The 117,351-nt window shown below is 37.0% G+C and overlaps 11 protein-coding genes across 18 annotated transcripts; 5 read left to right on the top strand and 6 right to left on the bottom strand.

Annotated features, from left to right (window-relative positions):
- Positions 1-11,355: 11,355 nt before the first annotated feature.
- On the bottom strand, positions 11,356-15,127 carry LOC124397046 (galectin-3-binding protein A-like). Its single transcript, XM_046866501.1, has 6 exons — positions 14,188-15,127; positions 13,968-14,054; positions 13,293-13,502; positions 13,042-13,173; positions 12,622-12,889; positions 11,356-12,545 (listed from the first exon to the last, which is right to left on the bottom strand). The coding sequence occupies exons 2-6, from the start codon at positions 14,041-14,043 to the stop codon at positions 11,495-11,497; spliced, it is 1,737 nt and encodes a 578-aa protein (XP_046722457.1). The 5' UTR covers positions 14,044-14,054; positions 14,188-15,127; the 3' UTR covers positions 11,356-11,494.
- A 100-nt stretch (positions 15,128-15,227) lies between these two features.
- Positions 15,228-18,427, bottom strand: LOC124397047 (galectin-3-binding protein A-like). Its single transcript, XM_046866502.1, is given in 7 exon segments — positions 15,228-16,639; positions 16,716-16,983; positions 17,136-17,225; positions 17,228-17,263; positions 17,383-17,592; positions 18,064-18,150; positions 18,283-18,427. Coding segments are annotated over 6 exon segments (1,731 nt in total). The 5' UTR covers positions 18,140-18,150; positions 18,283-18,427; the 3' UTR covers positions 15,228-15,588.
- Positions 18,428-25,479: 7,052 nt separating this feature from the next.
- LOC124396418 (retinal rod rhodopsin-sensitive cGMP 3',5'-cyclic phosphodiesterase subunit gamma-like) lies at positions 25,480-27,533 on the top strand. The gene is made up of 3 exons (XM_046865541.1): positions 25,480-25,715; positions 26,467-26,507; positions 26,601-27,533. Exons 1-3 carry the CDS (start codon positions 25,561-25,563, stop codon positions 26,675-26,677), a joined length of 273 nt encoding a protein of 90 aa, XP_046721497.1. The 5' UTR covers positions 25,480-25,560; the 3' UTR covers positions 26,678-27,533.
- Positions 27,032-30,795, bottom strand: LOC124396417 (tetraspanin-10). Its single transcript, XM_046865540.1, has 3 exons — positions 30,555-30,795; positions 29,645-30,252; positions 27,032-28,159 (listed from the first exon to the last, which is right to left on the bottom strand). The coding sequence occupies exons 1-3, from the start codon at positions 30,639-30,641 to the stop codon at positions 27,850-27,852; spliced, it is 1,005 nt and encodes a 334-aa protein (XP_046721496.1). The 5' UTR covers positions 30,642-30,795; the 3' UTR covers positions 27,032-27,849.
- An 8,092-nt stretch (positions 30,796-38,887) lies between these two features.
- On the top strand, positions 38,888-43,840 carry si:dkey-282h22.5 (uncharacterized protein LOC107988040 homolog). Its single transcript, XM_046866946.1, has 4 exons — positions 38,888-38,953; positions 39,494-39,591; positions 39,923-40,049; positions 40,500-43,840. The coding sequence occupies exons 2-4, from the start codon at positions 39,495-39,497 to the stop codon at positions 40,759-40,761; spliced, it is 486 nt and encodes a 161-aa protein (XP_046722902.1). The 5' UTR covers positions 38,888-38,953; position 39,494; the 3' UTR covers positions 40,762-43,840.
- Positions 43,731-46,045, bottom strand: LOC124397368 (protein NATD1-like). 4 transcript variants are annotated; one of them, XM_046866949.1, is made up of 3 exons: positions 45,719-46,045; positions 44,937-45,026; positions 43,731-44,009 (listed from the first exon to the last, which is right to left on the bottom strand). In XM_046866949.1, the coding sequence occupies exons 1-3, from the start codon at positions 45,918-45,920 to the stop codon at positions 43,987-43,989; spliced, it is 315 nt and encodes a 104-aa protein (XP_046722905.1). In that variant the 5' UTR covers positions 45,921-46,045; the 3' UTR covers positions 43,731-43,986. The 4 variants fall into 4 exon arrangements, with proteins under 4 accessions (XP_046722905.1, XP_046722903.1, XP_046722906.1 ...); XM_046866947.1 differs by having other exon boundaries at positions 44,908-45,026; positions 45,719-46,038; XM_046866950.1 differs by having other exon boundaries at positions 45,755-46,036.
- Positions 46,046-47,172: 1,127 nt separating this feature from the next.
- On the bottom strand, positions 47,173-79,725 carry dhrs7ca (dehydrogenase/reductase (SDR family) member 7Ca). 4 transcript variants are annotated; one of them, XM_046865881.1, is made up of 9 exons: positions 79,563-79,725; positions 79,318-79,441; positions 50,332-50,390; positions 50,082-50,238; positions 49,891-50,003; positions 49,493-49,703; positions 49,290-49,382; positions 48,241-48,393; positions 47,173-48,152 (listed from the first exon to the last, which is right to left on the bottom strand). In XM_046865881.1, exons 2-9 carry the CDS (start codon positions 79,358-79,360, stop codon positions 47,944-47,946), a joined length of 1,038 nt encoding a protein of 345 aa, XP_046721837.1. In that variant the 5' UTR covers positions 79,361-79,441; positions 79,563-79,725; the 3' UTR covers positions 47,173-47,943. The 4 variants fall into 4 exon arrangements, with proteins under 4 accessions (XP_046721837.1, XP_046721838.1, XP_046721840.1 ...); XM_046865882.1 differs by having other exon boundaries at positions 79,622-79,705; XM_046865884.1 differs by lacking the exons at positions 79,318-79,441; positions 79,563-79,725 and adding an exon at positions 55,243-55,278.
- Positions 54,602-67,838, top strand: LOC124396679 (splicing factor U2AF 65 kDa subunit-like). Of its 2 annotated transcripts, XM_046865877.1 has the most exons (12): positions 54,604-54,706; positions 55,315-55,353; positions 56,140-56,269; positions 57,376-57,479; positions 59,976-60,127; positions 60,517-60,633; positions 61,400-61,538; positions 61,828-61,907; positions 63,915-64,037; positions 64,190-64,276; positions 64,569-64,811; positions 66,271-67,838. In XM_046865877.1, the coding sequence occupies exons 1-12, from the start codon at positions 54,658-54,660 to the stop codon at positions 66,400-66,402; spliced, it is 1,395 nt and encodes a 464-aa protein (XP_046721833.1). In that variant the 5' UTR covers positions 54,604-54,657; the 3' UTR covers positions 66,403-67,838. The 2 variants fall into 2 exon arrangements, with proteins under 2 accessions (XP_046721834.1, XP_046721833.1); XM_046865878.1 differs by lacking the exon at positions 55,315-55,353 and having other exon boundaries at positions 54,602-54,706; positions 66,271-67,833.
- Positions 72,699-88,468, top strand: LOC124396678 (myosin phosphatase Rho-interacting protein-like). Its single transcript, XM_046865876.1, has 22 exons — positions 72,699-72,970; positions 73,847-73,924; positions 74,054-74,119; positions 74,437-74,588; positions 75,022-75,109; positions 75,467-75,644; positions 76,338-76,674; positions 77,591-77,681; positions 80,410-80,508; positions 80,615-80,668; positions 81,219-81,287; positions 81,420-81,509; positions 81,594-81,703; positions 81,818-82,277; positions 82,424-82,507; positions 83,025-84,608; positions 85,660-85,804; positions 85,883-86,000; positions 86,907-87,066; positions 87,184-87,285; positions 87,399-87,476; positions 87,594-88,468. The coding sequence occupies exons 1-22, from the start codon at positions 72,845-72,847 to the stop codon at positions 87,741-87,743; spliced, it is 4,419 nt and encodes a 1,472-aa protein (XP_046721832.1). The 5' UTR covers positions 72,699-72,844; the 3' UTR covers positions 87,744-88,468.
- A 1,630-nt stretch (positions 88,469-90,098) lies between these two features.
- LOC124396680 (phosphoribosyl pyrophosphate synthase-associated protein 1) lies at positions 90,099-102,486 on the top strand. Its single transcript, XM_046865879.1, has 10 exons — positions 90,099-90,494; positions 92,438-92,490; positions 92,667-92,733; positions 93,009-93,181; positions 94,443-94,558; positions 94,637-94,692; positions 95,359-95,501; positions 99,839-99,909; positions 100,393-100,539; positions 101,416-102,486. The coding sequence occupies exons 1-10, from the start codon at positions 90,412-90,414 to the stop codon at positions 101,572-101,574; spliced, it is 1,068 nt and encodes a 355-aa protein (XP_046721835.1). The 5' UTR covers positions 90,099-90,411; the 3' UTR covers positions 101,575-102,486.
- Positions 102,487-104,264: 1,778 nt separating this feature from the next.
- rasd4 (rasd family member 4) lies at positions 104,265-108,497 on the bottom strand. Its single transcript, XM_046865571.1, has 2 exons — positions 105,661-108,497; positions 104,265-105,552 (listed from the first exon to the last, which is right to left on the bottom strand). Exon 2 carries the CDS (start codon positions 105,508-105,510, stop codon positions 104,884-104,886), a length of 627 nt encoding a protein of 208 aa, XP_046721527.1. The 5' UTR covers positions 105,511-105,552; positions 105,661-108,497; the 3' UTR covers positions 104,265-104,883.
- Between the last annotated feature and the right edge of the window lie 8,854 nt (positions 108,498-117,351).

Here is a 117,351-nt window from a genome sequence, read left to right as displayed (position 1 = left end):
TAACACACCTGTGCGTGTGATCGCGACTATTTCTGCTGGCCCTTCGTACTTACATTCACCCAATGGCTTAGGTTTTAGAGATTTAATCAAAACCATGTCCCCCACCTGAAAAGTATGGGTTGGTGCTAGAGAAATGACAGGTGTAGATTCAGAAATTTGTTTATAATGTTTTGATAATGTATCGATCAGGGCAGCAGAATGCCCAGCGATGTGCACATCCAGATCAGTTGTACCTATTGCTGGTTTACCTTTTCTCCAAGGCGTTGGAAATGGATGCCCAAAAATAATTTTGTGTGGTGATAAGTGGACGTCTTTTCGCGGAGTCATTCTTATTTCAGCAAGGACTGCGGGTAGCAAGTCTACCCAATTTTTGTTACCTGTAGCGCCGCACTTTTAGCTACTCGGTCATCTAAGGAATTGCCTTTAGCCTCAGTGGTATTGTTGTGGGAATGAGCTTTTGTTATGACAATAGCCAGGGGCCGAGGAAGATGACAGGCAGTGATAAGATCTTGAACTAACGACGAATGAGAGATGGGTTTCCCTTCAGCCAAACGGAAACCACGGGATTGCCAGAGGCGGCCAAAATCACGCGCAATACCAAAAGCAAATTGGGAGTCGGCATAAATCATGACATCTTTGCCTTCAGAAAGGACACATGCGTGAGTCAGGGCGAAGAGTTCAGTGGCCTGCACAGAAGAAAAAGGCAAAGAATAAGCTTCAACAGAGACATCAGGTAAGGAACAGACAGCATAACCACACAGAAATTTACCATCATACGGTTTTGAACATGAGCCGTCCACAAAAAGTGACTTGCCCCTATCTAAAGGAGTGGAAGACAGATCTGGGCGTATACTAGTCGGGTGAATGATCTCAGAACAGCAATCATGTGTGGTGTTGTGCCGTGTGTCGTCTTGTGCTTAAATCAAGTGAGCAAGGGCATGACCTAAAGTGTCGAAAGAGGAAGTACCTTTGATGTCTAAGTTACTAGTAGAACAAAGGATAGTTTCATATCCTGATTTTCTCTGAGCAGTCATGTGTTTTGTTTGCAAGTTCTGAAGGACCTGTTTCACCTAATGCGGAGAGTGCAAGATCATAGGATGAGACAACACTAATTTTTCAGGGTCTTGTACCATCACAGCACAGGCAGCCACCGCCCCGAAGACACGCAGGTCAACCCTGAGCCACGGTGTCAAGTGTTTTGGACAGGAACGCATGTGGTCTCATGGCCTAAGAGATTAAAAGGACAATCAGGCATTAAAACAAAACGGTGGTGCAGAAAGATTTTTGTGTCTGATGGACACGTTACGAGTACAGACGGAGTAAATGCTAATAGAATGACCAGAAATGGGTCCCTTATATTGTTTGCCTACAATTGACATTGTAGCCCCTGTATCAAAGAGAAAGGGATATACTGTGCCATCAACACATAGTTTAAGAAAAGGCATTTTGTTAACATGAGGGGACACATACAGTAGGTAAAATGCAGCATGGTGGGAGTTACGCTCTGTGGGCACCCCTATGCGTCATACGGACTGATCTGCATTCCAGCGAAAGGACTAGTCGCTGATGGAGGAGTTGGTGCAGGAAGGGAACCTAAGGGTGTATTACCCATTTCCTTCTGTCTTGTTCTACATTCTTTTATCCAATGCCCGTTCTTACCACAGTAATGACAGGCGCCGGGGTTTCAGGGATAATAATTAGCGCCCTGCATGTTTCCTCTCCCCCGACCTCTTCCACGACCCCTTCACTGACCGTTCTTGTAAAATCCACCTTGATCACCAACGGCTCCAGCTACTGCAAAGCAAGCGGTTTGCTTACTATCTAAAATGCCATCGCCTTCCATGGTGCGCACTCTCTCCCCCAGAGTTTTTACTTTTAAATTGCTACGGTCGGTGAATTGGTATTTTAATACCTTTTGCACCTCTGGACGACAGTTGTGCATAAAATTTGTGAGGAATAGTGGATTAGCAGTATTTTTATCAACTCCAGTCCGCCCAATAATGTCCATGTTTCCCTAAACCGTTTTAGGAATTTGGACATGGTTTCACTTTTTTCTTGCTTACAATTTGTTACCTGAGACAAATCACGGTTACCCTTCATAAATCTGAGAATGAGCAGATGTCAAATATTCAGGTTTAAAGGTACCACCACGAGGATAATACAGAAATTGGGGTTCTGGCTCAGTCCACCCTGCTAAATTGTCTAGCCAGGGGGTAGTATAAAAGGTGAGACCACAATGATTCATACAGTCAAGAGGAGCTTCCTCAGCATCTGGTTTAGGATATTTTGTTCCAGAATTACCCATGATCCAATATAGGTCCAACTGTCTGACAATGTTTAATACAAAGGTTGGAGGCCAGAGATCGAGACAGATAAGGCGGTTAAATAAAATTTAGACGTCTTCAAGTTACTTATGTCTGTAGAGACGTTTTAGCGCGCTACTGTCGACGGTACAACCTCGACAACAAATTCTCTTACAACAGTGCCTACACTTTAGTGCCTACACACTTTAGTGCCTACACTTTGAACGGTATGACTAGATACCAAATCAGCACTTACCCGAATACTGATATCCCGGACGAGCCCCCAAAACTGTAAGGAATTATTTCATTATCTGCCCCCTGGACAGGATACCCCCGAATTCAGCCTTTCCTCTCGATCTCTGCTCTCCTACAAACGCTTGGGGAAGTCTCAATGAAAACACATGAGGCAGCTGTCAGAGAGAAGTTCCAAAGTTTATTGTCTCACACCTGAAGATATACTTCCAAAGACAAGGAGAGAGAAAGGTAGGGCTGCCAGGTGTGTGTGTGTGTGTGTGTGTGTGTGTGTGTGTGTGTGTGTGTGTGTGTGTATATGTATGTGTATGTATGTGTGTGTATGTGTGTGAACAGAAGAGAAAGTTAGGAGAGACAACTACACAAGGTCACGTTGAGCCTGCAAAAGATAAGCCTAAAACAGAAATACAGGAACCACTGTGTGTGTACGAGCAAAGTAACAAATGCCACAAAAGGATAGTTCAGGGTGTGCTCAACAGAAGCATACAAAAAGGTTATTCTAGAAGCATACAACAAAATTACTATAACTACTAATGGCAACAAGATACATATTACCATACTGTGAGAACAACAAAACGCAGGTTAGCCATACCAAAAGGCGACAGTTTGGGTTTTCTCACAGTAAAGCGTAGGAAAAAAGGATAAAGACAAGAACTGAGTGTTCTGGGTCAACCTAATTCAGGACTAGTGATCAAGAATATCTTACAGTATGTATCAGAAGATGAGAACCTAATGTTCAGAGCAAAGATTGTATCCAAAACACACAGTGAGGAAAATAAGTATTTGAACTCCCTGCTATTTTGCAAGTTCTCTCACTTAGAAATCATGGAGGGGTCTGAAATTGTCGTCGTAGGTGCATGTCCACTGTGAGAGTGTCAGGGATCCACCTGCCACGCCCCCTTTGGTGGCTCTCTATGCCTCCACTCTCCATAGAGGTCCAGGTTTGACCACGCACACCTGGAGCTCATCATCACTCATGCCTCCACTCTCTCTGAAGCTCCAGGTTTAACGAGGCACACCTGAAGCTCATCATCACTCCACCCTGCTCCTACATAAACCCCTCACTCACATTCACTCCCCGTTCGTTATTGTTTATGTTAGACTTTCCGTTCTGCATGTTTTCACGTTCCGGTTGTCATCCAGAACTCTACTTGTCCGTTCCATCCGGACTCCACAATCCCATACCGGCTGCGCTTCACCTCCCCGTGCATTTCTTTTCTTTTTTTTTTTTTTTTTTTTTTCTTTTTTAACACACTGTATTGCTGAGATAAAAACGTGGATGTCTCAAAACTTTTTGTGCCTCAATAGTGATAAGACAGAGGTCTTGCTTATTGGCACCCCTCACCAGCTTTGCAAAGCTGGTTTATTATCCCTAAACGTAGACGGCTCTGTTCTGGAAGTACAAACCAAATAAAAAAATCTAGGAGTCAACTTTGACTCAAGTCTATCTTTTGACCCTCACATTCGGTATACTGTAAAGAACTTATTTTTTCATCTCAGAAATATCGCTAGACTTCGCCATATGTTATCCCATTCTGTGACTGAAAGGCTTATTAATACATTTGTGTTTTCCCGCATTGATTATTGCAATGCTCTTCTGGCTGGGGTTCCTAAAACTACACTTAATAAACTGCAATGTGTACAAAATTTAGCTGCTAGGATCCTGACTGGAGCCAGGCAAAATGAGCACATTACACCAATTCTCAAGTCCTTGCATTGGCTTCCGGTCAGGTTCCGAGTAGATTTCAAAGTTTTAATGCTTACATACAAGGCACTGCATGGTCTCACCCCCCAGTTTCTGTCTGCACTTTTAACTGTATACACACCCAAGTGTATCTTACGCTCTTCACAAGCAGGACTATTGGTAGTTCCACAGACACGGCTGCGTTCAGTAGGGGATAGGGCTTTTTCTTCGTATGCACCAAGACTTTGGAATTCACTCCCTCCTCACATCAGAGACGCACAGAACTTCAGTACTTTTAAATCCCTTTTAAAAACATTATCACATTATCAACATTATCATTTACAATCATTTTATTATGGTTGCTTTTTTTAACATTTTGATTTTGTGTGTAATTATAAGTATGTGTTTATTATTTGCTCTATCTTTGTGTGTGTTGTATTCTTGTTTTCCTGTATGTAAAGCGCCTTGAGAAGCTACTTTAAAGGCGCTATATAAAAATAAAGTTATTATTATTATCTCAGGTCAGCTAGCGCACCTCGGACTCACTCAACCGTAGGACTGCCGTGTGCTTGTGCATGTGTGTGTGTGTGTGTGTGTGTGTGCGCCTATGCGCGTCTGTGTGGGTGTGTGCTCGTGTCTCTCTCGCTCCCTCACACTTGCATTAAAACCCAAGTGAGCTGTACTCCGGCTTCCGCCTTCTGTTTCGCTCGCACCCTGACAGAGAGACATAATAAAAAAATAAAACAAATCCAGAAATCACAATATATGACTTTTAAACTATTTTTTGTATGATACAGCTGCAAATAAGTATTTGAACACCTGTCTATGAGCTAGAATTCTGACCCTCAAAGACCTGTTAGTCTGCCTTTAAAATGTCCACCTCCACTACATTTATTATCCTAAATTAGATGCACCTGTTTGAGGTGGTTAGCTGCATAAAGACACCTGTCCACCCCATACAATTAGTAAGAATCCAACTACTAACATGGCTAAGACCAAAGAGCTGTCCAAAGACACTAGAGACAAAATTGTACACCTCCACAAGGCTGGAAACGGCTACGGGGAAATTGCCAAGCAGCTTGGTGAAAAAAGGTCCACTGTTGGAGCAATCATTAGAAAATGGAAGAAGCTAAACATGACTGTCAATCTCCCTCGGACTGGGGCTCCATGCAAGATCTCACCTCGTGGGGTCTTAATGATCCTAAGGAAGGTGAGAAATCAGCCCAGAACTACACGGGAGGAGCTGGTCAACGACCTGAAAAGAGCTGGGACCACCGTTTCCAAGGTTACTGTTGGTAATACACTAAGACGTCATGGTTTAAAATCATGCATGGCTTGGAAGGTTCCCCTGCTTAAACCAGCACATGTCCAGGCACGTCTTAAGTTTGCCAATGACCATTTGGATGATCCAGAGGAGTCATGGGAGAAAGTCATGTGGTCAGCTGAGACCAAAATAGAACTTTTGGGTCATAATTCCACTAAATGTGTTTGGAGGAAGAAGAATGATGAGTACCATCCCAAGAACACCATCCCTACTGTGAAGCATGGGGGTGGTAGCATCATGCTTTGGGGGTGTTTTTCTGCACATGGGACAGGGCGACTGCACTGTATTAAGGAGAGGATGACCGGGGCCATGTATTGCGAGATTTTGGGGAACAACCTCTTTCCCTCAGTTAGAGCATTGAAGATGGGTCGAGGCTGGGTCTTCCAACATGACAATGACCCAAAGCACACAGACAGGATACCCAAGGAGTGGCTCTGTAAGAAGCATATCAAGGTTCTGGCATGGCCTAGCCAGTCTCCAGACCTAAACCCAATAGAGAATAGATAAGATAAGATAAGATAAGATAAGATAAGATAAGATAAGATAAGATAAGATAAGATAAGATAAACCTTTATTCGTCCCACAGTGGGGAAATTTCTATGTTACAGCAGCAAGACAAAGAAATAAAAATAAATGCAAATATATATAAAAAAAGAAGAATATACAAAAAAAATAAAAAACAGAAATAAAAATTAATAATAATAATAATAACAACAAAGAAATAAAAATAAATGCAAATATCTATAAAATAATATACATATACTACAATACCAGTATATATACAGTACAATGTAATAATACAAATAGGAAAAAAACTAAAATACGCTTTTTAAGTCATGTTTTAAGGTAGTATTGCACGTAAATTTCGGGTAATATTGCACATAATATTGTACCTGATTTGTTTAATAATCTTACACACAGATAAAGTTATTGCACATCTTAAAAAGTAATAGCAGTGTTGTATGGTGGTGACTGGTTTTACTGGGAACAGCTTTGGTTGTAAAGTCTAATAGCAGCAGGGAGAAAAGACCTTCTGTATCGCTCCTTCAGACACTTGGGATGTATCAGTCTGTCACTAAAAGAGCTGCTCAGCGATGTAACGGTTTCATACAGGGGGTGGGAGGCGTTCTGCAGCAATGATGATAGTTTTGTTACCATCCTCCTTTCTCCCACCTCCTGTACAGTGTCCAGGGGAATCCCCAGGACTGAGCTGGCCTTCCTGATCAGCTTGTCTAGTCTCTTCCTGTCTGCAGTAGATATGCTGCTGCCCCAGCAGACCACTCCACAGAATATGGCTGAGGCCACCACAGAGTCAAAAAAGGTCTTCAGTAGCTCTCCCTGTACTCCAAAAGACCTTAGTCTCCTCAGCAGAAAGAGTCTGCTCTGCCCTTTCTTGTAGATTGCCTCAGTGTTGTTTGTCCAGTCCAGTTTGTTGTTTAGGTGAACACCCAGGTATTTGTAAGAGTCCACTCTCACAATGTCCCTACCCTGAATGTTCACTGCTGATAGAATTTGTTTGTGCCTACGGAAATCCACCACCAGTTCTTTCGTTTTCCCCGCATTTATCTGGAGGCAGCTCCGTTGGCACCAGTCCACAAAGTTCTTTATAAGTCCTCTGTACTCTCTGTCATCATCATTCGTGATCAGACCGACGATGGCAGAGTCATCAGAGAACTTCTGTAGGTGACAGGTTGCTGAGCTAAACATGAAGTCTGCAGTGTAGATGGTGAAGAGAAACGGGGCAAGAACCGTTCCCTGCGGGGCTCCGGTATTGCAGACAATCATGTCAGACTCACAGTCACGAGTCCTCACATACTGTGGACGGTCTGTGAGATAGTCCAGTGTCCAGGCAGACAGATGATGGTCCACTCCCATGTACACCATCTTATCCCTCAGGAGCGCAGGTTGGATGGTTTTGAAAGCACTAGAAGTCAAAAACATGACTCTCACAGTGCTCCCAGCCTTTTCCAGGTGTGAAATAGCCCGATTTAGGAGGAAGATGACTGCGTCTTCCACTCCAATGCCAGGTTGGTAGGCAAACTGAAGTGGATCCATTGATGGGCTCACCAGAGGTCGGAGATGAGTGAGCACTAGCCTCTCCAATGTTTTCATCAGATGCGAGGTCAGCGCTACTGGTCGATAGTCTCCGAAGTCTTTTGGGCGCGGCGTCTTTGGGACAGGCACCACGCAGGATGTTTTCCATATCTGTGGCACCTTTCCCAGCTTCAGGCTCAGGTCAAACATGTACAGCAATATGCCGCACAGCTGGTCAGCACAGGTCTTAAGTAGCCTGGAGCTGATGCCGTCTGGGCCTGCAGCCTTCCTCGCTTTGATCTTCCTGAGCTCCATTCTCACCTGGGCTTCTGTAAGGGGCAGTGTGTATTGGATGGAGTGTTGACTGGAGGGAATCGGCAGGGGGGGGAGTTAGGTGTATTGTGTATTGTCTGTGAGCTGATAGCAGTGCAGAGAGAGGTGGGGCTGGAGCTGCTTGCTGTGGAAGCAGAGAGGGGGGATTGCAGCAGGGGGGACTGGATGGGGGCAGGGGAGGGTAGCTGATCAAATCTGTTAAAGAATAGATTGAGATCATTCACCCACTTCTGGTCACCCTCAGTCTGAGAGCTTGGCTCCTTGTGACCAGTGATGGTTTTGAGCCCCTTCCATACACCGCTGACATTGTTCTGCTGCAGCTGATCCTCCATCTTCCTCCTGTAGCATGCTTTTCCTTCCCTGATCTTCTTCCTCAGTTCTCTCTGGACAGTTTTCAGCTCTTCCTTGTTTCCTGATTTAAACACCCTCTTCTTTTCTTTAAGGAGAGTCTTTATATCAGGGTTAATCCACGGTTTGTTGTTGGGAAAACACCGTACAGTCCTGGTGGGTACAGTATTCTCCACACAGAAGTTAATGTAGTCCGTAATACAGTCTGTTAGACTGTCAATATCCTCCCCATGTGGACTGCACAATTCCTCCCACATAGTTGTTTCAAAACAGTCTTTCAGAGCCTCATCGGTCTCATCAGACCATGTCGTCACTGTGCGGGAGGTAGCTGGTTGCCTGCATACAAGGGGTTTGTACACAGGTAGGAGATGAACCAGGTTGTGATCCGATCTTCCCAAGGGGGGGAGAGGTGATGAAGCATAGGCCTCCTTTGAGTTTGCATAAAATAAGTCCAGTGTTTTATTGTCTCTGGTGTGGCATGAAACATACTGGGTGAATGTGGGCAGAGTGGAGGATGGAGGGGCATGATTAAAATCTCCAGAGATAATTAGAAGGGCATTTGGACTCTGTGTTAACAGTCTGTTAACAACAGAATGCAGGACATCGCATGCTGATTCACCGTCAGCAGAGGGGGGAATATACGCAGCTATCGCAATAACATGCGAGAATTCCCTCGGCAGATAGTACGGCCTCATGCTAGCGGCTAACAGCTCAATGTCCTTACAGCAGATCTGCTCTTTAATAGTGATGTGACCAGTTTTACACCATCTATTATTCACAAACACTGCCAGTCCTCCTCCCTTTCTTACCGCTCTCCATCGTTCTGTCCACGCGCAGTAAATCAAATCCATCCAGAGCCACGGTCGTGTCCGGTGTTAGCTTGGTTAGCCATGACTCCGTGAACAGCATGATGCTAGTGAGCTCAAACTCTAGGTTTCTCAGCAACAGGCCAGAAATCTTTTTCAAGTCAAGTCAAGTCAAGAAGCTTTTATTGTCATTTCAACCATATATAGCTGATGCAGTATACAGTGAAATGAGACAACGTTTCTCCTGAACCCAGGTGCTACATAAAACAACATAAAAACAACAGTCACAGTACAGAAGAACACAGGGCCAGGAACTAAGATCCTCGCCACATAAAGTGCATGTGTGCAACTGGTGCAAACAGTGCAAAAGACAACACAAGACAGTGCAAAAGACAACACAAGACAGTGCAGAACAATACAAAATACACAAAATATAAAAATAAAAGCAGCAGTAGCTCCGCCAGTAAAACTTGTCGTGACTGATCTAGAGAAGATCTGTGTGGAGGAGTGGGCCAAAATCCCTCCTGCAGTGTGTGTAAACCTGGTGAAAAACTACAGGAAACGTTTGACCTCTGTAATTGCAAACAAAGGCTACTGTACCAAATATTAACATTGACTTTCTCAGGTGTTCAAATGCTTATTTGCAGCTGTATCATACAAATAAATAGTTTAAAAATCATACATTGTGATTTCTGGATTTTTTTTTTAGATTATGTCTCTCACAGTGGACATGCACCTACGATGACAATTTCAGACCCCGCCATGACATCTAAGTGGGAGAACTTGCAAAATAGCAGGGTGTTCAAATACTTAATTTCCTCACTGTATATGTACATAGATTATTCCCACATGTAGTCAAGCCCACCTACATCAAAACCAAGTCAAGTCTAAGACCAGAGTGTGTCCAGACCAGGACAAGATCAAGACTTTGAGAGGTTGAGAGATTAACACCAAGCCAATGTGAGACCAAGTCAAGACTAAGATCAAGACGAGACCAGCACTTTCAAATTTATCTGAACGTTCTGTATAATCATTAACCTTTAAATACATAATAAAATAATAATTAATTGTCATTGCAAAGGTGAATTTTATGTGCAATAAATTTCTTCAGTTATTATGAGCAAACAAACACAAACACTAATAAACTGAAATCAGCATCTTTATTAAATACTTATTTTCCATTTTATCATCCATCTAACACTTTGCAATTTTTGTGCAAGTTACAATACCAAACATTTAACAATTATAATGCAGGAAATCTGTAAATACCAACATATATTAATAATCTGTCAACATAAAATAAAGCAATAATAGGATGATAATAATAATATAAGTATTAATATAGTAGTAATTACACTATATGTGAAATATTAATTTCATGACCATGTCATTGAAAGAGTGATCTACAGACAAGATTTTACATTGTATTGAAGAAATAAACAACATTTTTGGTATGTATTTGTTTGTAATTTAATTTTTTGCAGAACTTTACAATTGTGTCTGAAATGTAAGACACTTTATATTAAATTCTTGTTTATTGAAAGTTTGTATACTTAGTTTGCATATTAGGTTTGCAATTGTTTAAAAAAAAAAAACAGACTGGCATTCTAGTGAAATCCCTGAACTTTTAGTCTGAGACCAAAACAAGACCAAGTCCCAATGGGGCTGAGACCAAGACGAGACAGAGGTTGCCAAAAAAATTATTTTCTTGATTACTACGGTCTTGATTACTAGTAGTAATCAAGACCGTAGTAACGCTTAAGATGCAACATGAAACCTTTCTAGTTCCCGGTCCATTACACAGTAGGTATTGTAGAAAAAAAATGCTATCTGAGCAATTAATGTAACAACAAAATGGGACTGTGGTTGTGGCTGTGACTACATTGTAGACTCTTAAACCTGTTAGGTCTTGCACCGATTTATTCTTTTTAATTGCATGGTCCTAACGCTTAAGATTCACAAAGACACAACGCTTATCAAAATAAGGCCTATGTTTAGATGTTTATAATTCGAAGTACAATAAGTGTCTGTACAAATAAACCTTTAATTTTTTCATTTATTGATGAATTAATTTTTTTTCTCCTTTTTGTTCCGTGTTTTTTATTTTATGTATTAATTTAGTTTGTTATATATTGTCAGTACTTTACTTACATACTTTATTTCATTGTAAAAGTTAAAGATGGCTCTTTGCTCATAATCAGCAGAACTGGTCTGTGAGAACACAATAATGGAAAACACTGGCCAACAGACACACAATATTTGCATAATTCATCAATTTGATCATGTTTATTATTTCACAGCTGAGAAATGTTTACAGAAATACTGAAAGAAATCAATGTCAGTCATTTGAAAGAAGATTATAAAAAAAAGAAATACAAGCATCGACTCATTAGTGTGCAGGAAAATGTGATCAGAAATACTCAGGAATCACAACAAAAGTATAGCGATACTCATCAGGGCAGGGATGGGCCAGACCAATACTGGTGTTGGTTGGAATTTGCGCTTTGTCATTTTTGAAATCTTGGACATGAAACACAATATTTTCATCCTTGCATGAGAGAATCAGCTTGTTGTTGAAGCGAATAGTGCTTGCATATGTATTCAGGCTGTATGTGATATAGAGTCTGGCAAGTGGCAAAGAGTCACATACAAAACCTTGGTTAGAGCATTCCCAACTGTTTTGAAGAATCTGCGCTTGCCAACTGATTGTTTTGCCCTGGTAAATCACACTGTTATGGACAGGGGTGGTAAATGAGCGAGAATTATAGCTTTGACTATAATAGTTATAACGCATATTGTATTGTCTGTTTAGACGAGAACCACTATCAAAAGTGGCATTGACTACAATGCTCCATGGCTCAGCAATGTAGATCCTGGGCAGAAATTCTTCATTATAATGAAAATGCTCTTTGAACTTTGAGAAATTCAATGTATTGAATTGAAATCCCTTCAGCAAAGCACTGCGGTAAAATTCTTCATTGCTTTTGTACATGCCTGAGTTAAACTGAATATCATAAAGTTTTTCGACAGGAATCATAGGGAAGCGAATTTGACTCAGTAGACTGACCTTGTCTTCTAAACTAACTGCCTCTCCTTTCTCTGCTAGAAGCTCTTGTATGGCTTGAAGCACAGAAAACTCATCCTCCACTACTAAGTCTGAACGAAACATAAGTTCCTTCAACAGATGCATGGGGACAGTTTTCCATGCTGGAGAGTCAACAAAAAATTGAAAGTTCCAGGAGAGGTACTGGAGAACATTTTCTAGAAGCAGTATATCGTTTGTATGGAGACCATACTCAAACAGGGACACATGGGTATGGAAAGTACTGTCTTGAGGAAGAAGCAAGGTAAAGATTTTGCCTATCTCCTCTAGTAGTTGCTGCAGCTCATAGATAAAGGAAAGCTGGTGTAGACACTGGGCTGAAGAGATGGTGACGTCAACCTTGCGTGTGTACAGATACCTGCAAGTGATTGCAAGTTATGAGACCTAAAATCAAGAATCTTACTGGATGGGTTCATATAATCAATAGAACTTACCTCAAGAAACTGGAGATATGAGGATGGCAGGTTTGGCTAATTTCAAGTGTAAGTTCGTTGGAGCTTTTAGAAATATTAAATTGAGGGTAGAGATAGAAAATAAGCCTATGGGCACAAATTGTCTCCCGTACAGCTGGGGCTTCACTGGGGTCACGAACTTGAACGCTGAGATCACAGTTGTCCCTGCTATCAAAAAGTCTCCCAAGCTCTTCAGAAAGGCCCAGGCTGTGGTCCAATTGGAACTTATGGCCGTTGTCCATATCTTTAGCTGTAATTATTCGAAACAACTCAAAACAAATCAAAGCAGCCCTAACATTAAATGAGCAAAAATAAAAATAAAAAATGCATTACATTTTTTGTAACAGAAAAAATCTCAGAATGCTGAAAAAATATGATACATTTAACTATGAGATGGCTTACCACTTTCACAAACCACCCCTGCATCCTCTTTGTGAGAACAGTCTGTAACACCCCAGCCTTTAAATTGACAGCTGGACAAAAAGCTTTCGGACCCCTTGCATTTCATATCATCAAGCCAAATAGGACCAGAACCTAAAATGCATTTCCATTACAATTATTCAATATATTCATAATTCATATTTATCATCACCAGGGTTGAGGTAAATGTAATTACCTTACATTTCTATAATCTATAAATTTTTATAACTTGCCTTCTCCATATTTTCCTCCTGCTATGGCTGAGATGGCACCAGGGAAACCAAGCTGCTGGCAAACAACTTGGGCCTCAGTCAGGTCCCAATCATCATCACAGACTGTCCCCCATTGGCCATTGTGGTACACCTCTACACGACCATTACTACGCAGGTCACCCCCCACCAACCGCAATCCACCTTCTTGGGGTGATTCTTTTGTCTGAATGTCTGAAAAATAACATTGTCAAATTACTGTCAAAATACTGTCATTTTCTACTACTATGCACTCACACTTTACTGTCGCACAACACTGTCATTTGCACTACCATGCACTCACACTATATGTACATTACTGATCTGTCATATAACCTGCATCCCTATTTAATATTCACACTGTCTATACTGTCTCACATTGTCTGTATTGTCTTGTATAGTCTGTTTTTGTCTTGTCTTGTCTGTTTTGTCTTATAGTCCAAGCTGAATGTATAGTTTGTATTTATGTCTGTACTTTGAGAGTCACTAACAGCTAGAACCAACAACACACTTGGCCAATAAACCTGATTTTGATTCTGATTCTGATTCTGATTAAGTATCACATACACATGTTTTTAGAAAACCTTGATTTTTGTTCTATTTGTTACAACAAAAAGACTTATGCACTAAAAAATGTTATACTGCTTTTACAATACTGACCAAATAGATTCCAGCCATGGGTTGAGACATGGAGAGACAGTAGGGTCCAGAGAAAGCAAACTTTATATGACACCATTTTATGACAAACTGTAAAAACAAACCACAAAACCAACCACTTAAGCATGACAAAGAACCTTAAAAAATCCAACAGAAATAATACAATTCTTAACAAAACAATTTGTATATGAGTATATTCCTGAGAAAGGGGAATACAGCTTACCTCGGGATGAATAGAGAAGAGTAATGAAACCTATGTCAAGAAATATTTTACTTAAAGGTTAACCAGTGCACACTGAGCTGCAGTAAGTTTCATTCAGCAGAAAACCTGCAGAAGAAGGCGGGTTTATTGTTGTCTAGCATGTTCAGATAAAGGGCTGAGATCAAATTACATTCTTCATTTTGGAAGTTGAGGACGTTGGCAAGTCTATAATACTTGTATGAACTTGTATTCCTATTAAAAAAAATGTACTTTCAGTTTCTAAGCAAATGCCTTCAACAATAACATTTGGTTTATTGTTGAGCAGTGCATATGTTTATATGGCATTTTAGGAAATCCACCACATGGTGAAATGGGAAAAATTTTATTAGGTACACATAGTAAATACATGTCAATAAGACCAGCAGTGCCTCTACTTCCTGTGGGGTTAAAGAGAGCTAATGTCCATTCTTGCATGCTTACCACATCAGGGGTACAAGAGAAAGCATTTGACCAGTTGTCTCACTGGTTTGGGAGCTGTGCAGTTTTAGACACAAAACCATACATTGAATAGTGTTAACATCAAAAAAAGGTCACTGTGGTCACGCTACCATCACTGCATTCTATTATTAGCATTATTGAAGACTTTTTCCACTGCAGTAATAGACTCTTTTCCCACCTGCCATCTAGTCAGTAAAAACACGGTACAAGATTCAGAGCACTCAAACTTTACTGGGTTTAGGGATTTAATTATGTGTAGTGTGATTCTTGCTGTCATCTACCAGCTGCTTTTCAATAGGTTGCACAATGTCTAATGACGACTTCTGCTCAGTGTTCTGGCTTTCGAAAGCGGTGCACTGTGGCTCTGTCTCTTCATTTTTTTTCCTTTCAACATAAGGTCTGGTTTTATATGTTAATAATTCTATGTACAATACATTTCTGTACAAATAAACCTTTTATTTATTCATGTGTTAATTAATTTATTTTTGTACTCTTTCTTTGTACAGTGTAATTTTTTATTTATTTATTATATATATATATATATATATATATATATATATATATATATATATATATATATATATATATTTTTTTTTTTTTTTCCCCATGTATGTATTAACTCATTTATTTATTTTCAGTACTTTACTGACATACTTAATTTCATTGTAAACTGAAAAGGTGGCTCATGCAGCAAAGCTGGTCTGTGAGAACACAATAATGGAAAACACTTGTCAACAGACACACAATGTTTGCATAATTCATCAATCTGAATTTGATCATTTGATGAATTTGATCATGTTTATTATTTCACAGCGGAGAAATGTTTACAGAAATACTGAAAGAAATCAATGTCAGTCATTTGAAAGAAGATTATAAAAAAAAAGAAATGCAAGCATCGACTCATTAGTGTGCAGGAAAATGTGATCAGAAATACTCAGGAATCACAACAAAAGTATAGCGATACTCATCAGGGCAGGGATGGGCCAGACCAATACTGGTGTTGGTTGGAATTTGCGCTTTGTCATTTTTGAAATCTTGGACATGAAACACAATATTTTCATCCTTGCATGAGAGAATCAGCTTGTTGTTGAAGCGAATAGTGCTTGCATATGTATTCAGGCTGTATGTGATATAGAGTCTGGCAAGTGGCAAAGAGTCACATACAAAACCTTGGTTAGAGCATTCCCAACTGTTTTGAAGAATCTGCGCTTGCCAACTGATTGTTTTGCCCTGGTAAATCACACTGTTATGGACAGGGGTGGTAAATGAGCGAGAATTATAGCTTTGACTATAATAGTTATAACGCATATTGTATTGTCTGTTTAGACGAGAACCACTATCAAAAGTGGCATTGACTACAATGCTCCATGGCTCAGCAGTGTAGATCCTGGGCAGATAGTCTTCAAAATAATGAAAATGCTCTTTGATCTTCGAGAAATTCAGTGTATTGAATTGAAATCCCTTCAGCAAAGCACTGCGGTAAAATTCTTCATTGCTTTTGTACATGCCTGAGTTAAACTGAATATCATAAAGTTTTTCGACAGGAATCATAGGGAAGCGAATTCGACTCAGTAGACTGACCTTGTCTTCTAAACTCACTGCCTCTCCTTTCTCTGCTAGGACCTCTTGTAGTTCCTGAAGCACAGAAAACTCATCCTCCACTACTAAGTCTGAACGAGACATAAGCTCCTTCAACAGATGCATGGGGACAGTTTTCCATGCTGGAGAGTCAACAAAAAATTGAAAGTTCCAGGAGAGGTACTGGAGAACATTTTCTTGAAGCAGCATGTCATTTGTACGGACACCATACTCATACAGGGACACATGGGTATGGAAAGTACTGTCTTGAGGAAGAAGCAAGGTAAAGATTTTGCCTATCTCCTCCAGTAGTTGCTGCAGCTCATAGATAAAGGAAAGCTGGTGTAGACACTGGGCTGAAGAGATGGTGACGTCAACCTTGCGTGTGTACAGATACCTGCAAGTGATTGCAAGTTATTAGACCTCAAATCAAGAATCTTACTGGATGGGTTCATTTAATCAGTAGAACTTACCTCAAGAAACTGGAGATATGAGGATGGCAGGTTTGGCTAATTTCAAGTGTAAGTTCGTTGGAGCTTTTAGAAATATTAAATTGAGGGTAGAGATAGAAAATAAGCCTATGGGCACAAATTGTCTCCCGTACAGCTGGGGCTTCACTGGGGTCACGAACTTGAACGCTGAGATCACAGTTGTCCCTGCTATCAAAAAGTCTCCCAAGCTCTTCAGAAAGGCCCAGGCTGTGGTCCAATTGGAACTTATGGCCGTTGTCCATATCTTTAGCTGTAATTATTCGAAACAACTCAAAACAAATCAAAGCAGCCCTAACATTAAATGAGCAAAAATAAAAATAAAAAATGCATTACATTTTTTGTAACAGAAAAAATCTCAGAATGCTGAAAAAATATGATACATTTAACTATGAGATGGCTTACCACTTTCACAAACCACCCCTGCATCCTCTTTGTGAGAACAGTCTGTAACACCCCAGCCTTTAAATTGACAGCTGGACAAAAGCTTTGGACCTTGCATTTCATATCATCAAGCCAAATAGGACCAGAACCTAAAATGCATTTCCATTACAATTATTCAATATATTCATAATTCATATTTATCATCACCAGGGTTGAGGTAAATGTAATTACCTTACATTTCTATAATCTATAAATTTTTATAACTTGCCTTCTCCATATTTTCCTCCTGCTATGGCTGAGATGGCACCAGGGAAACCAAGCTGCTGGCAAACAACTTGGGCCTCAGTCAGGTCCCAATCATCATCACAGACTGTCCCCCATTGGCCATTGTGGTACACCTCTACACGACCATTACTACGCAGGTCACCCCCCACCAACCGCAATCCACCTTCTTGGGGTGATTCTTTTGTCTGAATGTCTGAAAAATAACATTGTCAAATTACTGTCAAAATACTGTCATTTTCTACTACTATGCACTCACACTTTACTGTCGCACAACACTGTCATTTGCACTACCATGCACTCACACTATATGTACATTACTGATCTGTCATATAACCTGCATCCCTATTTAATATTCACACTGTCTATACTGTCTCACATTGTCTGTATTGTCTTGTATAGTCTGTTTTTGTCTTGTCTTGTCTGTTTTGTCTTATAGTCCAAGCTGAATGTATAGTTTGTATTTATGTCTGTACTTTGAGAGTCACTAACAGCTAGAACCAACAACACACTTGGCCAATAAACCTGATTCTGATTTTGATTCTGATTCTGATTCTGATTAAGTATCACATACACATGTTTTTAGAAAACCTTGATTTTTGTTCTATTTGTTACAACAAAAAGACTTATGCACTTAAAAATGTTATACTGCTTTTACAATACTGACCAAATAGATTCCAGCCATGGGTTGAGACATGGAGAGACAGTAGGGTCCAGAGAAAGCAAACTTTATATGACACCATTTTATGACAAACTGTAAAAACAAACCACAAAATCAACCACTTAAGCATGACAAAGAACCTTGAACCTCCAACAGAAATAATACAATTCTAAACAAAACTATTTGTATATGAGTATATTCCTGAGAAAGGGGAATACAGCTTACCTCGGGATGAATAGAGAAGAGTAATGAAACCTATGTCAAGAAATATTTTACTTAAAGGTTAACCAGTGCACACTGAGCTGCAGTAAGTTTCATTTAGCAGAAAACATGCAGAAGAAGGCGGGTTTATTGTTGTCTAGCATGTTCAGATAAAGGGCTGAGATCAAAGTACATTCTTCATTTTGGAAGTTGGGGAAGTTGGCAAGTCTATAATACTTGTATAAACTTGTATTCCTATTAAAAAAAATTTACTTTCAGTTTCTGAGCAAATGCCTTCAACAATAACATTTGGTTTATTGTTGAGCAGTGCATATGTTTATATGGCATTTTAGGAAATCCACCACATGGTGAAATGGGAAAAATTTTATTAGGTACACATAGTAAATACATGTCAATAAGACCAGCAATGCCTCTACTTCCTGTGGGGTTAAAGAGAGCTAATGTCCATTCTTGCATGCTTACCACATCAGGGGTACAAGAGAAAGCATTTGACCAGTTGTCTCACTGGTTTGGGAGCTGTGCAGTTTTAGACACAAATCCATACATTGAATAGTGTTAACATAAAAAAAAAGGTCACTGTGGTCACGCTACCCTCACTGCATTCTATTATAATCTTCAGTGCATCCATAACGGCCACCAGCATTGTTGAAGACTTCTTCCACTGCAGTAATAGACTCTTTACCCACCTTCCATCTATTTAGTAAAAACATGGTACAAGATTCAGAGCACTCAAACTTTACTGGGTTTAGGGATTTAATTATGTGTAGTGTGATTCTTGCTGTCATCTGCCAGCTGCTTTTCAATAGGTTGCGCGATGTCTAATGACGACTGCTGCTTAGTGTTCTGGCCTTCGAAAGCGGTGCACTGTGGCTCTGTCTCCATCTAGGTCGACCTATGAGCTCATCGGCAAAGTATGTCAGTTTAAGTAGAGAGCTGTCTGGCCGCCCCATGAGCAGGAGATTTGGGGTAATTGGGTTTAAGTCATTTACACTGGCGGGGACATAACCTAGAGGTTTGCTATTGAGAATTCCCTAAGTAATAAGTACTGTTTGAAGAACTTTTTCTGTTACTGTTTGTACACCTACTACTGTACGCAGGGCATTTTTAAGATCCGGTAGCGCCGTTGGGGCTGTGAAATAAAGCATACTCTAAAGGAACTGCTGCCCCATTGAGTTTCTTGACATCTTGTCGAATTGTTCTCAATGTTAAATCCTCTGTCCGTCTTTGAAGCCCAAATTTCTGCAGCTGGGAGTAGCATGGTCCTTTCAGATCCATCATCGAGTACTGCATAGGTGTTTAGGGTTTGATTGACGTGTTGTAATACAACAGGGATCACTTTCAACAGAACATGCTTGGAACCTTCAGGCCTGTCTAGGTACAGGGTTTTGTTCATAGAAATCACTAGACATGAACTGTCTGTTTGAGATCGGCTATTAACCTAATGAAGGATTTGAAGGTGTTTTCCACTGCGTGTGATCGCCCACATTTCCAACAATGTTTGTCTTTGATCCATTTGATCATCTCCTCTTTAATAAATGTCGGGAAAATGGTACACTGGCTTAAGTCATGTTCTGTACTGTTGCAGGATGGGCACAGAACTCTGATCTGTTCAGATCCCCGTGTTGGACAGAAGCGAGTTTAGGCTTTGCTACTGGGCCTGGTCTTGGTTGCACCAGCCTATGTTTTGGCTCTTTCCTCTGATTCAAGCTCTTACAGTTCTGATAAGGCATGTGCCATCTGAATGAGGCACACAGATCCGAGGGTAATTTGGTGAGTAGACAGGCTACATGTGAGCCGCATTGTAGTTCCACATCTCCCTCAGGACCTAATGACTTCAGGAGACCCACAAGAGCTTGAATTTGGAAGGCAAACTTATCAAAACTGGCTACATCTAAAGGCTGAACATCAGGAGCATCCATGACTGCTGCTATCTTAATTAAAGCTAACTGATAAGTTGGTAGTCTGAATCTCAAATCAAAACTCAACTGTGTGTTATTTAACTGTACAACCTGAACACACACTCATTACGCATCTCAATCCATTTCACCACCATTTATTTATTATTTATACTTAACCATATTATACTGTTTACATGCTGTTCTATGCACCTCCCAACTGCTGCTACTGCTGTTTTTGCACTGCATTGTGTCTGTTTACATATACTCATTGTTCATAGTCTTTTAAAGTCCTCTTTGCACAGTACTGTATATTCAGAGTATACAGTAGGTTTTTCTGGTCAGCGCTATCTTGGGTTATGTGTATCTGTCCTACACTGTCTTGTGTTGTCTGTCTGTACAGATTTTTGTTTGCACTCAGTTGTACTTGATGCACTTTATGTAACTTTATGTTGTGTGGTGTAGCTCTATGTTGTTTAATGTAGCACCAGGGTTCTGGAGGAACGTTGTCTCTTTTTACTGTGTATTGTGAACCACTTTTGTATGGTAGAAATGCCAATAAAAGCTTCTTGACTTTACTGCATAGTCTTTGAGATAGGTTGGGGCTGGGTTCTACATCGTGAATGCAGACTCTCACAGGAAGGTTGCTCTGACATCCTGTCTCTGTGGTAAGCACACTAGCTGGCTCAAAGGACCTATATATATATATATATATATATATATATATATATATATATATATATATATATATATATATATATAGAGAGAGAGAGAGAGAGAGAGAGAGAGAGAGAGAGAGAGAGAGAGAGAGAGAGAGAGAGATAGATAGATAGATAGATAGATAGATAGATAGATAGATAGATAGATAGATAGATAAAAAAAAGTGTTTGCCCCCTTCTTGAATTCTTATTTCTTTGCATGTTTGTCACACTTTGTTGTTTCAGATCATCAAACTAATTTAAATATTACTAAAAGATAACACAAGTAAACACAACATGCAGTTTTTAAATTAAGGTTTTAACTATTGAGGGAAAACTAAATCCAAAACTACATGGTCCTGTATAAAAAAGTGTTTGCCCCCTAAACCTAATAACTGGTTGGGCCACCCTTAGCAGTTGGTTTTAAGTAAAACACAGATTATCCTAAAGAGGCTATTTAGGACTCTGGTGACAGTAGCATGGATGCTCCAGTATCTGCTTCTAGATGCCAGGTGGGTAAAGAGTCTATTACTGCAGTGGAAGAAGTCTTCAACAATGCTGGTGGTCTTACAGATGCACTGGAGGTGATTATAAAAAGCAGTGATGGTAGCGTGAACCCAGTAACCTTTTTTGATATCACTATTTAATGTATGGTTTTGTGTCTAAAACTGCACAGCTTCCAAACCAGTGAGACAGCTGGTCAAAATGCTTTCTGTTGTACCCCTGCTGAATGTGGTAAGCAATTAGGGACATTAGCTCTCTTTACCCCCACAGGAAGTAGAGGCACTGCTGGTCTTATTGACATTGAAGGATGCGTAGTTTTCTCTGCACTATACTGCAAGCTGGTTTACTAAACATTATGGCAAAATTTTTTGTTACATTATATATATATATAAAATAAAATGAGTACAGATTGATATGAGTTGTCAGCAATGTGAGAAAGTGCATTATATATATATATATATATATATATATATATATATATATATATATATGTATATATATATATATATATATATATATATATATATATATATATATATATATATATATATATGTCTAAGGCAGTTCTTTCTCACATCACTGATTTTAATTCTAAATTCGTTGTTTTAATTACTTATTTTCATTAGATGAACTAGTGTGCCCTCTAGTGGCAAAGAAGCTGCAATTTAATTTTTCTTCCATTCACAGAGTTGTTCGTTGTGTTAATTAAGAAGTACAACTTAACATTTAAATACTTATTTTAAGAACACGGAGGAGCAAAGGGTGACATATAAGAGTGGAGGAAGGTGTGTATATTTTATGTAGGAGATGCAACCTGAAGGAGATTGGAAACTGTTGGCCGGGGACAGTGTAACAGCATTGGATGGTGATCTGCAGGATCGTTTTGGTGGTGAAGAAGAAGAGGAGGAGAGCGAGGACTGAAAGAAGAATAAGATGGTGGAAACTGAAGGAGGAAGGCTGTAGTGTGAGATTCAGGGAAGACATTAGCTCAGTGGTGGTGAAGAGAGGCTGGATGATTAAACAACTACTGGAGAAGTAATAAGGGAGACAGATAGAAAGGTACTTGGTGTAAATCTGGAAATAGAAAGGAAGACAAAGAGATGTGGTGGTGGAATGAGAAAATGCAGGAAAGCATAAGGAGAAACAGAATTGGGATCGACAGAGTTATGTGAAAAGTAGGCAGGAGTACGAGGAGATGCGGCAGCAGGTAAAGAGGAATGTGGCAAAAGCCAAGGAAAAGGCATACGAGGAGCTGTATGAGGAGTTGGACACTAAGGAAGGAGAACAGGATTTGTACCGATTGGCCAGGCAGAGGGACCGAGCTGGGAAGGATGTACCCCATAATGACAACATGAAAAAGTTAAAATGAAAAAATCACAGAAAATTTAGCTCAGGTGCATCCTGTTTCCACTGATCATCCTTAAGATGTTTCTATAACTTGATTGGAGTCCATCAGTGTTAAATTCAGTTGATTGGATATGATTGGAAAGTCCCACACCTGTATATATAATGTCTCACAGTTAACAGTGCATGTCATTGCAGGGATAAGAGGTGGTGAAAGTGGATGTGTTTAGGTACTGGGGGTCAACAGTGCAGACTGATGGAGAGTTTGTTAGAGAAAAGAGTGCAGGCAGGGTGGAGTGGGTGGAGAAGAGTGGCAGGAGTGATTTGTGATAGAAGGGTATCTGCAAGAGTGAAAGGGAAAGTTTATAGGACTGTGGTGATACCTGTGATGTTGTATGGTTTAGAGACAGTGGCATTGAGTAAAAGACAGGAGGTAGAGCTGGAGGTAGCAGAGCTGAAGATGCTGAGATTTTTATTGGGAGTGACGAGGATGGACAGGATTAGAAATAAGTTTATTAGAGGGACAGCGCATGTAGGACGTTTTTGGGAGAAAGTGAGAGAGGTTTATGGATGTGGTGAGGGAAGACATGCAGGTAGTTTATTTGAAAGAGGCAGATGTAGAGGACAGAGTAGTATGGAGACGGATGATCCGCTGTGGCGACCCCTAATGTGAGCAGCAGAAAGAAGAAGAAGTTAACAGTGCATGTCAAAACACAAACTATGCCATTAAGTCCAGAGAGGATGCAGCGTTTCTGGATTATGTTCACACATGCCATCTTATTTGCATTATAGAGATATAACCTGCATTTGTAGGTGACATAGCAAACTATGTTCATGGACAATAATTTCTTTAAGGGTTTAATGATCCCATGCAGCGATTTCCATTACAGAATCTTGAGTGTTTTAAATGCAGTGCTGCCTGAGGGTCCAAAGATCATCGGCATCCGATCTTGATTTCCTGATTCCGGTTTCTTTAAAACTTCTTTAAAACTTAATGATATCATTTATTGTAAATGATGAGATATTTAACTATTTTGCAATTTTATTTTGAGAAACATTATTCTGAAATTGTTCCACAGTTTATAGACAGATTCGTGAAGCTCTGCCCATTGCCCCTCTAAGATACACCATTTATACCCAATCATCTTATTGACCTGTTGCCAAATCCTAATTATTTGCAAATTTTTTCTGCAACTGTTTAATTTTAATAACACTTTTTCCAATCTTTTGTTGCCCCCATCCAACCTTTTTGAGAAGTTTTGCAGCCATCAAACTGAAAATTACCACATTTTTTCCTCAGTTTAAACATTTGATATGCTTTGTATGTTATATTGTGAATAAAATGTGGGTTATGATATTAAAAAATAAATGCATATTGTTTTTTTTTCTCTACATTTTACAGTGTCCCAACTTTTTCTGAACTGGGGTTATATAATTCGGGTCAGTATTTTATGATAGCAACTCCAATATTTTCACGTTGTTGTCTTTCATTCATTTTATAGGTATTCTAAGGATCAATGCCTTACTGAAGGATCCTGAATTGTCTTAGGGTTCAGTGATTCTAGATAATCCGCTGTCTGATGTTATTTGAGTGTTGTAATGGTATATCTTTGTTTAAATGCCTTTTCTTGAATACCCATATTCCAAACTGTCTAATTCTAGTTCAGCTGACCAGGTAGATTGGTTGTTCCTCCTTCAACAGGTTCATTGTTGTTGTCTTGGGGTTCACTTAAACCTTTCTGAGCAAAGTTTGTTCATGCTTGGAAGGAAATATATGTCTCTTTTCTGAACAATGCGGTATTTAGGGCAAAAGGGCTCTTAATGTGGTGTCCTTTTTACTGCCACAGGTGTACTTAAAACGACTCCTAGTTATGAGTGTACACCAATCATTTCACCAATCCCTGGAAACATATAGAATGTCTAAAGGAACTATAAACTTAGTAAAGGGAATTTTTGGTGGAATCTCTTTTTTTCATCTGTATTACAATTTGATTTTGCCAAATGAGGATTGAGCCAGAGACTGAAAACAGGCCTCTTGTTTAAACTGGCTGATAATCTAAAGCATTTGTGCTCTGTTCAGCATTTTGTGCATGGTCCTTCTTCTAATGAGATTAATTAAATACCCACTTGTCTAGAGACTAAAGCTTTACAGGGTTACACTCCCTGGCTTACAGGGACAATGAAGGAGGAGGTTACAGTAACCTCGCCATCACTGTGAAATTTGCCCAATGAGTCACCAGATCTAAGAAAGATAATAAGGAAGGAGACTGACCTTGTGGTCCCACAGAATATACTGTCTCGCTTGGAAAATTCAAGAAGGAAATGGTATTATGAAGTCAACTTTCCATGCAGAATTGGAGTTTAAAAAGGCAGCAGCATGTGCTTTTAATAAATCAATAAGATGGTTAAAATACCTTGGCCATAGGCAAGACTTAGAGACTAATATTTGAATCGAATAAAAATTCACCAGGCACTAAAATGAACTTAGTAGAGAGATAGTCAATAGAGGATGTTGGAAAAAAGGTTGATATGGCTTTAAATGATCTAGTTTCGAAACAGATGATTTATTCTAATAAATAATTCACATTTTTCTGTCAGAAAGTCTTCAAAGACATTTGCATTTGCTTTAAATTCCTAACAAATATAAAATTAATTTAACACTTTTCCTAACACCATGCGCCTCAAAGAGATAATATTCCTCCACGTTCTATGTATAAGTCATTCACAATCCGATCTTGGCCTTATCGCCTTACACTAATCCATTCACATCTTTGGATGCACGCAGTCCACTTTATATCTATCATTTTCACCCACAAGCCTACAAACAGAGCCCGAAAGTCATGAATTTGAACGTGTCCAAGTCTGAACACAAGGCTGGCAGCAAGATGGCAACCCGAGCCACAGGACCTGGATCTCCACACAAGGGCCCCCCACGCTTCAAACAAAGATCCACCCGGCAGTTCAAAAGCAAACCACCTAAGAGAGGCGTTATTGGGTACATTTTTATTCTTTTCTAATATGTGTATTTTTTTATGGAATGTGTATGAAATTATTACTGATATGTGCTGTTCTTTTTTGTTCTTTTTTACTTTATTTGCTTGAATGTCTTTTTTTATATATAAAAAGTATGCTCTAGGGGAAAAACAATGAACCAGGCCCCAAATGGCAAAATATTAAGCTTTTAATGATCTTAATAACAAATCAATGGTCAGAACGTTAACAAGAATTCAACAAATAAACTTTTGCCACTATCTGCCTTATTATTTTTGCTGAAGTGAACCGTTGTAGGGAAAAAAAACAAAGGTGAAATCATGATAATTTAATATTATGTTTATTTAGAATTTAAAACATCCCGGTTTTACCAAATATTTTGCTACTCATCAGCTGTACAAATGTTTACCCAAAAAACTTCAATAAGTCAAAAAGAAAAGCTATAAAAAGGTACTTTATCCACTTGTTTAATTTTTGCAAATTTCATGACCAATGATTTGTTGTAAAGACCATGAAAAACGTAATAATTTGCCATTTTCAGCTTGTCCCATTTTTATTTATTTTTTGTTAATTTGTTGTTAGTTTGAATGTTTGAATGGAAAAACAGAAAGAATACTAAGTGTCTCAGTAAAAAAAAGAAAAGTGAACCTTTAATATACATTTTAATGTGATAAAGTCATAAAGTGATAAAGTCACTGGAAATGTATTTTATTGTTTTGACATATGTGTGTGAGTGTGTATATGTTTATTTACAGATTTGGTGATGAAATCCCTGGAATGGAAGGCTTGGGAACCGGTAAGCATTACGTAAAAGATTAAATTGTAACTCCTTGAATCAGCAAGCACGTAAAGAGAATAACAGACCTGCTAATGCAGATTCTTTTTGCAGATATCACTGTGATCTGCCCCTGGGAAGCATTCAGTCATCTGGAGCTGCATGAATTATCTCAGTATGGCATCATCTAATTAAAAAAAATAATCTTCTGTACTACTTAATAATTATGTTCCTCTTTTTATAAGCAAGCAGTGGATTTAACAATAAAAAAAGGTTCTGTTTTGTTTTGTTTATAATTGTTCAATAATTATATATCAGGAGATATACTGTATAGTTATAGTATATAATGATGAAATTAGCCAGGCTAGGTAGCCATCAAACCAATTTTCCATATAGAATAAAAATCTTACAGTTTTTCCCTGTCAGGTGCAGTTTTATTAGTCTTTTCATTTTTCATAGAACACTTAATGAATCGCTTAATGATTTTATGATTTTAAGCATAAACTCTACTGAATTTATGGTTTATTTTAGCATCTTTTTTTTCCCCCTGCAGTTTTATTTATGTAAAGGGTTCCCTTGGTCAGTTCCTAACTATTGTTCACATACAGTGTGAGTGTATTTAAAGAATATGTGTGTACTACACACAGTTCTACTTTACTGTCAAATGTGAGTAAGTATTACACACAGAAGTTATAAATATACAGAATATTTGCAACATTTATTTATACAGTTTTTCCCCCTGCACTTTCTTTCAACAAGACACCAAAAAAAATCTCAGCTCTCTCAGTAAACAGTGGACATTTGACTTACTCAGTAGAAATTGTTTACTTTTTAACCTTAATTAAGCAGAAATTGTTTAATGTAGTAAACATGTATTTGTATGTCTCCAAGCCACCATTTGTGTCTTGTCTACACTCAGTTGAGTGCTGTGGTTGTGGTGTGTTTACTGGTCTTATGATGCTTTGGCACTGGAGAACAAGAAAGACCCACAATCATTAGCAGCACTGAAATGACTCGAGCACTGAATAAAGATTATTTTGTACTTTTTGTGGAGGCCTTTGTGTCAGTTTTCTTTCTGTAACATTGATTAAATGAAGCTGAGAAAAAAAAAACAATGTGCTATCACAATGTCTTCGAGATAAATGAGGGTTAAACTTATAAGGAACAATTCTATAGGCACTAAACTTATACATTCCTATTTCATAACCTCTTTATCTCTTTAAAGCTGATTTGGATCAATTTCCATTGTTAAAACTGCTATGTAAATAAAGTTGAATTGAATTAAAATAAATAATGATTGTTTGCTATAGAATATATAATATATACGTGGTAAAAAGGAGTTACAGCAAATGTATGTTTCTCTTCACCATGCTTGTGTTTTGTTCCAATGGATTCTATCCAGAAAGCGTGTAGCAGCAATCAGTGTGAGGATCTGGACTCCGAGTAGGGCTGCTGTTACTATGCCAATAAGCTCAGAGTACAAGTTGATCCAGCGTGAAATACTGTCGACACAGCCGCCCAAGAAAATCACACTCTGAGCCGAGAACTCGTCTAGCTGCTGTGCCCTGAGGCCACACTGTGAGTTCCACACTGTACCGTTCTCCAGCGGATCCACACAGCATGATGGAGGCACACCGCAGGCCTGCACGCCTGGAGATGAGCAATTAAAGTACCTGTAAAAGAAAGGATAATGACTTGTGTGGCTTTTAGATCACATGGCTGATTCTAATTATTTAAACATCGGCTAGTGTACGTATAAGTATAATGTATGTAGATGTATAATGAAGCAATCATAATATCCAGGGTTATGATGATCATGATACAACCCCGATTCCAAAAAGGTTGGGACACAGTGTAAAATGTAAATAAAAACATATTGCAATGATTCACAAATCTTATAATCACAAATCTCATATTTTATTCACAATTGAACATGGAAAACATATCCAATGTTTAAACTGAGGAAATGTACGATTGTAAGGAAGAAATAAGATGATTTTGAACTTTGTGACTGCAATACATCTCAAAAAAGTTGGGAAAGGACAACAAAAGTAACAGTTGTAGTAACATTTCACACATAATTAGGCTATTGATAAAGGACAGTAAGATGATTCGGTATAAAAAGTGTATCTTAGAGATCCTCTTAAAAGTAGGACAGAGCTTCTATTCTATAGCATCTATTATGGTATGGGAGTGGATCAGTGCCTGTGAAATAGACAACATATACAGGTTTTAGAGCAACAAATGCTTCCATCCAGAAATCATCTTTTTAGGGAAGGCCTTGCATATTTGAGAAAGACAATGCTAACTACAAACTCCATCTATCCATTAGCATGACTTTGTAGTAGAAGAGTCCAAGGGCTGAACTGGCCTCCCTGCAGTCTAGACCTTTCACTATTTTAAAAAAATTAATTAAAAAGTTAAAAAAAATACCACAAAGGACACCCAGAAATGTTGTGCAGATTGAATCCTGTATCAGACACATATGGGACAACATTTCTTTCCTAATACTTCAGCAACTGGTCTCCTCAGTTTGCAGATGTATACAAACAGAAGACATAATGCTTCACAGTGGAAAACATGGATATGTTCAAAATTATTTGAGACATGTTGCAGCCAATAAATAAAAAAAATAAGTTCTTTTTTTTTATTAAAATGGTATATATTCTCAGTTTAAACATTTGATATGATTTTCTTTTGTTTTAGTGTGAATAGAATATGGATTTATGATATTTGCAAATTCATGCATTGCATTTTTATTTACATTTTACACTGTCTCCCAACTTTTTTTTGGAAAAGGGGTTGTAATATTGTAGTATTCATTGCTAGTCACCTCTTTTGTACCCTCTTAAAGTTTTTCTTTTTATAAATCTCGAAAATATAGCTTTTAATAATCAACATTATTATAGACAAAAATCATTGGTTAGAAAATGTAAAATAAAATGCACTGCTGAGACCTCCTGAGCCACTATTTGTTCATTTTTGTTATGGGAAAAAGTTAGAAACAGGGGAATTATAAAATTGTGAAACAATTAAAATGTTTTATTTAAAATTATATATCTCCTGTTTGAATAAAACAACATCGACTCTTCTTTCTGTAAAAGTCTGTTCTCAAGATAATGCCTCTTTTTAGTAATTTGTAGACATTATGTACTCACTGGTTGACTTCCCAGTCACGATAGTTCTCCACCCCACAACATTGCAGCCCAGTCTGGATCTCATCTGTAATAAACCTCAGGTCCAGGTCGTCCTGGTAGCGTGTCATGGCTGTCAGCATGGCTGAACGTAGCAGCTCAATAATCCAGCCCTGCAGGCTGTAGGCCACAATGGCCACCAGGACCTGAGCAGCTACAAGGGCTAGTAGCATTGCAGAGAAAGTACGCAGCAGGCATTGGTTCTCCCGTAGTGCTCCCACACAGCCTGTCAGACAAAGCATTGAGAGCAGCAAGCCCAAAAAAACGAAAAGCAGCATAGGATCAGTGCCAAGGCCATCCAGCTTCTCCTGAGCAAAGGACTCCTTGTTCACAAGCCCCCAGAAGCCAAGTCCTAAGGTGGCCAGGCCCAGTGCAGAAAACAGTAGATTGCTAGTAAAGAGCACATATTTCAGCAGGACGTTGGTCAGGTCAAAGGAACTGTAGTTCTGTGAACTGGGAAAGGTCCAGAATGACAGTTTGTTTTGCTCATTATGGCTCGATGAGCTTGAACTGGCTTGGCTCTCTGTGCTGATATCTGTGCCCAGGTACTGAATCCCATTCCTAGTGGTTACCTAGGAGATGTAGTGGTTGTAAAATTTATAAATTAGTAATAATAAATGAAATGTTACTTCTTACTAAATCTTACTTACTAAATCACAGACTCCTACTGTGTGCTTCATTTTATTGTTCAGAGACACATGACAAAAATCAGTTAAGATTAACCTTCATGCACTGTTTGGTTCAAAATTATCTGCTTAATTTACTAAATAAAATTGTAATAATTTAAAAATGATACATTTTTTATCACATTTGGTTTCATTACTAGCTTACTAGGTAAACCTAACCGAGGTAGAATTTAAGTACTAAACATTACCTTTGATATGAGTGGTCTAGTCACGTCATCTTGTTTTTTTGACCTCTGCAAAAAAGGAATTCTCCTCGAAAGCCAAAAGGAGCTCATCTTTAAATGTTGGTATGGATTCCTCTGTGCTCAATTACATGCCAGTCAGTACTAAAGTTGAGTGAAAAAACTCAGAGATAAAAGTATACTTGTGAGAGCGCAGCAATGTAAAAGCCCATAGCTGAGCTCTTGAACATTCCTGCATCATGTGAGAGTCACAGTGCTGGTATTAGAAAATGTGTGTGTGATTCTGCTTCTAATCTCACTCATGGAGCAGCTGATCTATAACCTAGCTGCCATGATATTCAACAGGGCTGAGTAGTGCACATAGTGATCCTTTTAGGAAAAGAATTTGACAACATGACATAATGAGTTTTGTTAGTGTGAAAACCACAAATATTTTGGCCATACAACCAGCAGGATCTTAGGAATTGAATTAATGCAAAACACATTTTAAAATAACGTAATAATCCTTTAAACATGTCAATTTCATCTCTGTTTCAGAGAAAAATCAACTCCAGATCCAACTTGACAAATTACATTGGCAATTGCAGAGAGAATTATTTAGATAACTGTAAACTACAAATCTGTGTCAGTAAATCTGTCCTTTTTGACAGATCAGCACACATCTGGAAGAACATGGATAACTAGAATTTCTTTCAAAATGCTTCTCGCTCATCAGTGCGCTGAAGAATCAGCTGCAGCTCTGATACAAAATATAGACTTTTACACAGTACAAAAGAAAACCTCCAGCTACAGTCAACTAATGATTCTCTGAGGCTACAGTTTCACATACGGCACATGTGGTTATGGGCCTAAAAAGAAAAACCAGTTCCAGCTACCACACTGTTTAAAACAACACAAACAGTCAATTTATGTAATATCTACAAGAATGTAAGCAAACTATTTTTTAAGGATCTAAAGAGTCATGTTAAAATGTAACAAGCAATGAACAAACCAATGAATCATAAAAATAAACCCCTGGAGCACAGATGGTTAAGGGCCCGAGTGGCAGCTTGGCAATACCCGGCCTTAAACCCCCAACCTTCTGATCATTAATCCAGCAACTTAACCACTGAGCTACCACGCCACCTTAATGATGAGATGAAAAAAATAAAAAAATAATAATATATTGCTATAAAAATGATTTTTATGACCATTATTCACCTACTAGGCATTTTAGGCAAATGTATACAATCAAATTCATTTACTGTCCACCCTCAGAAGCCAAACCAGTTAGGCTGTGTAGAATGTTGTACTGGAAATATTAGTAACTAGGTCTTAAATTTAAATTCATTTATTTAAGCTTTTAATTACTTACTAATATCTAAAGCAAATCAGAGATCTTTGAAAATGCCTAATCATTTTCTTGATTAATGTAACAGTATTCACCCCACATTGAAAAAAAGAAATTATATTTACAGACTTTTAATTGTTGCATACATCTGCAACTGGGCCTGCTTCTTTGGCTATATGTCCAGACAGGAATCTAGGTCTTGGCTGTGAACTGCACATATTTTAAAGAGGATAGCTGCACTATACTTTAGGAAAAGCCTGAACAAAAGTTGCTCTGTAGCAGACCTTTTATAAAAAACCTCTTACCTGATTTGATATGCTGATCAGATTATTTAATTTCTAAGTAAAGTTCATTCTACTTGCATAAAAAATAGACACTACACAATGTATGTTTTTTGTTCTGATGTGCCATCTAGCGGATGGCTAAAAAACCACAGAGGATAAAGAACCAAAGATGAATGACGAATTAAAACTAAAAGTAAAACCAATTAATGCGGACTCCATATGGAAGAAACTATGAGACTGTTAAAGGAAACCATTCTTTTGTGGGTGATGCCAGACAGTATATTTATAATAGATTACTCTTCTGCAACTGTATTTTTAAGATTAAGGTCAGTATACCATAGTACAGTATAATTATGTATATGGAAAGTGTATATAAAATCTTTTCAAGAAACAGAAAGGGGATTAAAAAAAGGTCCAATCCTGATCTAAATCATTATAAAAGGAATTTTGTTTCTGAAGTATTAGGATAGAAATGTTGTCCGGTTCAGTAGTGATGGAGCCTTTACAAATGTGCAAAATGCCAATTCCACAGGCACTAATGCACTCCCACACAGTAGGGAAACTTATCATTTGATCACATGCTGATTATATAAATAATATTATATATAAATTTGTATTAGTGAAATAAGTTTTTGATCCCCTACCAATCAGCAAGAATTCTGACCACCACACACCAAAATTTGTCCTGTCCCTTTATAAAAGAATGCCTAATATCAACTTATCCTGGGTATAGTTTTTACATTCACCTCACACAGTACTGTATATGTAAGTATACAGTAGGTCTACTAGTCGGCGCTATACTTGTTTTTGTCTTTTGTCTTGTCTTGTGTTGTCTGTCTGTACTGTTCTTTTGTTTGCACTGTTTGCACCAGGCTGCACTCGATGCACTTTATGTTGTTTTGTTGTTTAGTGTAGCACCAGGGTTCCGGAGGAACGTTGTTTCGTTTTTACTGTGTACTGTGTACCACTGTGTATAGTAAAAATGACAATAAAAGCCACTTGACTTGACTTGACTTGACTTGTATAAAAGACATCACAGGATCAACCTCTTCCATTCAAACCTCTCCACCACCATGGGCAAGACCAAAGAGCTGTCAAAGGATGTCATGGACAAGATTGTAGACCTGCACAAGGCTGGAATAAGCTACAAGACCATCAGCGAGAAGCTTGGTGAAAAAGAGACCACTGTTGGCATGATAATTTGAGACTGGAAGAAATCGCCCTTGCTCTGGAGCTCCATGCAAAATCTCACCTCATGGTGTAAGGATAATTTCAAGAATTAGGCCAGAATTACATGGGAGGGAGTTGGGACCACAGTCACCAAGAAAACCATTGGTAACACACCAAGGTCCCTTTGCTCAAGAATGCACATTAACAGGCCCGTCTGAAGTTTGCCAGTAAACACCTGAATTATTCATAGAAGGCTTGGAGAATGTGGTCAGATGAGACCAAAATTTTGCTCTTTGGCATCAACTCGACTTGTTTCGAGGCAGAGAAAAGCTGAATATGACCCCCAGAAACATCATCCCCACTGTCAAACATGGAGGGGGAAACATTCTGCTTTGGGGCTGTTTAATTAAATACAGAATCATTACTTTTTTAAATGCAGAGCTGCCTGAGGGCCAAAAGATCATGAGCATCTAATATAGATTTTTGCTCTTGTCCCTTGTGCACCCTTATGCACCCACTCTCTGTTCCTTGAGATTTCTCCAAAGTCTTTAAAACTTTTGTTTATTATATTGTACTGTAAATGATGAGATACTCAACTGTTTTTCAATTTTATTTTGAGGATTATTCTAAAATTGTTCCACAATGTGTACACAGTTTTGGATTAGTTTGGTGAAGCTCTTCCCATCATCTATACTCAGTCATCTTACTGACCTTTTATCAATAAGCTAATTATTTTCAAAATGTTTCAAATACATTTTAAACAAGGTCAGAATAAAGACAGATTAAATTGCAGAAAAAAATTCATATAAATAATGAAAAATGCAAGCACTGGGAACCAAGAAATTCCAAATGAACAAACAGTAGAAATGGATTTGAAAATAGAGCATTCAAAAAATCAAAGGCTATACATGTGGGGGGCAACGATTGTTGGGAGACATCCTCAGGATAGCAAGGGTGTGGAGTGATGTCATTGGCTAGATGGGGGAACATCAGAAGTTCTTATCATAGAGGATTTTTTGCAGACTTCTTTAGGAAGTGAAAATCTAATAGAAATATTAATAGAATAGAAATTATTATCTTATTATGTTACTGTAACTGTTTGATTAAATCAAATGTTCCGATATCTCTAAAGTCCTGTTTTGTAGTTTTGTTTTGTCATTTGGAACTAGATTTAGGTCAGGTTGTGTATTTTTTGTACTTTTTTTGGCACTTGTGAAAATGGACATTATTCTTTCATTCACTTACAGTAAATTAAACCCAGAAGCTGCTGAATGAATCCAAGTTGGAGCACAAACTTCATAATATTACCCCTTTTTTTTAAGTGACTGGGTCACCACCTAAAATAATAAAAATGGAAAATTTTATTTTATTTTTTGGCAGATCATATATAATGCTGTTTATTTACACACACAGATACACATATTTTAACTTTTAGGCCAAAGAAAGATAGATGGAATGAACAGTGAATAATTGATTTGACAGTAATTACTTAACCTGCATGTGGATCTCTGCTTTCTGTGTTGGATTTTGGAGTTCTGGAAAACTGATTGACTCAAACTAATTTATACAGCTTTGTGCTGTAGAGTTCTGCCATTTAATGAGAAAAGAAATTCCACATCTTTGTTGGCAGTCATTCTCAGGGTCATTGGAATTGTGTACAAATGCATTTTATATCTTTAGCATGCATTACATTTCACATGAACAACTAAATTATTCAATCTTCAAAAAAACCGCACACTGAATGTTACGTTAGGATTTTGCAGCCATGTTGGGGATCTATGCTAACCATAAGACCAGTTAGACAGAACATCTTGCAGAACATTTTTCAGAATGATCATGTGAGTAAAATGTGGCAAAACTTCAAACCCCTCCAACATGTCAACAATTACTGTTACTAATAGGCACGATGAATGAAGAGTGATGAGATACAGCCTGAATTCTTTTTTTTTGTTTGTTTTTTTTACTATTTGTCAAATCAGATGTGGCAAACATATGCTGATAAACTTCTCTATGTTCTACATCTCTGTGCATTTTATTCAAAACAATAAAATTAACAATGAACATAATAATAATAATAATAATAATAATAATAATAATAAACTATTAATGTAAGCCCTTCTTGATTAGATCAACAGCAATATCTATTCTCATTCTTCCACCAATGTCCAGGTGGTAGTGCGAAGGGTCAAAATATAAAATTATGCAGGAATCTGGAATCCAAATTACCCCTGGCAAGATACGAGTAAGACTCTGGCAATCTGCTTCAGGCTATTCATCATCCAAAGCTCTGCTCTCTCTGGAGCAAGCAGTACCTAAAATCCGAACCTAAATAGAATAACAGTTGAAATGTTAAAGCATTTAGTTGCTTTGAGAACTTTCTTGAGTTGCCTGAACATGCTAGAGCACGTGTCTGTCCCCTCTATAACTTTGAATAAACAGGAAGTATTTGTCTATCCTCTGTCCGCATGTTGGCTGCTTTTGGAAAGTCTGATTGTGTTTGAGTTCTTTCATTTAGTTAGATAACTAAAGGAGAGGTCAGAATAAAAAAAAGATCTAATAAGAAAATACTCAAGAACACATAAGGAAGTGGAGGACTAGTCATCCGGATGTTTGGGAATGTCGCCAGTCAACCATTCCGTAACACTAACACTCACACACCCTGCTTGTAATTAGTTCAGTCTGCTAAATTCTGATTATTAATTTCCTGTGTTAGTGAACACGTAGAAATAATAGAACGTTGAAGCTATATGAGGGTGTAAACCAAAATAATGAGAAATATAATTTTATTAATGGAGGGGGTCAGCATATAGCCTACAAATAACTGTATTTTAGGTTTTAAGAAGAAATATGACTAATGACAACTAAAACTAAGCCTGAAACAAAAATATTTATTAAAATACAACAATTTATTTATTATGATTAATACAAACATACTGTATGTCCTTCATATTAAACCTTGTCTATTTTTAATGAAATGATTAAATGCTGTCATCGGGTAAATTCCAGCAATGCCTAGTTTAATAGCTGTCAGACTGCATTATCAGAATACTTGGTGCATGGCTACCAGAAACATTTTCCATAACCAAGAATGATGAAGGGTTTAAAATCAATTTGACTATCAATTTAAGACAGGAAGTTTTCACTTGCCTAGAAGCAGTAGAGGATTTTTGGGGGGTGATTCATGAACATAAGCACCTTTTTTTCACTGCTGTCCTTGCAAACGTTTTATACTAGATTTGAGTGAGTGGTTCTGACATATCATGGGTGTTTTGTACTCACTGAAAAAACTGTGCATATCATTCACAACTTGGCTAACTAGGCAATGCTATATTACATGGAATGGCGTAACCACGAGTGCAAAGTAGATGCATGACCTCATGACTACAGTCTCTGGCTAAATTCTATCCCAGGCTGTCAGCCTGCATAATCGCTGCCTTTTTGAGGGCCAAATAGAAGACAGACTGCATTAATGGTTTTGTGTGCTTCATTACAAATATAATTTTTTTAATTTAATCCTGGTAAAATGGTATAAACCAGCTGGCACCATATAATTTATCATGTACAATGCAATAAGCAGGAGTGCAGTAGATAATGCTTTGCTGCCTTGTACTTATGTTACCTAGCTAGCTGCATCTGTAAATTAGCTTATATTAACTGTTATTGCATCTCCTGCTGAAACCTGGGAGTTTACGTAATAAAGTGTGAATAAATATATTCATCTTTCAAATCTAGTTCAAATCATTTCAATTTTATTTTACATAACCACAACCATACACAGTTGGGTATTTGACTAATACAATTTTAAATGAAAGGTAGAGCAATGGCAGAAGCCAAAATTGTCACAAAATAATGTGCAAAACACTCTGGATGTGTCCATTATATACATGTATCAGTACTCAGGAAGTTAAAGAGTACATTCAGCTGTACCTGATTACTGAGTTTATATTACCTTTTGTGAGTACTAGAACAATATCTTTGTAGAGTGTAAGTTTCTATATAGTGAAACTGACTCAACTAGGTAGGTATTTTCACTTTCTGGTCAATAGATGGTCACATTTATTTCTGAAAAGTTTTACAAATTTTATCCTGCAAATGTATTCTTTTTTTACCCAGTTTGATCATAGAAAAGCTTTTCTAAAAGCAACATCATAAGGACAGAAATCTGGTTCCTTTCCAATATTACTACAAGCTTTTATTTGTTTCCACACTCCAGCTTTCCTCCAAGTTCAAGTCCTTTGAGAATGATCCAAAACAGTCTCACCACACGTTCACAATATTAACATTACGTAATCAAGCACAAGAGAACAAGCACAGGAGAACAAGAAATTTGTTTCAGAACAAAACACTGGTTACTATTTTGGTTTCCGTATTTAAAGCAATGTTGATAGAGGTCATTAGATATTCATTCTTGATATAAACACTCTGTTTGACAGAACAAATTGCCAAAGTCATCAATGTTGTTTCATTTGCCGTATAATCTATAATTTACAAAGGATAATTTCAGAATAAATTTTGTTAAGTCCTCTGAAGAACACTAAAGGAACCAGAACGGATAATGTGCCCAAAAGTAGAAGAGCACACTTTCCTTCAGATCTTCTTTTTAAAACTGTTGGTCTAATACGGATATACACATTAATATAGTTATCATTTAATTCTTCTTCTATGCACTTTCTCACATTGCCTAAAGACAAAATTTACTTGCATCAACTTGTTATTCTGGGCAGACAGTGGCATAAATTATCACTTTACACAATGCAGCATAAAAAATTATTCAAATTTGTTTTTTATGAAGTGTGTCCTGTTCAAAGCTACTTGGGCTCACCAGAAAGGCCCAGATGTTCCACAGACCATTACACTAAGATGCAAGAATGCAGAGCTGGAGTGATGCCCTTACACGAAGAGCTGAGCATTACCTCTGCCAGGATTGATTCCTGCTCGGGTCCTCTGGATTTAAATCAGTGCAAGAGAAGATGGCAGTGGGTGGGATAGAGATTACTTTTGGTTGATGTGAGAAGTAAGAATGGGGTGAAGCTACTTTCTTAATGTCACAGAATCTTTCTCAGCATCTGTTCCAACAATGTTGGTCTTTAGTTTGAACCTGTTTCTGTAAATGATTACACTTTTGGCTGTAATGACTATTCTCATAGTTATTTGACTCCTACTTTGGATTAAATTGATTTTTAGATATACCTGTCAAAAACCATGTGAAAACAGGGAGAAAATGAAAACTGTTTTGGTATGGAACTAGGGACCCTGGAGCTATGAGGCAGCCATGCATCAAACACATGGCAACTTATTTATCCTTCTAAAACTTGCTGTGTTTAATGTCTCTAAAATAAATGCAGAAAAGGAAAGGGGAAATTACTATAGGGGTAAATAAACCATTAGTCACTGTGATTAACTATAGTGTGCCTTGATATTCTCTCTTTCTCTCTCTCTCTCTCTCCCTCTCTCTCTGTGCATTTCTGGAGGAGGGAAAAGGTTGAGGGATGGCTTTTGGGCTTTGGATGCTGATATAAGAGAGCAACTCAAGACATGTTGCTTCATTGTCAGCACACAAACTTGTATTAAGTTAATCCTTGGATATCATTGACAACAAGAGCACAGTCCTCACTTTAAAGGTATTTAACTATAACCCAATCAGGCATAACATTTTATATATATATATATATATATATATATATATATATATATATATATATATATATATATATATATATATATATATATATATATGTGTGTGTGTGTGTGTGTGTGTGTGTGTGTGTGTGTGTGTGTGTGTGTGTGGGTATACTTTGGTCAAATGTTTAGCACATGTGCAGTGAGGAAGAGCATACATTTGAACTGTAGTTTTTCTTGCTCATTCAGTGCGTGATGTTTACGTTAACAAACAGCCCTGATTTATGTTGTGCACTGCATATCAATTATGTACAGATATGTGGTACAGTCAAACTCTTGACTCCTATGCCAAGCTCCTCCTGTTTTTGTTTTGTCTGGGAAATCTGGATTTTTTTTGGGAAATGTGTGAAACACATGCCATCTATGAATGAATTGAGACCAGATGAATTAGGGAAGTTTAGAGGTTAATATGGTAAATTATTTGTACTGGCTGCATATCAAAGTATTATAAGTTTAAATTACATCATTGCTTTTCTGTTGAGGATGATGAGATTGAAGAGGGATCTGATCCTGCTGGTGCTCATCTCATTGTGCGTTGGTCAAAAAAAGAAGAACACTCGGGAAGCATGGAAGCACACTGGTAACAGTTCTTTACTGATTTAACAGTTCAGTAAAATAATCATGGACTCTGGGCTTAAACATCATTATGTGTTGCTCATTAGTGCTTGTCCTGATTCAGTACAGAAAAATGTTGGCTATAATATTTGATATTTATGCTCACAGCTCTTTAACTTCTGGGAAAAATGTTCATGCAAAATTATTTTGCAATTATTATCTCAAAGCTAGCGATAAAAGACCAAAAGTGGCTCATTGGCTGAGCTCCATGGCATTATATAGGTACATGCCACTCAGTGTATATTTTTGGTATAATTTGTGTACAGTATGCTTTTTTATAACTGCTTATCTCTTAGAAAAAACACATGACAAAAGCTGCACAAACCTGACCCAAGTGCTGGACAACTGGAAATATGCCATCATGCATCAGGTGAAGAATCTGCTGGTTAATGACCACATTTCGGTTTTACCTGATTATGGGAGGTAAGTGAAAGGCTTGTGCAGAAAGCACATTTATTAAAAGCACAATTTCAAAACAAGTTGACCAGTAAAAAAAATGATTTTTTTTAATAGCCATTTGATAATTGTTTCTCAAGTTAAATCATGGCTAAACCTTTTTATGTGTCATTTTATTAGATTACTTTAGCACAACCATAGCTTATTTGACCCATAACTTCTGCAAAAACAATCTACTTGGTAAAAGTGTGTGCATGCGTGCTACCCAACTTACCAAACACAGTTTTATTACTTGCTGCAGCCATGTGTTAAGCTGTTAATGTCTGGCTCAGCTACCACTGGCACTGGGTCAGTTTCTATAATATTATTATTATAAAAATGACTTGACTTCCATTACCTCATAAATGGCAACACTTGCTTTTAAATTATCGTGATCTTAAATGCCAAATATCTGTAGTTCTGCTGTGATGTCCACAGGATCAGACCTCTGTCTGATGCAGTAGATGACCTCTACAACCAATTCAACACTTTGAAACACAGCCTAGAAAAACTGACCAGGAAATTTGACGGGGTGGAGGACTTTGTGGATGAGCTGCAAGCAGGGAAAATCCCCAAAGCCTGGATGTGGCAGGAACCACGGCGTCCGCATGTCAGAATGCCGACTCAGATACCAATGAGAGCCCCTGTTAGAGGAAACTGGGTTCGGAGGGCAAGAGCCCGGAGAATCCCTGGTACTTAGTGGACTTTAGTGGAATTGTAAAGGGATCTTGACCAGGGCTTTTATTATATAAACTATTAATTATAATAATAAACATTTCTTTAAATGTTTTTTAGATAATTAAGGTCCTTAGCTCCGTAAAATGCTTTAACTGGGAACCAATCCTAAAAGAAACCCTTTAAAAGAAAATCTTTAGGGGTTCCTCCTATTGTACAACCAAAGATCCCATAATGCCTTTGAATTTGATTTTTTTTATTAGACAGTATATACTGTATATACATATATATATATATATATAGTATCTCACAAAAGTGGGTACACAAAACTATCAAATTGAAATTTGAATATACTTTAGAGTAGTCATTGTGCAGCTTGTACAGCAGTATAGATTTATTGTTCTCTACAAATAACTCAACATACAACCATTTTTGTCAAAATAGCTGGCAACAAAAGTGAGTACACCCTAAATGAACATGTTAAAACTGTGTCCAAAGTGTCTAACTTTTGTGTGAGGATAATTGTTATCTATCACTGCCTTAATTCTCCTTGGCATGTAATTCATCAGAACTGCACAGGTTGTTGCTGGGATCCTCTCCTCCATAATGACATCATGGAGCTGCTGGATGATTACACATTACGCTTCTCCACTTTCCGTTTGAGGATGCCCCACAGGTGCTCAATAGGATTAACGTCTGGAGACATGCTTGGTCACTCCATCACCTTCACCTTCAGCATGGCAGTTGTCATCTTGGCGATGTTTGGGGTCGTTTTCATGTTAGAAAACTGTCGTTCGGCCCAGTTTCTAAAGGGAGGGCATCCTGTTCTGCTTTAGAATGTCACAGTACATGCTGAAATCCATGTTTCCCTCAATGAACTGCAGCTCCCCAGTACCAGCAGAACTCATGCAGCACTAGACTATGATGCTACCCCAACCATGATTGACTGTGGTCAAGACACAATTTTCTTGGTAATCTCAGCCAAACAACTTTATCTCAGTCTCATCAAAACACAGGATATGGTTCCAGTAATTCATGCTCTTGGACAGGTTATCTTCAGAAAACTGTTTACGGGCCAGCTTCAGAAAACGCTTCCTTCTAGGACGATGGTCATGCAAACTGACTTGTTGCAGTGTGGGACGTATGGTCTAAACAATGACAAGCAGACAACTTTGCTTCTGCAACCTCTAAAGCAATGCTGGCAGCACTCATGCGTCTGTTTTTCAAGCCAGATTCTGCATCTGACGCACAGCATGAGGACTCGACTTCTTTGATTGACCCTTGGGGGGCCTGTTATGGAACCTGTCTTGGAAAACCTTTGTATGAACCTGGCCACTGTACTGTAACTCAGTTTAATGGACGGACGGACGGACAAACAGACAGATAGATAGACAGACTTTATTCATCCCAATGAGAAATTTACAGAACAAGGGGGTTTAAGGGTGTTACCAATCTTCTTTTAGCCTCGGTATCTTTGTGAAGAGCAGCAGTTCTAATTCTCAAATCCTCAGAGAGTTCTTTGCCATGAGGTGCCATTGAACATCCAGTGGTCAGTATGAGAATTGTACTCAAAGCACCAAATGTTTAACTGCTTTAATACAAGATACACAAATTTGTATGGTCCTGTCAAGCAGACAAAAACATAAACATGATGAATAAAACGTGGCTTTGCATGGTTAAGCGACGTACAGTGGTACCCGGAGCTGGCGGGGGTTAGGTTCTAAGACGAGTTCCGAAAATCCACGAATTTTGGACGCACCATCGCAGCCCCTACGGTACCTTATTGAATTAATCTAAGTAATGTCACTTTATAAACATAATTGTGTACAGTATTTGACCAAATACATAGTTTAAATTGTTATTCTAACGTTTCTGAACATTTGGTCCAACTTTCTGTTAGTTAGGTTCCAAATAAGAACACGCACACTTTCCAAGGGGTTGACTGTACAGCTGTTATCACTTAGGGTGTACTCACTTTTTTTTGCCAGCTATTTTGACAGTAATGGCTGTATAATTTTCAGGGGACAGTAAATCTGCACTGCTATACAAGCTGCACATTGACTACTGTGTTGACTAAAATATATCCAAGTTTCATTTCTTTAGTATTCTTCCTTGGGAAGATTATACTAATATTGTCGTTGAAATGTGAGGGTGCTACTCCCTCTTTGAGATATTGTTTGTATGTATGTATGTATGTATGTATGTGTGTGTGTATATATATATATATATATATATATATATATATATATATATATATATATATATACAAACACACACCCCCATAGTTCAACAAAAGATGGTAACATTGGCAAATCCAATTAGCATTATTTTTTACAATAAGGGAACATTTGATGTATTTTAAAAACGCAAAGCTTTGCCTACAATATATTGTTTTAGAATTAGCAGCAAATCAGCTGGGCTGATTATTTTTGCTTTGGCAAATCTATATATAAAATGTTATTTTAAAGAAATGTATACATCTTATTGCAGGTTTATCATATACCGGATATATTCTGATCACGTATGATCACATTTATTTTGTTAAGAGTGTGCTATAATAATAATAAAATATACAGGAGTTTAAATTACTTTCTTTTACACAAGCCTCTGTAGTTAATTGTTTTGAAATATGGAAAAGTCAAGTAGGTATATTTTATTTAATCTATGACAATGCTGTTAAATGCATTCAATACAGCTGCATGAAAATCACAGAACAGTTAAATACTGTACACAGCTTCAAAATAAGCCAGGATTATTAAGGATTAAGTCTTTATTAGCAGATGAATAAGTAAGATAATGGAAAAATCAATATCACTGAGTTTCCTGGCTTAGTCATTTATACCTCATTACTTTTGTGGACATGACTTATAAGTACACTTTCCATTTAGCGATTTGATGCTTTTTCAGTTTTCTGCTTTCGTGTGTGTTCTTCTGCAGAAGCCAGTCTGTTTTTGGGTGCATGGGAAAACTTAATTAAATAAAAGGAAACAAGACTTTAACTTTTTTATTTTATTTATTTGGCTGCTTCATGCTTCCTCTAATCAGAAAGTCCAATAGATACTGGATGTTCAACTTAAAAGTGACTGCCTCAATGAAGGAATAAATGAATAAGTGCTTTCATATGAGCTGTACATCCTTTTTTATTTGTCTAAAATATCAATCTTCAATGTGCACCTGGTATCCATGATGTGGATTTTCATCAACATATTTTTTAATATACCAACATGAGATGCTTGCTTTTAATTTTTCTTCAACCACAAAGTCCATTGCAGCCTGTAAAAAAAAAAAAAAAACGATAAAATTAGGGCACTTCGGTACATGATTTGACTCGGTTTTTCGTGGTAATTATGGTATTAAAATGTTTTTACTGTGGTACTCCAGGGCAACTATGATCCTGCTTGGGTACATAAATTATGGTAACTATGACACTGCTGTTGCTGTCTATCGTACTTCATGATACCAATGGTGCTGGTGTGAGGTTCCTGTGGTAATCCATGGTAAATATAGTACTGGTGTGATTTTACAGTGGTACTTCATAGTCACTATATTACTGGTGTGGTTTTACTGTGTAACTTCATGTTAACTGTGGTAATGGTGTGGTTTTGCAGTGGCACTTCATGGTATCTATGAATCTGCTGTTGATATATATAGAACTTCATGCTACTAAATGTACTAAAGTGGCTTAACTGTAGTACTTCATAGTACTAATGGCACTGATGTGGTTTTACAGTGGTACATCATGGTAAAAATGGTACTGGTGTGGTTTTAAAGTGGAACGACATGTTGACTATGATACTGCTGTTGTTATCTATAGCACATCATGGTACCAATGTTGCTAGTGTGGCTTTACTGTGGTAAAACTTTCTTTCGGCTTTTCCAATTGGGGTCGCCACAGCGGATCATCCGTATTGATGATCCGCATGTTCGATTTGGCAAATGTTTTTACGCTGGATGCCCTTCCTAGCGCACACCTCCCCATTTATCCGGGCTTGGGACCAGCACTAAGAGTACACTGGCTTGTGCAACCCTAATGGCTGGGGTTGGTTCCCTGACCGGGAATCGAACCCGGGCCGCAGCGGAGAGAGCACCAAATCCTAACCACTAGACCACTTAATGGTAAATTTGAACCCAAATTTGCTCTCTTGATGCCACAGAGCTTAAAGGTATATACCTTGGCCAGAGTCGCAGCTACTCCTTTACCTCTGAAAGGCTCTGGAACTTCAGTTGATAACAGATGCACGTGGCCGTCACTCGTATTGGAGTACTTCAACACAGCGCTTTGTACTAGACCTTAAACAATGCGACAAAACCCACAAAAAGAATCATTTTACAGATGTATTTGGTATATAAAAAACTCAGACATTCAGTTATATGGAATGTAATCAAACATATTATATATAAATATAATAAAACCTTATGAAGAGAATGGAAAGGAAGTCCTAGGAGGGCATGCATTATAATTTTTTTCTTACTTGTTTTCTCGTGATTTCGACATAAAAGTTGTCATTATCACGACTTAATGTTCTCGTGATCTTGACATAAACATTGTGATTAGAATCTGTGTATACTGCATAAGAGCATGCTCGCACACACTTTTTCAGCATGAGAGCTACTTATAAAATGACCAAGATTATCTACCTACTATAAAAATGCATCAATAAATATTTATTACATATTGGGCACCACTTTTCTAGAGGCAGCATCATGGATAATAACCAATCAATATCCATGATGCTGCAATTTTGCTGCCTCTAGAAATATCCTTATGGCGAATACATAGAAAAATTCAGTACTAATCACGAGAAATGTTCTAGATGCAGCAATGTTAATTATAACCACAACCATTTGTGGACACGTGGATGATAAGTAGATGACGAGAAAACAACTTTTATGTCGAGATCACTATCAAACTAAGTCATGATCAAGACAAACTCGTTATTTCGAGATCACGAGAAAACAAGAAAGAAAAAAATATATAATACATGGCCTCTTAGGACTTCTGTGGGAATAGACGTTACCACCGTGGTCCAGTCTGATAGAGAAACGACGCTGTTCTCTGTCGTGAATCACTCGGTATGGCTCGCTGCTCAAAACACAAAATGGAGACGTGCATAGTTGGACTCTGGTCAGAGTCCGAGCTCCTGTCCAGACCCCGTTTCGAGAGACCATTAAGCACAATCCCATGGCTCAATGCTGATATCATATATAATAATGTTTAAGTATTGTTCATGTTTTCGGCCATGTTCACGGAAGCGAGTTACACAAAAGTAGGAAATGTCTTCAGTGGAACACAAGATGGCGCCGTAACTTTACAAACGCTCTCAACGACTTAGCGAAAATAATCGACAAATTTATATTACAAAATACCTTATTTATTACTCAATTCTGGGAGCGAATTTAGTTTGTTTCTTTAATTACAGAATTCCCCAGCGTGTACAGTGCATATCAAAATTTGGAACATCTACCCTTCAATTGTTTTCAAGACGTGTTTTTTTATGTTTATATGCAACAAAGTAGGTAATTTAATATGAAGATTTACTTTAACCCAACAAATATATGTATGTACAGATGTTAAACTTTATATTTACACACTCTTGGAATCCAGACAGTTTGTTTTTCCAAACATTCACCTGAAATACTTCGTCATGCCTCTTGTAAAACTTTCCAAAGAGGCGCCTTATTATTCTTTTATTATTCTTTCATTCTTTTTGACCTTTTTGGCAGTTAAAAGTATGTAGGTGCAATGCCTGGGAAGGCCATTCCATGATACGTAACACTCAAGCCAACTGTTTGCTCTCTAAATCTTTCTTTCGGCTTCTCCCGTTAGGGGTCGCCACAGTGGACCATCCGCATGTTTGATTTGGCACGTTTTTACGCTGGATGCCCTTCCCAACTTATCCGGGCTTGGGACCGGCACTAAGAGTGGCTGGGGTTGGGTCCCTGACCGGGGATAGAACCCGGGCCGCAGCGGTGAGAGCGCTGCATCCTAACCACTAGACCACAAATAATGCTTACGTAGACTTCGGGTCATTTTCTTGTTGTATAGCGAAGATTAATGAACTGTAGTCTAGACAGAATTGCATGCCGCTGAAATACGGAATGGTGTGCGTGTTGCTCGAGTATTCCTTTCAACTGGAATAAGTCTCAAACATTCCCTTCTCCAAAACAACTCCAAACCATCAAGCTTCCACCTCCATGTTTGAGTGTGAGGCAGTCTGCTAACATCTTCTCTTCTGTTCTTACAGAAATCTTACATAATTTACATAATTTCTTCTGTTAGAGCCAGCAGTGTCAAATTTGGATTAATTTGTACACAGAACTTTCTTCCAGTCATTTTTGATCAAATTATTGTTTTTGCCTTTTACCAAGTTTTCTGCATACTGAGAAAAGGAGCATGTGTGTGTGTCTAAAAATAATAAAAAATAAGACAAAAATGTTCACAGGCAATGTATATATTTATTATTAATATAAGAGATGATATTTATTCAATCCATCCATTTTCAATATCTGCTCTATCCTTATCAGGGCCTTGGTGTATCTGAGTTCTCTAAGCAAGGCAGGGTCCTATACACCACAGATGTTTGATCACATATACGAGCAATTTAACTTCACCTACTGGCAGGTTTCTGGGATGTAACCAGAGTTCCAGGAGGAACCTCATGGGCAACCACAAAACAAGTGAAACTCCACACATTCAATAAAGTGAGCTCAGAACACTATGCCACTCAAAAATGATTAAATTACACAGTACATGGTGATCTGAAAACTGCATAACATATTTGCTTGTTAGTGTGCAGATGAAAAATAACTACTTAGAACAAATTCAGCGTGTTCTTAAGAGACTATCGTTAGCATTTACAGTAATGCTTAAAAATGGAAATTGCTCATAAATCATTAATAAGTAAAAGCAGAAATGGCATGAACTTTTCTACTGCCTGAGACAAAATACTTACAGTAACTTGTTGGTCAAATGCATAAATGTACAGTACCTTATTGTCTGTATTAATTCATTTATACACCGTATTTAAGTGCCCAATAAAAAAAAGTTTGACATATGTAACCGTCATTGTAATGCAATGTCAATGACATTAGAAAAACAGCTGTCACTGACTTAAACCAATGAAAAAAAATAAAACAACTGGTAACAGATGGTAAAAAAAATACATTTATACCACAATCAGAAAAATACTACAAATATTGTACAATATCACTGCACTGACTCCACACCTGAATCATTCCTTACTCCTGCTGCTGTTACAGCAAAGAAGAGGTTGGGAAAGAGAGAGCGAATATAGATAGCTGCTTTGGAGAAAGAGTGGGCCATGATGATTTCCTTCTTCTTACTCCCCAAAGCTTGCATTACCGCATTAGCCATCTCTTCCACTGAAATGCCATGAGGTTTCTGTCCTGCTAGAACTGCAAATTTCCATTAGGAGAAAGTTGGACAAGTCAGAAGAGACTGTATGTTTATTTGATTTATGAAAGAATAATGCACTGGATTTACCTGGCAAGATGGAATTGCTTGTGGTGGTATGCTGAGTGGTGGGAGCGGTGTTTATAAAGGTATGACTGATTGTACTAACAGAGATGCCAAACTCTTGTACCTCAGCTCTTAGGCAGTCGAAGAAGGCCTGTACTGCGTGTTTGGAAGCAGCATCTGGAACAGCGGGCGGTCAGCATAATTGAAAAAACAAAACAAAAAAAAAAGCATATTAGACAAAATATTTTGTCTTAGCTCTACTTTATTTTCAAGCATCAACATCCATGGAAATATGATCAAGGGAGAGCTGATGTGAATAATAAAAAAATAATAATGAAAAAAAAAAATGACTGGATGGTGAGGCATGGAAAATTGTAAACCTCAGGCACATATCAATGTAGCAATTTGCCAATGTTCAAAAGTCTTACTTAAAATAGAATCAAGGCATCAGTTAATGTTGCAGAACATCTTTGAAAAATGTACTTTCTGTTATCACTTATATACATTAATTAATAATAATAGTTAATAACCTCATTCTATCAAAATGGGACATGGCATGTGACTGCGCAACCAAAGTCGAAGCTTTCTATTCTGAAGACGTTTCCATATCATAAAACTGACATTTTTAATTGTTACAAAGCATTGACACTAGAAAATCCGTCTATAAATGCAAAAAAGTTGCAGCTAGTTTCTGATTAATCAATAATTTGTAAATCAATTAACCAACACCGTCTGACCAGTCATAATTGAGAATATAATTACATTTTATTCAATTATTAAACTTTCAACATATAACTTAAATATATATTTTTAATGTATAAATAAAGAATAATTGGCAGCAAAGATTAAGATTAATTATAACCAGCTGGTTATTTGAAGTAATTATATAATATTAAATATGAATATAAACTACTGTGATATCAGACTTACACTCTTTTCTTAGTCCACACACCCTCCAGACTACGCTACTTAATCTTTCACTAATACAGTTGATTACAAAAATATATCATTTAGGGACTGTGTGACAACATAAAAGTAAAGTTCTCATTGTAGCCTCCTCTAACCAAACTCACAAGTTGTTCGGAAGGGAACAGCCAGTTTGCCCTGAATGCTGTTAACCAGAAGAATGTGGCCAGACCTTCTGGAGATCATTGAGGGCAGAACACCTGCAATCATGAAACAGCAATGTGTTTAAACACACATGCACACACTGACAGTTATTCAGCGAAACATTAATAAAAATATGAATGTTACTTTCTATAAATTATTATTACACCTTTGGCCAGTGTGATTGGTCCAAAATAATTAACATCCATAACCATCTTGTCCATTTCCAGAGACAGAGTCTGTGCAGGTGCCTTCACTTTCATACTGCTGTTGATAATGAGCATATCCAGGTAGCCATAACAGTCAAGCACATCTGAGAGCACATCTGACAGCGTCTCCATGTCTGTAAAGTCCATCTCGATTAGCTTTGGTGGGAATGTCTGGACAATTGTAATTAAGCAGAAAGTGAATTTAGAGGAATTCCCTATAAATTCAAACTGAAATGTTAACAGTTACATTCTTCAATAATCAGCTAATTATTCATCAGCCTAAAACGCTCTTTAAATTGATTCCACAGAGAGCAGCTAAACAAAATTTTTTACGATGAGAATTTATGTATCTACTCACCAAAATAGGATCTGATTCGCTGACCAGCTGTTGTGCAAGATTTTCAAGCTTTTCCCAGTTCTTCCCACAAAGGATCAGCCGGGCTCCCCGCTTGTGGAAGAGTTTTGCACACTCTAAAATAACAGGATACCTTAATTAGAACAGAAGATTCAGCCATAATACATGATACATATAAGCAAATAAGAGCATACCTTTCCCCAGGGCTGATAATGAATCAGTGATTAACACTACTTTGTTTTGCACTTGTGTTTTGTGCAGCAGTTGAAGTATCATGCTGTACAGATGGAATATTCCTGCTGCCACCACCACCACAACAGACAGTAGCAAAGCTGTCGTCATTTGTAAATCCTGGAATGAAAAATAAGGTAAAAGGACTTCTGACCTTTTCTTTTACTGTTAATAGTCTGCAATAGTCTATACATTGAACATGCATTTACTTACTGCACTGTTGGATTTGTCCATGGAGGTGTTTGAGGCCTTCAGTATCAAGTCACATGAATCTGGAAGACATGAAGAAAATAAACAACAAAAAAAAACCACTTACAAATGAACATAAAAAAATAGAAATTAAAATTAGAAGTTTCCAATGCTGTATGATATATATATATATATATATATATATATATATATATATATATATATATATATATATATATATATATATATAATCATCAACTCTTCATAGACACGTAATCTAAATTGAACAGATCATATAATTCAAAACAATCTTGCTTTACTTGAACTGTAATCACTAAGCAACATTTCTCTTATGTTTAGATGCTTTGGAGTCTCTGTTTAACTGTGTACAGCATCTGTGATTAGTGAAAGGCTAAATACATCCCCTAATCACTAAATATAGTCCAAGGCCTTATTTCAGGCATGCAGTGACCACTATTAAGGCAAAAATGAAAACTTGATAAAACATGGACAACAGGTACAGATAAACAAAATACAAAGGCAATTTATTTAGCCTACTGTTCTGATAAACTAGCCTTTCTTGACAGAGATATGCCATTACAGCACATTGCAACATTCAAGAGTTTCAGTACATTCAAAGACTCATACAAACATATAATCTATTGCTCTGCGTGACTTACGGAATCCTGAACAATCCTGAAGTTTTTCTAGTTTGTTTATCCTGGATTGGATTATTAGTATTTGCAATCGTTTTTTTCCACAACCATTAAACGGCACAGCTCTGCTCTGTAACTCTGAACTGCTGCTCCAACAGCAAGAGCTTAGACATTTCAGTGCTTTTAATAGCACACAGCTGAAGCTGTCTGTCTCTGAAGTTTTTCAGGCATCTGAGTAATTTCAAAATTTATAGCAGTAGTAGTATTATGTCTAGGAAACTGGATTTGTTAAAGATTTACTGATCACTTATCTTCAGGACTTAAGCAGTGATAGAGAGAGATAAGGCTAAAGAATAGCTGTGTTTGGAGAATTGAGTTATTTCAAGATAAGAGATGGGTTTATATATTATCTTATTTCTAAAGAAATGCTTTAAAATGGATTTGGAGTCCGACTGGTGACATGTTAATGAATCAATTCCAAATTCAAATTGAAATTTGATTTGTCACATACACGTTCATACAGTCTCATGTAGTGAAATGCTTCTTACGACTGTCCAACATTTAAATCTAAATTAAATATTAAATAAATATAAACACAAAATAAAAATAAAGTATAAGCAGTATAAAGTATGAATATAACATATAAGCAGAATAATCTCAAAAATAAAAATAATAGGGTTAAAAATAATATATAATATACACTATACAAATATATATATGTATACACAAATTAGACCGAAGGGATTGAAAGGTATATGACAGACATTGACAGAAGTACAGATTTAAAGTGCAAATAATCTTTTACAACAGCAGCTTATACTGGAAATATAAATATAATTACAATTATGTAACTAATTTAATAAAGAATACTTGTTACTTGTATAGAATATGTGTTTATATTGTGCAGGAGTTATTTATTTAACATTAATGGCAGATTCTTTCTTTGTTGGGTGTTTTTTTTTTTTTTCAAAAGACAAAAATGTGTATGCTGTTATTTGCAGTGGCGGGCCGTGCATTTGGTACCTGGGCCTTTAGTGGGGACTTACCCGACTTAATACACCTCTTGATACTACCACAATTATAGAAACAATCAATACTATACAAAAAAACGCAATATAACAACGTGTTACAGAGAGAGAGGCATTTTGCGTATGGAGGGTGAATACCATTTTACTAAAGCAAGCTCCAAATCTCACACTACAACCGCAACTGTGCACCTACATCATCTGGTGCAGTTCAGAATCAATATTTGTCTAATAACATGACAAAAACGTAAAAAAATTTAAAATACAACCCACTCGACAACCCACCAGAGATGCATACTAATAATTTGCACCGCTCCTCAGAGGCTGTAAGCCAGTGGTACCGCTCGTATTCACTGGTCTGGAAGTGGTAAACACACCCTCCCCCCGGCTGAGACAAGCTAGCTAGTTGGCCGACCTCTCACTATGTCTAGCTTTTCTTGAAAATGGATTTTTAAGAATGTCAGAGAGCAAATCAATTTCTCTTCCTCTGTAGGCATAAAAATTTATAACTTAGATGTATGAATGTCCAACCAATGACCAACCAATCAGAGGATGGAAAAATGCTGATGCTATTTTGGGTGTGAGGTGAATTTAAAATCTGATTGATTAAAGAACCAGACTCATTGTTAATATTCTCTATGGTAAAAAGGCCACTGTAGTAAACAACTGTGTTGAGCTGTGTGTTGTGTTGGTACACAAACTTGTAACTATATTTTTATGTTTAGTTACTTTGTGTGTCTTTCTGTCTCATCTACATCACTCTCTCTTATTCTCTATCTTACTTTCTGCTTCTCTTTCATTGTTCCTTTCTCTTTCTTTGTCACAGACTCAGACACAGACTAGTGACACCAGATCTATTGAGGATTTTGAGATTTTGTTTCTTCAGTACAAAAAGATATTGTGGTTTTCTAGGCTTTTTCAAAATCAGTAGAATGATATTTTAGTGGAAACAATTCAGAGAAAATTTGTAGAAATATCCTTTAAATTTAAAATGCGAAATATTTGTTATACCTTTATATTGTGGGAAATGACAAATATTAGATTCATTCACCAATAGCTTCAACATTTTTATTCCTAACATTATTAGCAAGGTTTTAAAATGATTTGAAATTTTGGCTGCTTTTAAATGTCAAGATAATATAGATTTAGTTTGCCTTTTATTCTTATGTTTTTTTTATTTGTTTGTCTATTATTACATGTATTTGTTCATTTTCACTGAGTTTGTGTGCACTCTAGAGGAGGTTTTCTTCAATGAAGTTTATAGTTCCTACAGAAGCACCTCACAAATTATAATGCTGCCACCACCATGCTTCACCTTATTTACCAGCTGATTTACAATGACTGATTTTCATCAAACATACTGCTTGCTGTTTTTGTTGCCAATAGAGTTACATTTTCCTCTCAACCCAACCCAACATTCTACAACCCAACACACACACACACACACACACACACACACACACACACACACACACACACACATACACACACACACACACACACACACACACACACATACATATGTATATATATATAAATAGTAATGGTTGTTATTGCATATATATATATATATATATATATATATATATATATATATATATATATATATATATATATATATATATAATACTTTATTAACATTGGGCATGTATAGGGGTTAATCCCATAATAGACAAGACTAGGATAAGTCAGGAAAAGACTGGCTAGCAGTGCCACTGGGCACATACCAATGGGTGATGAGGTGTTCATTCAGTTAGAGTAAAACTACAACGACTATAATGGCAACCTTTAAGAACTATGCTTGCTAATCAGATATAACATTGGTATCAGAATAAAGAATGTGGAGAACAGTTGATCGTGTTAATAGTATTTTTTGTTGTTCCTTGGTAATTTGTAAGATAAACAGAAACTCCAATCCGTTATTAACTATGAGCTAAATAAAACCTATAACTTCTAAGTTAAGTAGACTGGAGAAAGACTTACCCACATATCCACCCATCTATCTTTCTCTGTACCTCACGAGAGTCCTATCTGGGTAAGTCCACCTTTAATCTGCTCCAATAGCCCCAAATTCATTCAGGGAGAGTGGCAGCTTAATGGTTGAGGCTCTTGGTTACTAATCTGAATGTTGGGATTCAAGCCCCAGTATCGCCAAGCTGCCACTCTTTGGACCTTGAGCAAGGCCCTTAACCCTCTGTGCTTCATGGGCACCTGCATCATGGCTGACTCTGGTTAGGGCTTGAATCCCTCCTCAGCCATGAACATGCAGAGTTTGCATCTCCTCCCCAGTCAAAAGTTGTACATTGTAGCTGACTGGCATTTCCTTGTGCCCTGAGTTGCCCCAGGATGCCGCAAGTAGTACTTAGTCTTGCCATGTTACTTATGAAAACACACCAGATGTATCAGTCAGTAGACTGGATGTAATGTGTAAAATAGTATATTGACAAATGTTTTATTTACATCCTTTCTTAAAATTGTATCTGGATTTAACCCAGAATTAACTAAACACACCTCAGGTTACAGTGTGTAAACTCTTGCTCTGAACAGAGACTTCTGCAACTCAACATGTCACCGAGTGAGGCGCTATAGTGCAGAGACTGAACGATGCACAGCCTCGGTGTACAGCTCATTCCGCTTTACTCCCATCACAACCAGTGCTGCGGCCAAACATGTCTGATTTCGAAGAGTTCGAGAAACAGCTGAGCGAAAATAGGCAAGGTAACATGTCTTCCTCCATTTATTTAATGTCTCTGCCTTGCTTGCCAGTGTCGATAATTCGAGTTGGCATTGGTAGTTAAACTAGTAATATACCCGTTGGCGGCTTCGCTTGTAATTGAACGCTGCACGGGGGTGTCTCAATTGGCTGACTATAGCATACACAGGTGCACTATATTGAATAGAGCACGATGACGCCCGCTCTCTGTGTAGTGCACTCTGTGTACACTACAGAGCTGTTTGGGATGTAGCCAAATAAATCCGATAGTCTGGGGCAATACGATACTGTGTTGGTTCCCCAGTTGAGTCGGTTTTGGTCAGTAGGGTCTTCATTTATTAATTGGCATTGAGGTGTAAATAGAATAATGCACCACAGAGATGTTGGATGTTACGCATTGGTTTGTTTACAGACATATGGCTGTATAATGTTGCTGGAAGACCCTTGAAACCGAGCGGTTCTCTCACTTATAAACTGTGTAGATGATGCTTGCATGGTCGAAAACATAAAAAAAAATAAAATCTGATCTACTAAAGCTCACCTCATATCTTGAATGCAAACAAACTATTCTGCCTTGTGTTATAACTGTGCATTGGCTTTTCTGGGTGCTCAGGTTACGCGTGGGCGATAGCGAGTCACGTGACTATAAAGGGTATGTGGGTTTGACCTGTCAGCAATCCATCCATCCATCCATCCATCCACTAATTATTCACTCATTTATTCATCTAAATCCTCCAGAAGCATCATTTCTTTGAAAGCCTATTTGGATCGGATTACTTTTATATAGAAGGAGGAGGAGGAGGGATAATGTAATTACATAACTAGGATTTTAGTCCTGTCTGAATGACCTGAGTCAAGTCTGGCAGGTCCATACACAAAATTTCCTTCCTTCTTTTCTTCCTTCCTTCCTTCCTTGTTTTATTTTTACCAATGTCATAATCGGTCATATTACCCTGAATATTTTCAGTAAATCTTTGTATGCTCTTTAAAAATGATTGACCTGACAAATTTGGATGGAACTAATATCCCACAAATACATTGGTGATAAAATGTTACCCCACTGACCTATATAAAAATAATACACACCAAGTAGTGTGTGTTCAGGTTTTCATTGTAAACAGGTGGACTATTATGTGGCTCCTGACACCTGAAGTATAACTTGATTGTCCAATTCATATATGTAAAAGTTTACCATGCGAAAAAAAAAAAAAGAAAACGTGAGCGCCATTGCAAAAAAAGACCTCAGTGTCGTCCAGTGATTGTCGTCCAGTGATTGTTGATAACTGCATGTTTGTAGGATGTTTAGTTGTTAGGATGTGTTTGTGTCATAATGACTGCACTAAAAATAGCATTGGGTGTTTGTTGCAGGTGTTTTATGATTATCCAAATAATGAACAGTTTTAGTCAACTGATGAGTGATATTTGCTTCAACATACAGAGAGAGAGAAGGAGAGGCACAGGAAAAGAAGCCGGAGTGGTTCACCAAGTCGAGGTGAGAAACATAACAGCCGAGAGAAACGCAAAAGTCGTGATCGCCTGAGCAGCTCCGGAGATCATAAAAAACACAGGTGCATGTACAAGAATATTATATAATATATATATAATGTAATTAATACTGAAATACTTAAATTAGCACTTTCCAAGTTTGCTTTGTAGAACTCGAGTTATATTTATATTAAGTTTGTAATCTTGCATACCAGTGTAGATTTATTCATTGCTAAAGACTCAAAGCACTTTTTGGCTAAATGTAAATGTAATTAAACTCTATGCTAGATTAATCTTTATAACATGCTTCTCAATCATTGCAAATATTTAGAACATTGGATCAGATCTGTACAGAAGATAAAACTAGAAATGTCTGTAAAGTGTTTACCTCACATCTATATTGATGAAAAAACAACTGGCTTGTTAAGATCTGGCTATTGCTTGTTATTCATTATTGCACTATTGGCCTTTGTGATTATCACAGATATACATTATATAAACTCGGCAATAACCAAGGGTTTTTTTGGTATAAGAATTGTTTTCATTATCAGTATCATTCCAAATATAGTATATGTGCTGCTGTTCCAAACATTGGTTTAAGAATTTTGATCAACCAAATCTGACCTGAGTGATAAACACAAGTTTAAAGTTACAATAAATAACTTTTACCACATTACAGTGTGACACTTTTCACATTTTATTGAAACCTTTGTGAGATGTTTATTTGTTAAACTGAATTATGGACGTGCCCTTGCTCAGATGGAGGCATGTGATGCTGAATTGTAATGATTTGATTGCTCACATTCACATATTGGCTGTCGATCGATTGCCATAATTTGTGTTGTTCATAATATGTATTTAGTCTATTTATAATATAAGATTTAATAGTATAATAACACATGCATCATAATAAGCAATATTGCAGGCCAAAATTTAACACAAATGAAACATTAAAGTGTTGCTAGAGATATCACACATTGCAGCAATGTCAGTGCACTATAACCAAAATCAAGTCTATTTTAAACTCCTCTTATTTATATAACGCAGTTTTATTTAATTTTGTGTCATTTAGTTGTTGAATAGTGAAATGTTAATTAGACTTGTATGCTGGAGTGTGTAGGATTAGATACTGTCACTTGTCAGATGCTGGCCAACACTTTTCTTTTTTTTTTTTTTTTGTCTTATTCAGTCATTCTCCAAGGAGAACAAAAAAGAAAAAGGCATATAAATACTGGGATGTTCCAGCACCAGGATTTGAACACATTACACCACTGCAGTACAAAACAATGCAAGGTACAGAAAATGTCCTTCTTTAACCAAGTAGTCAACCAAATATTATAGTGCCTCATATATATCAGACATCTTTCTGGGGGTTTTCTTTTTCTTTTTTGTCTTTGTACATGTTCATTACGTTTTTAGGATCTTCACTATACGTTCATGATCTGTAATGTACCTGATAACATGACATTATTTTTAGGTGTCGATATTGTTTAATAGGGTTGTAACTAGTAATGCACTAAATGAACATTATTAACCAAAACCGAAGATTCTGGATTTTCACTTGGCCCAAAGATTAAATGTAGATTTAAATGAAATTCAGAACGTCCATTTTGTATACCATATTTTTCGGACTATAAGCCGCTACTTTTTTCCCCACGTTTTGCACTTAAACAACAAAGCGGCTAATATATGGATATTTCCTTATATTCTTATATAACTTCAAGCCAAAATACTGAGCGACATAACATTAGACCAATGAAATTTCCGAACAGAAACGAAAAAACGCACTTCACCTGTGTTCTGAGCTGCACGGCATCGGGAGAAAAAGACGTTGTTTTTTTTAAACGCACGACGATGCCAAAAGATAAACTCCCGAGAAAAATAGTTGTAAAAGGAAGGAGGAGGACAGTGAACAATGACTTTCTAGGTAGGCTACTGTTTAGATACAAGCTGCTGTAACGCGTTGAGTCAGGTTGAAGGGATAGCGCGCTAACTCCAGTTGCAACAGAAATCATATAAGCACAGACAGGTTTCCAAAACCAAAACGCGTGCTTTTTTATTTTTCTTGGCAACAGCGTTAAGGGTTAGTCAAAGAAACTTAGAAATGAGCATCAGAAAATATTAAGGACATAATCCTCGTCTTGAACACACGCAGTAATAGCGGAAAAATGCAGTGGCACACTATTCCCAAAATACCGCTTTGCTCCTAAAGGAAGCGCAAAATATTTCACCCGCTACACCGTGTGTAACGTGTCTTTCGTTAAAGCCTGTGTAAAGTACATTAGTGTAGACATGCGGCTTATTTATGTTAACAATAAAAATATTTGTAAAATTCAGTGGCTTATATATGGGTGCGCTTTATAGTCCGGAAATTACGGTAATAGCATAAATCGTGTGCGTGACCACTTTAGCACATTTATGCAATAAATGTGCTAAACTAAACCTATTCGTTGTAAACCTTACAAGAAATGGCTTCTCTCTACAGCAGGTTTTTCTCCAAAACTAGGCAAAAAACAAAGGTGTTGTGGTATGAAGCATCATGATGCAAAAATATCATGATGTGGATTGTGAAAATGTTAGATTGGAGTGCAGTCACTGCCTTCCAAGCAGAACCTGCCAAATCATCTGCACATGTGTAGAAACTGACAACCCAATAGCTCCAGATTGCATCGAGTGGCACACATTATGCATATCACATTAAAACAATTAGAATAAGACCACTTCTTTATTTGTTAGGGTTGTAACGGTAGATATTCGTGCCAAATTTTTCAGTACAGAGCTTTCGGTTCAATCCATTTTACGTGCATTAAATCTGAGTTCCCTCAGCCTGCAACTTTGTTTAGTCCCTTTCATTTTGAGTGCGTTTTTTTTATTATTATTATTACATTTGAAAACATACACAACTATGCCAGGTGTATATAAAAATAAATAAATAAATAAATAAAACCAAAAAGGAGCCAGAGTTAGTGCAGTGTCACTGTGGCTACTCAATCCGTACCGGAAATATGATTTGTTTTGCACATGGATGAAAACCTAAAGAATCCATAGCATTTTTACTTTCAGAAGCAGAATTAGGTTATTGGCCAAGTGTGTTGACACACACAAGGAATTTGGTTCCAGCTGTTGGTAAATCTCAAAAGTACAGACATAAATAACACTACAAATTTAGATGTTCTGTCTATACAAGACAGAACAGACAATATGAGACAATACAATATACAGAGTATATGACAGATCAGTAATGTACATATAGTGTAAAAGTGCATAGTAGTGCTAATAGCAGTATTGAGCGTCACATAAGATTAAGAGTTTACTTTTGTACAATATATAGCATGAATAGTGTGTGTAACATATGGGATGGTGGTTAAGTAGATTACCGGTATATCTTTAGAAAATTATACTTAAAATTAAATGTAAAACATACACACAACTGTAACTGTAACAAAGGTAAATTATTAAAATTGTTTATTCTGCAATTTAATTCATTTTTTCTTTTCAAATTTGTGCTAATTTAATTAATTACTTAATTACATCAGTTTAATAAAAGTGTATTACATTAATTAGATTTAGTGTTCTTTAGTGTTTCCTTTAATTTGGTTTGGCACAAGAATTATAAAAATAATGTTACCAAATAAAGGCTTTAATTTTTCACTCCTCTCCTGAGGTTTGTCTGTTTGTGTGTAAAGTGTTATATACTATAAACTGCTTATTAGTTTGCAATCTAAAGTAGTGCAAATAACATTCTATCAGGCATTAGTTTGTAATAAAGAATTTGTCTACTTCTTGTAGCTGCTGGGCAAATTCCCACCATAGCCCTGCTGGCTTCATCCAGTACAGCAGGAATGGCTGTGACACCAGCACAGGTCCTGGCTGTTGGCAACCAACTGACCAGACAAGCACGGCGTCTTTATGTAGGCAACATACCGTTTGGAGTCACTGAGGTGAGCGGCCCAAATTAGCATTTTAATATTAATTTTATGGTTTAATTGCAAGGGTAAATAAGGCACTGTTTCTAAAATAGGAGATGTACAGGTGCTATCTCTACTCGGATTCTGTTCCGCGTTCAGCTCTTAGATTCCTAGCTTAATATTCAGCTTGTCATTTTGTTGTGTAAGGAAAAGTAGGACGGCCATGTTTCACTGGGATCGTCTTCCATTTTTAGCAACTTGGCACCGTTGTAAATTAGGGCCTGCCCTGAAAATGCTTCCTGAAAATATCACAATTTATAATATTGTCATCAAGATAGACAATGTAGTTTTGCCACTACATTGACAAGGATTCACTCTAGTTCCCTTTAAGTCTCAACAACAAAGCATTCTGTTGCCTTTAGGAATCAATGGCAGAGTTTTTTAATACTCAAATGAGATTTGTTGGACTTTCCCAAACACCCAACAACCCTGTGCTTGCAGTGCAGATCAACCAGGATAAGAACTTTGCCTTCCTTGAGGTAAGTAACATTTCATACTGGGTTGCAAATATGTTCTCTGGATGCTTAAAATATACTGCAACGACACACAAAAACATGAATTTGATGACACAGATCTCAGTCGCCTACAGCTGCAAGTAACTACAATATTCAATTGATTGGTAATCGAAAACGATGGGTATCAGTGTTTGGAAGATGGGAACGATTACTTACACAAGTGTAGCTCAGTCAGACTTTACACGCTGGTGTCATGTCAACTGATCCTGCTTGCTCATCTCTTATCATTAGCAGCTGTGATAAGAGCTGGAGTCCAGGTCAGTTGCTCATGTAAAATACAGCTGCAAGTAACTACAATATTAAAGGTCCTCAAACATCTTAATGATCGATCAATTCTAAATATATTGATATTAGTATAATAAATGTGTCTCTGTTGTGTTTGCTAATAAAATAATTTTCTAATAAAATCAACATACTTTGACAACGATACAGTGCTATTCATAAAATATTCACCTCTTTAAAGTACAAAACCACATTTTATAATGTTAAATTTAGTAGCATTTTTGCACACTGAATGGAATCCTTTAGCAAATGTCAGTTTTCAAGTCTTGTCATAGACCTTGGTCTTCTCTCAGCGTACCGCACACACACACAACACAGGCATGATGACAGGCTTGAGAGTTTCTATTTATTTAATTATTTTTAGAAGCTTTGTCTACATAGCAGCAGCATAACCTTTTAAATGTTCCTCTCTTCATAACTGCATCGAGTGTTAAACATTTTCTTTCAGTTTCGATCCGTAGAGGAAACCACACAGGCCATGGCGTTTGACGGAATCAACTTTCAGGGCCAGGCACTGAAGATCCGGCGACCTCATGACTATCGACCGTTGCCTGGTATTTCTGAGCAGCCGGCTTTCCATGTACCAGGTAAATAATCTGTGCTCATATTTGATTCATTTTGACATTGAATGATTAGAATTTATACTGTATTCAGTATTGGACATTGAGAAATCAATTATATATCAAATTAATAATAATTGTAAATAATCATCACAATAAGTTTGTTCTTTGAGGTAAAGTAATTGCTGTATGTGTTTCTGAATATATTTGATTAAATATATATATATTACATATATAATATAATATACAATATTATTTACAGTCTAAATTCAAATAATTATATTTTGAATGTATTTCGAATATTTTGCATCTTCAGGAGTTGTATCCACAGTTGTACCAGATTCTCCTAATAAACTCTTCATTGGAGGTTTGCCCAACTATCTTAATGATGATCAGGTATTTTTTTATTACCTATTGCACAAAGTGCTGATAGAGTTTATTGGTCTTAAGGCATTTCTTCCATCTAAGAAAGCACTAAGCACTAAGTAGCATACTTGTTACCAGTTGTCTCACATATTTAATATGTTAATTATCATTCAACTATACAACATTTTAACAAACATTTGTACCAATGAAGCAGTAATTTTAATGCCACTATAGCTGTTGATAGCAACCTTTTTAAAAGGCACGTTAAGATTTGCAATTGTTCAGTAATAAGTATAGTCTGGCTAGTGATGTTATAAAAGATGGCATTTTTGAGGATATATTTTCATAAAAATTTTTTAAACCATGATGGATTTTCCATCTAGGCACATTATTCCACTTGCTGAAACATCTGCAGAGCAGCTGGTGGTAAAAACACACGGTAAACTGGTGGAATTACTGTTATTCATACTGTCTGAATAAATGAAATACTGTGAAAAGTTAAAATATGATATGAATGTAATAAATAATATCTTTGCCCAAAGGTGACATTATTAATACTGAAAAGAGATTTTGGCTTTTACTGTATATGCAGCACTGCCGTATGCAAAAGCAAAATGCAAAATTCTGCAAATCATAGATGCTTTCAAAAAGTAATAAAATTAACTGTTTTTTTTATACATGAGAAAAGCGCTATAAATAGTAAAGTATTTAAAAGTATGAACTTTTTTTCAATTTTTTTAAGAAAAAAAATTGTAATGTGTTTCAAGCATCTTGAAGAACCTGACACATTTCCTCTACAGACTCTGGAACTTGTATTAGCTTCTGTCTCTGCAAATAATTCCAGAATTTCCATTATCTTTCTATTATTTTTCTAATTGCACATAAAACACTATAGGGCATGCTGGACAATAAACAGCAAGATTGTATTGTGCAATGTGAGTGTGGCACAGTCATGTATACAGTATTATATAAAATAAGCTTCTAAGGCAAAAATTTAGATAAAACCTGTTTTTTCAAAGATGTCACAGTACCATATATTTCCAATTGTAATGCCAATAATGCATGTCATTATTCATGAACATGTAACTGATTGCATTCGGTAGTTAACACTGTGGCTAGATGACTTGGTGTCACATTTATTATCTTAAATATTTCAGCAGTTACATCTCTGTAAATACTTGCTGGTATATATACCGGGCGGATCAATGATATTCACTCTCATACATACTGACAGCTTATGTTTTATTTTGGATACATATATGAACAGTATATTAGTAAGGTTTCTTTTGTTGCTAAACCAAATAGGTTAGAAGTTCTCCTTCCTAATTGAAATACATCATATGCAAAGTAATAGGTTCAAATGGACACTAATGTACTCCTTTTTTTTTTTAATTCTTCTCATAAAAAAAACAAAAAAAAAATTTGCAGTCACTGTTACTGCCCTGAAACTCACAGCTCTTTCATTTTTGTTCCCCCCACTTTGTCCCCAGCTAGGGGCCTGTAAGATCGTTAAGTCTGCGCTCATAATTTGTTCACTATTACTGATCTACTGCTGCCATGTCAACATGTAATACAAGGCAAGTAAGACATTCCGAACCTCACATGGATCAACTTCCTGCCAACAGGGGTATTTCCTCCCCCGTGGCTGCCACTCTTTCTCCTCCCATCACTCTTTTGGAGCGCGCAAACCCACTCATGGATTTCTGGGGGGGGATTAAACATAATCAGGGTGGTTTTAGTTACAGCATTAGTTCACATTATTATTGATATTTATATGCATTCATTATAATGTAATATTTTAAGTACTCATTTTGTGTTATAAACACAGACTCTCAATCCAAATGGTCCAACTTCTAAACATTGTGATCAGAAGTCACGCTCTTAAATTATAATAATGTAGAGAGTAAAGGGTTTATAATGGTTTGGGATTTATTTTGCTGTCATATCAAATGTTCATTTAGGTTGTTTTTGTTCTTCTTCTCTTGCCCTTAACAATAGCTGTCATAAACGTTCTGCATATCCCTATCTCTTGCACAGGTTAAGGAGCTTTTGACATCGTTTGGACCACTCAAAGCCTTCAACCTTGTCAAAGACAGTGCTACATCACTGTCCAAAGGCTATGCTTTCTGTGAATATGTGGACATTGGTGCCACTGACCAGGTATAGACAAACAATACTGTTGTATTTTGATAATCAGAGGATTTATAGGTAATTGACTTCGTCTTGACGTTCATCCCAGTGTTGCTTTATCAACATGGCAGCAAGCTATTGTTATGTTTATATTAAAGACATGATTCATGTGTTGGATTTAGGCAGTGGCAGGGCTGAATGGAATGCAGCTTGGTGATAAAAAGCTCATCGTGCAGCGTGCCAGCGTTGGGGCAAAGAATGCAAATCCAGTAAGTAACTGTGTCTGTGACCATTGTGAGCACTGTGGTTTTTGTCTTTCTCTCTGGTTACCAGTGAAAGGTTTGTTTGCCTGCTTTTGTGTAGGTAATTTGTCCGTGTAAGCGAAAATCTGAGGACTCAGAAATTTTTTTATGGAAACAAAGTGCAAATACCTCTGTAATCACATCAATGCATGCCAGAGAAAGTCTTCAAAATATTAATTACTATATTTATACACTTATATGCACACACAGTAGCGATGTCATGAATCAAATCGGCTCTCATTAAAGATTTTCCCTATAGACTGTGATCACAGAAAGTCCGGTAAGCCTGCAGGTGCCCGGGCTGCAGAGGCTGCAGAACTCGGCTGTGCCCACCGCAGTGCTTTGCCTCCTCAACATGGTGCTGCCTGAAGAGCTGCTTGATGATGATGATTATGAAGAGATCTTGGAAGATGTCAGGGAAGAGTGCTGTAAATATGGCAGCGTGCGCTCTATTGAGATTCCTCGACCTGTCCACGGAGTGGAAGTGCCAGGATGTGGGAAGGTCGGTCTATACAGTGTGTACGCCTGTTTCTGACCAGGTGGCTACTAAAAAGAGTTTTGTACAGCTGTATGTTTGGAGTGAGACGGTTTATGTTATAAACAATGATTAGAATAATCTTGCCATCAAGACAGTGCCATACCATTATTGATGATGCGTCACAAAAAACATCATTGTAGGTCCCTTTAAATATCTCTTTAAAGCATTGTATACACTAAATACAGCCCAAAATTCAATTTATAACTTAGAAATAACACAAAATGAACTTTTCCACATCGTTGTGTAGATGTCACTCTGCAAGCCACACCCCCTTTCCCCACTTCTCAGTAGTGCTCTCCTGATTTTCCAACTTGAAAGGTCTGCAGCAGATCCGTACTTTTTGTCAATATAAATGGGAAATGTTTTAAGTTTTTTAATGTGAAATTAAATCAATATGAATGACTGATTGTCTACATGAAGGAATGATCTACATACCTACATTATAAGTTTCATGCAGTAGTTTCATGAGTTTGGTTTTAAGAGGAACTCCGGTGCCCAAACTTATTCCAGCATACTGTAGAAGTGATTTCATCTCGAAATCAGTTGCAATTTTTGTGCCTTTGTGTGATTTTGAGAATCGACGCCCATGAGGACATCCCTCCAAACATAAACCATCTGCAGATAGACTTTGTGTTTCCTTGTAATTTTTTCTTGTTTGTTTCTTTAAGTGTGTGTCTTTCACATAGAAATGTGAACAGGTTACTTTCAGAAATTATTTCATCTTCATAATTGGGACCTAATTGGTCTTTGCTTTTGGTCCTTACTGTTGCTTTTGGAAAATATCATGAAATTTGTGGGTGGGATGCGTGAACAGATGGATAAAAACGTCATATATTTTTCTGTTCCAAAAGATGACCCACAGGTACTTTTTTATTTTTTATTTATTTTCTTTTTTAATTGAGGCACCTCATTATTTGGACAAGAAGGTATCCTATGATTCCGTCATTAAGTAATAAGTTATCTAATGAAGGAACCCTCCGAACAGCAACTGAAATAATCTGCACTGTAAGCCTGAAAAAGACCACGTCTTCCTATACCTTTGCTCACAAAAAGTCTGTTGTTTCTTTAAAACCTCTAGGTGTGAATATCAAGAAATTCTAATCTATCATCAGATTTAGAGGTCAAAATCAAATGTCATTAGTGTATAGCAAAAATAAATAAATAATAAATGATGTTCCAATTCACGTCTACATATACTTTAAATATATTGTGTACTTGGTGGGTAAAGGTTAGTAAGAGATTTTTCAGAAAGCTTCACAAATGATATGAATTTATTACAAAATGATTCAGATCTGAATGTATGCTGTTGGTGGTGATGTAGGTTATGGCTCCAACTATAGTATGTCTGTAACACTTCTAATGTTTTCCAATTGATTACTAATTACATACACCTACTCATAATTTTATACCATCTATGTTACAGATATTTGTGGAGTACAGCTCTGCAGCAGACTGTCAGAAGGCCATGCAGGCTCTGACTGGACGCAAGTTTGCAAATCGTGTTGTAGTCACAAAGTACTACGATCCAGACTTGTACCATAGGCATGAATTCTGAAAGATGGACAGAGGACAGAGGGGTGTTGACTAATGTATAGTTTCTTACAAACATCCAGGAGCAGAAAGTGTAGTTTTTCTAATGTTACACAGTTTTTTATTACAACAAAGTTAATGTGAGTAGACCAGCATATTCATTTTTGAGTCATAATTTAGACAAATATAAACTCTCCCACAAATATTTGTACAGATTTTATTTATAGACATATATATATATATATATATATATATATATATATATATATATATATATATATATATATATATATATATGTATGTATGTATGTATGTATGTATGTGAATACAAATATAAAAATGGGTGTGTATAGTTTCATCCTCAAGCTTATTGTTATCTCAGCCTGAATTCATCAAGCCTCTCAGACTCACTCTTAAAGGAGTGTTTTTTTTTTTTTCTTCATGGCGTGCAAATTTGACATAACCCTGGCTGTCCCTCACTTCTCACATTGCTAAACTAACATGCTGTTGTAGATTAGTCCTTTACAACATCCAGAGAATTTGTCCAAACTGCAGCTCTTTCCTGGCAGGTCTGCCTCTGAAAGATGTTCGACCTTTGCACCTGATCCAGAATGTAGCCACATACAACCTTCATAGGTTCTTCCACCCCCACCCCCCACTGCTATGTTCCCTTCCTTTCTATAGCTGCATTTCTCTGTTGCTGTTAGCTCAGAGTTCTGCCACATTAGCGAAGAATCAGTCAGTAATTTTCGATTTCTAACAACAAGAGGCTTGATAAATAAAGGTTCGATTTAATTTAGATTAAAACTTGGTATGATTCATTTGTAGTCAAAGTGAAAATATGACACTAAAAATATTTTTTTTTTTGACAAAAAAACATTTGCTGCTGATCTTATGGTAAGGCAGAAAAGGTGTGTTTATATGTGTATTAACGTGTATATTCCTGTAGTACAGGATTTACAAGTGTACTTTGTGTTTGTGTGAGAAAGATTAATTGTATATGATTCTATTCGATTTATACTCTATCTGTATTTATTCTGAATAATTTGCGCCGTGTTTGAAACAGATTCCAGACTTTTATAATCTTATCTTTATATATATATATATATATATATATATATATATATATATATATATATATATATATATATATATATATATGCATTTTAGACAGGCTGTGAATGTATCAGTTTCTGGATTTGGGTTGGTTGTGTGAAGACTTTTTTTTTTACAAATATTCTAGGGCTACCAGGAGCCTCAGCACTTTATTAGCTTAAGTCACATTCATGCTTCATTTACACCAATAAGATTACACAAAGTAAAAACCTACAAACTATAATCATGTTAATCAAGTGAACTCTGCAACTGCAATAAAAAACTGTATTCTGCAATACTTCAGCCTTCGGATTTAATCAAGTGCATCAGATTTTAAGTACAGAGAGGGTTACTTTTTATTTGCACTAAAGGCATCAAAGCAAAAAATAATTGTAGCAAGTAAATATATTTTGCTATTTGGCCAAATTTATCTATTATATATTTTTATAAAATAAAAATAAAATCAAATATGAGCATTTAGCTTGTTTTTAGAGAATGTTATGGCAAGAAACACATTTTATGAATTTTTGTTTAGATATTTTTGCTTCTTGATAAAAATAGATGCTTCAAAAGAAAAAAATATCTGGCATTACAAGATTATATATGGTTTATAAAATTAATTAGTTAAATAGATTAATATAACTATAAGTAACTTTTTTCTGGTGACATGGAATCTATCACAGAAGAAATGACTGCATCAGTTTTTGAATAAGATATCAATATTGAGTGTCAACCAGCTGTTGATAAGATTGTTGTATCTCAGGACTCCTTAGCAATGAGAGAAATTACTCCAGGCCACTTATATTATGAACAACTTGGGTTGCACACCTTTATTTCACTATGTTCAGAGTGAACACAATTAGGAAGTGCCTGTGTGGCTGGTCAAATGTTAATTGTGTGTATCTGTATTTCTATACAGTATTTGCAGCACAACTTGTAATGTTACTGCAGAACTGATTTTCTTAAATCATAGATGGTACAACAGGAAAATGGCTAGAGTTCCCTCAGTCTAATTTGACTTTAGGTGTGTGTGTGTGGGTGTGTGTGTGTGTGTGTGTGTGTGTTGGACTCCTAAGCTTTTTATTGACTAGTAAAATCCTCATATTATTAATTTGATCTAATATGAAAAAAATGCAAGATAAAAAATATGGATATTACTGAAAAATAATATATTTTGTGTTATTTTTGTTCTTGAGTTTTGAGTTTTTGCTCATGAGAATGGTAATAGTTTGATTTCATTCACCAAAAAGATTATTTCAGTTTATTTTACTAATTATTTCGGCAGTGGTAGTTCAGTGGTTAAGATGTTGGACTGATGATCAAAAGGCCATGAGTTAAAATCCCTCAAGCCATTTCTGCATTGAGTACTTCACCTTTAACTGTTCTCACATATGTGTAAGTTTCTCTGGATAAGAGCGTGTGCTAAATGCTGTAAACATAAAATGGTAGGTAAGTTACATCATTACACCTGTAGGTCACGCCAGTGAGAGCTCTTAAAATAGACATTAGGTACGTCATTGTTTAATACACATCAAAACATTCATTTAAAAAACAAGTCCTTAAAAGACAACATTTGGTATTATGATTTATTGAATTTGGCCTGTCCGATCCATAAAGAAAAAGTCTGGTGAATTTATAAAAAAAAAAAAAAACATTTTGGGTTACAGGAGAGGATATGAATTTTTTCTTCTTCTTCTTCTTCTTCTTCTTCTTCTTTCGGCTGCTCCCATTAGGGGTCGCCACAGCGGATCATCCGTCTCCATACCACCCTGTCCTCTACATCTGCCTCTTTCACACCAACTACCTGCATGTCTTCCTTCACCACATCCATGAACCTCCTCCTTGGCCTTCCTCTTTTCCTCCTACCTGGTGGGTCCATCCTCAGCATTCTTCTACCATCTCAATCTCGCCTCCCTCACCATGTCACCAAAACATCCTACATGGGCTGTCCCTCTAATAAACTCATTTCTAATCCTGTCCATCCTCGTCACTCCCAACGAAAAGCTTAACATCTTCAGCTCTGCTACCTCCAGCTCCGCTTCCTGTTTTTTACTCAATGCCACTGTCTCTAATCCATACAACATCACAGGTATCACCACAGTCCTCTAAACTTTCCCTTTCATTCTTGCAGATACCCTTCTATCACAAATCACTCCTGTCACTCTTCTCCACCCACTCCACCCTGCCTGCACTCTTTTCTTCACTTCTCTAACACACTCTCCATTACTTTGCACTGTTGACCCCAGGTACCTGAACTCCTCCACCTTCTTCACCTCTTCTCCCTGTAACCGCACCACTCCACTGCCCTCCCTCTCATTTACGCACATGTACTCTGTCTTACTCCTACTGACTTTCATTACCCTTCTCTCCAGCGCATACCTCCACCTTTCCAGGCTCTTCTCAACCTGCTCCCTACTCTCACCACAAATCACAATATCATCCGCAAACATCATAGTCCAGGGAGACTCCTGTCTGACCTCGTCCGTCAACCTATCCATCACCACTGCAAACAGGAAAGGGCTTAGGGCCGATCCTTGATGCAGTCCAACCTTCACCCTGAACCAGTCTGTCTTTCCTACTGCACACTTCACTGCTGTCACACTGTCCTCATACATGTTCTGCACCACCCTCACATACTTCTCTGACACACCAGACTTCCTCATACAATACCACAACTCCTCTCTTGGCACTCTGTCGTACATTTCCTCCAAATCCACAAACACACAATGCAATTTCTTCTGTCCTTCTCTATACTTCTCCATCAACATTCTCAAAGCAAATAAGGCATCTGTGGTGCTCTTTCTCGGCATGAAACCATACTGTTGCTCACAGATTGTCACCTCTTCTTTCAGCCTGGCTTCCACTACTCTTTCCCATAAGTTCATGGTGTGACTGATCAACCTAATTCCCCTGTAGTTACTGCAGGTCTGCACATCTCCCATGCTTAAAGATCGGTACCAGCACACTCCTTCTCCATTCCTCAGGCATCCTCTCACCTTCCAGAATCTTGTTAAAAAATCTGGTTAAAAACTCCACTGCCATCTCTCCTAAACATCTCTACACTTCTACGGGTATGTCATCTGGTCCAACCAACTTTTCACTCTTCATCCTCTAAATCGCTGCTCTCACTTCCTCCTTACTAATCCTATCAACATCTTGCTTCACTAACTCCACATCATCCAACCTTCTCTCTCTCTGATTTTCCTCATTCATCAGCTGCTCAAAATACTCCCTCCACCTTCTCAACACACTCTCCTCACTAGTCAACACATTTCCATCTCCATCCTTTATTGCTCTAACTTGCAGTACATCCTTCCCCCTTTGTCTGGCCAATCGGTACAAATCATTTTTTCCTCCCTTAGTGTCCAACTTCTCATACAGCTCCTCGTATGCCTTTTCCCTGGCTTTTGCCACATCCCTCTTTACCTGCTGCCGCATCTCCTTGTACTCCTGCCTACTTTTCTCATCACTCTGTCGATCCCACTTTTGTTTTGCCAACCTGTTTCTCCTTATGCTCTCCTGCACATCCTCATTCCACCACCACATCTCTTTGTCTTTCTTTCTATTTCCAGATGTCACACCAAGTACTTTTCTAGCTGCCACCCCTTATCACTCCTGCAGTAGTTACCCAATCATCCAGCACCTCTTCACCACCACCGAGCCCCTGTCTGACCTCTTCCCTGAACCTCACACTACACTCTTCCTCCTTCAGCTTCCACCATCTTATTCTTCTTTCAGTCCTCACTCTCCTCCTCTTCTTCGCCTCCAAAACCATCCTACAGCCCACCATCCGATGCTGTCTAGCTACACTGTCCCCCGCCAACACCTTACAGTCTCCAATCTCCTTCAGGTTGCATCTCCTGCATAGAACATAGTCCACCTGTGTGCACCTCCCTCCACTCTTATAGGTCACCCTTTGATCATCTTTCTTCTTAAAATACGTATTCACCACTGCCATTTCCATCCTTTTAGCAAAATCCACCACCATCTGCCCTTCCACATTTCTCTCCTTAAGGCCATACCTATTTATCACCTCCTCATCACCTCTGTTCCCTTCACCTACATGCCCATTAAAGTCTGCCCCAATCACCAATCGTTCTTTCCTAGGTACACCATCTACCACTTCATCTAATTGACTCCAGAATATTTCCTTCTCCTCCATCTCACAGCCAACTTGTGGAGCATAGGCACAGATGACATTTATCATCGTCCCTTCAACTTCCAGCTTCACGTTCATCACCCTATCAGAAACTCTATTTACCTCCACTACACTTTTACTGTACTCTTCCTACAGAATCACCCCTACACGATTTCTCTTTCCAAACACACCATGATAGAACAGTTTAAACCCACCTCCAATGTTCCTGGCCTTACTCCCTTTCCACTTGGTCTCCTAAACACACAAAATATCTACCTTTCTCCTCTCCATCATATCAGCTATCTCTCTCCCTTTACCAGTCATAGTACCAACATTTAAAGTTCCAACCCGAACCTCCACTCTCCTACACTTCTCATTTTCCTGCTGTCTCTGTAGACATCTTCCACCTTTCCTTTTCCCCCTTCAGCCAACAGTAGCACAATTTCCACCAGTACCCTGTTGGCTAACGATACCTGTGGCGGTCGTTGTTAACCCGTGCCTCGACCGATCTGGTATGAAATTCTTATTTGTGAGCCGCATATTTGATTTGGCACATGTTTTACGCTGGATGCCCTTCCTAACGCAACCCTCCCCATTTACCCGGGCTTGGGACCGGCACTAAGAGTGCACTGGCTTGTGCCTCCCTAATGGCCGGGTTAGGAGAGGATATGAACATGATTTAAAAAATTAATTCTTGTTTTTGTTGAAAGGGTGGTAACCTGAGGCAAACCACATCATATATCAGCCGAGTACTACTAAAATATTTTAATAAAAATGTATCAATTAATTTTAATAAAAGATTAAATTTTATTTATAAAAAAGTTATTAAGATTAATAAAAAATGATAAGAGCAGTTCTAACCATGATAAGAAAACTTCATTCTCAATGTTTGTGCCATCTGATTGATTCTAACTGGGTTTGAAAATGTAGTTATTGGTGTGTTTGTATGTGTTAGTGGTTTGTTGATGTAACTTGGTGGTGAGTAAGTGTGTTGTGTAAGTCTGAAATTCGTTCAAGAGGATGGGGGTCTCTCTCTCTCTCTCTCTCTCTCTCTCTCTCTCTCTCTCTCTCACACACACACACACACACACACACACCTTAATATTTCGCCTCCCCTGTCATTGTAATGAAGCAGCCCATCCCACTCCCGCTTTAAATGGCTGTAACACGGGTTGGAAGACGCTTTCTGGAGAGACAAACAGCTTATAAAGTGAAACAGGAGTAGAAAGAAATCATGTCGCAAATGAAAATGGAGTTTCCGTGTGAGAAGTTTCAAGAGAACGTGTTTGACCCGAGCAGATGTCAGAACTGCTTTAAATCCCGCGAGCTGCACGTGACCACGCGCGAGGACTTGGAGCAGGTAGACAACTGAGAGTTTTCTAATTACATACTAATTATAATAACTCTATTTACAGCACCTACAAATGAATGATTATATATTTATATTATTATATAATATATATTATAGTTTCAGCGTAGCTTTTTTATTTTTTATCCTCGAGTCAAAATATATTTGTTTAACAATGTTTTTTTTTAAATATTCTGGATTACTGTGTCCAGTCATTGTTCAATCCCAAATATATGAGAAAAGTCACTGGGGGGGGGGGAAGGCCTACAGCTGCATGCTACTGCAACTACACACATTGTACCCCAATATTGACCAAAAAGTCATTAAAAAAAAAGATAAAACCTACTATTTTATACAGTATAATGTCAATATCAAGTCTGTCAGGTTTAAACATACTAACAAGTGGTAAATTGAACCTTTTTCCTGTTCCTTTACCTGTATATATTTAAATAAAAGAGGTGCAGTACTTACACCAAAAAGTGATTTACATCCATATATATATCCATACATATATATATATTATCCTAACAATATTTTGTGTGTGTGTGTGTGTGTGTGTGTGTGAGCACATCACTTTCAAGAAAAGTACTTACTTGCTTACTTACTGATAGACACTACAGTCACATTTACTGGCAAGGAAAGCCCTTTATTCTAAATGCAAATGGTCTTTTTTTTAGTTACACTGGTTAAATTACATTTTTCTTTTTTTTTTTTATCCTCGAGTTAAAATATATTTGTTTAACAATTTTTTTTTGTGTGTGTGTGTGAGCACATTATTTTTAAATAAAGTACTTACTTACTTACTTACTTACTGATTGATTCTAATATTAAATTTTCTAATTATTATATGTTTATCACTCTACTGAACTCCCTATTTACTGCTAACAGGTTAAACCAATCTACGCGAGCTGGCTCTGCATCGCACCTGAAGGTCTGGACTTTGACAAACCAGTGCAGCGGTCCCGGGTAACAAACACTTCCCCAGTGCCTTTTGCTGCTTAAAAACAGAAAATGGCACTGCATTTATTTGTGGTTTGAATGCATGTTATGGGAGTTTGTTAACACAGCGTCTTTGTCTATTCTCTGTGTTCTTAGAAATGGCAACGTCGTTTTTTTGTCCTTTATGAGAACGGCTGCCTAGAGTTTGCGCTTGATGAGTTGGTAAGGGACACCGACAAACAAACCAGATAAGCAGAAATACATCTGACTGTGTTATCTTGTGCATGTTGTAGCCAGATGCGTGGCTGTTTTGCTTTGCACTCTCTCATAAACTCTGTCAGGCTTGTAGTTCCTGCCACACATTTTAAACAGATTTCTGTAATCAAGTGATGCTATAGGTCTGAAAGCAGTTTCACTCTGTTCTGGCTGCACACACATCTAGGATTATTTCATTTCCTTTGTCTTCTATATATGTATACACAAACTCCTTCTGGTCAAATTGACAGAAATGTTAGATATACAATATATATGTGTTTCAGCTAAGTACAATTCCTCAAGGAACCATAAACCTGCACCAGTGCAATGATGTGATTCATGCTGAGGAGAGGACAGGACAGAAAAACACACTGTGCATCATCACTCCAGAAAAAGAGATTTACATCCGTGGAGACAGCAAAGACATCATCAGTGGGTCAGTGATGCTTCTCAGTAGAACAATACAGCATGTGAGCTTTGTTTCACTACCAATATTACTAATAATCATTTCTTATTTTTTATGTTTTATATTATTTATTCTTATCCCAAATGTTGACATGAAGTTTTGCATCATAGAGCATTTTTTTGTGGACAATATTTCTATAGTACACATTGCCATCTAATCCTTATCATAAATGTATCTCATTATTGCTTATTTGGATTTAAAAACATAAAAAAGAAATTGCTAATGTGAATCATTTTAAGCAGATAATATTTTTAGGGAGAACATATGCTGTGATGTTTGAATGACTGGCCTTATGAAAGGTTAAATCAGTTTTGTAATAGAGGCAGAAAACCTGTAGAAAAGTATTATTATTATTACAGTTTGTAATTTTTATGAAGCCCTGTGAGTTTGAATTTTTCTATAGTTGGTGCGAGCAGCTTCTAGTCTTCAGACAGACCAACGAGCAAGGACGAAAAAGGAAAGAAGGAAGCTGGACGCCTGTTCTTTCAAAGGTGGCAAGTTGTTTTACAGTTACTACAGTAAAGCTTACATAAAAAAAACGTATAGTCCTTTAATCTACTTACATGTGAGTGAACTGAAAAGGAATACACACATGGCCATGGAACACCTGAACAGTCAGTTGTACAATTACTGTTAGTTCTGTAATAAGTAGGGAACCACAAAAGCTAAATTCTGCTTGTTTGGTAATTCCCAGTATATTTATTGTTATTTATTACGCTAAAACAAACACGACCATCAATATCCAAATACTTATGAACCTGGCTGTATAAAGTTAACATTTTATTCATGTGCTTACAGTTTGTGTATGGTTCCAACTCAGTAGATTGCAGTTGTATCTGTATTTTTAGGAGGAGGCATCTACAATGAAATCTATGTATAGCATTGAAGATGCAAACACAGGAGCAGTAGAAGCCAATAAACTGTGTAACCCAAGCAGAGAAGATGAACCAAGTGAGGAATCAGAGGATATGAACATAGGCCATGATGTGAAGTTTACCACTGTTGATGCGGATTCCCTCAGCTCAGGCAAGCGCACAAAACGAGATATTTGGATGCAAACGTTGTTCACGTTGTTCTAGCTTTTGGTAACTGTTTAAGAAAGTTTATTTAAATGTAATTGGACTTTTTTTATGAAATATTTTTATGGATTTTGCTGCTTTTCTTACACACATTCAATAAACAAAAATAATAAGAAATTCAGTCATATACTGTAGAATGCTTTTAGTTTTCATTATTAGTTCTGATTATTATAATTCAAGGAGTGTTGTCTTATTATACTTCATAGGTTGAGTATGCTATTTTAAAAAACAGTCCCAGATTGCATTTCCCACTCATGGTCCAGCCAGTCTCCTAGAAAAAACAGACAGGATGTGATTTCGACAAGAAGAAAGCCTTCCTGTGTAGACTTTTCCTCCAGGGCTTCTCATTAAAGAAGTGCAGGGCAAGATCAACCTCTGAGGATCTACTTTATGGAGTGTGGCATATAGGAGAATTCCAGAACCAACTGCTTTTTACAGATGCTGTTTTGATTGCGGGTCACATATTGCCATGCCATGTTTATACAATAGTGGACTGCTGTAGCACTTCCTTAATTCATCACCTACATAATCCTGAATGCTAATATGAGGATCTTAAATGAGAATTTTTTTTTGTCTTTTGCATGATCATTGTATAACATTTCTTTTCCATTATATGAATCCAAAACATATCTCTCCATAGGAAAGTGGAATACTCTGGACATCAAGCAAACAACCTCTAATGTAGACACACATCAAACTAAGGATGCGTCACTCTTTCATCATTTGACCTCTCTTCATAGCCCTGATCCATGGAGGGCTGTGACCCCTGACTGGTCTCCATCTAACTTGCATCTCAACAGCAGTGCTTCCCACTCTTTGCACTGGCAAGAGGATGATGCAGAGAGCAATGATGAAAGACATTCTAAGGTTTTATCATTAGCAAAGCACATGACTCAAGACCAAGGAAATACTGCAAAACTCCAAGCGAAGACACTACAAGATGAGTGTGACAAGGTTTCTTGCTTCATTAAGTGCAGGTAAACTGATATATTGCTGTGTGTGTATTTTGTTTGTGTGCCAAATATAAGCTTTGAAAGTAAATACAGTTCTGCAGCAAGGGACAGCAGATGGCTTTGATGCAGTTCCACTGTTTTACTTGCACGACAATTTTAGCAGAGCATCAGATCAAAGGCATTTACCCCACTATTAGCAGATGGACTGCTTTCAAATTTCCTCAACTGCTAATCTCCAAAAGATGGTAAATTAAAGTCACTAAAATTAGCCATCACTTATTTTGCTTTTCAGGAACTATAATGATTAGAAAAGAATTAGAAACCCAAAAAGGGGTCCTTAGCTTTTTCTTTTGTTATTTTAAGGGACAGGTTTAAGGGGCCACCCTATTCTAATATGAAAGTTATGTTTAGATGCTCCAAATGAATTAGATGGTTATGCAAATGAAACAAATCTCTTAGTCAGGACTCTTAAACTAAAATATTATTATACCAAAAATATTTATTCATTTTTTTACTATTAAATATAAAAAAAATTATGTCCACTCCATAACAACACGAGAAAATGCCCTATTATCCCATGCGTCTTGCAAACACCAAAGTTGGGATTTTACAAATTTACCGCCAATTTTACAGTGACATGTTTCAAGAACTGGAAAATTTATTTTTATTTATTTATTTATTTATTTATTTGTAGGTATTCTAAGAATTACATTTGAAGTGATATGAACACATATTGCTTTATATTGCTGCAACAAAGAAAAATCCAAAAACTTAAAACCTAAAATAGCTGGATGTGTATTAATGTGTGTATTCTATCTTCTATAATGGAATTCTTTTTTATGGAGTGGTAAAGACATACGATCAGGGATGAGGTTTAATAAACCCTAAATCTTTTGAATTAGAACTGGATGTGACCTGTTTGCTTTTTGTTTTGTCACAGCACGAATGTGGATGAGTGTTGGACTGATGAAAACGAACAAACACGTCCACAGTGCACCAACAGAAGCCAAACTGCCTGCATCCAGATAATGGTAATGTGTAGCAGTGGCAATTAAAAAATCAAGTGGTCTTAATGTCTTAGGGACATCACTATTATTTATAATGCTAATGTCCCATTATCAGAAGCAGTAAATCATAGTCATTTTAATTGTTAAATATAACTACATCATTTCCAGTACAACTGTATATACTACTGTCAATCAGGAAACACCATCAAAAGCACAGCTGATCTCAGGGAAACAGCAAATTACAGTTTACCAATAAGATCAGTTTGAACAACCTTATGTTTTGCACTGCAAGATTCCTGTCCATCCCAAATAAGTAATTATAGTTTTAGCAAACAAACTTTTCATATGTATTTAACTGCACTTTTCATGTAGATTTAATGTAAGAGATGTGTAATGTAAGAGTTTGTGTCAGTGTACATAAAATGAATACTTTTCAAAATACATTGCAGCAAAAGTGGGGTTGCACTGATCTTTGTAAACTGTAATCCTTTGTGACTTTTCATGCATAGTGTCTGCTTAGGACGAGAGTCCTGTTTGCGGCTTTTTTTGCATCCTGTAAAGGCATGTGTTAGAAATCTGCAAAATGTTGTCTAAAGTGCAGGGACCTCAATTATACCTTACAGACATTAGAGTGTATTCACATGTCAATATCTAATCGTCACCTTTTCAGTCTAGCTGAACCTGAGTCATTTTGCATTGGCATACTGAAACCAAAGCACAGCTGGTTTGAGCAGTTTATCCTGGGGCCATGACTAACAAGACCAGGTGTTTTTAGGGAGGAAGCATACTGTGATTTGATTGTCGGAAGCCACTGATATGCATGTATGTAAGTACTGTTGTTGATTCTTAGCGTCATCTGCATCGACAGACCCTTAATCAGGCTGGCATGTATGTTGTGACACTAAGATGAGTCAACTGGCCTCAGGCAATGTCAATACCTGAATGTGTTTGTTGTTTTTAAGTAGAAGATGGTTCACTTGGCACCATTAGGCATGCAACTATGTATGTTTTAGTTTCCTTCCTCTGTTGGGATATTTTCCATTGCTCATGTGTCACCTGTAATTTGTTTTATTTATGACTGATTCATGTTCCTTCACTCATCACAATTGCATAACACTGGAGATGACATATTTATTCATGCATGAGAAAATAGGATATAAAAAAAAAAATCAGCTTATGAATAAAAACAATGGTGCAATCACAGTTAAAATGATAATTAATATTATTTTTATTTTGAAAAAAGTCATGCTTCACTCTTTTGCTATCTTTACAGTTGACATAAAAATAGAAAACATGTTGAAACTAAGGAAATAAAGTAATTTTGATTTTTTTGAAAAAAAAAAAAAAAGTTGAGACTGGGCCATGTTTACTACTGTGTAGCATACATTTTTCTGACAACAGTCCATATATGTTTGGGAACTCAGGAGACCAGTTGCTCAATGTTTGGGAGGGAAATGTTGTCCTCTCTATGTCTCATACAGGATTCTAGCTTTTTAACAGACCGGGTCTTCTTTGTCATATTTTTCATTTCATGATTCACCAAATGTTTTCAACTGGTAAAAGTTCTGTACTGTTTAGCCTTCTCATGCTGAACTATGCAAGGCCTTCCTTGAAAATGACAGTCAAATGGTAGTGTGTGTTGCTTAAAAGCTGTACATACCTTTATCATTGATAGTGCCTTTCCAGAGGTAAAAGCTGCCCATTCCATAGTCCCTAATGAGCACTGATAACAAGTTGAGTATTCCCTCTCCACTTTATTCTGGAGGATGCAGCTTCCATAGTTTCTAAGAAGAATTAAAAACTTTAATTTTACAGTTTTCAACAGTTTTCCACTTTGTCTCAGTTTATATTAAATTAGTTTTGGCCCAGAGAAGATTGTGGCATTTCTGGATCATGTTAACATACGTCGTCGTCTTTGCATGATAAAGTTTTAACCAGCATTGTGGATGACAATGCAGTGCTACCTGAGGACTCAAAGTTCACAAGCATCCAATATTGATTGATTTTCTCCTGTGCACATATTTATTTTTTTGCAAATTGGTAAACCTCTGGCCATCTTTACTTCTAAAAGACTCTACCTCTCAAGATTCTTTTAATCCCAGTCATGTTACTGACCTGCTTCCAATTGACATAATTAGTTGCTAAATGTTCCACCAGCTGTTTCTTTTTAGTAGCGCTTTTCCACCCTTAAGTCGCCCCACCTTTTTTAAACGTGTTTTGAGCCACCAAATTCAAAATGACCTTATTTATTCCTTGAAACAGTAAATTTCCTTAAATAAAACATTTGATGTTTTAAATGTTCTATTGCAAATAACATATGGTTTTATAAGTTTAGCAAATCATTAAATGTTCTTTTACTTTTTAACAGTGGCTCAACTTTATTTGGAAATGGGGTTGTACTTTCTTGATTGTGCTGTTTTTATTAAACTGCATATTCTGAAGTTGTATATGTAGGTTATATTAAGATAAGATAAACCTTTATTCGTCCCACAGTGGGGAAATTTTTATGTTACAGCAGCAAAATTAAGAAATAAAAATAAATGCAAATATATAAAAAAGAATATACAAAGAAATAAAAACAAATAATAATAATAATAATAATATATATGCAAATATATAAGAAAAGAATATACACATACTATAATAACAGTATATACACAGTACAATGTATAAGTACAAATAGAGGGAGAAAAAAGTACTATTATATTATCATAAAACTAATGTATGCTTATTTTGTTTGCATACATTTCAGGAGAAATCAGCAGGGCAGTTGGAATCACCACATAGCAACATTACTCCTCACAGAAGACTGCAGACAGTGGAAGCCAAAGCTGCAGACTCTACCATGACAGTAAGTGAGGTTTTTCAACCTGACTGATAAATCATACAGTTTCGTCCGTTGACATATTGCAAAAAATGCTTTGCTAATGCCCATGTTCAATTTATTGTTTTTATAGCCAGATCTTTTGAACTTCAAAAAAGGGTGGCTCTTAATGTATGCCCATGATCAGGTGAGTACTTGGTCTTTTGGATTCTTGGGTGGAATTTCCTTATAAACCACTATTAAAAAAGCCCTAGTTATGCTGGATTTGAATTATATTCGAGCATTAAATTATGCAATTAATGCCGTTATATGTCTGAGATTTTTGCCTTATCTAAATTAGGCATTTTCAAGTGACTGTGTTTGATCAGTCTATTTTCATGAATGAAAGGACCTGTATAAATAAAAAAAATTGCATTTAATTGGAACTAACTTTTTTTTTGTTAAGACATTCTTATCGCAAAATCGAACGAAATCAAATATTGGTTTAGAAATTTAAATTAATGAATCTAGGAAATCTTATGTTTCCTCTATAACAAATTAAAGGGTGATGCTTTGGTGTTTTTCATTTATAAATCTTAAGCTTGATAAAGATTGATAATATTTAGATTTTTATTATTTTTTTTATTAGGAGTGGTGCTATTTTGGGAAAATAATTTAAGTAATAATAATGATAATATGCATGTTTATATTTGTATAACGACAGAATGGCTAACCATGCTCATTTTTGTTTTACCCAGTGGAGGAAGTACTGGTTCGTGCTGTCTGCTCATAGCCTACGTTATTACTTTGACTCTGTGTCAGAGGAGGCAAGTTTACAGATTTTCCTTTCCATCACATCATAATTGATGGTGTACGCTAAAAAGTTTGAGTATTAACAGCTGATATTTAGAGAATGTTAAATGTAATAATATGCTACATATTATTGTTTTTCTTTGAAGGCCTCACAACTGGTAGGAGAGATTGACCTGACTACTTGTCATAGAGTCACTGAGCTTCATGATCAGAGGAACTTTGTCTTTGAAATATGGGTATGTTAAACCATTTATAAATAGGCATTTTATATTAACAGATAAACCTATTTTTATAGATAATAAAAAAATGTATCCACATAGACTCATAGAATGACCTACAAATTGGCCACTGTGACTGCTGGGCTGCAACAAAACTGGATGAAGGCTCTTACTAAGAATATTCAGGACCAGAATGCACCAAATGTTGCCAGGTAAATGCTAATACACAGGAGAGAACATATGTTAAATTGCAGACTTCTGCACTAGAATGAATGAATGTTCAATCCACTTTAATTAATTCAGCATTCCGGCAATTGTCCTTACAGAATGGGAACTCACTCTGGCCCAGATGTTACTCAAGAATCCATGACTTTGTCATGCCCTGTCAAGGACAAGTGCCATAAAAAACACAGGTTTGATCAGTTTAGGAGGGGCAGAGAAAACCCTAAAACCTCCAGCTCCATCTGGACTCATATGTTTACCCAGAAAGGAACCAGAGAACAAGAGAGGGTAGAGCAGAATGCAGAGGAGAGCATCAACAGAAGGAGGGGAAGAGAGGAGCGCAGGCAAAAGTATACCATTGTAATGGGTTCTACAGTATGCCTCTCAGAGGAGAGGAACAGTTCTACACAGGAGAATCAGCAGCAAGAGAGAATGAGGGAGATTGAAAAATGTTGGCTGAGAGTGGAGAAGATGGCTATCAGGGAGGAGAAAAGAGTTCAACTTTACCCAGTATGCCAGGACTCTGTTGAGCCGAAGAAACTTCTAGAACATTACATGACAAGGGTGAGCAAAAATGTGCTTTGTTGGAGGACTACACTTAGCCTTTCAATATTTTCAGTAAATCTCTCAATTAAGTTTTGTATGTTTATTAATTTGCTAAAAGTGAAGTCTGAGTTAATGTGTGTTTTTGTGTCTGTTTTGACCATCAGATGGAGGAACTAAATATCCAGTCAGAGTTGGCTAATCAGGACTACTCACAAGATCATGGACATAGCACACACTGCAGTTTAGGGGTGGGATTACGATTTATTATTGCCTTATAAGCCAAATACTTTATATATACATACACTATATAGCCGAAAGTCTGTAGAAACAAAACCATCACATTTCAATGTTTTTTTAAACACCCCATTCCAAACTTCATTCATTCTTTGCTGTTACCACCACTCTTTTGAGAAGGCTTTTCACTATAATTTGGAATGTTTGACAGAATTTGCCCATTTACACACAAGAGCATTACTGATGTCAACCAAGGAGGTAAATTGTAATGTATTCAAAGCTTACAACAGCATACAAAAAGATCATATAAAAAATCTGTGCTTTAAACTTTGTGGCAACAGTTTGGAAAATGGGCACAAATGGGTGTGGTGGTCAAGTGCTCAAACTATTTTGGCAATATAGTCCATGAAGTAGATTGTTACTGTTTGTCTAGCTTGTTTAAGGTAAAATTCTAAAATCTTGGACACATTTTATATTGTTACATTATGTTGGGCTGATCTGATTCAAATTCTTTATTCCTCATTGGATCAGGAGCAGACATGTGATCTTGTAAAATATTGGGAACTACAGAGATTAAGTCCAGATAAACAAAACCCCAGTCTGACTGACAAGTATCAAGAGACAAACGGACATCATATAAAAGATCGAAAAAGACAACAGATCAATGCACTGGTGATAAGTGAGGATACTGATCGCGATCAAACCATGTTGAAGCTTTTGTCTCAGGAAGCTGAGTTCCTGACTAGACAAAATAAGGCCCTTAACCAGAGGAACCAAGAACTGGTAAACCAGCTAGCTGAAGCAGACCGAGAGATAGACAGGCTTAAGGCTGAACTTGTCTATCACTCAAATGGCAACCAGTCAGAACGAGAGTCCATAGTGGAGTGTTTGGATTTGGAATTTGCCAGGAGCTGTGGGAAACTCCAGGAGGCACAGACCCAGCTAACAAAAATGGAAGACAGTCTGATGTACTTTCATCCAACTCTACAGCTAAAGGAGGCTACACTCAGAGGTCTGAATTTTTTAGCTATGGACAGTGAATGCAAAATGGCATTTCCAGATATTATTGATCGACTCTGTCAGTGTGTGCAAGTAGTGGAGTTAAAAGTGTGTGAGCTGGTGAGCCAACAATGGCTTTCAACTATGACTTGCAACGAATTGCAGTCTCAGAACATTCTTATGAAATTTGAGGTTAATGATCATCAGCAGACAATGGAAAATTATATGAAAAACGAAATGTTACAAAGGGAGCTAGAAGCTAATATACGTCTCTGTAAAGGAGTGACAACCACAAAAGACCAGCAATGCCAGAATAGAATAGAAACAGTTGAAGAGCTGAAGAAGAGGTCCAGTGTGTTTGGGTTTTTACTCAAGGTCGTCAGTCAACTAGCTGGAAATGTCAATGAATCTGTCTCAGAGCATGAAACTGCACAGATCAACCCCAAAGAGTTAAGCTGGCTACAGATGAAAAGTTACATTTGGCAAAGCTTTGTGAACCATTTAAAGGCCACTACCTCTGATAGCATGGAGATTAAGTATGCTGACTGTCTACTACAGAGTGCTGAAATAAAACTAGAGGAAGTAAAAATGTACCATTCAGCCCTCTGCAGAAATTTAGGACTTGATCATTCAGGTAATACATCAACCCACCCTGACATTATTGAAATGGATGATGGAAAAATAGAGAAGGAAAAAAAGCATGTGATATGGAAAGGTCTTAAAGAGCACATAGAAAAGAGTTTGATCCTGATTGATCATTTAACATCCAAAGTCGAATCATTCACCAGTAATGCAAATCTTTCTAAGAAAGCTGTACAGTGTCTCATCTGGATGCAAAAAAATGCATTCTCTCCGATTATCAGCATAGTCATGGACATCATGGCTGCTTATTTGATAGAGAAGCTGAGTCATCCTGTAATAATGCAAAAACCTGTAGCAATACAAACCGAAAAACAAAAGATGATGCTGGAACAGGACAACATGGCTGAGATCAGTGAAGGTCCTGGACGAGAAATTATTTCTAATTTGAAAAGTCATATTAAGGAAATTGAGCACCTGCTATGTGAAAGACTGACATCTCTACAGCAACATGATGAAGACAAGCAGACACTCAAGGTAAATATCGATCTTTTTTTTTTTTAAAGGTCTTTGGCATGGAGAAGCTGGTGTTGGATCTGTGATGTTTGCAAATGTTGAGCTATTTTATGAGGTGCTCAGTAGCTCCTGGTTCTGACTGTATAAGACTGTAGAAAGGACATTACTCATAATCTCACACTTCGGTGCTCATGTTAGTTCTCACTCTAATCACACTTTTGATGTCACCCAAATGAGGATGGATTCCCCTTTTGAGTCTGGTTCCTTCTTCATAACATCTAAGGGAGTTTTTACTTGCCACAGTCACCATGGCTGCTCATCAGGGATAAATACACATTGTTCACCTTAACTGTTAAATGTCTGTAAAGCTGCTTTGAGACAATGTCTGTTGTGAAAAGCGCTATAGAAATAAACTTGACTTGACATTTGGTAATGTATGCTGAAATAAGTAGAACAGTTATGTAAAAAGTCTTTAGGATATTTAATATAAAAAACACACACTGATAGGAAGGTCGGATGTTCAAGCCCCGGTATCGCTAAGCTGCCACTTTTGGGCCCTTGAGCAAGGCCCTTAACCCTCTGTGTTCCTCTGTATCGTGGCTGACCATATCATGAATGACCCCAGGTTCTGAACAATCTGGAAAATTCGAAGAAAAGAATTTCACTCTGCTGTAATGTATATGTGACAAATTAAGGCTATTCTACACACACACACACACACACACACACACACACACACACACACACACACACACACACAGTATTACCCAAATAGGGTCTTACAAATGTAAACTTTTATATTTTTCCATTTATTTAATTTTATTTAATCAACTTATGTGCACATTTTAATCAATTACTTAATTATATCAATATAATTATGTCTATTGCATTAATTTGATTAATCTACCAATAATAATAATAGTAATATAATAATAATAATAATAATAATAATAATAATAAACTGCTTTAATAATAAAAAAAACCACATACCTCAGTACCTGCAATTATTTATGTTTCCATCTTCTTTAACCTTACCTAATGTGGTATTTTGTTTTATTTTGCCCTTCCACAGGCTGCATTTGAACAGGGCATCAGTTTGTTAAAGGAGTCTCATAGGAAAGAAAAAGAAATCCTCCTCAAACACCAGCAAGAGCAGGAGATGTTACACAAGGAGAAAGAGAGGCTTCTAACTGAAGAAGTGGCTGCCTGTCTAACTGGTATGTCCTTTTTTCTGTGTTGATATGATCATTTTTAAACATGATTTTGTGAGTAACTGCTTCTGTGGTTGTTAACAGTTATTAAAGCTATGAAGAGAGCCCATAGCTCAGAACTGAATAAAATACTGCAGAAGGCATATCGGGAGAAAATGTACAGTTGTGACACAAATATTGATGTCATACTGAAAAATCACAGGTATTGGAACAAAAGTCAAACACCATACATACATGTTGTAGCAGTCAGAAGTGCTATTTTTTTTTTACAGTGTTTATAATTGTAACATATTTATTTTTAAGCTACATTTTGATGAAAGCAATTTTTCTTTGCACATGTATATGTATACTTTATTATTTCAATAATGTTTTATATTTGTTTTTAGATAATGTGTGAAATTTGGTATTTAGAATTTAGACCAATTCACTTTACTTAATAAATTCAGTTTTAAACAGATTCAATAATTTTTCAATTGTAACAAGAACTCGATTATCTTGAATATACATCAAATTTGTTTACAACCCCTTTTAGGGCTCTAAATTGGGCTCATGATCATCTGGTTTGTTTGATCATCCTTAAAATTGATTCTCAACAGCCTGCAGAATACTAAAGCTTCCAGTAGATATAATAGAAAGTTCTAAACCATTGAAGTCAGGGCTGTGATGTCGGTACGGTGATAATCCAGAGGTTTTGGGTGCGTAAGAAAGATAATCTCAGTCAGGTTTTTATGGTACAGAGGCCAGACAGAAGCCATTCATCAATAAAGGACTCATGACTCCCATTTGTACCCATGAATTTGGGTTAATGAGAACGACAATAATATTCTGTTATCTGACGACAAGAGATTGGGTACTTTTGCTAAAATGCCAAGCATTACATCAGAAGGAAACCAATCATGCTTTTGGGATGCTTTTGTAACAGGAACTGGGAGCATCATACCAGTGCCAAACTGCTCTTCAAAACTACAGGGTAAAAGACCTGAATAGTATTTATTTAAGTTTGGCTTGCGTGTGTGTGTGTGTGTGTGTGTGTGTGTGTGTGTGTGTGTGTGTGTGTGTGTGTGTGTGTGTGTGTGTGTGTGTGTGTGTGTGTGTGTGTGTGTGTAAGTGAGGAGTTGTCAGCAGTTCAGAGGGAGTTATATGCATTGTCTGAGCAGTACACACAAAAGTGTTTGGAGAATGTATGCCTGGCTAAAGCTCTGCAGGCAGAGGGAGATGCTTTACAGCAGTGTCATTGCAAGTACCTAGCACTTATTGCTCAAAACCAGGTAATGCAATATATTTATTTATTTTGCTTGAAATGTAAACTTGTAAGCTTTTGCAATAGTTGGGTTACGGCTGATGAACATACTGTATGATGAACTGCATGTTTGTTTGTTGCATAGGAGCTAACTAGTGATCTTGTTAAAAAGATCATGAGATGGTTTGCAGTTGCAAAGGATGGTTGTGGTCAGCTGGGTGATGACAGGGAACAGTATGAACTGATGGCAAGTGCACTTTATATTTTTTCCCCTAGAATCTGTTGCATATCTTGATAAATAGTGATCTTGGCACTGCCCTGTTTAGATTGATATCTAGAATTTGTATCTGTCTTTTTCAGATCAAGCTCCAGGTTAAAGAGTTTTATCAACAACAAGAAATTGATGCTTTAAAAACTGAACTCTCTGCTGCAAAAATGGTAGGCGCAAAAATGAACTTATCCAACTGAATGAATAATCATTGTACCAAATTACTTTGAATAATGTGCAGCATCACAATCTTTAAATATTTGTTATTTATATTATTTCTGTTGCAGGATCAAAAGTTTGCTTCAGAAAAAAATCAAGAAATACAGACAGAACTGAGCTTGGTCAAGGACACTGCAGAACAACACATTTCACAGCTCAAGGAGAATCTGAAATTAGTTTACAAGGCATTAGAAGAGTCTTTAAACAATGCCAGTTAATGCAATTGCTGCTTCCACCAGGCCTGCACCACTTAAAACCTGAAAAGTATGATGTTGCATTTAATTTTTACATTTTATTAAGATACCCTGAACATAGTTGTTCAGTGCAAATGACAAGATCAAGACCACTAAGCTGCCGCTGCTGTTTCCTTAAACAAAGGCCTTTAAAACCCTTAATTACTCACTTGTAAGTCACTCTGGATGAGGGCATCTGCCAAATGCCATAAATGTAAATGGAGAGTCCTGACAGCCTTCAGTTGGTGTAACACAAATGAAAGTATAACTGTTTTATATTTGTGCACATCACAGAATGCCTTATTAGGTTTTTGTGTCATACACAGGGTTTCCAGTGAATCGATTTTCGACACTCTAAAAGAAGAAGGGTTCTGCAGAGAATTAAGGGGGGTTTCAGGTTAAAAGGGTTAAATAGGAAAGATACAACTGATACATGCATAACATTTTTAAGGGTTTATCCAGAAGGACAAATATTTACCCAACGAATCTTTCTGTTGATTTGTGTATATTTTGTTTAATGCTATTAATATCTTATGGACTTATGAACAAAGTCCAAAGGTTTTTTCTAGAATTTACTTTTTATGAATATTTTTCTGCATATTTCTTGTATCTCTCCATTATTTTTTGTTTTGTAATTGAACTGTATAGCAATTTATTTTATTATCTTGATTCTATTTGTAAATGTTGTTGAGGTAGAGTATATAATTAAAATTTCACATATTTTATATTAAAGGTGGAAATACGAAATAAATGAGCATTGACTTTTTTTTCCATTCAAGTCACATAATTACACAAATGTCTAAAATTCAGAAAGAAAATAGAAAGAAATCACAGATTGAAATATATTCAATTTCAGTCATTAAATTGCAGGTATAACAACACTGGTACAATGCATTGGGTGTTTAGGATGTTGGGTTTTTCTTGTATGCCCCCCTCTGGTCAAAGTGGGAAAAATCTCTGCTTGTTTACCTTCAGATATTTTACATATTTAAACAGTTTTTGATGTTTTTCTGACCTTATTGTGTCCAAATAGTTAAGTTTTTAGCAGTTTTATGTTTTAGCCACAGAGGAGCTGAAGACTTGCTTTTTTATTTGCTTTTTTGTTTGTATTTTCTGTTCCCCCCTCTTTTTGTCTTTCCAGGAGCAAGCTATAGTTTCAACAGTGTAGGTCATGGAAGAGAGCATGTGAGAGCATCCACACAAGGTTTATTACAATCATGGAAACATAGGTTGTCTTTGAGCACATCAAAGAACCTCTACACATATGTTTAGTCCCTCATGACTTTACCACACCAGATGTGTAATGAAAACATTTCAAAATGCTTCCTTGTCATGTGGCTAGTCCAAGATTGAAAGGGGCCTCTGCATTCAGGTTCTTTCCACACAACTTCTCAACTATTTCTTTCTTTTCTCACTCTTTTTCTTCCCCCCAATGGCAGTTAAATGTGATTCTGGCTGGTCTGTTGTGGAAATAAATAAATTAGTCGATCATGTGCTCTAGTCAGGGCTCTGGGGTTTATATCAAGTCTTAGGGCTAAAGAATTTTACACTTAAAAGGCCACTGGTAAAGGTAATATAAGGTGTATGCACATAGTTGTGATGGATTGGATTGCACAGTATCTGCAGAATTTGTTAGGTCAACTGTTCATTTATCATGAAGGATGGACATGGGACACAACCCTATCTTAACAGAGACTGGCTCACGAAAGATGCATTACATAGAGATGTGCTACTCCAGACAGTTCATCCCAAAGATCTTAATACAGAGGTTATGGTCAGGTCTCTGTAGACCTCTTGAGTCCTTTTAAACCAACATTGGCACCCCATATTTTTTATCTGTTCATCTGAATGCACACTTATTTGTAATGACTTCTTGTGGCACATAATAGACTATATTTTGTCACGCTTAAACCATGATAGGGGATGTTAATGGTTGTCCAATGGGGGTATAGCAGGGGTCTCCAAAAATGTGTACATCACGGCCATGTTCAGTTTTGGACCAGCGAGTGGTGTGTGTGTGTGTGTGTGTGTGTGTGTGTGTGAGTGAGATAAATCAGATTGTGCCTGTATAAATCTTCCACTTCCTGTAATGGGTCCCGACCTGAATATTGGGGGCCTCTGGGGTGTAGGACACCGTCTAACATCATCTAAATGAACCAGATTTGGTGTCTGGGGAAATATGATTGCGTTTTATATTGCTGGACTGTCAAATTACTGAATTTCAGACAGTGTAGTGTTGTGTGGTGTAGTGTTGTGTGGTGTTCGCAGCTCCAGTCAATCACAACTAATCTGAATGCAGTGGTCGCTGTATGCGCTTCTCCAAACCTCCCGGCGGCAGTGAAGGGACATAGAGACCCAATCAGCAACACAAGCCTGGGGTAGAAGAAAAGATGAACTACCGGTTGTTTGGAAACACAAAACCGCAGAATGGACACTGGAACAAGACCGTTGAGATTTGATTACAGCCTTGTTGGATAAGCAGCTTGCTCTGGTCTAATTCTGATTGTTTATTGACACGCTCATACTGGTTTCGACACATTCAACAGTAAACGAAGAAGACCAAAAAAAATAAAAAATACAAAAATTTCTTATTCTGCCAGCCTGAAAGAATTCAACAATCCCAAGTTTTATTTGTGGGAAGACTTTATTCAGAATGAACGTGCCGAAGAGCGGCTATCGCGTCTTCTCTGCCAATTCCACTGCGGCATGCACCGAGCTCGCCAAGAAGATTACTGAGTATGTATCCTGTTAACACACACACACACACACACACACACACACACACACACACACACACACACACACCTTGATGAGTTTACTGGACAACATTGAAACTAATCGTAGCTATCTAATGCATGTTAGTGATCTAGCTAGGGCGTTATGAACAATTAATAAGCGGTCATCTGTGCAGCAGGTCGCTGGCCACATAAGTGATCAGTCTCAGACTGTCTGCCATCGTCATGGGTCACTAATGTGCTGTTATCTGTTCAGTTTAACTCTGTCTTCATTATATAACACAAACTAACTGCTTCATCACCTCTGTGTGACCCTAGCTAACCATTTAGATATGTGTGTGTGTGTGTGTGTGTGTGTGTGTGTGTGTGTGTTTAAGCTAAAAAGAATGTCCCTTCCAAGTAATAGCAAAAATGTCTGATGGCAGATGGAAGAAACACTTAGTCACACATCAGTTAGTGCCCATATTTTAATCTCCACAGCTTCCTAGCACTATATACTGAGTAATATACTAGTGCTAAATGGCCAATTGAGCGAGAGTTCAATTCATTATTACTTGTGCAGCGCTTTTAATTGGTCTCAAAGCAGCTTTACAGAGATAAAGAGGTTGGAAAGTTGTATAAAATCATATTTAAGTTTATAATTGTAAGTTTATAGCAAGGACAAACTCCTGGAGATGGTATGAAGAGAAACCTTGAGAGGAACCAGAGTCAAAAGTGAACCCATCCTCATCTGGGTGGCATCGTCAATGTCCATTTATTACAGGTCCATTATTGTTGACGTCTACTGTTCAGTGATAAAGACTTACAGTATACCGGACTTGTAGTTTATAGAAATATGTTTATGATGGTTATGAAGGCAGAGCACATGATCTTAATTTATTGGAGCATGGAAAACGAAATAAAATTTTAAATTGAAAGGCAGAAGTGACCATTTAAAAAAAAAAAAAACAGATGACGAAAGTAAATAAAAAAGTATATTAAATAAAAATGAAATATAAATTCCTGTTGTGTGGCCTGGTACCATGGTTCAGTGGTTTTGGGAACCCCTGCTATATACTATTTTTTAAAATGTGAAAAACAAAAGAGTCCATGACAATTACAATGACAAAAGTAAATGCATCACACAAGTGCCACACAGACACCAACAGCTCTGATGGTAATTATTATTATTATTATAATTTTTTGTTCCATGAATTTCATATGACAACACACAAAAAAATTCCCACTCCAGCAGCTTTCCATGTTTCAGTTCTGCTGCACAATCCAAATCACTATATCCGATCTTCCCTCACCAGTGGCAACAAGACTAAACTCCCTCATAAAATTTATTTTTAAATGAAATCATGTATATTGTCTATATAGCTCTGAGTGATGGCAAGTTGCTGGTTCTGGCATCCACAGCACATGTATTTCATAGACAATATAAAAAGTGCTGGTAGGCTGATTGACTACTGTAAATTGCCCTAGGTTGGAACTAGTGTGTGCGTGTGCGTGTGTGTGTATGTGTGTGTGTGTGTGTTTTTGTGTTTGGTGCACTGCAAAGCATTCGCTCCTATTTCAGCATGTGCAGTCAAGACATCCTGCGCCAAATAATCCTTATTTTCCATATAGCAAACGGTGCAAAAAAAGGAAGAAAGGATCACATAGATACACATAGTGTGTAAACTGTTGGCATCCATGCTTGCCAAAGCTGGTACAAATATCTTGTGTTTACAGCTTTGGTGATTCAGTGAAACAAATATTTCCAAGCGGAAAGTGTCAAATTTTCATAACCTGCAGGTCGTTTAATATTTACTATACAAATGATTAATGTTTATTAAAACATTTCACTGTTGGGACTGCTTGCTTACTTGTAGTAATGCTCATCGTGATATTTCCCATGGCACTGTTACCTCCAACCTCTTAACAGTATACACACTAAAATTTTGCATGATTTTTTTTTAGGCGTCTTGGTGTGGAGTTGGGCAAGTCTGTTGTTTACCAGGAGGCAAACAGAGGTGAATTCAATTCTCAAAATTATATAATTTATATACAAAGGCATTTGGCATGAGGTCTCTTTGACAATTTGTGATGAATCAGGCTTTCTTTTTATTATTTTATAAATGACCCTTTGGTCTGTCTGTTGCATTTTGCCTTTCAGTAAATCATTGTGACTGTTTTCTCTTTGTCACAGAGACTAGAGTTGATGTCAAAGAATCTGTTCGAGGCCAAACAATCTTTATCATCCAGACCATTCCCAGGTAAAGCATATCTTTCAATGTAGTTAGAATATGCAAGTAAGAGTAAGACACAATTGTGTAAATACATGTAATTTCACTAGATTAAATATTAATATCCTTGAATTCTTAATCTGCATTATTTTAAGTATTTTATAAAAGGCCTTGTTTAACTATATTCACAGACTGAAGCTGTTTACACAGCCAGAAGTATTTTTCTGCCATTGTTTTACCAGACTGCCCACCTTTTTTGCAAAACTACTCTTGTATTGACTGATTTGTGTTTGTGTGTTGTTCAGAGATGTTAACACAGCTATCATGGAGCTGCTGGTCATGGCATATGCACTCAAGACCTCCTGTGCCAAAAACATTATAGGCGTCATCCCTTATTTTCCATATAGCAAACAGTGCAAGATGAGGAAGAGGGGATCCATAGTTTGTAAACTGTTGGCGTCCATGCTCGCCAAAGCAGGTATCATATATTTTGTGTTTACAGCTCTGTAGAACATATTGATGTTCATTTGCATTTTTTTAAAAACCCAGTTTTTCCTCATAATTATGCAGAAATAACATATAATACTTACATTGTTGTATGAAAGTGAGTAATCTGGTTTTGAAATAGACATAATTCTGCATTTTCTTTAAAAAAAACCCACCTAATTATTAGTTACATTATTTGTTAGATTTTATTTATGCTAAATTCGTTAATCTGTATATATGCAGTGCACTTTATTGTGTAGGAAATTAGGTCTTTTATACTCGTAGTGCAATACATTTTGAATCAAGGCTTTTCTTTTGTGTGGTATGTTGGTTATATGGTATAAAAAATTTTATTCCAGACAGTTAATTTTGTTTAAGTATTTGTGTGAAGAATACTTTTGTACTCCAAATAACTGTATAATAAATTTTGTAAAGGATCATTAATGTAAAGTTGAAAAAAATGCTACGGAAAGGGTTCTCAGATTCCAGAGGAATGACTTATGGTTTGAATTATTTTTCCTCTTTTAAAGGATTAATGATTGTAGTATATACACTATTTTCAAAAGTATTGGGTCACCTTCATAAGTATGGTATGTGATTTTTGAGCACTGTATTCCTCATTTAGTAACAATTTGCGCTTATAATTCCCTCCACTCTTCTGGGAAGATGTTCCACTAGATTTTGGAGTGTGCTTATGGATATTTGTGTTCATCAGGGGTATAACAAGGGTATTACGAACCGCAGGTGCTGATGTAGGTGAGGTGAGGAGACCTGGGGTGCAGTCAGTGTTCCAATTCATCCCAAAGGTGTTCAGTAGGGCTGAGATCGGTGCTCTATAAAAGACCAACCAAGATCTTACTTTACAAAGCATGTAAACCATATCTTCAAGGAGCTCACTTTGTGCACAAGGGCATTACCATGCTGGAACAGGTATTGGGTTTCCAAGTTCAAGTAAATAAAAAATATTATAGTATATTATCATCTTAAGACGTCATATACAATTGAGTGCCTCCAGCTTTGTGTTAACAGTTTGGAAAAGAACCACATATAGCAGCAAAGGTCAGGTGACCCAATACTTTTGGCAATATAGTGTATGTGCAACATATTGTCATTGTATTATACTTAATGGTTCTTTTTTGATATTTATTGTATAAATTTTTCACTAAAATAGCTAGCTCTCGCTAATATAGATTTTCTTCCTCACAGGATCCTCCAACAAATGTTTAATCATTATTAATGTCGCTATTAATCAGGTTTGACCCACATCATCACTATGGACCTTCATCAGAAGGAGATCCAGGGTTTCTTCAGTTTCCCCGTGGATAACCTGCGTGCTTCTCCTTTCCTTCTACAGTACATTCAAGAAGAGGTGTGTTAAGATCGAGTGAAATTCCTGTTCCATTGTCTTTATTGCTAAATAAGTTTATTCATAATGTATTTTTTTTAGGTCCCTGATTACAGAAATGCCATTATTGTCGCAAAGTCTCCTTCTGCTGCGAAAAGGTATTATAACAGTCACTGGGTGAATGTGTACAGTAAATGGCCAGTATTTGTTTGTAATATATAGTGTTCTTTTGGAATAGCTTTGATTTTAGCAATTAAGGAACAGCAGTATATTTTTCCACACAGGACAATATGTGCTTGGCTCATTGTCTTTAAATATCCTAATAATATAAATATCCATAAACATGGTTATTTATATTGCAGACATCACTGTGAATGGGGAGTAAGAAAGCATAATATTAATGCCATTAAAATTCCTTTTTAATATTCCTATTATATTCCCTTAGTCGTTTCAAACTTATTCTCATAGGCACACTTCTAGAATTGTGTGAATGTTTTGTCTCAAAAAGTTTCATTGGTCTCCTTATATAACTTTTTGTATTTTCTTATTTACTGAAGTGAACAGAACGAAAAAACAATTATTTGTAAAAAAAAAAAAAAAAAAAAAGCAGAATATTAGAAAGCTTTTGTTTATGTACTTGTGTATTGCTTTGCTTACTTGTTATCTGCATATAAATCACATCTTTCTTCTATTCCTTTCACGAGTACACATGTTGACATGTGGCTGATTAAGATTAAGCGTATTAGTCTTTAACATTTGAATGAATGTGCAGCTGATTGCAGTTCTGGTTGAAAGCTCTCTTCCTGTATGTGTACTGATCACAGGGCTCAGTCGTATGCAGAGCGCCTGCGTCTTGGCCTGGCTGTTATTCACGGGGAGGCTCAGTGTTCCGAATCGGACATGGCAGATGGACGACACTCTCCTCCTTGTGTGCGCAACACAGGCCACCCAGGCCTTGAGCTTCCATGTAAGAGTCACTTGTATAGACAGAGTAACAGAATTATTCAAGGCCTTAGCATGGATGGTTTTCCCAAAATGACTATGAGTAGAGCCCCCTGCTTGCTGTCTAATTTTTAGCACAAAGGTAGAGTTGTTAGATATTGATTTGGGTGCACATGCTTTCAGTATAGAGTGGTAGTAATGTGGGCAATATTTTGCATCTCAGTAATAACTGCCTAAAGCATTCTTTGCAATGCAGTTTTCTTCCTATTGCTACGCATTATTTCAATTTAAAGCTTCACTTCCTTTCACTTCAGATTTCTTTTAACGATCTGAAATGTCCAAAATCTAATAGATCAACAGGTTTGCAATGTCTTTTGGGACTACTACTTTGTAGGTTTTGCATAATTATTACTGCTCAATATTTAATTCTGTCTCATTTGTGCTTGTTGTATATGTCATGTGGACTTGGACAATTCTCAGAGAGACCTCTTAGACAGATTGGATCAGTGTTAGTATTTTGTGAGCTGTTCTGCCCATCTCAACTCATAACAATCTGTAATCTTTCGACAGTGTAAGCAGTGACACATCTCCGTTATTGTACAGTTTAAAGTAGAGCTATACCAATGCATGAACACAAGATGCAGATTAAATCCAGTTATTGCCAAATAACAATTATTGCAATGCAAAATGCGATAGCAGATTTTATTTTCAAATATGTTCCAGGTGCTCTATAGGAACGCTATATGGATAAATATATCGGGACCCCTGACTTTTCCAGCCATGTGGTTCTTTCCTGAACTGTTACATTTGCATGTGGTAGCACAAACATTTTTCTTAACTTGAACTAGGAGATTCAAATCTGTTCTCGAGCACCTTAGTGGAAGATCTTGAGTGGCCTGCTATAGAGCTTTGAACTCAACTCTACTGAACTTCTTTGGGCTTAATTGGAATGCTGGCTGCACCCCAGGCCTCCTTACCCTACATCAGTACCTGACTTTACTAACACCAGGCTGAATGAGCTCAAATCTCCACGAGCACACTCCAAAATCTATGGAAAGTCAGCAGTTGGGAACTAAATAAGGAATGTTCAAAAAGCACAAATGTATCTTATAGTCAGGTGTCCATACAAAACCTTTATCCATATAGTGTACATTACTCTAGTTCCTTATAACATTAAATTCAGAGAAAAAAATGAAGAAAAAAAAGAGGACTCTTTAGTGATAACATACAAAGTAAACATGAACTATAAAAGCATTAAAATCTACATAGACATGTATGTTAGCTCATTTCTGAGTGGATTCTGAGGATTTTTTAAGTCTCGCTCTCATCTTTGTGTTTAATGAGCTGTGTCTGTGTGGACGTTATTTAATGTGGTGTTTATTTGTTGATAATAGGCAAGCAACAAGCTCCGTTCCCAGGCATAGAGCTTCCAAGTACGATGGTTAACTCTCTTTGCTTCTGATCACAGCAGTGACCATGCTGAAACGGTTCCTCTATGCATGCATGCAGTTAATCGAGGCCTCTCAATACCTGCGGCCATAAGCATTCTGTACCCCTTATATCTGTTGCTATAATAGCAATAATCTATTGCAATTTAATTGTGTTAAAATGACAATGGTTTCTTGTTAGACAAAATCTTATGCATAGATTTTGTTAAGGGTTTCTCTTCACCTAGTCATTGCAAATTTTTAAATCAATGTGTAATCTAAAACCATTCTTGTGGTTATTTTAGAATAAGTAAAACAAAACAAAAAAACAGGTGGATAAATATCAGAGTGCTTCCTATCAGGATTGAGAAACCTCAGATGAAATGATTCATCTATAAACGTTTGGAATTCTCTAAACCGAACTATTTAGTACCTTATACAAATATATATATACATGCGTTTGTTTTTGATTTGGCTTAAATAATGCTAATCAACACTTAATGCCTGCTTGGGGAGAACTCTGTAGATTAGATATTTAGATTTGTTTTGTAGCTGCTTGGATCCAAACCCTCTACAAAGTGCTTGGAAACACATGACCTTGATGAAAAGACCAAATATATAAACAGGTCACCTGTAATCTGATGATGGATATAAAAGGCTGGAGATTAATTAAGCATTTCTGTACGCATTTGTAATGCCACAGCAATGCCACCAACAGTCTGTTTTAAAACTTTTATTTATATATAAAGTTTTATGATTGTTATTTATTTGTACTTTTTTATCACAAGCCTAAGATGACAATCCTTTCTTTCTTTAGATAAAGTAAAAATGTAAAGGAAAAGGCCTCACAAAAAGAAATATACAGTATTGTATTCCAGTATATGACTGTACATTGCTCGCTGGATGAAAGGCATGTGTTGATGGCATGTTTCATTTTTATTTTTTATCGCTCCGAAGCTGCAGTCTGCCCCTGTGTGTTTAACCATATTCTGGTGTGCAATTGTGTTTGTTGGTCCTGTGCCTTTGCTCTGACGGAAGACAAATGAGACCGGCCCTGTAGTAATTAGCAGCCTTGAATTAGCCAGATAGAATTAGCCATAATTTGCTGGCATTGAGAACCAAACCCTAGGTGTACCCATTGCATAATCTTCTTCATGATTGGTATACGTTGGACAATAATCATTGATTGTTTTTTTTTTTTATTTCTGCATGGCGTGTTCTGTGATGAGTTTGCTGTTACTAATGTAGCCAAAATTGTAGGTGAAGTAAAATGGGAACCATCAAAGGAAACCATCTTGTAGTACTCTGTAGTGAAGCACTTCGAACTAACTAGGGTTGACAGACAGAGTCAAATCAAATTTGATTGTGAATCAAAATCAAATCAAATTTCCTATAACACCAGAGTGTGGTGGTGTAGGAAATTAAGCAGCGTCTGGGGGGTGTGACATGGCCTAACACACAGCGGTGTTGGTTATTTGACAATAATGCCACATTCTGAACTGTTTTATTCTTCTTATACCACAGCAATATGATAAATACATTTTTATTTAGAAATATCACGTTTTAACACTGTTATAGTTACATGTAATGTTGTGGGATTTCCGTGAGGTAGTTTTTATTATCACTTCTACAATTTTCACATTAGAGTCACATTATAGTTTTGCATTATAGTTTTCTTAGTAAGTTTATTTAAAGGTAATAGCACCAAACATGATGCAGTTTGTTATGTTACAATAAGAATAGCACAATGCCATTCATTTTTTAAAGACTTCCCTAAAGCAGAAAATACAGCAAACAGCAAAAAATGTGCTCTTTGTTCACAAATAACTAAATGTCTCCTTAAAGCTTCACCATTTTTAGCTGTTTATTATTAGATTTTTCATTTGATTATGTGGAGCGACCTCCTTACAGGTCCCTGTGAATTAACTGTTTTGCATATTCTTGCAACTCATTGCATATTTGGGACTGAATTTCTGGCTTTGCTGCCCAAATTACTTACCGGTACATTACTTTGTAAGCGTATAAATGACTAACTGGCAAAAAAAAAAATGTTTTCCCCCATACACAACTCATTCTCTATTCTATAGAGTACCTTAAAGCGTTTTAGAGCACACAAACCTGCCTAAGGTGTTTCAACAGGAAAAGAATGAAAACCTTTCACATTATATGGAGGTTATGTAGATACGACCGGATCTGCCGCCCTGCTGCTTGTTGAAGGGCGGTTTTACAAGTGTAACTGAAACGAATCTTCTTATTCAATTCAATTCAATTCATTTTTATTTGTATAGCGCTTTTAACAATGAACATTGTCTCAAAGCAGCTTTACACAGATAATGTGGTGATTAAACATAAATATGTTCTTTGTAAGTATGTTTGTCCCTGATGAGCAACTGTGGCAAGGAAAAACTCCCCGAGATGGCATAAGGAAGAAACCTTGAGAGGAACCAGACTCAAGAGGGAACCCATCCTCATCTGGGTTGCACCAAATGTCCATTTGAAGCAGAAAATTATTAAAGCACAGAAAAAAGAACAGTGATGCCAGTGTTGTATTTCACAGCGATTAAACCAGAAATGCATTTATATATTATCACAGAAATCAGCATATCATTTAAATTTCAGCTTGCACTACAGCTATAAGCAGTAAATTGTTACTATTTTCTATTGTTAAAAGCGCTATACAAATTAAACTGAATTTAAAATGTATTGGAAATTAGGAATGCTGTTGGATAAAATGACCAATCACAATACAGCAGCACTGTGTTATAAATACATTTAGGGATTTGTTTAAATATTTACTGTTAGAAAATTATATACACTTGAATACAATTACCCTGATTCTGAAGCCTTTTCGTTTGATGGTATCCCTGTCTACCACCTCCTGTTTTAAGTATAATGATTTAAAAATAAATAAAGAAACCTTACATTTTTTTTTTAGTAATGATGGCCAAGGAGAAACCACCCATTACAGTTGTGGGAGATGTTGGAGGACGCATCGCCATAATTATTGTAAGTTAATCCTTTATTATTTACTATTTTATTGACATCAGGTTACTGCAGGTGCAATCTTTAAAGGAATTTTATTGGATATTATTTATGGCCTTGACTATAGTTTTCTTAACAATTATGTTCCTGAATTTCACCCACAATAGATAGTGGTTTACTAAGAAGAGTGCAGATACACATAATACATGTCCGCTGAAGAATGTAAAAAATGGCATGGTGTATTTTAACACTGCAGAAGACAAAGTCAATAGATAATCTACGCTCGTATGACATTGGGTACTATGTATCAGTATTACCAGTACTTTGTATCAGTTTAATTACATAATGGTTTGTGGTCTTCATAATTCTCATGTGTCTATACTGTTAAGTGTTTTGATTGAGATGCTAGATTGGTGTACTTAATAATTGCTTAAAATGGCACCCATTTACATTACACACCTGTGTTTAAATCAACGTTTATTGTACTTATTTTAAACCCTCATCAAGGATGACATCATTGATGATGTGGAAGACTTTGTGGCTTCAGCAGAGATCCTGAAGGAGAGAGGAGCCTATAAGATCTATATCATGGCAACCCATGGCCTGCTGTCAGCTGATGCTCCACGCCTCATTGAGGAGTCTGCTATAGACGAGGTCACGTTCCTGTTTTTTAACATTATACTTAGTTTCCACATTACTTTAGAAAGTCATTTCCCCATTTAACCAGGTTATGAATATCATGTCATGTGGATGTAGGCGTTAGTGTGTCAGCGACTACCAGTGGGAGAATGACATTAATCGAGACAATTGCTATAAAGGTGAATTTTCTAAACTTTTGGAAGCTGTTTGATTCACTATCAGCTGCGTAGGTTATACATTTAATGGCTTTCTTTTCGTTGGTGCTGTTTTGCAGGGTTAGTGATCAAGGTTGTTTTATGCAAAAAAAAAATTTATGTAAATGAATAAAAGGAAATGAATAAAGTGAAACATTTTTAATAAGTTTATAACATATATCTGTCAGGATTCCAAAAAACAAGAAAGTAAACTCTCTAAGTGCCTAAAACAAGTAATATGATAAAGTTGGCATCATGTGTTGTGGTCAGATAAGATCAGAATAGAAACCTATTTGCCAAAAGGATCAAACTTTACAATATACTTCTCAAATATACCATAAAATGAACACAGAACAGGGTAAAGAAATGCATCAAAGTTTGCAGTGACCATGCAGACTGCGAACTCCTGTGACAAAGTGATGTCCACAAACCTAAGAATATAAAGGAATTTACTCTGTTCTGCCTAAAGGAATGCACCAATATCCTTCTAAAGGCATCTGCAAGCTTGTAAGAGATTAATGGAATAGCTGTTATTTAAACCAGTATATTCATCACATATTAACTGTGTGTGTCTGTATGTTTGAGCAGAAAATATCAATGTTTTATATGAGGAATTTCGACCATTCAGTGGATCACTGTAATAAATGTAATTGTTTAAAAATCTGGTCTGAATGTCCTTTTTTTTTTTTTTTAACAGGTGGTGGTGACGAACACTGTCCCACATGAGGTACAGAAGCTGCAGTGCCCAAAGATCAAGACTGTGGATGTGAGCATGATCCTGGCCGAGGCCATCCGCCGCATTCACAACGGCGAGTCCATGGCCTACCTGTTCCGCAACATCACTGTAGATGATTAAGCTTAACCTTCACCTCACTGTGAAAAGGAAGTCCAGACATAGATTTGAGGAGGTGCTTACCTCTGCTGCATGTGCTAGAAGTGCCAGGTTTTGAAAACATTAGTATGTAAACCATCAATATTAGCTTATTTGAATAAGAAATAAGCTGTTTAAGGCCAGAGTAAATATGAAGGCAGTCACACTTCTGCACTGTTATAAGCTGTGTAGCTCTAAAAGGCTGTAGCAGTATCAGATACATATGCAAATGTCTTGAGTGTTGTTCTGTTGCTTGCTGAAGTAGTCTGATCATTAAAGGCATTTGGTCAAATTGTTCAATATTTAGTTCAATAGGAACTAAAACTATAGAGCTATTGATAAGCGTCATGCTGATTTGTTCATTTACAATGGTTTAGCTTTTGATTCCAAAAATATACAAATAAAATGTGAGGGGAAAGAAACGTGCATGTCTTTGCATCTACGCCTTGTGGGTCATCTTATTGTTTTCATCTTGTACACTGGGGTAGAGTCGTTTTCAGACTTTACCAACAGTATTAGTTGATTTTGTCCTGATCACAGTGTTGTTACATTGAATTTCTTTAGAGGGTTTTTTTTTTTTTTTTTTTTTTTTTTTTTTGGGTAACGTCTCACCCTTCACTTCCACTTCCTGTTCAAAACTCATTCCTGTTGCGTGGCATTCAGGCAGGTGGTGAGTAAGTGTGACTCTATGATAGTGACAGCAGTTGCCTTGGCAACCATATTCAAAGTTAGTTCCTTCTTATTCTGTTTTATCGTTTGGTTTTCCCCTGCTTATTTGGGCTGCATTCCTACTATTCATAAACGGATGATTTTTTTTTTTTTTAATGTTATGTTGTTTCTCTAAAGTTTGAATTTGAATCATATTTTTGTAAATAAAGAACACGGTTGGATTTTAAATACCTCACTGTCTTTAATAAACTAAACATAAGCCCATAAACTTGTTTACTGAAAAAAAAAAATATATGATCTGCAGTCAACCCCAAAGAAATAATCACCATACAGCAGTATTATACAATCTTGAACAGATTAAAGTAATATTCCTTACACATTTTACAGTACAACTTCAGTAGCGTGGTTTATGTAGTGTAACGTAAACTCTCTTCAACAGGCCACTAAAAGAATCTCGCTAAACGATTTAGTCACAGACCCTTTACTTGCTCAGAACTCCTCAGGGTAACTCTGGGGACACTGAGGAGCTTAGACCAAGTCAAGGGGCAAAGACAGCAAGTTGTGGACATCTTGCAGGCCATTCGCTACCTTATAGCAGTTGTGAAACATCAGGGTGACATCTATTTCATGCCTCTGAAAATCAACTCGAATCAACAGCTATATATATATATATATATATATATATATATATATATATATATATATATATATATATATATATAATATATAAAAAACGTATATGTATGTGTGTGTGTATATATATATATATATAATATATGCATGCATCAAAATCTATTTTAAAAAACAAATTTAAACATTATTAGCATTATTAGTATTAGTATTAATATTATTATTACTAATAGCCATGTTTTGTCCATGTTTCAGACTCACCTGCGTTTGGAAAAAGCTCAAGCAGTCTGTGTGTAAAAATGCTAAATGACCAAGGTGAGACAGATAGGGAGCTCTGCGTTTTTAACAGACTGTTAAGAGGAAGTAGAGAGCTGACATTAATATTAACTTCCTGTTTCGGATCAAGGGAACAATACACCTTGTCTCAAAAAGAGGAAGTGAGTGTGTATGCATGTGTACATGGGTGTCTGTGATGTACAGAATAGGTGTACAGGGTAATATATTACTATGGTGTATGGTCATATATAGACAGTCTTTTCAGTCACCTTTTGTGTCTGAATATGACATGCCAAGCTGTAGTCCTGCTATGGCGGACAACGAAAGCAGTTGTACACGATCGCTACTTGTTTCCAAGTAAACTGATATGTGAAAAAAATATGCTGAGTCTATCATTTTGACCTGCCTGTGTATGAATGCCCTGAAGATGATTAATATTTGCAATGATTGTCTCGACCAAAATCTCCCCTGCAAAGCACATTTTTATTTAGCACAGTTATTTATTCAAAAGGCCATTCAGTATAAGAGGCTATAGGAACGAGCCAACATCTGATACGAATTGGAGAAGAGAAACTTGGCATTTGGTTAAAAAAAATGCAATGACCTTCCTTGTCATTGTATTTCTGCTTTGACTGAAAACAATCAAAGCCTTATGCATAGCACAAGCTGAGGAGATGCAACCTGGACGAATCTCCACTAGATGGTAGTAGAGTGCTAGATATTTCTCTAGTGACTTCAGCAATCAATAGGACGAGTGCGATGTGATTCCTGGAGTCTGTTAAGACTTGCATTTCCTCTTTTCTTCCCTGGGTATTATTAATATAAATATGATAAAAGAATGATGCAGTGCAAGCTTGTAAATGAGGAATCAGCTATGAGGCTGTTGTATTATTTTGAAACTGTGTGTAAAAATGTTGTGTGTACATATACGTATATACACACACACACACACACACACACACACACACACACACACACACACACATATATATATATATATATATATATATATATATATATATATATATATATATTTATCAAAGCATAATAACAATTACATAATTCTAGATACGTGTATTTTAGTGGTGTGCCAATAATTTTGCAGTCAGACATGTAAATATTTATTATTCATACTGTAACAAAACATAAAACATATGATACATAATTAGCTTTAGAATATCAAAACTACATGAGTTATATTACATTATTCATTCATACTTTTTACAATATTTAGACTTAAACCAAGGACACAGGCTCAATACTTTGCTGCAGCGATGGCCTACAAACCAATGCAAATTTTATTCAAGCAACTTACAAAACAAAATGCATTAGACTGGTATTGAATACGACATTTACACTACAGTACATACAAGTTTTTATTTTTCACAGAATAAATTTTTTTTTTATAAGCTTGGCCACCAGAGTCCACTTCTGTATCTGATTAACACTTAAGTCTGTGAACTTTCAACAGAGCTTCAGAAGTTCAGTGCAACTTACATTTGAAACGAAACGCAATTTAAATTCAGTATGATCTTTTTAAACAAATCAGTTTCTGCTTTCATCTGAAAGGGGTTGGGTTGTTGTTTTTTTCTTTTCCTCCCCTTCCCAATCCTGTCTATTGTCAAAACTGAGATGAAAACATTGATGCTGTGGTGCTTGCAAGGATTCACATGTTGTGAGGAGTTTGACGTGGATACTTCCCATTTGTCTTGTGAACTTTTAAGACATGGTGCAGCTGTTGGTCTTGTTCATGGGTGGCCGTGCTCCTGCGTTCTTGGGGAAGGTCTCTCGGCGACGCCTCAGTGCCGGGCTCAGGCGGCTTGGCACATTGGCCTGTTGCAGCAGCTCTCTAAACACCTCGAGCACGTTGTCGTTCTCTTTAGCTGAGGCTTCTAAGAAGCAGTTGTTCCAGTCCAGCTCCATGGTGGCAACAACGTCTTCAGCATTTACCCTTCTGTCATCCTTACAGTCTGTTTTGTTCCCCACCACCACCACCGGTGTGAACTTGTCCTTCTTGATCTCCAGGATCTCCATGTGCAGACTCTTGACGGCTTCAAGTGATGCGGGGTCATCCACAGAGTAGACCAGGGCGAAGACGTCACCGTTCTGAATGGAGAGTTTGCGCATAGCTGGGAACGAGTAGCTGCCGCTCGTATCCATGATGTGCACAGTCACCCTGATGCCAGCCACCTCGTACTCCATGCTGTGGAGCTCCTCCACGGTGCGCCGGTGCTTTGGTTCAAACCGATCTTGCAAGAAGCGCTGGATCAGAGCTGTTTTGCCCACACCGGCAGCTCCCATGAACACCAGGCGTACCTCTTTTTTTTCCTTTGTGTCCAGAGACATGCTCTCAGAATGCTGCTCTAACCTTAATGGATTGGATAGTTCCTGCAAGAATCGAGTGCAAACCTCATCAAACAACCTTACACTTAAATGTTTAGCAGCTTGCAGTTCTGTTCTTGAAATATAGTTTAGCAGTTGCTAAATGAAACTTACTCTGAGATGTGCTACAGCAATGCATGGCACACAGATGACAGGTGCTTCTGTGTCTGTGGGTGTCTGTGTTCTATTTATAGATTTTCTCAATCATGGTTCTGCACTCCTCCTTAGCTCTCGGGCCAATGGCTACACCGCAGCGCTCCTTACCATTTACTTTGTGACCAATTGAAAAGCAGTATGCAAATGAGAATTGTTATGAATATGCTCGAATCTGGAGTAGCAGGAGCTACAAGCTCTAAATGCATTTTGGTGCTTCATATTCTGGCCATAATGAAGTGATCTATACAATGCCAAAAAAAAAGTTACATTTGGCCAATTATATGGATATATTCTGTGTGAAAAATAATTGTAGATGTGTGGTTTAATGGTATATGATTAATATATTACACTAGTATTTAATAGGCAGTGGATTTTTATCACTGATTACTTTCTTTGTAAATGGCTCACATTTATGAATGACAATATCAGGTTATCAGTTTGAGACAAAGTAAATAGAAAGCTAGGGTTTGCAGAATTACATATTCGCAGTTGAATTTACAGTGTCAATGGAAACAACAAAAGCCACTTTATCTAGAATTGATAGAAATTCACAGGCTTCATTAGAAGGTTTACAAGCCTCATGCAACTTAATATAGAGTGCTGGAAAAGTGCTGAGTAATGGTCGTTGCTTAAAATGTCAGTGTTTACTGGAAGATTTGAAGTAATTAAGTTTATAAATTAAATAAAAAAAAACCCACTGAAAATGTAGGGCAGTTCATAAAATGTTTATGACCATTACGTTACATTTACTGCATTTGGTAGACACTCGATCCAGAGGAACTTAAATTTTGCAATAATTATTACAAATTATTACTTAAATATATACAACTGAGCTGTTGAAGGTTAATGTCTTTGCTCAAGGGCCCAGCAGTTGCAGCTTGATGAATTTAGAATATAAGCTCATGGCCTTCCAATTAAAAATCCAACATCTTCAACTACTAAGCTACCACTTTCAGACTAAAGCAGCTTGAGTCAGTATCAAAAACTGTTGAGTTTTTTTTCCTGACCATATCGAACACCGGTGCAGTTTAAAATAAAACAAATCTCTTCTTGAAAAATGTGTTCTGACTTTTGCTCCAAGGGAACTCAGATCTGGTCCATATGATCGATCTTCTCTTGGCACTTGAATAGCGATTTAACTTTTTATGTTTTTTCCAAATGTCACATTGTTCTGAAAAAAATTGTTGAACAAATAATTTTTGGAATTGTTAAACATTTTTATGCATCCTCCTATTGGGTGGCTAAATACTAAGTTCTATCTAGCAAATTTGGAATGTGTAAGCAGTGGGTACTCAGTAGGAAGCTGGTAGTATGATTAAAACAATCTGACTACTTTAGTGAGTACTAAAGAGTACAAAAGTTCAGAGTTATTAGAGAAAATGACAACAGTAGCACATTGCATGTTAGTAGTGTTGATGCTTTTGCATACTGTGAGTTTCATGTGTGAGTCATTGCTAAGGTATGTTTTATATCCCCTTATACAACCTGCATTTTATTGTTTAAGAATTCTTCAATCATATCTGTACTGAAAAGCTTTATCTGATATGATCATACACTATTTTTTCTGGACTAAACCCAAATTGCCCAATTTTCTGCCTTTCCTTTTCTCTGACTCTACAATAGTCCCTGTAACTTGTTCTCCAAGACAATATTAAAAACTATTTTCTGGGCTTTAATTTTCATATTCACTTTTTTTCCACTTGCGGTAAATACTGTAGATACTAAAACAATTTATTGTTAAACAATTTTCTTAAGAACTGTTTGTACCTGGGCATAAAAGCGATACAAATCCCCTATATGACATTTTATCTGACATAGAAATAATGGACCATTTCACTGTGCAGGATTTGCTTCCACAAGCATGATCCGCATGGAGGAGTCATCAGAGGGAAATCTTACTTAAGTTATCACATCACAAACATCTGACGTGTGCAAAACAACATGTAAATAAACCAGGGGTTTATTATTTACATGGAAACAAGTTCTAGGAAATTATGAAATAAAACTAAATTACTTTTTATCCAAAATAAACAAAAATATGTTTGCAGAAACAAAGGTGAAGAATTTGATAAAAACCACATTTGCAGTCACTGGCACAGGAAATATTGCACAAATAGGCAGAATTCAGTAACTATCTATAAGAAAATGTAACACAGGCAGTCACATCCAGTGTTTGAATTTTATGGGACAATAACCCCAAAACTTTCCTCAAACACATGCAATCGAAACACAGGTTAAATCTTTTGGTGCAGCTTTTACAGTCCCTTGACTTAAAAATATTCAAAATCTTTGTGTTGATCCTAAATAGGATCTCAGAACTAGAAGAATTTTCAGATCTGAGAACAATAATGAGGGAAAGGTCACATAAAAAGAATAGAAGGAGTCCACAAAAAGCACTTGCAAGCTGTGAGATCTACCAAAAGAGGTGTTGACATAATATTGACATAATAGGATTGACAAAATTGTGCATATGCCACATTTACTTATTAAATTTTTAGATCAAATGCAAAGCAACTGCTTTAATGTTTAAAGAAAATTATTTGTTTTCAAAAGTTGGCTGTTTCCACCTTTTCTTTTCAGAAATCTAAAAAAAATATGTATTTAGTGCCATGGTGCTCACGCTTGTGCCTACAACTTTAAATGCTTTTGATAAAGACACTAGTATGATATGAAACACAATACTGTACACTACACACTGCATTCCTCTAAACCAGCTAGACATTTTAATCCAAAATATACCCTATATGGATAGAAGTTTGTGGATAGCTGACAATTTGTAAATATAACCTGCTGACCTGCTGGCTTAATTCTATTATTATTATTACTTTTGTGTATTATCTTAAAATATATATATATATATATATATATATATATATATATATATATATATATATATATATATATATATATATATTGTTTTTTGCTTTGCGATGTTACTTTTAAAGACGCTATATAAAAGATTATTATTATTATTAATTTGAATGCTTTTTGAAAATCTAACTCCAAATTTAAAACATTTGCTGTTATAATAACCTCCACTCTTCTGGGGTGATGTTCCACTTGATTTTTTAATGTAATTCTGGATATTTTTGCTCATTCAGCCACAAGGGCATAAGAAAAACCAGGTAAAGATGTAGGGTGATAAGGATTGGGGTGCAGTCAATGATCCTAAACACTGTGTTGTTAAATATGGTTTGAGGTCAGAGTTCTATCAAGATCTATCACTTCAACCACTTCATGGAGCTCGTTTTGTGCACAGGGGCATTGTGATGCTGGAACAGGTTTGGGTTGACTAGTTCAAGTAAAGGGAAAATGTCATTCTACTTCATATAAATACATTTGTGTGCCTCCAACTTTGTGATACCAATTTGGGGAAGAACCACATATGGCTGGAAAGGTCAGGTGTCCCAATACTTTTGTCCATATAGTGCACGAGGTGGCTATATAGATTTTTACAGATATTTTTTAATTGCATACAAATTTTAACATTGCAAGCATTTTATCACATATAGATTCTATAAAAAGCATCTCCTTCAAACTTTATTATGAAACCTATGATTAAGTATATATATATATATTGTGACAAGTATTTCACTATTTTGCAAGAAGTATTGGGTCACCTGAGCTTTCCCACAAAGCTGGAGGCAGGACGTGCTCTATAAAAAAATTTTGCATTCACTTGAACTTGAAAACCCAAAACCTGTTCAATGGCAATGCCCCTGTGCACAAAGTGAGCTCCTTGAAGATATGGTTGGAAAGGAAGTTCTTGGTTGGGCTGCTATAGAGCTCTGATCTCATCCCTACTGAACACCTTTGGGATGAATTGGAACGCTGACTGCACCCCAGGTTTCCTCACCTTACATACATCAGTACCTGCCTTTCATAATACCCTTGTGGCTGATGAACACTAATATTCATAAACACACTCCAAAATCTAGTCGAACAACTTACCAGAAGAGTGGACTGGAGTATAAGAGGAAATTGGGACTAAATGCGGAATGCAATGCTCAAAAATCACAAACCAAATTTATAAGCAGTTGACCCAATACATTCACTAAATCATTTAATTACTTTTACCCACAGATTTTGCGTTGCACCTGCAGTGTTATGTTGAGTTTTGATTCAGAATTCCACTGCTTTTACTACTTTCAGATTACTGTTTTAAAAATAAATCCATGATGTCAGTGGGACTTCAACTTTTTAATGCATTATATGTTTTATTATGATATTGTTCTGTATATTAAATTACAAATTTGCATTATATTTGCATTTATGTGTTTTGTGATTTTGATTTACAGTATGAAGTGTTGTTGTGTGGACAGTTGAAACCGAACTAGTTCACCAAGATGAATCATGCATGAGTATCTAAGGAATAAATAAGTATAAAACATGTCTGTTATTTCTATTAGAATTAAGCCCAAATTGGAGATACTGTGTTTGGCTGTTTTAAAGATTCTTTTCAAACCTGATGGTGATGGTCAGTGTTTTCTTCTTTCTTTCTTTTTCTTTTTTTAAAAGTTGAACCACTAATTCCTTATCAGTTGTCTCTAGGTTATGGGTTCAGTGTTACAAGCACACATAATATTAAAAAGACAACATGCTACCATAGCAAACATGAATAAAAAGGGAGTGTATGACGTGTATTGTAATATTGTATTTGGATAATGCAGGGCACTGATGATAAATGCTGCATGAGTTCTGCTGGTACTAGGAATATTGAGGCAAAAATTTTGTGAGACATTTTGAAGCAGACATGTAGCCCTCCCTTCAGAAACTGGGACAACGGCAGTTTTCCAAACATAGTAATGACCACAAACACACCGCCAAGATGGAAACTGCCTTGCCGAGGAAGGTGAAGGTGATGGAATGGTCAAGTATGTCTTCAGAGTATGTCACCAGACCTGAATCCTATTGAATACCTGTGGGGCATCCTTAAGCAGAAGGTGGAGAAGCGGCATGTGTCTTACATCCAGCAGCTCCGTGATGTCATTATGGAGTAGTAGAAGAGGATCCCAGCAACAACCTGTGCAGCTTTGGTGAATTCTATTACACAGTTTTGACATGTTCACTTAGGTGCACTCACTTTTGTTGCCAGCTATTTTGGCAGTAATGACTGTACTATATATATATATATATATATATATATATATATATATATATATATATATATATATATATATATAGCAGAGGTGACAAAAGTACACACATCCTTTACTTAAGTAGAAGTACAGATACTCATGTTTTAAAATGCTCGGGTAAAAGTTGAAGTACTTAATACACTTTTTTACTCAAGTAAAAGTAAAGAAGTCTTGGCTCTGACATGTACTTAAGTAAAAAGTAGTTATTACTTCCACCTGATAGATAGATAGATCGATAGATAGAAGTGATAGCCTAGTTGGTTAATTTTAGGGTCCCCACGAGGATGTGTTTTTGAGAGTTTGATTCCTGGTCGAGCTGGTTGATGTGTTGGTAAATTAAACTTCTGGACTTTGTCCACTCTGAAACATTTCAATTCTGTCCTTTCTGTGTTGGATTAATTTCTTGATTTCCTGCTCTTTAATAAAAGATAACTCCACCAAAAAAAAAAAACAAAAAACAAAAACACTTCAGTGGTAGCTCAGTGGGTTAAGGCTTGTGCCTGAACATGGTCCTTAAATATAGTCCACGCTGGTGATAAGGTTTCAAAGCTAGTCCTACATGCCTTCTTTCTTACTGCACTGGCATGAAACAAAGTATGAACCCTCCAAAAAGCACACATGCTTTTCAGCAGCGGTCGCTCAGTGGTTTAAGGCTTGTGCCTCATCTAAACATGCTTCCCAATCTGATCTCTTCCATGGTTCAGTGGGTTAAGGCTGGTGCCTCACTGAAGTCCTAGACTTAACACTTGACACACACTCATTACTCATCTCAGCCCATTCCACCATCATTTATTTATTATTATTTATACTCTACTGTACTACACAGTTTACATGCTGTTTTTTGCACCTTTGGCTCTATTATACCGTTTAGATGCTGTTTTTTGCACTTTACTGTTTCTTATTACACTATACTGTTATTATACTATAATGTTTACATGCTGTCTTTTGCACCTCTTGACTGCTGCTGTATTTTGCACTACATTGTGTCTGTTTATATTCAGTCTGGGTATAGTTTTACAGTTCTCCTCATACAGTACTGTATATTCAGAGTATACAGTAGGTTCACTAGTTGGCGCTATCTCAGGTTTTGTGTCTTGTCTTGTGTTCCTTGTGTTGTCTGTCTGCACTGTCTGTCTGTACTGTTTTTTGTCTGCACTGTTTGAACTAGGTTGCACTCGATGCACTTTATGTAGCTTGTTGTTGTTTAGTGTAGCACCAGGGTTCCGGAGGAACGTTGTCTTGTTTTTACTGTGTACTGTGTACCACTGTGTATAGTAGAAATGACAATAAAAGCCTCTTGACTTGACTTGACTTGATATTGAGGATCAGGGTTTGAATCCTGCTTTCTGCCTGCTAGTTGTGATGTAGGTTATGTTCCTGCTTCCTAAATCTTTCTTTAGCTTTATATTCTTGTGTTGATGGTTTAAAGGTAGATAGACCTGCTCTAAACAAACATTCCGGCCTGTCTTCCCTGATGGTTCAGTGGGTTAAATCAGGTGTCTTGCTTTTGGTGGGGTTCAGGGTTCGAATCCTGCTTTCTGCCTGCCAGTCACGATCAGGATTCACTTCCTACATCTTTCTTTAGCGATATACTGTATTTTTGTTTTTTATGGGTTGAAAAGAAGGATAGACCTGCTCTAAACAAGCTTCGTAGCCCGTCCTCACCGATGGTTCAATGGGTTAACGTTGGTATCTCGCTGGTGGTGGGGATCATGGTTCGAATCCTGCTTTTTTCCTGCTAGTTACAATGTGGGTTCAACTTGTGCTACTTACATCTGTATTCGTTTCTTTAGCGTTAAATTCTTGTGTTGATGACTTGAAAAGAATGATAGTCCTGCTCTAATCAAGTTTCCCATCCTGTTTTTTTCTGATGGCTTAGTGGGTTAAGGCTGGTATTTTGCTAATGTTGGTGGTCAGGGTTTAAACCTGGCTTTCTGTCTGCTAGTCATAAGGTAGGTTAAATTCCTGATACCTACATCATCATATTCTTGTTTTGATGGGTCAAAAAGAAAGATAGACCTGCTCTAAACAAGTTTTCCAGCTTGTCCTTCCTGATGGTTCAGAGGGTTAATGCTGGTGCCTCGCTAATGGTATGAATCAGGGTTCGAATCCTGCTTTGTCCCTGCTAGTCACGATATGGGTTTGCTTTCTACGTCTGTCTTTAGCATTATATTCTTGTGTTGATGGTTTGAAAGAAAAGATAGACCTGCTCTAAACAATCGTCACAGCCGGTCCTTCCCGATGGTTCAGTGGGTTAAGACTGGTATTTCGCTGTTGGTGGGGTTCAGGGTTCGAATCCTGCTTTCTGTGTTTCTGGCTGGTCTTAATTTCTTGCTTTGAAGCATGAAACAAAGGATAAACCCCCCAAAAAAAGAAGGTGTGTTGTGGGACTTGATGGCTTTGTGATAAAAGCCTTGCCTCTGAGCTCAGAGGTTGCTGGTTCGAATCTGGCTTGTCCCCACACTGGGTAAGCTGTGTGGAAAGTAGTGTGTGGTGAGTAATGGAGTGGTTGACTGTAAACAAAGGTTGTGAAGGCCTGCTGCTTCACAGCCTCAGAAAAAGTGAGGGTGATAGGTTTTTGGCAGAATTTTTCCCTATATATGCAAAACTAAGTCGATACTTTTGTGGACGTTTTTGCTTCATAACCACCTGTTTTCAGCTTCTCAGACACTGGGGGGGCAGATGCCCGGATATTGCCCCCCTGCTTTAGGATACACCCTCCGAATCCGAACTTCCACACAGCCGTTCCTGACACCATCCACACTCTTAACTTTGAGCCCTGGCCGGGTTTTGAACCGGCAACCTCTCAACCCAGAGGCAAAGCTCTTCCAATTGAGCCACAGGATCTCCTGCAAGAACTTAATATTTTTTTAGGACCTTTTTTGTTTCTTTTTTAAAACTTTTTAAACAATTTAAAGGAAAGCTAAGCAGTAAGAATCGAACCGGGTGAGTCAGACAGCAGCAACCACTTCACTGACCATTACACCAACACAGGAGAGGCAAACAAGCCTTTGCTTATTGGACTCTTGGCTTTTCTATAGTTAGGAGACCAGTGTTTCCTCTTAGATCATGATGGTAGAGGGTCAAAACTTCTCCTTCCTGTACATTCTCTCAGTAACTGGAAGTCTATGAGAAGTGACTCAGGTACAAGAACCACATCTCCAACACCTGCACCACTGATATACCATGATTTACCAGCAATCAATTTTAATGACCTTTCATTGTTCTGTTTTTAAAAACTTCTTATAATGTTCAATATGAAACTAGAGGTAAGAAATGAACCAGGGAAGTCTTTCATCATAGATAGCTAATGGCATTACTTCAAAACTCTAAATTTGTTAGACATGTAAATAAGCAGGAAAGACAAAGACAAAGAGACACAGACACAGCTTTAGAAAGAGTAAGAAACAAATAGAGAGACCGCAAGAGAGAGACATACAGTGAGACAGAGACATTTACTAAAAGAGACACAGAGACAATTAGATAGAGAAAATAGAGAGACAAAGATAGCGAGATATAGCCACTTCCTGTTGGAAGTGTTTATCCTGAGCGACTCTTAATGATCTCATTTACTAAATGAGCAGTAGTGAGTTAAGGGCTTGGTCAGGTGCCCAAAACTGGCAGCTTGGAGGTGTTAAACATGTATCATATGTACAGCATGTGATATATATGTAAGCGTATGTACAGTGATTAAATATAAAGGCTATATCAGTGCAGAGATGTGTGGACATCATTAATAGCCTTTGCTATGTTTCCACACGGACAGTTAATGAGGTGATACCGGAGAGACTGCACCTCTTCAAGTCAGGAAGCTTATATATAGAAAATTATAGACATTTTACAGATTTGAATGATGTATTGTTTTTATCTGTACGATCAATAAAGACAGTAATTAAAGTTTGTGTCGACATTATGAGGGAAAACCCCACAAAACGCCACCTAGAGGGTTAATGATGTGAATCATGGCGGATTTTGGTGTTTGATTTGAGACTTGGCGCATAAATAAAACAAAAGTTTACTGATTAAAAATATTTTTATCTGGAGTTTATTTATTTATTTTAGATCTAAGTAAAGAAAGGACGTCATGGATAAATGTATTTTTTGCCAAAGGTTAAAATTTTGCCCCTTTTTTATTTAATTATTTATTAACATTTTTTATAAAAATGGTGAAACAGAAATGCGTGCTGAATTGATAGTGCGTTAATAAAATTTCGTGCCGTTAAAATTTTTTTTTTGTTTTTAATTTTGACAGCCAAATATACATATACAGTCGTACCCCGCTTATCGACCGGCTCGGACATCGACCTTTTCGCTTAGCGAACAACCGAAATTTTCAGGCGCAAATTTTCAAACGAAATTTGCGCCCGCTGAATGACCAAACGCCCGCTTATCGACCTTTTTTTACCCCGACCCACGTGGAGCATTTTTTTGTTACTTTTTTAATGTTTTTAATTTATACTTTTTACTGTATTGTTGTCAGAAATCCACCTGCCACGCCCCTTTCGGCGGCTGTCAAAACCTCCGCTTTCCCTGAAGCCCCCGGCTTCAACAATGCACTCCTGGGGCTCATTATTCACTCATCCCCAGCTCCTATATAAACCCCTTATTCATCCACACTCCTTGTTGGTTATTGTTGGTATGTAAAGGTGTTTGGTGCATGTTTGTCTGTGTTTTCCCTGTCACACGTATTCCTATGCGTTTCTTCTTTTCCGGACTCCACACGCTCTCCGCGGCTGCGCTTTCTTTCCAAAGCGCACCCCGGATTACCGGATATCTTTCTCTCGTTTGTCAGGATTCTATGGACTGCCATGTGTGTGTGTGTGTGTGTGTGTGTGTGTGTGTGTGTGTGTGTGTGTTTTGTGTTAAACTCTCCGTTTTTCGTTAAACCAAAGCGAACTGTGCTCCGGCTTTGCCTCCGCTCATTATGCTGCATAACAATTATATACAGTATTATTTATGTACCTGTATTATTTAGTATTAATACTGCTAAATAAAGGGCAAAATTTATTAATAAATGGGTATCGGTGGAGGTCGGGAACGGATTAACTGGTTTTCCATTATTTCTTATGGTATAATTACATTCGCTCTTCGAACCTTTTCGCATTTTGGTTTTAAGGAACGGATTAAAGTCGATAAACGGTACCACCTTACATACATACATACACGTGTGTATATGTGTATATATATATATATATATATATATATATATATATATATATATATATATATATATATATATATATATATATATATATATACCTAAACTTCTTACTGCCTTCTGCCTGCTGATTCTTAGCTCCATAAACTAGTCTACATCTGTGGTGAGTTAGAGACAGGACTTTATACACCAGTGGATTAAAAAAGACAGGCAATGACAGGAAATCGGTTGTTCGGCTGAAATTGGCACGCGGTGAAAATAAAAGAAAAATATTTCACCAAATCAATGGATTAAAACTAAAGTAACAAGTCTGTTTTAATAATGTTAGAAGTAAAAAGTACAGATATTTGTGTAAAAATGTAATGAGTAAAAGTAAAAAGTTGTCTGAAAAATAAATAGTGGAGTAAAATATTGATACCAAAAAATTCTACTTAAGTACAGTAATGAAGTATTTGTACTTTGTTAGTTCCCACCTCTGATATACAGTGAGGAAAATAAGTATTTGTACATCCTGCTATTTTGCAAGTTCTCCCACTTAGAAATCATGGAGGGGTCTGAAATTGTCATCGTAGGTGCATGTCCACTGTGAGAGACATAATCTGAGAAAAAAAAAATCCAGAAATCACAATATATGATTTTTAAACTATTTATTTGTATAATACAGCTGCAAATAAGTATTTGAACACCTGTCTATCAGCTAGAATTCTGACCCTCAAAGACCTGTTAGTCTGCCTTTAAAATGTCCACCTCCACTACATTTATTATCCTAAATTAGATGCACCTGTTTGAGGTCGTTAGCTGCATAAAGACACCTGTTCACCCCATACAATCAGTAAGAATCCAACTACTAACATGGCCAAGACTAGAGACAAAATTGTACACCTCCACGAGGCTGGAAAGTGCTACGGGGAAATTGCCAAGCAGCTTGGTGAAAAAAGGTCCACTGTTGGAGCAATCATTAAAAAAGTGGAAGAAGCTAAACATGACTGTCAATCTCCCTCGGACTGGGGCTCCATGCAAGATCTCACCTCGTGGGGTCTCAATGATCCTAAGGAAGGTGATAAATCAGCCCAGAACTACACGGGAGGAGCTGGTCAATGACCTGAAAAGAGCTGGGTTCACCGTTTCCAAGGTTACTGTTAATACACTAAGACGTCATGGTTTAAAATCATGCATGGCACGGAAGGTTTCCCTGCTTAAACCAGCACATGTCCAGGCACGTCTTAAGTTTGCCAATGACCATTTGGATGATTCAGAGGAGTCATGGGAGAAAGTCATGTGGTCAGATGAGACCAAAATAGAACTTTTGGGTCATAATTCCACTAAACGTGTTTGGAGGAAGAAGAATGATGA

Source organism: Silurus meridionalis, chromosome 14 (genome assembly GCF_014805685.1).
Source record: "Silurus meridionalis isolate SWU-2019-XX chromosome 14, ASM1480568v1, whole genome shotgun sequence".
Lineage (NCBI taxonomy): Eukaryota > Metazoa > Chordata > Actinopteri > Siluriformes > Siluridae > Silurus > Silurus meridionalis.
The sequence above is the reverse complement of the archived record's forward strand: the minus strand, read 5'-3'. Positions and strand labels throughout refer to the sequence as shown.

Bases quoted from the DNA above. Each gene is read 5' to 3' on its own strand.
- LOC124397046 (XM_046866501.1), bottom strand. From the start codon at position 14,043: ATGGTGTCATATAAAGTTTGCTTTCTCTGGACCCTACTGTCTCTCCAT. The intron at 13,503-13,967 runs GTCAGTATTGTA...GTTATTTTTCAG, and splicing joins CCATGGCTGGAATCTATTTG to ACATTCAGACAAAAGAATCA. The intron at 12,890-13,041 runs GTAAGCCATCTC...GAATAATTACAG, and splicing joins AGGGGTGGTTTGTGAAAGTG to CTAAAGATATGGACAACGGC.
- LOC124396418 (XM_046865541.1), top strand. From the start codon at position 25,561: ATGAATTTGAACGTGTCCAAGTCTGAACACAAGGCTGGCAGCAAGATG. The intron at 25,716-26,466 runs GTACATTTTTAT...GTTTATTTACAG, and splicing joins CCTAAGAGAGGCGTTATTGG to ATTTGGTGATGAAATCCCTG. The intron at 26,508-26,600 runs GTAAGCATTACG...TTCTTTTTGCAG, and splicing joins AATGGAAGGCTTGGGAACCG to ATATCACTGTGATCTGCCCC.
- LOC124396417 (XM_046865540.1), bottom strand. From the start codon at position 30,641: ATGAGCTCCTTTTGGCTTTCGAGGAGAATTCCTTTTTTGCAGAGGTCA. The intron at 30,253-30,554 runs GTAATGTTTAGT...TACATCTCCTAG, and splicing joins CTAGACCACTCATATCAAAG to GTAACCACTAGGAATGGGAT. The intron at 28,160-29,644 runs GTGAGTACATAA...TTTCTTTTACAG, and splicing joins CGTGACTGGGAAGTCAACCA to GTACTTTAATTGCTCATCTC.
- si:dkey-282h22.5 (XM_046866946.1), top strand. From the start codon at position 39,495: ATGATGAGATTGAAGAGGGATCTGATCCTGCTGGTGCTCATCTCATTG. The intron at 39,592-39,922 runs GTAACAGTTCTT...CTTATCTCTTAG, and splicing joins GGAAGCATGGAAGCACACTG to AAAAAACACATGACAAAAGC. The intron at 40,050-40,499 runs GTAAGTGAAAGG...TGATGTCCACAG, and splicing joins GTTTTACCTGATTATGGGAG to GATCAGACCTCTGTCTGATG.
- LOC124397368 (XM_046866947.1), bottom strand. From the start codon at position 45,920: ATGGGATTGTGCTTAATGGTCTCTCGAAACGGGGTCTGGACAGGAGCT. The intron at 45,027-45,718 runs GTATTATATATT...GCATTGTTTAAG, and splicing joins CAGAAGTCCTAAGAGGCCAT to GTCTAGTACAAAGCGCTGTG. The intron at 44,010-44,907 runs GTATATACCTTT...TTTTTTTTACAG, and splicing joins TAGCTGCGACTCTGGCCAAG to GCTGCAATGGACTTTGTGGT.
- LOC124396679 (XM_046865877.1), top strand. From the start codon at position 54,658: ATGTCTGATTTCGAAGAGTTCGAGAAACAGCTGAGCGAAAATAGGCAA. The intron at 54,707-55,314 runs GTAACATGTCTT...CTGGGTGCTCAG, and splicing joins GCTGAGCGAAAATAGGCAAG to GTTACGCGTGGGCGATAGCG. The intron at 64,812-66,270 runs GTCGGTCTATAC...TCTATGTTACAG, and splicing joins AAGTGCCAGGATGTGGGAAG to ATATTTGTGGAGTACAGCTC.
- LOC124396678 (XM_046865876.1), top strand. From the start codon at position 72,845: ATGTCGCAAATGAAAATGGAGTTTCCGTGTGAGAAGTTTCAAGAGAAC. The intron at 75,110-75,466 runs GTGGCAAGTTGT...CTGTATTTTTAG, and splicing joins GGACGCCTGTTCTTTCAAAG to GAGGAGGCATCTACAATGAA. The intron at 86,001-86,906 runs GTATTGGAACAA...TGTGTGTGTAAG, and splicing joins GTCATACTGAAAAATCACAG to TGAGGAGTTGTCAGCAGTTC.
- dhrs7ca (XM_046865881.1), bottom strand. From the start codon at position 79,360: ATGGGCAGCTTTTACCTCTGGAAAGGCACTATCAATGATAAAG. The intron at 49,383-49,492 runs GTGTAATAATAA...TCATGATTGCAG, and splicing joins ACCAATCACACTGGCCAAAG to GTGTTCTGCCCTCAATGATC. The intron at 48,394-49,289 runs GTGAGTTTGGTT...CCGCTGTTCCAG, and splicing joins TGTTCCCTTCCGAACAACTT to ATGCTGCTTCCAAACACGCA.
- LOC124396680 (XM_046865879.1), top strand. From the start codon at position 90,412: ATGAACGTGCCGAAGAGCGGCTATCGCGTCTTCTCTGCCAATTCCACT. The intron at 94,559-94,636 runs GTGTGTTAAGAT...TATTTTTTTTAG, and splicing joins TACAGTACATTCAAGAAGAG to GTCCCTGATTACAGAAATGC. The intron at 95,502-99,838 runs GTAAGAGTCACT...TTTTTTTTTTAG, and splicing joins CCCAGGCCTTGAGCTTCCAT to TAATGATGGCCAAGGAGAAA.
- rasd4 (XM_046865571.1), bottom strand. From the start codon at position 105,510: ATGTCTCTGGACACAAAGGAAAAAAAAGAGGTACGCCTGGTGTTCATG.